General features: G+C 40.3%; 2 protein-coding genes and 1 long non-coding RNA gene across 10 annotated transcripts; 2 read left to right on the top strand and 1 right to left on the bottom strand.

Moving 5' to 3' along the window:
• The first annotated feature begins 41,825 nt into the window (after positions 1–41,825).
• POC1B (POC1 centriolar protein B) lies at positions 41,826–133,958 on the top strand. Of its 8 annotated transcripts, none has more exons than XM_070599700.1 (12): positions 41,826–42,213; positions 42,724–42,808; positions 63,874–64,045; positions 68,474–68,653; positions 84,933–85,040; positions 85,169–85,284; positions 86,172–86,305; positions 88,521–88,589; positions 89,323–89,475; positions 96,763–96,843; positions 128,532–128,750; positions 132,357–133,958. In XM_070599700.1, exons 1-12 carry the CDS (start codon positions 42,199–42,201, stop codon positions 132,459–132,461), a joined length of 1,437 nt encoding a protein of 478 aa, XP_070455801.1. In that variant the 5' UTR covers positions 41,826–42,198; the 3' UTR covers positions 132,462–133,958. The 8 variants fall into 8 exon arrangements, with proteins under 8 accessions (XP_070455801.1, XP_070455802.1, XP_070455803.1 ...); XM_070599701.1 differs by having other exon boundaries at positions 41,901–42,213; positions 86,241–86,305; XM_070599704.1 differs by having other exon boundaries at positions 42,060–42,213; positions 63,874–64,082.
• On the top strand, positions 42,962–48,283 carry GALNT4 (polypeptide N-acetylgalactosaminyltransferase 4). The gene has a single exon (XM_008515312.2). The coding sequence runs from the start codon at positions 43,374–43,376 to the stop codon at positions 45,120–45,122; it is 1,749 nt and encodes a 582-aa protein (XP_008513534.1). The 5' UTR covers positions 42,962–43,373; the 3' UTR covers positions 45,123–48,283.
• Positions 128,349–129,541, bottom strand: LOC139080250 (uncharacterized). Its single transcript, XR_011534590.1, has 2 exons — positions 129,440–129,541; positions 128,349–129,345 (listed from the first exon to the last, which is right to left on the bottom strand). It is a non-coding gene; the product is annotated as an uncharacterized lncRNA (long non-coding RNA).
• Positions 133,959–144,179: the final 10,221 nt, after the last annotated feature.

Raw genomic sequence — 144,179 nt, 5'->3', positions numbered from 1 at the left:
GTTCTCTAAATGGAGATTCGAAGGTCTTATCTTAGTCAGTGGAACACTGGGAAGAAGGGATGTGGCAATGTGGAATCAGGCATGTGTCTCTGGAGCCAGACAGGCTTGGATTGGAATCTCCACCCTGCCACATAGTGTGTGACCTCAGGTAGGTGACTGAACTCTGCAAGACTGTCTCCTCCTTGATCAGAGGGGAATGGTATATATAATAGGGAATTTGGGGCTGGCTAATGAGAGTACAGACAATATCTTTCTTATTTCCTAATAGTACACACATACACACACACCAAAATCTGCCTCCTCATTTGCATGCAAGTTTGTTTTCTAACAAAGAAGAGAAACCAGAAAACAGGAAAGGCAAGCATGCAAGTAACAGCACAATGTCAATTGTTGCTCTCGTCAAGATTGGATATTTATTCCTTTGGGGTTGGCATAGGGTGGTGATTTGTGTAGAGGGCTAGATTCATGACACGATATTGACAGAAAACAATAGTATCTGTAGCCACAGATGAGGTTCATTAGAGGGTTGATGAACTAAGATTGCTCAACATCAGAGGACAGTGCTAGGGCTGTAGCCACCCGGTCCTCCCCTAAGGCTGCCAGTAGGGACAGGGGAATCGATATCCCCGTAACCTTTGTGGTACGCTGCTGTGCCATGGTGCACAGTGGGGAAGCTCTGCCCTTAGCTCATAGATCTGAGATCTCCTCAGAAGACTTTAGGAGCCTCTGGCCACATGAAAGACTGCCACAAGGCTGAACTGACACAGAGGGAGAGGAGACATTCTCCCCTTCTCTTCGTCAAATTCAGAGATGTCTGAGCACCCTGAGGCCCAGACATTTGGTAGCATCTGCAGGCAGGATCTTAGATGTAGATACTGTCACTTTCATGTGTGTGGTAACATCTGTGAATCAAGAAAAAGAACAGAACAGACTGTGTGGTGACCAAGGCCAACAGATTGGTTTATAAGAAACCATCAGGGTGATATTGTGATTAATAAAAAAGATATAATTTGGTCATAAACATGACCAAAATATATTTCTCATATATATTTAGTCTTTGTTCACTGTTCCTGGCTTACAGCTCCCAAAATCCTTGGAGTTTCCTCAGTGAGTAATGGGAGCATCTTTTGTCATAATATTTGGTCTTTTGTCCTCAGTTCCTGAAATTGCTTCAGAGCTATAAAGGTGAAATTGGTGTCTTGTTATTCATAACAAACCCCCTTCAACCACATCTGAGTTTATGTTATTGAGGTGACTTTGGGAAAGCCACTAGGATGGGGGCTAGTTGCCAGGGAAACCAACCATGACTAGAGGGTTGGAACTTTCAGTCCCATCCCCCCACCTCAGGGAGGTTCAGAGAGGGCCTGGAGATTGAGTTCAATCATCAATGTCCAATGATTTAATCAATCATGTGTATGTAATGAAGCCTCCATAAAAACCCGAAAGGATGGGATTCAGAGAGCTTCCGGCTTGGTGAACATCTGAAGATTCAGGGAGAGTGGCACACCTGGAGAGGGCATGGAAGCTCTGTACCCTTTCCCCATGCCTTGTCCTACGTATTTCTTCATCTGGCTGTTGATTTGTATCCTTTAATGTCCTTTGTAATAAATTGATAATCTAGTGAGTAAATAGATGTCCTGAGTTCTGTGAGCCATCCTAGAAAATTAATCAACCCAAGGAGGGGGTTGTCAAGACGTCTTCTTTATAGCCAGTCAGTCAGAAGTACAGGTAACAACCTGGGCTTGTGATTGGCATCTGAAGTGGAGCACCATCCTGTGGGACTGAGCCCTTTATCTGTGGAAACTGATGCTGTCCCTAGGTAGATAGTGTCAGAATTGAATTGAATTGAATTGTAGGACACCCAGATGATGTCCAAGAAATGCTTGTTGGTGGCATGGGGAAGCTCCCCTATCAGAAATTGGCTATCAGAATCCTTTTAATAAGGAATCCTTGCAGGGGGGCATCCAGAAAAAATTGAGGGACACTTAGAGGGAGTTATTTGAAGGAAGTTTTAAGCCAGGAAAGATCTGAGTCTCAAGAAAACTACCTCTCAGGGTAGTTGATAGGATTAAACAAGATAAGTCATGTGAAGTCTGGCACACACTAACTACTCCATAAGTGGTAACTGGGACTGTGTGTCTTGGGTCTTCTATTAGTTAAGTCTCTTTGGCTGCAAGTAACAGAAAATAACTCTAATGTGCTTAAACTGACCAAAAAAACACTATGTGGTTATGTGTGTGTGGTGTTTATTGTAAGAAAGTAGAGTTATCTCACAGAACCTGAGGACAAGAATTTACCTGGCCTTCAGGAGGGACTGGAACAAAGGACAGATAAACCATTCAGAGCTCAGACAACTTCGCTAAGCGTCCCTACAGACCAATTTCATCTGCTTCTCAGTCCACTTAGTGGGCAAAAATGGCACCCCACACCTCCTGAGTGCACCTCCTCTCTAGTCCATATGAAAAATTTCTTAATGCAGACTCCCAAAAAGACTATCTGATTGGCCGAATTTGGGTCAGGTGTCCAAACATGCTTCCAATAAACTTTGGCCTGGAGTGTGGGACCCCATAGTATAAACATAGACTCTGGTGCCTCTCCTGGGTTGGAGGTGAGCAGGTGCCCAGTGTGTCTCTATCCCAGGTCTGATAGAGGTCTCAGCAAGGAACAGAGTACACTCACCTTAGGATAACTTGAGGAAAGTTTAATAAAAGGACTCCTTACAAAGGCACGACAGGGCGTAAAGAATAAGAATAAAGTAGTACCCAAGCCAGGCTGTTCCCACCCCTAGACCCAACCAGAAGAGGAGAAGCAGTGTTTTTCAGAACCCAAAGGCCAAGAGGAGTTGTGAAACTCTTGTGAGGGCTGCAGCAGCCCAAGATTATCCCGAAGAAGGGAGCCTGGAAAATAAGTCCCCTCACATCCCCACCTCCCTCCTTTGGATCTCTTGCAAGTTACCCCATTGGTCAAACCAGAAGGTAAGGAAAACCCTTGATGTTGTAGCTTCTACAGGTCTGCCTTCCAGGGATGAAAGCAGGAAGAGAAAGGTGGAGGGTGTATCTGGAAGGCAGAGGGATATATCTGACACTAGTACTTTTCATGTTATTCAGTAACAGCAAAGGAAATCACTCCTCGACTCAATTTTTAATGGCTTTCTTTAGAAAACAAATCAGCAAGTTCATAGCATTGCACTTATTATCGGGCCTCAAAAGCCATAATTCCCTTTTTAATCAAAATAAGCTATTCACCACTGTACTTACTCTAAACCCACACTCCTTGTGCCACTCTACCTCACCCCACTTACCCATCCAAGACCAAATTTAAATCCCACCTATGTCCTAAGCCTGTCCATCTGACAATCTCTCTCTCTGATTTCTTTAAATTTTGTGCAGCTTGCTGCTAATTCATTTCCTACTTTGTGTTGCAATTTTTGTCCAGGTTCATGTTCATTCATCCCTGTATCCCTATGGAGACTTGCACAGACTGTTGCCCATAGAAGACACTCAGGAACGTTTGCTAAGTTGTTGTTGGAGGAGGTATGAAGACTTTGGCAAATATCATTCTTTCTAAGGAGGCTTCCCTTCTTTTAAGATTACTTAATGGATCCTTTTTTTTTTTTGTATGTAGGATGCCACCACAGCATGTCTTGTTGAGTGATGCATAGGTCCATACTTGGGATCCAAACCCACAAACCCCAGGCCACCAAAGCAGAGCACATGAATTTAACCACTACGTGACTGGGCTGGCTCCTTAATGGACCCTTTAAGCTTGGAAATACACAGTTCAACAAGTTAGAACATTTGTGAAAGGATTGGCATTTACCTCACAACACTGGCACACTTCCATTGTTGCCGTTGGGTTACTTTTGAAGAAGTTTTATTTATATTTTGACTGTTTCTGACAAAGGGTTGGCATGAACTAGCACAAAAATGAATCACCCACCTATGTCTTAGGAAGAGATGAGATGAAATTAAAATTATTAAAACCCATATAATTTGCATCTTGAGATAGCGTTAACTTAAAAATCATGTCACACAAAATAAAATTGCAGAAGAGTGTGAACACATATATACAATATTCTGTTTTACAACTTCTAATCTTATTCCAAGAATTCATTTGGAGTCTAGAAAACCACTCAATTTTCCAAGTGAGACATTAGAATCAGAAAATAGTTCACCCTTTCCAACCCCATAATCTCAAGATCACCCTCAAGATTCTGTTTTCATCTTTAAAGACACTTCCCTGAATGTGTAGTTACTAGCTAGGCCACGCTGTTGAAAAAGAGGTCGTTTGCTCTTCTCCTTATTCAACCTCCCATCCTTCCATCCTGTCACTTCGACTTTGAACTTGGCATTGTTGATTCTCTCAACTTTTCTGTGCTTCCACGTTCCATCCAACACTACACCACATCTCTCCTTTTCTTGACCCCAGGGCTCTTTCCAAAGTTGTGAGTACTTGATAAGAAAACACACGTAAATCAAGTAGGAATTCAATGATGGGGATCGTAATACCTGAGAGGGTTTGTGAGAAGGACTAAATAAGGTAAGGCATGCAAAGCAGCAGCCCCTAGAGGCACATGGTAAATACAAAATAAACATTAGCTTTATAGTTCCACAAATAATGGGAAAAATGACCTCCCTCTCCATGATTATTCATCTTTGGAGTCCAGACATAAAGCTGGTGTGGCATGCAGTAAGCACTGGGCTCGCTTAACACCTCCTCTCCATACTTCTGTACAGGACTTGCTTGGTTGGTGAATAAGTAAGTCTGAAAGAGAACAACCTTGGGCTCGGTGAGCTCATGTTCTTTTTCATCACCAGTGATAACATCTAGAAAACCACAGTACTCACCTCCTACATATCCCCACAAAACGCTTAGGTGTTTCTCGTTGACAGATCCCATCTCTGTCTCAGGGTTCTAAATTCTAAAACTTCTAAGATCAAGCTTCTCCTACAGTCCTAAACTCTGCCCAGGCAGCCCTCTTGGGAGGTAAAGTGTGCTCTAATATCAAGTGGAGAGAGTTTAGTTGGGAAACTACCCTTTGCGCCTTGGTAACCAATCTTCCTGGAAAAACACCAGACTACCACAGAAAAATCCAATCCCGAATTCCCAGCTTATACGACTTTTTCTTCTCTGAATTCTCCAGTCCCCTTCAAGTATACCACTGATCTTATCTTCCTTCTTCCCAAGCCCTAAAATCCTGCAGTGAATTACAATAATAACAATAAATACCACCAATTACACCATGACAAACTCTTGGCATACACTATCCCATTTAGTCCTCACATTAACTCTATCTTGTAGGTACTAACATTATTAGGTGAGCTACTGAGGTTTGGGGAAATTAATGGCCCAAAGTCAAATCATCGGAAAATGATAAAGCCAGAACTTAAACCCATTTATGAATCCAAAGCCAGTATTTTTAACCTCTGAGGTTGACAGTAGGTGGGACCTTCCCCAATCTAACCTTCATTGTCACCTGGCTAGTTTTGATTATGTTTTTGGCTATACTCACTTAACTATCTTGCTTCTGTCTTTTAGTCTAGGTTCATTTTAATTCAGTATAATGCTATGCTGAGTTCTGTAACAGATACAAAGAATTCTGCCCTTAATTTTCGTAAAACAACTTTCTTCACCCAAGTGAGGTGGGTGTCCATTTGGATAGTAAATCCTGGCCTTAACTTCCTTCTCCATGTGAAATTAGTGAACACATCAGCAAAGAACTGGGCACAAGGCTTTAATTTCTTGGTTCTGTTAAGAGAACCAAAATAACCTATTGCTAAATAAAGCCAAGTTTATTGCTTATTGCAATAAGGGAGAGCACCATCTTGACATCATCTCAGTGTGTCTCAGAGGGGACTTCAAGGATGGATATTTAGAAGGTTTAGGCAGTCTGGTTTAAGGGGAGACTGTTAGTGTGGGGACCTGCTTGTGACTGCGGCCAAATTTGTGATGTAATGGTTTACGATTGGTGAATTCAGCAAGGCATGGGTTTTGAAGTGACTCTTGATGAGTCAATAACCTTTTGAGAAGCAATCTCGTTTTCCCAGTTGAGCCATCTATTCTCCAAATAAGTGAATTTTCAGGAGGTTCTTGAAACAAATATTTTGCAACTTTATCTTCTTGGGCAAGAACTTCCCAGAATAGAAAGTTAAGTCACCTAGCCAGTCCTACTTCATGTAGTCGCAAGCAGCTTTGGCTCAATTCTGCATGTCTCTTATCTGTAGATGGAGATGATTATAGCACTTACCTCATAGAGTTATTGTGAGGTGTAATGAGTTAATGGAGGTAAAACACTTAGAAAAGAGCCTGGCACACAGAAGATGCTTTGCCTGCATTTAATATTATCTTTACAACCTAGTACATTTTAATTAGTCTTGCCCTTGCCTGACTGAGGGGGACTTTCAAACTAAATGGATTTTGAGAAGGATTTTTCTCTGATAAAGTCAGATTTATAGCAGTGATAGTCATCCAACAGCTCGACATTACTTTGATTTTAAGTCATTCCAAAGAAACAAAATTCATAAAATTTGCATATATCGCCCTAGATTTTGTCTTTCCTCTGAATTCCTGATGTATATTTCCTGTTGGAAATGAAACTCAGTTTCCCAAAGTGGAGCTTCTCACCTTTGCCTTCAAAATGTGCTCCCCCAGCTCCCATCTTGGCATGACTAGAATGACTCGAACATAGGACTGAAGACAAAGTAATCTCTGATTTCTTCCCCCATCGTCCCATCCAGGCTATTGTCCAAGGTCTCATTCATTCGGCAAATTTTAGTTGAGTACCTTTCATGTTCCCGGTGCTGTGACCAGTACCGGGGATAAAATGGGGAGCAAAACAGACTCTCCCTCAGAGAGTATACAGTCTACTGGCAGAGACGGACATCAATCAAATGTCAAGTTGGGACTGCCACGGGTGCTAATGCAGAAGGAGTGACATAAACACAGGCACATCATCAGAACTGAGACTGCTTGCATCAACACACCTGAAGTGGAGACTAAGAACTAAGGCACCTACAGGAACATGATTTGCTTATTTGTTCCAGTAATTCTTGCCCAGGGGCCTAAAGCCATATACCAGTAAACACTTTTATTGTTCGCTTTAGGAACTTCCTAAAAATCAATTTATCTCAACTTCAGCTTTTGGTCAATTTCTCAGGACAATAGATGGCTTAACTGGCAAACTGCTCACTCATCAAACAACTGTTTACTTAGCAAGATTTGCTTATAGGGCCAGCCCCGGGGTGTAGTGCTTAAGTTCCTTTGCTCCACTTCTGCAGCCTGGGGTTCAGGAGTTGGGATCCCAGGTGTGGACCTACACACTGCTCATCAAGCCATACTGTGTGGCGTCCCACATACAAAATAGAGGAAGACTGGCAACAGATGTCAGCTCGGGGCCAATCTTCCTCACAAAAAAAAAAGAAGGAAAGAACGATTTGCTGAAAGACTCTCACCTCACGCTTAATTCACCAATTCTAAATCATTATATGAAGAATTTTGCTCCATCTCAATCAGATCCCCTTAAAACCACTTGAGTCCAGACCTCAAAACTTTATAAATATCAGTTGCTGACTTCTGAGACATTTCTAAGTTTTGTTGGATCAACAGCTTATGTTGATGGTGTCTCAGAGAGTCTATAGTCAATAGTCATTACAAACTGACAGGGGCTCTGAAGCCAAAATGTTAGTAGCTAGGCTGAGATTTCTGCTAGGCTGGGCACTGGTGTCTGCAGAGGGAAGTTGCTGCTTCCTGTCACAACAACTAACACTCTTTTAAGTTGTTTTTCAGCTGAGACTACTGTTGAGGAACCGGTTTAAACCAACCTGAGCCACCCGGCTCCCCTTCTGGGTGACTGAGAGTGAACCTGCTCGTTATGATCTCATTATAATGCTAAAATCTCCTCCCAGATGTGTTCCCTCCCCCTTCCTTTGAACATGCAACGTATGTAATAGCATGTGGACATGCTACTCGTGCACCTTGAAAGAACACAGCTGTTAGACAATAACCCCCAAATTCCCGCCTTCCTTTTAACTGAATATTCATAAACCGTACCTTGATTTAACAAGACGAGCACGCCTCAAACCCTTGTTGGAATTCAGGAGTCCTCCCAGAGTCCTCCTTACTTGCTGCAAGTAATAAACCTTATTTCACTCTTGCGTGTCCCTGGTGTGCTTATTGGTCCCACGCTTACCAAGGAGGAAACCTATTGCTTTCTGTTACAACAACACAGGGACAAGAGTGGATAGCAAGGGGTCTGATCTAGAATGAGAGTGGTGAAGAACTCAGGGAAGGTTCTGGAGGAGATGATGTTGAAACTGAGAACTTAGTATTGAGGAGGAATTAACTAGACAAAGAGCGGAGGAAGGAGAGTGTTCTAGGCAAAGCCTTTGAGTTGGGAAGAGAACTGTATTTTTCTAGGATGGACAGAAGCTATTGTGGCTGGAGCAGAGAGAAGGAGAGGAGGAAATGCAGGTAAGGGATAGGCAGGGGCCAGCTGGGTCAAAAAACCTGTGTGATATGTTGAGGATTTGGGGTTTTATTCCTGAAAGTAAAGGGAAATCCTTGATGGATTTAAAGCAGAAGAGTAATAGGATCTGATCTGACACCTTAGCAAGATCACTCTGGCTGTTGAGTGAATAATGGATTGTAGAGGAGCAAAAGTTGATGGGAGAGGGGCTGGACCCGTGGCTGAGTGGTTGAGTTTGTGCACTCCACTCCAGTGGCCCAGGGTTTCGCCGGTTCGGATCCTGGGCTCAGACAAGGCAATGCTCACCGGGCCATGCTGAGGAGGCATCCCACGTGCCACAGCTAGAAGGACCCACACTAAAAATATACAACTATGTACCGGGGGGCTTTGGGAGAAAAAGGAAAAATAAAATCTTTAAAAAAAAAAAGTTGATGGGAGAGAGAGTTAAAAGCTCCTGTAGAACTCCAGAAAAAAGGCTGAAATGGATTTGACATGTGTATCATAATCCAAATCCATCCTGTTTACACTGCCCCCTCCCAGTTTAGGCTTTCACTATAGCCTCTTAACTAGTCCACTCTGATCCAAGTCCACAACCTAACTAGCTTTCCGAACTTAGAATCCTGTTTTCTAAAGTGGGGTAAGTAATAACACACACACTGCTCACTTCATTCAACAAATATTTTTGAGCACCTGTCATAAACCTAACATGTGCTGAGTCCCAGAAACCTAGTCATGAACAAGACAAACACATACCCTGCCTGCCCTAACCACAGGATCAAGTAAAAGAATGCATGTCAAAGCTCTTTGAAAACTGTAACGCTGTGTGTATTGTATATATTTTTTATTTTCTTTATATTATGATATTTTGACATCTTAAAAAAACAAATCTTTCTGGCTGGGCAATGATTGCCCCTCCTGAAGATAGCCACTTCTTAAAAACAACAAAGAACTCAGCTGGGAGCATGTATTTGGTATGCAAACTAACCAATCCAGAGCCCAACCTCCTTTTCCCCCTCTATCAGGCTTTACACCCCAGCAGAAAATACTGTTTTGCCTTAATCATCTCAGGGCCAGGTGCCAGGCAACTAGAGACCACGCCTATAGCTGAGACCCACTGAAATTATTCAAATATTCTAGGCACTCCTAGACTGTTTACCCTGCCTTGCCTTGCCTTTCCCATGCAAATTCCATAAAAGCTCTAGTCTCAACTTTCCCTTTGCTCCTGTCTTCTTTCACCTGACCCAAACCTGGCGCTTCCCCTATGACCCTGTGTGGCAAGCTGTGACCCCCTCCCTACACCTGTGAGTTTAATAAACTCTTTTCTTATGCCTCTCCTGTGCCTCCTCCTGTGGCTGCACTTGACTGGCCATCACATAAGAGAACACAACACTGTATTAGCACTCTTGATTGCAAGTGACAGAAGGACAAATCAAACAGCATGAACAAAAAGAATTTATTAGCTTATGTATCTGAAAGTCTAGGGGTAATCTGGTTTTCAGCATCTTTGGGTCTAGGAGATCAAGTAATGACATCAGGGACCCATATCTTTCTTCATCCCTTAGATATGCTATTTCCACATGGTGGACAAAATGGCCCCTAATGGTACACAAACAGTCTTGGCAGACAGAGTACATCTTTCACGAGAACTTCAAGAGAAAAGTTCAGGGCAGAATTCAGACTGACCTGGCTTAGGTGATGTGTCCATCCTTGTTTCAACCTGAGGCCAGTGGCAACCTTGATATTGTATTCCAGGCAGGCCTGGATCATGTGCCCACTCCTGGGGGAAGGAATTAGAGAGTCAGTCCTCCTGAACCTGAAAAATACACTGAACAGTATTTTTGTGGATGGTGTGGGGGAAGAGTGGTTCCCCAATGAAAGTTTTCCTGGGCAGAGAACAATCATAACATACGCCCACAACAAAGATGTCGCAAACAAATATTAGGCTTTATAATTAGAACACAAATATCTGATGTCTCTATAATAGCCCTTCAAGGTCTCAACATAAATACAAGACAAGAAAGAAGAAGAAATCAGAAGAGAAAGAGAAAAATGGAATAATAGCTAGAGGATGACATAGCATAGGTCAAGCAGATGATTTTCAGGCTGAAAGAGACCTGAAGATGCTTTTAGTCTGAAGGAGGTAAAGTTGCAAACACTGGAGAGAAATGAAAAATCAATGGAAAAAGGTCAAGGAGGAAAAAGAATAAAGAACATGGGAAGAAGGCTTTAGTTTGGAGGAGGGACCCCTCATCCTTTGACACAAGAAGGAAAGAGGTTTTGATGGGTGTGGATATTATACTTAAAAATCATTCATTTTTGAAGACAGTTTATTTCTTGAAATATCTCTTATATAGGAATTGTCTTAACATTGTTTTATAATTTAACTGCAGCATTTTTTCTTAGTGTTGTATGAAGTAATGGTGCTTCTTATAATCAAGAGTCTCTTAGATTTGATGAAATTTAGCTGGTAACTATATCAGTAATCTGAGACCTTTCGTGCTTGACCACCTCCATGCTTTTGGTTTTCTGAGCAAATGAAGTAGGAGATGAAGTGAGGTAGTTTGCCAGTAAGGATGGGATTGGAATTTGGATTAGTACAGCCTGCTTCTGGACTGACTCTTAGCTCAACCAGTTACTAGTGGGGTCCTTAACCTCTCTAAGCTTCAGATTTCTCATCTATAAAAAACAGTACCCAACCTATATGTTTGAGGTGAGGATTAAATGAGATGAATGTATAAAAAAAATTTTTTTAAATCTTAGCATGTTACCAGGGCCATGGAAAGTGTGAATAAAGGTTGGTTATGGCTATTGTTATTATATTTGGTTCAGTGGAGTGTGAATGGGAGGAGGTGAGTGGGAGAAGGAGCTAAGAACAATGGAAGCTAAGAACTGATACTGAACCTCTTAATCTCAAGTTCACGTGCTTGACATGCAGCAAGCCAATCACTGAGACATCCTGCTTGGAGATGGAGAAAGGTTTATTCAAATTGGCCAAAATGAGAATGAGGGAGGATAGGTTTCTCTCAAATCCACCTTAACAAGAGAAGAAAGCAGGGGGTTTAATAGAGCAGGAGGAGTTTTGGAGAAACAAAGGGGTAATCCATGTTTCTTTCACTCCAGATAAGCCCTTGGGTGATCTGACTTCTGGGCAGCCATGGCAGCTGGGGGCTGGTTATCTGGTGATCATTACTTCCTTGAAGGCATTCTCTTTCAAAATTAATTATTTTTTTTTAGAGGAAGATTAGCCCTGAGCTAACGTTTGCCATCAATCTTCCTCTTTTTGCTGAGGAAGACTGGCCCTGAGCTAACATCCGTGCCCATCTTCCTCTATTTTATATGTAGAACACCTGCCACAGCATGGCCTGACAAGCGGTGCATAGGTCCACACCCAGGATCTGAACCAGCAAACCCCAGGCTGTCAAAGCAGCAGGTGCAAACTTAACCACTTAGCCACCGGGCCAGCCCCAGAAGGCATTCTTTTTCTTCTGTAAAACAAGTTCATAAATCCTTGTGACCCTTGAGTCATCCCTCAGGTTAAACAAGAAAACAGCAAATTGACAAGATTAACTTCTTTTCGTCTATGCCTGTGTTGGGGACAAGGTAGAAAGGTAATCTTATTGAATATTTACAGTAATCCTCAGGTACCCAGCCAGCTTCAAACCCATCTAAGAGTTGCAATAATAGATCTGCAGTACTACAGTCTGCCTGTTGGCATAAGTTCTTCCAACAGAGTTGGGCTGATCAGGTACAGGTGTGGAAATAGCAGGTTGTACCACCTGATGTTTGGCTGGGTGAGTGCAGCAACATGCCAATCATGCCACTGCCGCTGGGCCCTTGTTTTTACTACTGTTCTCTTGCCAGGAACACCTTCTCCCCATAGCCACATGGCTCACTTCTTCACTTCATTCAGACTCTTCCTTAAATGTCATTGCTACAGGGACACCTCCCTGGCCATCCTACCTAGAGTAGTACTCTATCTCACCCTGCTTGATATTTTCATTAGCACGTTTTGGCACCGTAGGAGAGAAAAATCTTTCCTTCGACCCATCTAGGTCCTTGGCTGTGGCTGCTCTAACAAAAAACAGATTGAAAAGAGAAAAACAAACAGAAGTTTATGAACATGTATATCTCATATATACATGGGAGGAACTCAGGAAGAGTAACTCAAAGAGGTGGTTTAGAATTTGGGCTTAAACACCATCTTCAGCTAAAACAAGGGAGGAGGGTGTTGGGGAGGCAAGCCACGGGAAAGTGGCCAGGAAAAGCAAGGTAAAGGAGAGTAAGGTTTGTTATGCAGATTTAAGTCAGGTCCTCTCCACTGATGACAGTCTCTTGTGATTTAGAGTCATCTTCTCTTCGGAGGGCAGAGAGGGAGACACCAGGACAAATGGAGATTTCCTTTATAAATGTGAGTTTCCCTGACTAAAGGGCAACTTCTGCTGTGTTTTCCTAGCTTCTCCTGTGTCTGCTGTTTCTCAAAATAATAAGCTCAAAATAATTCTTATGGCAAAGAGGTAGATTTGGGGACATATTCTGGTCTCTTACAGGCATATTTTGGGGTGGCATATTCTGGTGTCATACAGCACCAAACATTATAGTATATTTTTATTTGTTTCTGTAGGTACTGCCTGCCTTCCTGGCAAGTGAAGAGGGAACGACTTAGTTTTGTTCACTGCTCTGTCTCCAATGTCTGGTACAGAATAGACACATAAATAATTGTTGAACAGACAAATAAATGAATGAATGAACAGTGAGGGGGTGATTCAGGTTAATCATCAGAAACTGAGGTTGCAGTGGAAGGAAATGAAGCCAGAAGGCAGCTGACATACACAAACTCATTCATTCAAAAGTATTTCTTGCACATCTACCCTGTGCCTGCTCTGTACTGGGGACTGGAGACAGATCAATGAAGAAAACAGACAAGATTCCTGTTCTCCAGGGTTTATATTCTGCCGTGGGAGAGAGAAAATAAGCAAGATCAATAATTAATTATGTGCTGTGTTAGAAAGGGATATGTGCTATGGAAAAGTAGAGCATGGCAAGGGGAATCTAGAATGCCGGAAGAGGAGGAGTGATTACAATTTTAAAGAGTCGTCAGGGAAAACTTCACTGAGATAGGAGTGTTTCAGCACAGACTGGAAGCTGATGATGAAGTGACTCTTGAAGCACTCGGGTAAAGATTTTTCTGGGCAGAAGGTAGAGCTGGTGCAAGGTTAGAAGCAGGCCTAGAGTATACTAGGAAGAGCCAGGAGGCCAGTGTGGCTGCGGGAGAGCAAGACAGGGGAGAAGGCCCTGGAAATGAGGAGGGTGCAGACATTGTTCTGGGCATTGTCAGCCATTGTAAGGACTTGGGATGTGATTCTGAGCAATGGGAAGCCATGCAGGATTTTAGGTAGTAGAGTAACATAATCTGAATTTTGTTTGAGAATTATTCCCATTTTATAACTAAGAAGACTGGAGTTCAGAAGGTGAGGTTATTTATTCAAAATCACAAAGCAAGTGGCTTGGCTGGGATTGGAACCCAAGACATCCTACACTCGTGTTCTTAGCCAACATATAGACTAGGTCCCCAAAAGCCACATGCAACACAGGGCACCTCCAATGCCGGGAGGGAAGCATTCCATCTCTGTGTGGGACCCAAGGGCGCCCAGCCAGCAACAAGAACTGTGGGCTACAGTCTCTTTGTGTAAATTTGTCCTTCTAGCCTAAAGAAAGCCACTACCCTTCTCACCACTTCACCTGTTGGCAGTATAAATGAGTATGAGTGTCAGCCAACAACTATCAGCCCCAGCCCCAAATTCCAGAGGAACCTCGGTCCTTAAATGTCAGCCACTGCCCCTCACGCTCCCTGTGAAGGGAGCTGCCCCACACCCAGCCCCCGACTTTTTGTGGCCACATTTGTACCTTGTGATTCCAGGTACAGGCATTCATGACCCAAGGGTAGCCCATCACTGGCTAGGCTGGGACATATTACTATGGCCCAGTAAAATTCTGTAACCCACTGGAACTAGAAAATTCTAAGAGATCTTCCTGTTAGTAGTGAGAACAAGAGCAAATGTAGGAGCTGGCTCAGTGGCATAGTGGTTGGGTTCAGCATGTTCTGCTTTGATGGCCCAGGTTTGAGGGTTCAGATCCCAGGTACGGACCTACACCACTCGTCAGCCATGCTGTGGCAGTGACCCACATACAAAATAGAGGAAGACTGGCATGGATGTTAGCTCAGGGTTAATCTTCCTCAAGCAAAAAAAAGAGGAAGATTGGCAACAGATGTTAGCTCAGGGTGAATCTTCCTCAGCTAAAAAAGAGAAGATGTACATAAAGAGCAAATGCATAAGCAGAGACACTGTAGGCAGAGAGAGGAAAATGAAGCAAATAGATGAGCGCAGTGGAGAGGCTGAGACAGTGCTGGTCTAGGCTAGCGTGGCCTCTGTTCCTGAGCTGACTGTTTCCAGAAGTGATGCAGGCATACTCCTACCACAGTCCCTGCTTTTCCTGAGGTAACCTGAAGACTAACCAAGCAAGCTGGAGCAAGTTCCAGATCACCTTTGATGTTTTCCTAAGGTACTGCCTTCTACTCCACACGGCAGGGGGCTGCCGGGTGGGGAGGTGCCATCTCCACCTGCCTATGCTATCCCTGTGGCCGGTTGCTCTGTGTGTGCTCGAGAGCCAGAACCCAGGCTCGAGTCAAGGCCAATTCTCCTGACTTACATTAGTGGGATTCTAGATAATGCCTCCCTTTTCTGATCTGAAAAGTGATGTTCTAATCAAGAAAAGCATTTCACCAGGACTGTGTTTTTTCTACCTGGTATCTTCCTCTTATTTTTACTGCTAATCTAGTCTGGAACTGGGGATCCTAAAGCCATCCTAGCAAGTTAAAGCCACTTTCTAATGTTCAATTCAACTCAATAATGCTACGTGCACATCTATACGTGCTGGATATTGGGAAGAACTGTGCATAAGGCAGATAAGTTCTCTGGGAGCTTCCGCCTAAAAAAAAATCAACATACTGTAGTCTTACTTTGGGCCTGGTGGCACAATTTTGTTGTGTATAGTTTTTTTGAGAAACAAAGAAAAGTAATGATTTCTCTTTCTTGTGAGCCTCAGAACTTGAAGTTGGTCATTGGCTGACCCAGCAAACTCTTGGAACCTATGCAGGAAAAGCTGATTAAAGCTTAGTGTGTCTCCTTGTCTCATGGACTGAATACTTCCATTAAGGTTTGAATGTCCTCCTTGTTTCTTTAGACGATGGCATCAGGCCAAGTCATTAACTTTCTGATAGGCTGTCCTCTCCCCCAGCTATCTGTTCCAGATCTGCACTTGGTGACTTAAGTTGCATGGACGCTTTGATGGAAGTTGGGAATGAGCAAACATGTAGAGCATTGAACCCGAAAATACATTGCTTAAACTGTTTTCTACCCCAGAGAAATGGAAAAGGAAAATTGAGTAAAACGATGATTTTCTGCCTGTTTTACGTATCTGTGCAATCTTTTGTGCTTTTTCTAGTCTTATTTTTTTAAATAACATGCAGTAAAATTGACCTTTTATGTATGTACGTTTTAACACGTGTACAAATTCATGTAGCCACTGCTAGGATCAAGATCCAGAACATTCTATCACTCCCTAAAACTCCCTCATGTTATTGCTCTGACATCACACCCTCGCCACAACCCCTAAACCCTAAAAGATCAGTAATCATTCATTTGTTGTCCATCACTATGATTTTGTCCTTTACAGAATTTCATACAAATGGAATCATCTAGTACGTAACCCTTTGAGACTGGCTCTTTTCACTCAGCTTAATGCGTTTGAGAGTCTTCCAAATTATTGCATGATTCAGTAGTTGGTTTCATTATATTGTTGAATAGGATTCCATTATTTAGATGTACCATAGTTAATCTATTCACCAACTGAAGGACATTTGGGTTGTTTCCAATTGTTGATGATTGTGATTAGAGTCACTATATAAATAATTATGGACATAGTTATTTTGTAAACATATTTATTTCTCCGTGGTAAATATCTAGCAGTGGGAATGGCTGGATAAGGTGGGTGTAAATATGTTTAGCTTTATTCAAAACTTCCAAACTTTTTTCCAGAGTGCTTGTACCATTTTGCATTCTCACTAGCAAAGTATGAGGGTTCCAGTTGCTCTGCATTGTAGCCACCACTCTGTATTTCAGTAATTTTTGTTTTAGCCATTCTAATAGATGTGTGATTACAGTTTTAATTTGCATTTTCTTAAGGGCTAATGTTATTGAACATCTTTTCATGGGCTTATTTGCCATTCACATATGCTCTTTGGTAAAGTTTCTATTCAAGCCTTTTGTCCATTTTAAAATTGGATTGTTTTCTTATTGTTGATATTCTTTCTATATTTTGGACAAAAGTCCCTTATTGGAAGTATGATTTGCAAGTATTTTAACCCAGTTGTAGCCTGTCTTTTCATGCTCCCAATGTCTTTTGCAGAGCAAAAGTTTTTAATTTCATGAAGTCCAATTTATTGATTTCTTCTTTTGTGGATCATGCTTTTGGTGTCGTGTGTTTTTCTACTCTTTAGACTGTTAATATGGTGGAGTGCATTGACTGATGTTCAACAGCGAACCAGTCTTTCATTCACAGAATAAATGCCACTCGGTATAGTATATTATTGTTTTCATACATTGTTGGATTTGATTTTGTTGAGAATTTTTGCATCTATTTTCTTGAGGAATGTTGGTCTCTAGTTTCGTTTTCTTGCACTTTCTTTGGTTTTTGCATCAGGGTCATGCTGACTTCATAAAATCAGTTAGGCAGTGTTACTTTCTGCTCTTTATCTAGAAGAGATTTTGTATAATTGGTCTTATTTCTTCTTTAAATGTTTGGTGGAATTCACCAGTGAAATCATCTGCACCTGGAAATTTCCTTTTTGGAAGGTTTTCCACTAGGAATTAAGTTCTTTCATAGCTATAGAACTATTCAGGATATGTAGTTTTTCTTAGCTAAGTTTTGGTAGTTTCTGTTTTCTTTCTGTGAATTGGCCCACTTTTATAAGTTGCCTAATTTATATATGTAGAGTTGCTCACAGTATTCCCTTATTATGCTTTTAATGTCCGGAGCGTGTGTAGTGAAATTCCTTTTCATACTTGATAATGGTAACTCGTGTCTTCTTTTAGTCTTGCTAGAGGTGTGTGTGTGAACAGTCTTTTTAAAGAACCAGATTTTGGTTTCATTGACTTTTCTATTGCTCTTCTGTTTTCAATTTTATTGACATGTGCTCTTATTTTTAATATGTTCTTCCTTTTGATTGCTTTGGGTTTATTTTGCTCTTCTTTTCTCTAGTTTCATAAATTGGGAATTTAGATTGTTGGTTTGAAACCTTTCTTCTTTTCTAATATCAATCTTTAGTGCTATAAATTTCCCTCTGAGCGCTGCTTTTGCTGAATCTCATACATTTCAATGCACATACTTAACTTTTCAAATTTTACGAGGAATCAATATTTTACTACTTGACAGCTTTCCACCATATAGATCTCTTTTCTCTCTCTACTTTGTGTTGTAGTTGTCTTATGTATTAGAGTTATGTATGTTTAAACTCCATCAATGTCATACTTTTTGATTTCAACCATCAAGCATATTTTAAAATATTCAATAAAAGAAGGAGAGTATGTTTTCCAAGATTATTTACCATGTCTCTTGCTCTTCCTTCGTTAATGATGTTACAAATTTCCTTCAAGTATCCTTTCACTTCTGTTTGAAGAACTCCTTTTAGCTGTTCTTTTAGAACAGGCCTGCAGTCAGTGAATTCTCTTAGTTTTTCCTCCTCTGAGAATGTCCTCTCCCCTTAATTCCTAAAGAATATTTTCACTGGCTTTAGAATTCCGGGTTGACAGTTCTTTTCCTTCAGCACTTTAAAAGTGTTGCTCCATTTTCTTTTCCATGATTTATGGTGAGGAATCTATAGTCATTCAGATCATTGTTTCTCTATAAGTAATGTATTGTTTTTCTCTGGTTTCTTTCAGTATTTTTTCTTTGTCTTTATTTTTTCACAATTAGATTATAAGGTGTCTGGGAATGGATCTCTTGGGATTTATCTTTTTAGGGGTTTGCTGACTTTCTCAAATCTGTAAGTTTATTTCTTTTTGCCATATTTGGGATGTTTTCAGCTGTTATTTCTTCTAATATTTTTTTTGCACCACACCTTTTTCTTCTCTTTTTGAGATGCTGATGATACAAATGTTAGACTTTTTAGTATTGTTCTACAGGCCCCTGAATTTCTGGTCTTTCTTTTTTTAACCTTTTTTTCTTTGTTATTCAAAATTGGATAATTTCTATTGATCTATCTTCAAGTTCACTTTTTTGCTATTGAGCCTATCCAATGAGATTTTATTTTTAAGTTGTTATATTTTTCAGTTATAATATTTTCAGGTTTTTCTGCTTTACATATTCTATTCCTTGGCTGAGACATTCTGCTCTTCCATGTATGAGTTTACTTCTTTATTTGGTGGTGCATTGTTGCAATAGTTCTGCTAGCAATTCTTTGATAATTCCCCCATCTATGTCATCTTAGTGTTGGCATCTCTTGAATGACTTTTCCCAAATGAGTCATGATCTTCCTGGTTCCTTATAGGCTACATACTTTCGGATTGTATACTAGACATTTTGAGTACCATGTTATTAGATTCTGGGTAAATCCTACAAAAATATTGATATTTTAGTTTTAGCAGACAATTGACACAGTTGGGTCCAAGTTGCAAGCTCCAACCAGCTGTCTGTAGGTTATGATTTCAATGTCTCCAGTGTTTTAAGCCTTTGCAGTCCTATTCAGATCTGTCCCCGGTATGTGCCACCTAGTTTCCACCCAAGGATTTGGGCAGTAGTTCAGTTCTCAATGTCCATGTAGCTTAGGGTCAGATTCATGCATGAGAAAATCAGGGGTAAGCCCAGGAGTTCATAAACAACTTTAAGGAGTTGCGATCCTGAACTCCTTTCTCTCAGTGATCTCCTTGGTATAGTCTGGTTTCCTGGGGCTCACCTTACTTCTGCCAGAAAGCTGGGGTTTGGGTAATCTTACTCTGTTGTGCACGTCCTTCAACTGACACACATCTGAGGCCAAGCGATGAGTGAACACAAAGACAGACAAAGCCACAGGGGTTTGCCTCGTCCCCTTGGGACCACTGCTCCTCCAACTGGGGAGGAGTATTGCTCTTTCTCAGAGTTTTGCCTTCTGCATGCTCCTGTTACTGCCACCACTGCAGTATTTCTTGGAGACTAAAGTAACTGAGAGAATGGAGAAAAGAAAAAAATAACTAAAATAATGGTTTCCTCCATTTTCTCTGGGTGTTAGGAGTTCCCTTTCCCAATCTTTAAGCTAGAATTAGAGGACCTCTCCTGGAGTGCTCTCTGTCTGTGCCTCAGTGCCCACTCTGGGTTTCAGGCAGTCTTGAGCTTATTTCAACAGATAGCAGAGGGGGAAAAGTGATAAACTCACCATTTTGTTCATCTTCTCCAATCTGCCTGCTACTATGTACTTTCAGAGTCCTCAGATACCCCATGTACTCTGTCCAGGTTTTATAGCTGCATTCAGTGGGAGGGACACGGTAGAATGAATGTACTTTCTCCACTGTATCTAGAATCAAAACTCTTCAATGTTTTGAAAAACTCTTCCAAGAGGCAAGAGAACGGTGGATGAAGTTCCTTATTCTAAATTTCCTGCCTAACTGAATGTTTAGACCTATTAATGCTAGGAAGAGGAAAAATGTTAGTGTGGGTGGATGAGGTGAGACTGTCATGTAGTCATGTGAAACATTTTAAAGCCAAAAAAAGAAAAGAAAGTCTTTTAGGCTTTGCTTTTACAGGCTTTTATTTTACCCAGTACCATCTGTGGGAAAGGAAATAAGAAGTGAAAGGCAAGAATTAAAATAAGTTTTGGAATCAGTAAAGGACTAAAGAAAGTTTTACTGGGCAAGTTAGTATGGATTCAGGAAAGAAGGAAATACACTATACTTACTGAGGTTTTTTTGTACCATCTCCAAGCCAGGGCTTGCCAGGAATTTCCCTTTTTCCATTTACCCTGCTCATAAGCCCACCACAAAGAGCAAGACTCGGATTTGCCTGAGCCCACGCTGGAGACAGAAATAAAACCCTTTTACCTCCTCACAGGGGACTGAGCTGTGAGACTCTGAACGCTTTTCTTACTGCTTATCTTCTTATTTTTGTTCTTTAATGGCCTTGTGTGTCCATAATATCATTACCTTTGCCCACACAAATAGCTAGTTTTGGCTCTCATGTCCACGTAGTCCATGGAGTTAAGTCACAATGAAGATCAACCTCTACACAATGTGCCACTGTGTTAGCTGGTTTCAGTCTGAATATATTAACTGCGCTGTGTGTGTGTGTGTGTGTGTGTGTGCGTGTGTACTTGGAGAATTTTTCAAAGTCAGAGTTTAATCAAGGATATAAAGGCCTGAATTGGGAGTCTCCAGACAGGGTGGACAAGGCTTTTTCTCCAAACTTTTTCCTGTAAGTGTCTTTATAATGGACTCCCTCCTGTAAGTGATTTGGTGAGCGACACCATTTCTCCCACTCTTCAAGGGCAGAGGTTGAATAAAGGATAGCTGGGTACAATTTATAAGACAAAAATACAGACTGTTCATCTCAAATGAGAGGCTAAATTTACTTTGAAAATCTGCTCTGTTTGCCCAGAGACGATACTCGTGGAAAACACCCTGGAACTTCTGCTAAAACGAGTCTTGCTATTACCCCAAGCTCCGTCCCTTCTCTCAGGAGCCTGGCAGGAAACAGAATTTGGAATCTTGGGAAGTGAATTGCTATCAACCTAACAGAGCAACCTAACCCAGAACAGCCAGATGGCAGGCTTTTTGTGGGCCAGGGGTCACGTGTTCTTCACTTTTACTCAGGCTAAGCATAGATCCTTCCACATGGGGGTAATCCATATAATTATTTAATTAAGTGGTATCTTGACCAGATCTGGGAGAGCTGATTCATTCATCAACATTTAATAAGTTGCCTGTTATGGGCGAGGCTTTGTTCTAGATTTGTACACTGGGATAGAGAAAGAACAAAAGAAATTCTCTGCATTAAAGAGACTGTTTTAGTGGAAGAGGCAGAAGGTAACCAATTGTCTCAGCCAGCTCATGCTGCTATAAGAAAATACTGTAGACTAGGGGGCTTCAACAACAGAAATTTCTCACGGTTCTGAAGTTTAGAAGTCCAAGATCAAGGTGTTGATCAATTTGGTTTCTAGTGAGGGCTCTTTCTGGCTTGCACATGGCCACTTTCTCATTGTCCTCACATGGCAGACAGAGAGAAAGCAAGCTCTCTCGTGTCCTCACATGGCAGAGAGAAAGAAAGCTCTCTCGTGTCTCTTCTTATAAGGACACTGATCCTATCGGAGCAGGGCTCCACTCTTAAGACCTCATTTAACTTTAATTACTTCCTCAATCTAAATGCAGCACACTGGGGTTAGGGTTTCAACATACAAATTTTAGGGGGATACACCTCAGGCCTTAGCACCAATCAAACAAATAAATATAACATAACGGCAGGCAGTAGTGGGTGGTATAAAGAGAAAGTGGAAGAGACAGTACAGTTTGAGGTCCAGTGATGATAATAGGCTTCTCTGAAGAGGTGACGTTAAGCAGAGGCTTCAGTGGAGGCAGGCAGTAAGCTGTTCAAAGGGGAGATGGTCCAGACTGAGGGACCAGCGAGACCAATGCTCTGGGGCAGAAGAATGCTTGGTCACAGCAGGTAGATGTTTAAGGACCAAAAAAGACTGATCAGATAGAATTGATCAGGGAGGAAGAACAGAAGCTTTGGATGGAGTAGCCTACAGGCTTCCAGCTCAGTCTCAAGTAGGAACCACCTTGACTCATCTGGTCCCCAGTGTGCCTGGAGGGTACAAAAGGGCAGGGAGTCTAAATGTATTTAGAACACCAGGTCTCTCTAATAAGAGCTCAAGCCTCAAGAGGTTTTGGCCTGTCCCCAGAGTCCTGAAATAATTCATTCAACAATTTGCAATAATTAGGAAGCTCTTACTATGTGCCAGGTACTATGCAATTACTCATGATCATGGCTTGGCATAGAAACTAGAAAAATGTCCTTGGACTTATTTTCCTGGGAGGTAATTACTACAGTCGTAAGTGCCGCTAAGTCAACTAGTCCTGTCCCAGGCTTAGAATACCCTAGGACAGAACTGGCTGTTCCTTCTTTCTCTACTGCTGGGTCCTTCTCTTGGAGCGCTCCAGGCCTTGGTCCTTGGTTCTCTTCTCTATTTTATACTTTCTTCTTAGTTATTTCATCCAGTCTTGCAAAATATAATCTCTCTGCCTATTAACCTGAAATTTATAATGGTATCCACACATTTATCCTGGACTCTAAACTCATGTATACATAACTGCCTATTTGACCTCTCCGTGAGGATGTCTAATAAACATCTCAAACTTAATGTGCCCAACAGTGAACTTCTAATCTTCCTCCCCAGTCCTGCTCTGCCCACAGTCTTCCTCATCTGAGTTGATCACAGCTTCACCCTTGTTCAGGCCCCAACCTCAATATCATGATGACTCCTCTCTTTTCCCCAATCTCATATCCAATCCTTCAACAAATCATGCTGGCTCAATCTTCCAAATATATCCAAACTCTGACAATTATTTACACGTCTGCTGCTACCAACCTGGTCCAAGCCACCATCATTTTTCACCTGGATTATTGCAACAGTTTCCTGACTGGTCTCCCTGCTCCTATCCTTCCTCCCCTGCAGTCTATTCTCAAAACAGCAGCCAGAACCTTTCAAAATGGAAGTCAGCTCATGCCACTCCCATGATCAAATTCCTGCAATGCTGCCCCATTTCATTGAAAGTAAGAACCAAAATCTTGCAACAGCCTCCAATTCTCTTTCCCCACATTAATTCCCTGACCTCACATCCACTCCCTTCCCATGTGCTGACTTGTCTTCTTTTTTGTGTATGAGGAAGATTCATGCTGAGCTAACATCTGTTGCCAATCTTCCTCTTTTTGTTTGACAAGGATTGTCCCTGAGCTACATCTGTGCCAATCTTTCTCTATTTTGTATGTGGGATGCCACCACAGCATGGCTTGATGAGCAGTGTGTAGTTCCATGCCCAAGATCCAAACCCACGAATCCCAGGCTGCCGAAGAAGAGTGTGCAAACTTAACAACTGCACCACCAGGCCGGCCCTGGTGACTCATCCTAATCACATTGGCTTCTTTGGCTTGAACTCATCAGGTCCTCTCCTGCCTCACTGTCCCTCTGCCTGGATTCTCTTCCCCCATCCACAAACTTCCCCCTATATACACAGCTGATATCATCTCCTTCACCTCTTTGCTTAAGAATCACCTTCTTGGCGAAGCCTACCTGGACATCCTAATTAAAATTGCCAACTTCTCCCCACAACATGCCCTATCTCCCTTACTCTGCTCCATTTGCTTGAGTAGCCCTTATCACCGTCTAACATATCATGCAATTTGCTTACTATTTGTTGTTCATTGGCTGGCCATCTCCTCTCACAAGGCATCAATTCCACAAGAACAGTTCTGCCTGTTTCGCTCACTCGTGTAATCTCAGGTGTCTAGACTAGTGTCTGGTATGTAGTAGATGCGTAATAAATATTTGTTTTGTGAATTAATAGTTTCTATGTAGATACATGCCCCTCCCCACAAGATGATAGGCTCTATCTAGTGCATTTCCTTGCATTCTAGTCCTTCAATAAATGATTTTGATGGACTGATGGTTTAGCTGGAAGAACGCACTAATTGTGTAGCATTTCACAAAATTTTCTAATCCAGTTTGTAGTTCATGGAAACTTTTGCAAGAATGTCATCATTATATAAAACACATTTCATTTTTTTCTTCTTACTGAAGTATAATATGCGTACAGAATAGAACATCGATCATAAGCACACAGCTTGTTGTAATTTCATGAAATGAATTCTCCCATGTAACCAATACCCAGAGGAGGAAACACAACATCAGCAGCCCCTAGATGCCCCTGGCCCCGTGCTTCCCTTCCTGACTTCTAATACCATAGGTTAGTTTAAGCACATTTTATTACTCCATCTTGGGATTTCAACAGTTTCAATAATGCCTGTATAAAATGGATCTTTTAGAATTGATCTGATTTTCCCCTTCACTGACCAAAAAAATATAAATATGGAGCTTGTTTTAGAAAGCACAAACATAAGGAATTTATCAGAAGCTCACATTTCAAGAGAGTTTCTGGCAAAAATCAATTAAACATAGATATTGGATGCATACTGTTGCTTCACGGACATTTTAGGAAGGATTGTGACATACGTTATTTGTCAGGAATACATGTTGAGTGCTAAGACATGATTCCTTTCTTGCATTATTGGCTCGTAGTATTGACACTGTTATATCTGTGGGATTTTCTCACTCAAAGTAGGAAGAAGCTTCTGAAGAATCATTCTATTTAAACTGAAGGGTAAGGAACTTGCACACACGTGGGTGAGCTGCTATTCCTTATTCCTTCACATCCCTGGTCTATTCTCAGCACTTGTCTTCCCTACAGAAGCAGATGACTCAGACTTCCTGCTGCTTCCTGTCTTTCCCTCAAACCCCACCTCTGGCCTCACGGGGAATTCCCTATGACCAACTAATGAGAAGATGTGGGATGCTGGCCTGGTTTAAGGATATAACGGTACGGCGTAGCTCTGCGAGTCAGAGGGAGAGCGTCCAGTGGACAGAACTTCAGGCACTACATCTGGTTGGCCACCTGATAAGGAAGAAGAGATAACGTGACGTTTCCTGAAATACAGTGATCCATGGGCAGTAGCTAATGGGTTGGTCAACTTATCAGGGTCTTGGTAATTTTACACGATTGGAAGATTGGTGCCAAGATTATCCAAAGGGAAATTATATGGTCGACATACAAGAATGGCAATAGTCTTTGATGCTTTGTGAGCCCCATGTAAATGCCCCCCAGAGGACATCCACTGCATAGAAGTTTAAATAAGGAGGTGGCCATGACGGCCTCGTTTGTCAGCCAGTCTCCTTCCCTGGCTGTCTCTATGCTTGTGCAAATGGCGCATGTACCGAGTGGCTGTGGGAACAGAGACAGAGGCAATATCTGGGAACCAAAACGTGGACTTCCTCTCACCACCATTGATCTGGCCACTGCTGCTGCTGAGTGCTCAACTTTCTAAAACAGAAGCCAACACTGAGCCCTTATTTGGCATCATTTCCTGGGGCACCAGCCGTCTAGGTTGATTATTTTGGACCACTCCATTTTTGGAAGGGGGCAGAAATTTGTCTTCAGGAAAATAGTTGTAAATTCTGGAGAGTGATTTCCCTTTCTTGCCCATGATGCTTCTGCCAGCACCATCATATGTGGTTAATCGACTGCCTTTTTCACCCCATTGTAACACACACATCATTGCCTCTGACAGAGGAACTCATTTACAGTGAAATAACTGGGGTATTGGGCTCACATCATGAAATCCACTGTTCTTACATCACCTAGAAGCACCTGGCTTGAGGGAATGATGGAATGACCTATTGAAGGCTCAGTTCTGGAGCCAGGGGGAGACAATCTCTTGTTGTCAGATCAGTAGTCAATATAAGACGTTGGATATGCAGCGCTGGGAATCCAGGAGTGGAGGTGGAAGTGGCTTCTCTCACTCTTACACTTAATAACCTGGTTCGAGAAGACTTTCTTTCTGTCTCTGAAACATTGTGTCTAGTGAGTTTGAGGTCCTTGTGCCAAACAGAGAGGAATCTTTCCATTACACAACACTGAGAATGCCCCCTGGCCACTTCAGGCTGTTCATGCCACTAATCTAGGGCAGAGAATTGGATGTTCGTATGGGCCAGTGTGATTGATTCTGCTTATCAAGGAGAAATTGGATTGTTGCTACAAAATGAGGACAACACTATGTCGGGAGCCCATGGGATTTATTGCACTCCCGAGTTCAACTGCAACGGTCAATGGAACACAGCAGCAACTCGATAAAGACAGAACCACTGGGAACCTGGGTCCTGTGGAAATGAAGGTTTGGCTCACCCCGTCAGGTAGGAATACGTTTGCTGTCAAGGTGCTAGTTGAGAGTTAGGGACTCACGGAACGAGTGGTGAGAAGGAAGTCAGGATTATCGGGTTGGATCTGCTAGATGCAAGGCTGCGGCAGCTACGTTTCATTGCAGTTGTTTCTTTTTCTCCCTTTCCTTGCTGCCTTGCATCCTGATGGTGGCTGCTGTGACAGCTTAGGTTCCAGGAAGGAGTAGGACTGAGCTCTGTCACCCCTCCGTGGTGAGACTTCATGTTTTCCTGCGTGGGGGACCTGAGTTTCTTTAGCTAAGTAATGGAAGCTAAGTGAGAACAGAGTGGCCTGAGCTGGTTATTTAGATCCTTCCTCTGCTCTTTCTTGCCATGCTCTGTGGCCTGGGAGGCTGACTGCTCCTAAACCTGTCCTTTGACTTGCTTTTCCTTGCCCTCTGGCAAGGAGGCCCTGGAAAGAGGCCTGAGGGCAGGGGGAGAACAAGGGCAGGATATTTCCTCCTCCTGGCCTCTCCACAGCTCAGCAGAGGCTCCAGCCCTCACCAGGCTGGGCACAGTGTTCCCTCCCCGTCCCTGCAGGCCTCCGGGGGTGAGTGCTAATCCCTGGGTGTCTCCCCAGATCTTGTCGGTTCCGTAAACCCTGCCCACGCCTCTGTAAATAATCCCTGCATGAGATGCTTTCCAGTTAAACCCTTTTGAGGGTGCCATCTGTTTCCTGCTAAGACTTCAATGAATATAGCAGGAAAATCACTGGGAAAGGAGAGAGCTGTGTGGTCAGCTGTTGCGAGGCAGGGGAAATGTGAGGACATAAGGCTGGCACATTACAACAGGCCAGAACACAGGCATTTTCACAGGCTGAAATTGGCCAAGATAAAAACATTCATCTCTACTGGTCAGAATTCAGGATTTATTATTTTTTTTTTTTTAAAGGTGAAGTCCAGGAGAAAAAGCTTGTGAAGCTAATTGGGTTGTGCCCAAGACTGAGGTGTTTCCTGGGATGCAAGACTTCAGCGCTAAAATTGGGACAGTCCTGGACAAGGCTGGTTACCTTAATCTGTGACTATAACCGGGATCTCTGAGTCCTGCCCAGAGGCCCTTGCTGAAGGGAGAATCCAGACAAAAGAACACTGTTCTAAAACCATGTGCTGCCCCTCTCAATCCTCTATGGATGGCAGACATCGCTTATCTCTCATGGTGTTCTTCCTCATTAATTGTACGTGCAGTCTGAGAATCCCTCTTAACACAGCGGTTCAGGCAGCCAGTATCAATTGATCAGAATTGGAATGCCAGACAAGAATGTGTCTGTCACCTCTGAATAAGGGCATTGAACCCCAAACCCAAAAGCTAAGCTGGACCATTAGAGCCTCTAGAACTCCTTTTGCGTTATAATCTTGGACCTTGCCAAAGTAGCAGGCAGTGTGGCCTTCTCAGCTCCTTGGCGCTTAACCAAGAACCTGATTTTGTCTCTCTGTGTCTCTCCATCTACTGTAAAAGCTTCAGAGGCCGACAATGTGTTGCAAGAATAGCGGCTTACACGCTTGTAATATGAACAACATGCCCTGCATTGTTCTAAGTGCTTTGTATTTACTCGTTACTTATATTTTAGGGACGAGGAAATAGAGAGTTAGGTGACTTAAGTGACTTGTGCTGGGTCACACAGGCAGCAAGTAGGAGACTCAGTCAGGCTCTGCAGTCTCTCAGGCCTTGCCCTGTGGTGCCTCTCATCTCGTTCTCCTGGGGATCCCCGGCACCTGGCTCAGAGCCTGGCAGGTAGCCAGTGCTCAATCATTAAATATATGCTTACAATTGTTAAATGAAGACAAATCTAAACATAGAAATTTTTCTCTCTTTTCAGTTTTCCTTTTTCCCTGGGCCCTGCCCCGGTTTTAGCCTTCTAAGCAAGGGCAAACTTTCACCCGGCTGACGAAACCAGCAGGAAAAAAAAGAGCAGAGAGTGGTCCAAGGCAACGTGGGTTCAAATCCAGGCTCTATCAGTCTCCTAATCTATGAAATGGGAATTACAATGGTATTTACCTCAAAGAGTTGTACTAAATGAGAGTCAAGAACTTAGTACACATCGAATACTCAGTGTTAGCTTTGATTATTTTAATAGTTATTATTGTAGATCAATTCAAATGTAGTAAATCTAAGGACAAAGGGGAAATTTCCCATTGCAGAAGCAATCCCTTTATGCCTCCTAGTTCCATCCCCTAGTGGAGGGCTCTTTGCCCGGACTTTACAATATTTAGCCTCTACTGATATTTCTTCTCCTGCAGAGAGTGGAAGGAGTGAAATCCTTGAGCTCCCCCTAAAGGCCAGTGATGCTCCTAACTTTGAAACCTTGACATCCTGGGACCCAGAGGGTGTTTTCTGATATTTTTCATTTGTTCCAAGTCTGTCCTTCTGTGCTGGGTGTTTTCTGGGTGTCCCTCCGGATCTGCTCTCCACTCCTCTTCAGGATGCTGACCTGTCTAAACTGCATCTGTGGGCTCCCTTGCCTAATGACTATCAGTTTATTTTAACCAATGGAAGTCACCAGCATTGAAGAAGAGGAGAGAGATTGCGGTTTTATTTCCCCCACCCCTTCCAGCTAGGTTGCTGGGAGTAGACAATACCCTTTTGCCAGAGGCCCCAGCTCCTATCACGCAGACTCTAAGATCTCTGGTCCCTTGGTGTTGAAAACGGATCCCTGCTGTTGCTACTCCATGACACAGCACCATCTCAGTTGTTTCCCTTACTCCTGCCCACACCTTTGTAAATAGTCCTTTTTATTAAGTTCTCCTCAATTACCCTATTTGAGTGTGCCATCTGGCTCCTGCCAGATTCTGCTCACACTATGTCCAGATTCCCCAAATTCACCTCCCCAGTACTCTGCGCTCCAACAAACCAGCTACCTACAGTTTCCACAATATCATCATGCTTCTTAGTGCCCCAGGATCCTCCCATTGATTCATCCATCTGCAGTGCCCTTACACACTCCATGTCCAAGCCCTTTATCATCCACCTCCCACCCGGGCCCCTTCCCAATCCCAATCCCTTTTCCTCTTTAAAGGCCAGGGCTCAATGACCGTGTCTTCCACTCAGTCTTTTCCTGATCTCCTGGGGTGCACATTTTTTATTTACCATCTCACCATTGTCCATGCTGTTTCCATCCTATTGTTTAACAGGTTTGCATTTTGGTTGGATTTACCTTTTTCTGTAGTGTCTGTGGAGGATCCTGGGTAGTTTGATTATGTTCCATTGACTGGATTAATGAATACAGGCCTAATCCAGCCAGTACATGACATTTCCCTGGCTGTAGGGACCATCTTCACAGGTGGTCTACTCAGCAGGAAACTTTGAGAGGCTTTGTTCTTTGGTTTCAGGAAGTGATGTTCTCTCTTTCAGAAATGAACAGGGAGCATGTAGTTACATCTGCTGCTGGCGGCCATCTTGTAACCAAGAAGAATGCTATTCTGAGGGAGAAGCCAGCATGGAGGGAGGGCAGAGTCAAGAGAACCACTGGGAAACAGAGCTGTGGGCTTGATCAAACTGTGCCCAATCTGTTCTGCAAGAACAGTCTGAGATGGGCTTTCAGTTATACAAACAAAATATCTATGGCATTTGTGTTAACAAAAGAGCAAGATTTGTAGGGTGCAATTAGAAGACAACTTAGTTCTTTTCTTCTGCTGCTTATTCAAATCCACCCTACTACTAGTAGTAGAAGGACTACTTCTTCCCCTGCCCCTGGATGCAATCTTGGTGGGATGCAAGGAGGAGGGGGAAAGCCCCATGCCTTATCTGTTCCTTTACTGATAATAAAATGTCTTCCAGTCACCTTTAATTAGAAAATAGTTTTATTTCAGCAATTAAAATATCCATCTCTATGTCATAGTTAAACCTCTGAAATTCATTCAGTATTAAAGCTTCTCCCCTCCCTCAACTTCAACCCCTAGAAGTTGCAGTGAGTGTTGGGTGGGGGAGGGGAACGCTTCTACTTCCCCATCTAACTCGGGCAATGGTGGAACTTTTTCTCTATTTCCCCCTCTTTCTCACTTACTAAGAAGTTCTTTGTCTTCTCCTGAGTTGAAGCAGAGGGAAGAGAGAGATGAAACAGGGAAGATCTTACTTGTATGGACACTCCAAAGTAATATGGCGATGATTCCTGCTCTTTAAATGTTTGAAACCAACTCTCCCTGGGTTTGAGCCCTGAGAGAACTCTTCTCATGGGCACTTCTGTGGATTCTGTGAGGACCTCACTGAGAACATTCAGCTGTACTCCCTGTGATGTGGGCAATGCATTTCTCTGTCTGTTACTCTCATTTCCTCCCCAGCTCCTGGGACTCTGGCAGCCACTTCTCTTATTGGGTTTACGGCATCTCTCCAGGTTCTCTTAGGCTGCAGGCTGGCTCTCTCCCTCCTCCACAGAGCTCACCTCTGGTCCTGGAGAGACACATACATCCTTGCCCTCATCCTCAGTGGGAAAACATTCTGCTCCCACAGCAGTCTGGTCTCTGCCCTCAGAGCAGCCAGCCAGCCACAGCCTCCTGCCTTTCGGTTTCATAGGCATGTGTCATATCTCAGTGACTAGGTTCAGCAAACCCAAGAGTTACATATCTGGAAGATAGTCTAATCTCCTCTCAGCAGATTTGAGGGGAGGAAGAGAGAGCCCCTACCCTCCCCCTACAGGCGTGGGAAGCGGGGCTGAGACACAAACACACTGACACACTCTTCAAAAAAAATTCGCTTATTCCTAAACTCAACCTTGAGATGGATATTTGTTGAGAGTCACAAATCTGGTTGATTGCTCCCTCCTTGCAAGTCCTACATAGGTGTCCCAGTGTTTCTCATTAGAATGCAGTGTACTTAACCACCTATTGTCTTCAGGCCTTAGCAGAAATTCAGAGAGAAAGGGTAGGAAGTGTCTCTCTGTAACATCCTAACCCATATACACACCTTGCCCCAGGGAGGATTCATGCTGTAGAGACGGATGCTATATAGATGTTCATTAAAGTACTGGTAGCACATGGATGTACTTGACTACATCAATTCCTCTACTGAACTAGCAACTTTGAAAGTCAGAGACCAAGTCAAGGGAACAAAACTGGAGACTCGCGGACCAAATCCAACTGCTGGGGGACCCAGGGAACTTATTCTCCAGCTCACGTTTCCATATAAGGAGGGCCTGCCCTGAAGGAACACTCTTGGCCTTCCCCCTGGATTAGGGGAGGGAGAGCTAGTTCCATTCAGGAGCCTCCTGGCAAGCCTGTTTGGTTGTACACTTGAGCCAAATCCTTTCTGGTGACAGTATCAGAGCTGACACTTTGACTTCCATCTGTCTGAGACCCGTAGGGCTCAAATGGTTCTCCATTTGGGTGAGAAAGAGAGGTCTCATTTGGGGGCTCCCTTAAACACCATTACAATCCACAGACATAATTTTTGGGGGGCCCACACAGCCCTTAAAATTTTTCCAAATCAGTTTACAACTTTTAAAGTTAGCGAGATTTTAACTAAAAGTCTGGATTTCCAGCTTATAATAATTTCAATGATTTGGTAACAGCTGCATTCCTCATGGCAACTGCCCTGAGGGACAGCTGAGTAGCAGCTGCCCCCTTGAGATGAGGTACGCTCTCTCAGTCTTCCCAATCCCCATCCAGTTAGAGTTGCTGGATTTAGCAAACAAAAATGCAAGATGTCTACTTTAAAGTTGAAGTTCAGATAAACAGCAATTTTATTTTATTTTATTGTTTTTACTGTAAGTATGTCCCAGGCAATTCATGCAATTCAGTAAGGTCACCTTGCATTGTATCTGGTAACTCTACAACATAGCTGGCCTCTCTCACTTTTATCTGCCTGAGCCTAGAAATTGAGTTTTCTACACTTGTACCCATTTTTACTTATCTTTATATGTCTAATACCTAATATACTGCCTGGTTCCTAGCAGTGTTCCCAATAATGTTTGCAGAATTAATATATCAATATAGCCTGAGAACCAAAATTTCGTTCCATATAGAGAATGTCACCAAGTCACACAAGATGAATAAAAAGTAGTAACCTCTTGCGGAGCTCATCTTGAATAAAGATTATCCATTTGTGGTTATTTGAGGGGCAGCCCTGAGCTGGAATTCTGGCGCATCGACTTGAAGGCTTGACTCTGCCACTGTCTAGCTGAATGGAGTTGGGCAAGTTAAATGAGCCCTCCCGACCTCTGCTTTCTCATCTCTAAAAGAAAGGAGTTGAAAGACTTGCTCTCTGGGACCTCCACCAAAGCTGATGGCTTTGGTTTCTTTGTCGTTCTGCATATTCATCATAGAAAACGATTAGCATGTGTAGAAGTTGACAGCGGTATTTGTCAGCAGCAGGAGAAAAGTCAATTAATGAGGATGTAATTGGTGATAATAAGCCAGCTAACATATAAATACACTACTTTTTCACTACTTCAAGAACTTCTGATCTAATACAGGAAATACAATCCTAGAACCTTAGAAATGTATACAGTATCCTACTGTTTTAGGAGTTTAAGATGCCACTAACTGACCCCCACCATGATTTGATAACAGCTACTTAGGGGAAAAAAATATATAAATTATCACATCTTATGCCAATTCAAAAAACTAAAACAGTAGTTCTTTATAAAAGCATGTCTTATAATGAAGAAATTCTGGTACATACAGTGACTTTAGGGGATTGTCAATGATTTGAAACGTCATGAACACCAGGAGATCAGCCCATATGGGTGAATCAACATTTAGTGAGCATCTAACAAGTGCTGGGCAATGTGCTAAGTGCTTTCATTTAAATCAAGTTCTCCACCTTGGCTCTACTGACTTTTGAAGCTGTCCTGCGCAATGTAGGATGTTTAGCAGCATCCTTGATCTCTACCCACCAGAGGGCAGTAACACCCACATCCCTAGTTGTGACAATAAATGTCTCTAGACATTGCAAAATGTTCCCTGGGGGAAAAAGGTGTCCTTAGTTAAGAACCACTGATTTAAATTATCCAATTGAACTAAAAAATTGGTAAGGTCTCCACAGTCTTCACTGTGCCATGGCCACGTTGTGGTTGAGGCAGACCTGAGACGCAGCCTCTTCATCATTCTAGTTTCTTCGTAGCCTCTGGGGACACACGCAGTGCAGTCTGTGCCAAGGGTCTCTCCAGACTCAATCATAAAGCAGCTTCTCTGTTTCTTCCTGTGTTCCCTCTCTCCATGAGACTCAGACGGTGTCTACGGGGCTGGGGAAGCTAAGACACCATACGCTATCCTCTGACCTGCATCCTTTCTCCCTTCTCTGATGAGAGCGTTTACTCAAACTTTAGGAGAGTCAGCAGAGGGATAAGAATCTAACTCCCATTAAACATATTATCTGCCTGGCAGTGGATGCTAATAATACCTAACAGTACGTCTGTGCTGCTAAATTCTAAAATGAACGACTCATTTATTTTATGGAAATGAATGGAAATCTCCAGGCTACTCTCCAAGCTCTTCATTTCCCAATTACTTACTCATTTTGACTTGAAAATGCATTGGTACTTAACTTTTCACTAGCATAAACATCGTTGAATCCTCTACTAATCTATTAGGCCTTTGTGTAATGTTTTCATTCTCATTCCATGAAGATGACTGATATAGAGTTTACATTCTGGTGAGAGATAAGTGGTTATTTGTGTTTAAAAAAATTATTTTAAGTATAAAAAGCGGTGGTTTTTAGTATGTTCTTCAAGTTGTGAAACTGTCACCATTATCTAATTCCAGAACAATTTCATCACTCCCAAAAGAAGCCCCTTTCTCACTAGTAGTCACTCCTCATTCCTTCCTCCCCTCAGTCTCTGGCAACCACTAATCCACCTTCTGCCTCTATGGATTTGCCTATTTTGAACATTTTGTATGAACGGAGTCAAATATTGTGCCTGGCTTCTTTCACGTAGCATAATGTTTTCAAGTTTCATCCGTGTTGTACCAAGAATCGGTACTTTATTCCTTTTTATTTGTCAGATAATATTTCATTATATGGATTTTGTTTACCCATTAATCAGTTGATGGGCATTTGGGTTGTTCCTACTTTCGGCTATTGTGAGTAGCTAGTTTTTGTGTGGACATATGTGTTCAATTATCATGGGTACATACCTACGAGTAGAATTGCTGGGTGATATGGTAACTCTGTGTTAACATTTTGAGGAACTTCCAAATTGTTCCCCAAAAGGTTAAACATAGAATTAGCATATCACTTAGCAATTGCACCCCTAAGTATAAAGCAGCTGTAACATTTTACATTTTCACCATCCATTTATCAGAGTTTCTGTTTCTCCACATCCTCACCAACGCTTATTATCTTTTATTGAGATACAACTGACATATAACATTGTGTAAGTTTAAGCTGTACAATGTGACGATTTAATACATGGATATATTGAAAATGTTTACCATAATAAGGTTAGTTAACACAGCCTTTACCTCACATCATTGCTATTTTGTTGTTGCTGTTGTTACAGTGAGAACATTAAAGGTCTACTCTCATAGCAACTTCCAAAGATCCAACACAGTACTGTTAACCATAGTTACCATGCTGTACCTTAGATTCCTGGAACTTATTCATCTTATAACTGGAAGTTCATACCCTTTGACCAATATCTCCCCATTTCTCTCAACTCTGGCAAGCACCATTCTACTCTGTTTCTATGAGTTTGATGTTTTAAAATTTCAAATATAAGTGAGGTCATAGAGTATTTGTCCTTCTCTGTCTGACTTATTTCACTTAGCATAATGCGCTCAAACTCCACTCATGCTGTTGCAAATGGGAGGATTTTCTTATCTTTTATGGCTGAATAATATTCCATTCTGTAAGTATGTATGTGTGTGTGTGTATATATATATATATATGTTTACCACATCTTCTTTAGCCATTCATCCATCAAAGGACACTTACGTTGTTTCCTTGTCTTGGCTATTGCGAATAACGTTGCAATGAACATGGGAGTGCAGATATCTCTTCAAGATCTTGTTTTCATTTCCTTTGGATATATACCCAGAAGTGGGATTGCTGGATCATATGGTAGTTGTGTTTTTAATTTTTGAGGACCCTCCATACTGTTTTCCACAGTGGCTGCACCAATTTAAGTTCCCATCAACAGTGCTCTCCACATCCTTACCAACACTTGTTATCTCTTGTCCTCCTGTTGCTAGCCATTCTAACACGTGTGAGATAGTAGCTCACTGTGGTTTTGATTTGCATTTCTCTGACCATTAGTGATGTTGGGCACTTTTCATGTACCTATTGGCCATTTGTGTGTCTTCATTGGAAAATGGCCGGGAAGAAAATAAGACATGGTAGTTGGATAGGGAATGACTGGAAGGAGGAGCCACAGTAAATAGGGTAGTCTATAAAGCCTCTTTGAGGAGTGACATTTTAGCAAAGACCTGCCAGCCATCTTCAATTCCATCTTCCCCTTCAGCCCTCTTACAGAGTCACTTGACAAGTCCTAGTGACGCATAATATCCACTGACATTCCAATGCATAAGCTTACGATTAGGACTGAGAGGGAATGGGGGCATGTACTACCTTTTCTTCCTAGTGGGAAAAGGGCAACAAATTCTTACATGTAGAAACCTCAACCAACTCTCAAAATACGTGGACTCACCTAGGTAAATTGTGAATGATTACCATGATTTTATTTGTTCTGAGAGAGTAAAACCTACATTTAAAAAAAATTAAAAATTAAACTATAAGCCCTAAAAGAGGATTTACCAATGTCTCTGGGTAGGCCAGACAACCGTTTAGCAAGAGATACTGCTGGTTCAGGACCAAGGACAGCATTTCAAGTTTTTCTGCCCCCTCCCTTCATTTTAATTGTGTCACATTTGCACATATCTATCAATTTCTTTACATGCCTACCGCCAGTACTCCCATAATGCCAGGACCCCCCAATCCTGTAGTGCCCTTCATTCTAGTGACGTTCATCCCATGAATGGGATGCTTTCATTTGTGTGCTTTCTTCTCCTTCAACTTCTCTCTTACTTTTTTTTCAGTTGTGGTAGAACAAACACAACATAAAATTTACCATTTAACCATTTATAAGTGTATAGTTCAGTGACACTAAGTACATAAAGATTGTTGTGCAACTATTACTATCATCCATCTCCAGAACTTTACCTTTACAAACTGAAACTCTGTACCCACTGAACACTAACTTCCCATCTCGTTCTCCCCACCCCAGGCCCTGGGAAACACCATTCTACTTTCTGTCTCTGTCTCCCCTACTTTTTATTTAGTCTACTGATTGCCACACAATGGTTCATTGATAGCATTACATCTTGTTATAAACGCAAATTCTTGGGCCCTAGACCTACTGAAAAAGAAACTCTGGGATGTGACCCAACCATCTGCATTATTTTTTTGAGGAGAAGGAGGGTTGGTCCTGAGCTAACACCCGCTTCCAATCCTCCCCATTTTGCTGAGGAAGATTGGCCCTGAGCTAACATCTATGCCCGTCTTCCTCTATTTTATATGTAGGATGCCTGCCACAGCATGGCTTGATAAGCGGTGCGTAGGTCCACGGATCAGAACCAGCAAACCCCCAGGCCGCCAAAGCCAAGCATGTGAACTTAACTCCTGTGCCACCAGGCCGGCCCCCCAGCCATCTGCATTTTAACAAGTCCTTCAGGTGATTTTAATGCCCACTAAAGTTCCAGAACAATTGATCTAGTCTAATGCATTTTTAAAAGTTGCAGTTTTTAGAAATACCCATCGTCTCCTATAAAACCTTTCTTGAGACAAGAACATCATCTCCAAAAACCAGTCACGTGTCTTAAGAATATATGACACCATCAAAACATAATAATATGGTTATAATACAGACATTTTGTAACATTCCTATGGTCATTATGGACTTACTGCTTCACACAACTTAGTTTTTGTGTAGACTGGCTTCACTGATTGTTTCATGTGGATCAGAGTCTTCTCTCTCCAATTAGATTTTGAACTGTTTAAGGTTAACAATCATATTTTTTCTTTTGTAAGCCTTTTAAGTGAACACAGAGCTGGCCAGCCACACAATGGGTCCTCAATCAACATAGAAAACATTTATTGAGCCTCTAATGTGTATTAGGAACTGTGGTAGCTGCAAAGTGATACCAAGATGAATACAACACAGTCCTTGTCTTTATGGACCTTTCACTACAATGAGAACTGTTAGACACAAACATAATATAGATGTAATGCAGCAATGTAAAATAGTGCTAAGTTGAACTCTAAGTAGCAAACTATGGGGGACCAAAGGAAGAAATCATAAATTATATCTTATAAGGGGGATAGGAGATAGGTTCAGAGAAATTAGTATCTACAGAATTATAGTATCTTTCTAGGTCCTGACATCAGTTTCTTTCTGTGGAAGTTGGAAGTTGGAGGAGGGGAGTAGCACAGGCATTCACAGCTATAGGAATAGTTCCAGCAAAATCTCCAAAGTGTGGATGTGCATGATGGCTTAAGTACTGGTCTGAGAGAAGTGTGTGGTTGGATATGAAATCAGACTTGGTTTGAGGCTTGACCACACAGTGGCAAAGTGCATGTTAAAGAAGTCCTGTGGCATGATTTGCCCAAAGGCTCTCAAATACTGGTGCACACTAAAATCACCTGGAAAAGTTGTTTGAGGACATATAGATTTCTAGTATTCACACCAGATTTGCTAAATTGAAATTTCTGGGGTGGGGCCCAAGATTCGGTACTTTTAGCAAGCTACCCTGGCGATTCTTACGTACTTGCTGGCAGTATGCAAGAAAGACAGACAGAGGTAAGTCTTGAAGTCAGAAGGTAAGTTAGGGCTGATGGAAGTACTCTAGCAGGCAGAGGCAGAGGGTCTATAAAGGGGCAGGACTGAAAGGACAGAAGGACAGAAAGATGGGAAGATAAAATCTGTTGCGAAGATACAGTTGACACGATTTGGAGACTGAATGTTGATTGAAATAAATCATTCACAGTCTTAAAAAAAAGCGGGGGTTAATGATTCACAGGTCTGGTACTTTCTATGTAAGTACAGTACTCTCCTATACTTTGGAGCAATTGTGTTCAGAAGAGAGTTACACTGCCTGGAAACAGGCAACAAGGTATTTTCACTCCAAGCGCCACACAGGAATATGAACAGCAGATGGCACTTTCGTGCTATGCCTGAATTTTCAACTTTTGAAGGGAACTAACCTAGGAATGACTCGTGCTAAAATAAAAACAAAGCATTATAGTGTGCAAGTGGATACATTCAATTTCTGATTGTGGGGGGATGATCTGGAAAAGAAGGGCTAATTCAAGGATCAGTTTGCCCTACCTAGTACCTGGCCTCCACAGATACCTTGCAGATTTTCAAATATTGTGAAATACTGTGGTTCCCACCCAGATTAATAAATACACAATTTGGGGAGGTCCCAAATAATTACCGTAGCAAGTAGAATTACATGAACTCAAGCAGACTTAAGGTTAGAAAAAACATCTCCAACTTTGGCCACATTTCCAAATGTCCGCCTCTGATATTTGCAAAGGTAAAGAATAGCAAAAAGGAATAAAATCAAATATGGAAAAGAACCACAGGAGGAGAAGCTTGGAGTAAAAATGTGGACAGACGAATGGAAAAAAAAGGAGATAATTATGTTTTTTTCTTTTTTAAAACTTACTGTTAAACCTTGGCTAGGATACAGAATTTCACGTATTTACTATTAATAGGCCTGCAATCATGCAAAAGGCATCGCGATTTAGCGATTAAGAGAGTGGAGTCTGGATGTACTCACAGAAGTCCAAAGCTCTACTTCTTCCTGGCTGTGTACCTGGGGCAAGTAACTTAATGCCTCTGCACGTCCACCTCCTCATCTGTAAAAAGGAAATGATAATAACAATAGTATCTCTCTCATAATATCTTTATGAGGATTAAATGTCCAAGCTGGTAAGGTACTTAGAAGAGTACCTGGCAGGTAGTGGGCATATCACAGGCAGATGATAAAATTGTGAAAGTCAACTTTTAGGTAATGGGACATTAGGTGATTTTTTCTTCTATTCAATTAAAAACACGTACTTTTCAACAATTGGAAAAAAGTTAAAAAATTTTTTTACTAAAAGACAGAGAAAGATCTGTACTTAAAAATTTCTCTCTTTTTTTTTTAAGCTAGTTTCTACATCTCCAACTCTTTCTTTTTCTGTTAATCTGCTGTACCCAATATTAGACATATGGCTGTGAGAAATCCTGAGGTCTTGGTTATTCTGAGTTTCCAGAATTATTATTATTTTTTATTGTGGTCAAATATACATAACACAAAATTTACCATTTTAACCTTTTTTTTTTAATTTTTTAATTTTCTTTTTTTCCTTTTTCTCCCCAAAGCCCCCCAATACATAGTTGTATATTCTTCGTTGTGGGTCCTTCTAGTTGTGGCATGTGGGACGCTGTCTCAGCGTGGTTTGATGAGCAGTGCCATGTCCGCGCCCAGGATTCGAACCAACGAAACACTGGGCCGCCTGCAGTGGAGTGTGCGAACTTAACCACTCGGCCACGGGGCCAGCCCCACCATTTTAACCATTTTTAAGGGTACAATTCACTGACAATAAGTACATTCACAATGTTTGGCAACTATTACCGCTATCTATTTCCAGAACTTCATCATCTCAAAGAGAAACCCAGCACTCACTAAACAATAACTCACCTCTTCTCACTTACCCCCAGTCCCTGGTAACCTCTATTCCACTTCTGTCTTTATGAATCCACCACCCATTCAAGGTATCTCATATAAATGGGATCATACAATATATGTTCTTTTGTGTCTGGCTTATTCACTTAATATTTTCAAGCATAATATTTTCAAGGTTCATCCATGTTGTAGCTTGTATCAAAATTTCATTTTTTTATGACTAACGGTCCACTGTATGTATGTACCACATTTTATTTATTGGTTCATCTGGTGGATACGTGGGTTGTTTCCACATTTTGGCTATTGTGAAAAATGCTGCTATGAATACTGGTGCCCAAGCAGCTGTTCAAGTCCCTGCATTCAATAACTTTGGGTACCTACCTAGGAGTTAACTTTTTGAGGAACTTCCAAACTGTTTTCCACAGTGCTACACCATTTTACACTCCCACCAGCATCTAGCATTACTTTAAAGTATGTCAGCCTTTTAAAAAGTCAAACTTAGATGGGGAATAAACACAAAACTTAGAGTCCTGCCATAGTTTGCTGACAAGTTGCCGATATGAACACTCTCGATGCATTACCTCCTAGACTAGAGCAACGTTTCTCACGGCACACCGCTGAGAGACCCACAGCACTCATCTAAGGGGCTTCTTATATCTGTAGGTCCCTGAGTCCCACCCCATGTATTTTGAATCAGCATCTCTGGGAATGAGGTCCCCTAAATCATCATTATGCACTAAAATATGAGACTCAGAAACCCAGACTGTTGAGTTCTTGAGGGCAGGGAAAATATCTCAGTCACTTTCATTTCCCTCAGAGCCAAACAGACGGCAGATATTCAACAAACGTATACTTGAATTAAACTTATACTGCCATCTAAAGCTATTTCCTATCTGCTTAATTGCTATATACAGTATTCATTAAAACTAAATTCCGTCACTAGACAACTAGTTAGCAAACCTGTAATTAAGGTGTGTAGTATACTTTTCATTTGCATATAACTTGTAGCTTACCAGCTGTGGTCTGCTGTAGCATCTTATACAGCCAAGAATCTTTATTCTATATGTAATTTTTGGCTGAGTCCTTCACGCTTTGAGACAGTAGAAAAGGATATGAACTAGGAATTGGAAGAGCTGTCTCTGCATAATCTTTGACAATTATATGTAAAATATCTAAGAATCGAGCTTATAATTTGTAAACGTTGGTGACATTTTGTAACTCTATCAACTTCATAGTGTTGCTGAAGCTCAAATGATATTATGTCTAAGAAAACCTGCTGTAGAAACGGATAGAGATACTATGTGGCCTAGCAATTTATACAAAACAAGTGTTTCTAAATCTTCCTAAAGACTTTAAATATGCTGCTGTAGAAGTCTGCTCCTTCAACACATACACAAATCAGCAGATTAGAGTAGAAACACATAGCAGAAAAACATTAAGTGGATGCACAATGTTCACTCATTCATCACGTTTATCCAGCATATTTACATATCGCGCAGGACAGTGTGTGAAAAACAGTGATTAAATAAATTCAAATCTGTCCTCCAGAGGATTGCGTAGCTTAATAACGAGAGACCTGCCCCACTTTACTTCAAAGCTCCTTTCCCATCACAACAAGCTGGCCCGCACCTGTTTGAAATTCGCGGGCGCTGTCCCTTTAACGTGCAATAGAACTCTGATTGCATCGATCACAAATTCATTCTCCGCTCGCTCCCATCGCTCTCATTCCTATGCCGGTTATTCCCTTCTTTCCGGGCGTCCAGCTAGGGGCAGCGCGAGTGTTAGTCAACGTCGGCTTTGCTGTGCGGTCGCCCTGACCCCCAGGCATCCCTCCTGCCAGCTGGCGGAGGCCCGGCTCTCTCCGGCGCCGGCGGAACCTCGGGGCTCGGCTGGCCATGCCTGGAGCGCGGGATTTGATTGGGCCGCCGTTGTTGTAGTGACCGGGAGGCGCCGCAGCTGCGGCCAGACGGTTCCGGGCGCCGCACGGTCCCTCCCCCCTCCTCCCCGTCCCCCTTCCCCAGGTTCCCCCCCACCAGCAAGAGCCCGGCGCCGCCCGCTCCCCCATGGCCTCCGCCCCGGTAAGGACGGGCTGGGGGCGCCTCCCCAGAGCCGGTCCTGCGGGCTGCGGGGCCAGGTTGGGGGCGCGCCGGGGCCTGGCGGGCGGTGGAGGCAGGTGTCGGCGCCAGGTCCCGAGCCGCTAGGTCCTCGCCCCTCGCCCGGGGCGCCCGTGTCCCCCGCTCTGCTCCCGGGCCGCCGGGCGCTCCTCCCCGAGTCCCGGAGCTCCGGCAGAGCCAGGCAGCCCCGCGGCCCCCAAGTTCTCTGCGGCTTCCCGTGGGACGCCTGCGTCAGAATCAGCGCGGAGCGTTTTGAAAAGGCGCCAGCCGGACCCGCCCCTGGGCCCGTGCGGCCGGCGGCCCGGGAGCGAGCATTCCCGCCAGCCGCCGGGGTCAGCATGGAGGCTGCCGCCGGCTCCGCGGGCGAGGGCGGCCGCTCCCGGGCCGGGCTGGGCGGAGGGGACCGCACCGATCCCCGCCCCTCCGACGCGAGCGCCGCACCTGCGCTCACAGCGCGACAACTTTCCTTCCCAGGAGGACCCGGTTCTGGAACGTTACTTCAAGGGCCACAAAGCTGCGATCACCTCCGCGGACTTCAGCCCGCACGGCCAACAGCTGGGTAAGTGACAGACGGCTGCTTTCTGTGACAGGGCCGCCGCTCACTTGGGCGGGAACCTTGCCTTCTCTGTCCTCGCGGGTCCCGGGAGAGCAAGGGAGGACCCGCGGGGCCCGAGACTCGGAGTCCGGCGCGGCGGCGGGGGCAGTCGGAGCCGGGGGGCCTCCAGCCCGCGCCCGCGCCCCCGCCGCGACCCCTACCCGGCCCCCTCCCCACGCCGCCTCGCAGGGTCGCCGGCCGCCCCGAACCCAGCCGGCGACTTTCGCGAACCAACCAGCAGGAGGAGCGAGCGGGCAGGGGAGGGGTTGGTCCTCCGCCCCGGGAGGGTGGGGTGTTGGCTGGAGAGTTTGTGAAAAGTTGTGAGAGCAGCAGGAGGAAGTGGGGAGAGAGGAGTGGGGGCTGTGCCGGGGCCGGGGCCGAGCGGTCTCAGGTGACCCCTGGGCAGCCTCTGTGGCTGGAAAGGAGGAACCTGCTCCGAAGGTCGCTCCTACCTGAGCCGCCGACTCCAGCTGCGGGTCCCGCAGCCCTTCTCTGCCTGTGACTCCGGTGACCGCGTCTGCTCCCAGCCATGAGGATCCGGATGGCCGTGAGGTGGACCTGGGCTGGCAAAAGCTGCCTGCTGCTGGCGCTTTTAACGGTGGCCTATATCCTGGTGGAAGTCTCGGTCTCCACTTTCCATGCCTCCCCGGGAACCGGCCTGGCCAGGGATTGGGGATCAAGACAGATCTCCGACCCTGGGGACAAGGCAGAGGATTTGTCTCGACCGCTTTATGAGAAGCCCCCTGCGGATTCCCATGCACTTGGGGAGTGGGGGAAAGCCAGCAAACTCCAGCTCAACGAGGGGGAACTGAAGCAGCAAGAAGAACTCATTGAGAGATATGCCATTAATATTTACCTCAGTGACAGGATCTCCCTCCACCGCCACATAGAGGATAAAAGAATGTATGAGTGTAAATCCCAGAAGTTCAACTATAGGAAACTTCCCACCACGTCTGTTGTTATTGCTTTTTATAATGAAGCCTGGTCGACTCTGCTCCGCACCATCCACAGTGTTCTAGAAACTTCTCCTGCAGTCCTTTTGAAGGAGATCATCTTAGTCGATGACTTGAGTGACAGAGTTTATTTGAAGACACAACTTGAAACTTATATCAGCAATCTTGATAGAGTCCGCTTGATTAGAACAAATAAGCGAGAGGGGCTGGTCAGGGCCCGTCTGATTGGGGCCACTTTTGCCACTGGGGATGTCCTCACTTTCTTGGATTGTCACTGTGAGTGTAATTCTGGTTGGTTGGAACCACTTTTGGAAAGGATCAGTAAAGATGAAACGGCAGTTGTGTGTCCTGTCATAGACACCATTGATTGGAATACTTTTGAATTCTATATGCAGACTGGGGAGCCCATGATTGGTGGTTTTGACTGGCGTTTAACGTTCCAGTGGCATTCTGTCCCCAAACATGAAAGGGACAGGCGGAAATCGAGAATTGACCCAATCAGTTCACCCACCATGGCTGGAGGACTGTTTGCTGTCAGCAAGAAGTATTTTGAGTACCTTGGAACATATGACACTGGAATGGAAGTGTGGGGAGGTGAAAACCTCGAGCTGTCTTTTAGGGTGTGGCAGTGTGGAGGTAAATTGGAGATCCACCCCTGTTCCCACGTGGGCCATGTATTCCCGAAACGGGCACCGTATGCTCGGCCCAATTTCCTCCAGAATACTGCCCGGGCAGCAGAAGTGTGGATGGACGAGTACAAAGAGCATTTCTACAATCGGAACCCTCCAGCACGGAAAGAAGCTTATGGTGATATTTCTGAAAGAAAATTACTACGAAAACGACTGAAGTGCAAGAGCTTTGACTGGTATTTGAAAAATGTGTTTTCTAATTTGCACGTTCCGGAGGATAGGCCAGGCTGGCACGGAGCTATTCGCAGTATGGGGATCCCTTCTGAATGTTTAGATTATAATGCTCCTGACAACAACCCTACAGGTGCTAACCTTTCACTGTTTGGATGCCATGGTCAAGGCGGCAATCAATTCTTTGAATATACTTCAAAGAAAGAAATAAGGTTTAATTCTGTGACGGAGTTATGTGCAGAGGTTCCTGAGCAAAAAAACCATGTAGGAATGCAAAATTGTCCAAAAGATGGGTTCTCTATTCCAGCAAACATTATTTGGCATTTTAAAGAAGATGGAACCATTTTTCATCCACACTCAGGACAGTGCCTTAGCGCTTATTGGACACCTGAGGGCCGACCGAATGTTGAAATGAGAACTTGTCGTGCTCTAGCTAAAAATCAAATCTGGAAGTTTGAGAAATAGAAGAGTACAACAGCACTTTCAGCCTGAGCTGACAATAGCTTCGGGAAAGTCAAAGAGCCTTCAGGGAGCCTCAGGGAAGATCGCGTTTTATCAGAAATCACCCAAAGGTCATCTGCGAGGGCTCTGTAAAAGCTGTGGTTCGTTTGGGTATAGAATAGTGAAACTGGGTGCACAGAGAGAGCTCCTGTTTAATATTTCAAAGTGCCTTACTGGTGGGATGTTTTATTTAAGAGCTTTGTCCATATGGTTTCTTACTTCTCCTTAAAGAAGTTGACTGTGAGTTGAGATACACAAAACATTTACGTACCAGACTTAAAATATTAAAGAATGTAAAAGTCTAAGCAAAATGAGGGATGATTTATGTTGATGGGTAAATTCACTGCACATCTCATTTTTTTTTTTTGCACATCCCATTTTTCAATAAAACTCCTAAATGTGCAGTTTGAGCTGTTTGGCTTCTATTTGCTATTTTGGTTGTACATAGAAGTTGAATTTCTTTTAGCCAGCTCATTAAATTTTAGGTTTTGTTTATTTTTATTCTAGTTTTCCTTTAATCAAATAGAAATTGAAGAAAGTTCATGTTAAAGAGAAAGGCCTGGTTTAGATATATGTGTCTTTGGAAGAGGGCATTAGTTTGGATGTGAGTTTAGAGGTCTTTTTAACATCTCAGAAAAATATACCGGACTCTGAATGAAATGGGGAGATATTTACATTCCACATTTTGTAAACTTGAGCGATTGGATTAACTGATCTATACTGATACCTCAAATCACTCTGATTTTGTAAGCTGTCCTCTCTGTGAACTCGTTTGTGTGTGTAGGGCATTTTCTGATTGCACTTAAGTTATGAATGTACTGGAGAGGGACTCATTCACAATACTGTGCTTCCCTTTGTTAATGCTTAATCACTTAACGTAAACACAATTGAGGCCTCTCTGAAGTTCAGCCCCACCGTGTTTACTGAAATGTGTGAAACTGAAAGTGGGCCCAGTTCTACAAAGGCTGTGGAACTCTTCTAGGAGTTCTTGCTGAATAGGACATTTAAGGGTTTATCTTAAGAAGACGAGGAATAAAGACTGCCTTGGCAATGGCGAGTGCCACCTTCCAGCGAGTTTTCAGCCCTAAGCCTGGCACTCACACAGCCTTCAGTAAGTGGGTGAGTGGATGACTGAGTGAATGAGTGGCTCAGCTGCAGAATGTGACTTTGGTCAAATCATTTGACCAAATGACTCAGTTTTCTTATTTGTAAAACGTGAGTGCTGAACTAGATCTTGAAGCTCCCTTCAAGCTCTGAAATGTTGTAAGTGTACATTACACCTTTCTCAGATTCAGTCACTGTGCGATCTTTACAACACTTTTTCTCTCTCCACCTTTAACATAGGTCGTGTTGTTGAGCAGCGTTCAGTCCAGTTCTGAAGCTGGAAAAGGGAAATGGTTTTAAAAATTAAGTGAGCTGAGCTCAACTGACATGGTTTATTTTGGATTGAGTGGAAAATCCTTGTGGTCAGTGTTGTATTCATTTCATTTTGACAATTGTTGAACCAATTTTTGTTTCTATCTTTAATGTTTCAAACTCTAAAAGTAATCTTTTGGGCTAAGAATATAACTATTTCCCAAACTAAATTATTTGAGAGGTAAACAGACTTTAAAAAAAGTATTTTTATTCATTTTATTCTAATATAAGATCCAGAAATCACAGGCTGACTTTAGAATTAAATCTCATTTAGTCCACTTTGGTCTAGATTTATGAAAAATGCATGCTCCATAAAGAATTAGTCCACAGTACTCATAAGTGAAGTTCTTTTCAGTGTCTACTTGGTGACTTGGAGAGTAGCACCTTTGCAAAATCTGAATTTAAGAAATTTTTTTAGGGTAACCGTTTCAAAAAGTAAAATTGCTGTGTATCTTGAATGCTTTGTTTCTCTTTTGCTTCTTAAAATGAAAATGTGTTGTTGACTTTCTGTAAGTTATCCAGCACCCTTAAAGTCTATCAAAGAATTGTCCAGCTTCCATGGGCAATGTGCATGGCCCTGGGTGTAATTTAAGAAGGATTTATACTAATGCTCTGAATTTTGCAAAAGGGTTGATTGGCAGCAGATATTCTCCTAAACCCACCCTGTCCCCTTGCTCAGTCTGCCTTTTTTTTTAAATCACCCTTTCTCTTTTATTTATTTTTGTTGCTCTTCTTAGCCCCCTATCATATGGGAGAACTAAAATGGACATATCCTGTAAGTACTTATTGGAACTATTCTTATTCTAGTATCTTACTGCTCCATCAAAAGAGAAAGGGAACATTGAAAAGTAAAGTACTTAATTCTTTATTTACCTTTTGCCTAAATTGCAGGGTGTGACCCATTAATCTTTTTGGAAGAAATTTTAGGCAGTGCTGTATTTATATCAGTAGTTTGGAATGGGTCGGCTTTCATTCCTCACAATAGTGTAGGTGACAGAAGCATGAGGCTTTCACATCTTCACAAATAGGCATTTCCAATTTAATTCCAAAAACACAGTGTGAAACTGCAGACAAAATATATTTTGATTCCCTCCTTCTAATTTATTGGTACCGAAGCTGTCTTTTGCTGTTGACAATTAAGATTTGACCTTTTAAGTTAATTTACATGCTTAATAACAGTTTTAGTAAAATATTTGGTAGACAAATTTCAACTTTAAATAGTCACTGTGTCATTTAGTGCCCAATTCTATGAATAGATTGACTATCTAAATAGGCATTTTTAGCATTAAAAAAAAGATAATCTAGGCATCTGCAGAATCTCTCTAACTCAGAAATAACTTGTTTGTAAAAGAAAATTTGTCTCCTCACCCAGTAGTAGGCTCCTGAGTATTTATTATATGTTGGCAAATCAAAATTTTCTAGGTTGAAGACAAGAGGTTATTTTTAAGTTGTGTAGTCTTAGTTGGGTTAGGGTTTCAATTTTAGTTAATAAAATACTTAGTTTTGACTTGTTTGTTCTTTTGAATTGCTGTTTTAATAATACTTTTAAATGAGCACAAAGAATGTTGAGGTTCAGATTAATTTCTTTTGAACGATGAATTTTTTTCTGTGTGATGAATGGTTTCCATCCTTTTTTCCTTTTGTTAATGGTATTTGTAATATTGATTAAGACATGTAAAATAAAATGTGTGCCTAATTATTTTTACAAATGGATTCTGATGATTTTAGTCTATGGGATCACCATTCCTGTGTACAGATTTATTGATGGTAACAGAAGTAAGTTAAGCTTGTAATTCTCTTACTTATTTGAAAATGGAGACAGTAGAATATAAAACAATCACATTTCTGGGGCTGGCCCAGTGGAGTAGTGGTTAAGTTTATGCACTCTGCTTCAGCAGCCTGGAGTTCGTGGTTTGGATCCTAGGTGCAGACCCACACACCACTCATCAAGCCATGCTGTGGTGGGATCCTACATACAAGGTAGAGTAAGGCATGGCATGGATGTTAGCTCAGGGACAAGCTTCCTCAAGCAAAAAAGAGGAAGATTGGCAATAGATGTTCGCTCAGGGCCAATCTTCCTCACCAAAAAAAAAAAAAAAAAGTTATTTTGCAAGGTGTCATTAACCAGCAAGTATTCTGAAGTGGTGTTAGCACTATTAATGCATTAACTACTCATAAACTGGAAATGATCAAGGGATACTGTAAAAGGAAGCAAGTGGGCACCTGTGCACTTTAGCACCAATTTCAAAACTCTAGGCTGAAAAGAAATATGTCTGTGCCATAAACCGCCTAGCCTCACACTTCCCTCAGCCTTCTCTCTGCATCAGCCTGTCCCTAAGTGCAATTCCTCTTCCTCTTTACTGATTCCTGCATCCCTGCCTCCCTCCGTCCTGACGCACTGCCTGAGAATCATCAGTCTAAGGCCTCTGCTTTATCCCTCAAATGTCTTATGGCCACTTTTAGGATGTGGATAGTTGAGCTAAACATATTCACTGATCTCTTGTTTTTTTTATACAGTTTAAACAGTTACTATAAATATGTGTCATAATCTTCTCTCTTACTAAGTGACTGCAACCTTTTGCAAATCATTTCATCTCTCAGTGGTTTCAGTTTCATGAGTGTAAAAAAGCACTGGGGAACCCATAAAGACAATACATTAGTCGTTGCCAGGGACTAAGGAAGCGAGAAGTAGAGAATGATGGCTAAGGAGGATGGGTTTTTTGTGGGGGTGAGGGTGGTGATGAGAATGTTCTGGAATTAGTGGCAATGGTTGTACAACTTTGGGCAACAGTGCCCGAAACACTGAATTATACACTTTAAAAGGCTGAGTTTAGGGGCTGGCCCCGTGGCCGAGTGGTTAAGTTCGCGCGCTCCGCTGGAGGCGGCCCAGTGTTTTGTTGGTTCGAATCCTGGGCGCGGACGTGGCACTGCTCATCAAACCACGCTGAGGCAGCGTCCCACATGCCACAACTAGAAGGTCCACAACGAAGAATATACAATTATGTACCGGGGGGCTTTGGGGAGAAAAAGGAAAAAAACAAAATTTTTAAAAGGCTGAGTTTATGGTATGTGAATTATATCTCAGTTAAACAAAAAACTTCAGGGGGACAAAAAAGGCTGGAGAATTTCATGTGTCCCAGAAAAGATTCCTCTTTCTGTGTGCCTCTATGTATACTAGACTTTAAAACAGGCCAGCAGTATTTATTATTAATACTTGAGTAATTTTGTAATTAAGCAGAATTAGGAAGTTGGATATGTATATAGATATGTGAATCTCCCAGCTTAGTTTTAGGCTGTGGATGAAAATCAGTTTGTATATGGAGTTTTTCCTAAAATTGCAGGAAAACCTCAATCAGTCCTTTTGAACAAGAGGTAGAGATTATTATAAAAGGTGGAAAGAGTTCCTGAGGTACATAGTTGTCCATGGCAGAACTGAAGACTAGAGAAGTCCTTCCAACTTGATAGTAATCGGGCACTACTTTTCCTTTGGTGCCCAGGTTGATCACTTTCCCAGGCTGGCCTGGGAGAGATGTCTGCTGCAGGCCAGCGGTGTCCTCAGCTCTGTGGACACCATTCTAAGCCATTTATTTGCACTTATCTCATCCTGTTCAAAGGGGAATGGGAGGTACTCTATTTGTTTAGTACTCCTGTATTTAGTTAATGCTACTATATGCCAGATGCTGTTCTGTGCTTGGGTGTACATACAGAGTTGTGCTTCTTGCGATGGTATGGAGAATTCACAGTCCAGTGATAGAGACAAATATTAACAAGTAAACCAGCAAATCATGTGCAGGTATAACTTGAAACAGGACAATAGTTGAATGCGGTAAAGAAAAGGAACAGGGTGCTTGGAGGAAGATAACTGTGGCGGGGTCAAAGAACACTTCTCTGTGGTAGTTAGATTTAACTCAAGACCTGAAAGAGGAGTTAGCTAGGCAAAGACGAGAGAGAGAGAGAGAGAGAGAGAGAGAGAGAGAGAGAGAAGAGAGAGAGAGAGAGAGAGAGAGAGAGACTATCATATGCAAACACCAAGGGTGTGAAAGAGCTTGTCCTGGATCAAGGAAATAAAAGAAGGCCAGAAGGGGCAGAGCCTGTAAACAAAGCAAGAGAGAGAGCTTTGGGAGATGAAGTTGCAGGAGAAGGCAGAGGCAGCTTGGGCAAGGCCTTGGAGGCTATAGTGGGTTAAATGGTGGCCCTCCAAAAGACATGTCCATGTCCTAGTCCCAGAACCTGTCAATGTGACCTTATTTGGAAATAAAAGGTCTTTTCAGACGTAATTAAGGATCTAGAGAAGAGATCATCCCGAATTATCTAGGTGGACCCTAAATCCAATGGCAAGCATTCTTGAAAGAGACACAAAGAGGAGATAAGAGGAGAAGGACATATGAAGCCAGAGGCAGAGATTGGAGTGATGGAGCCACAAGCCAGTGAGCTCCTGAAGGCATTAGAAGCTGTAAGAGGAAAGGAATGAACTCTCCTCTAGAGCCTTTAGAGGGAGTGTGGTCCTGTCAACACTGTGATTTTGGATTCCTGGCCTCTAGCACTATGAGAGAATAAATTTCTGTTGTTTTAAGCTTCCAAGTTTTTGGTAATTTGTTATGGAAATGACAGGAAACTAAGACAGAGGCCATGTTTTAAGATTTTGTTCTGAGAGTCGTGGGATGTTGTTGAAGATTTTAAGTAAGGGAATGACATGATCTGATTTATACCTCAAAAAGACCACTCTGGCTACTATGTGGGCATTGAACTATTAGTAGAGAAATCAATCAGAAGCTATTACAGTAATATCAGCAGGAGTGGTGGTGGTTCAAACTAGGATGGTGGTCTTCAAACTAGGGGGTTGGTCTAGGAAACAGAAATTTGGGAGTGATTGGCATGGAGGTGGGAATAGATGAGATCACCTGGGAAGAACATAGAACAATGAGGGCAAATGGCCCATGTCTGATCCTAAAGTAGATCTCCAATCTTTAGATCAGAAGAAGTAATAAAAGAATCTAAGAAGGAATCATCAGAAAGATAGGAGGAAAAGCCATTCCAGTAGGGTATCATGAAAGCCAAGGTCTAGAGTCGGGTAGAAATGTTGAAGAGAGAGGAAGAGATATTAAACAGTCATTAGAGAGTGGGGGAGGGAACGATTGTAGACTTGAGCACTGCTGGGCAGTGTGGAAGATCCATGTGAAATTAGTGATCATGAATTTATTGTATTTCCAGCCTGTCTTGGGGTGTATCTAGCCATTCTTGCTGGCACAGATATAGTCCCTTGATAGGCAGAATGATTGGGATTCTGCCAGGGGAATTTGAAGGGAGGAGGGAGAATCGAGGGATTGAATATATGTGTAAAGAGCAGGCTTATAAATTGGGTAAGAAGAGAAATGAAGGTTACAAATTAGAGAGTGGAATGAAGTTAGTGAAAAGAAAGCGTCAACGGAGAATGTACTTCTGGAGGAGATGGAATCTACTGAACAAGCAAGATGTAGGAAAGCAATTGTCAGAGGATGGTGGGTTTCAATTACTGGTCTGGGAAGTGTTCAGATTCTGCTGGTGACGAGATCCAAGGTATGACCATAGAATGGATTGCTGAGGAAATGTGGAAGACAAGGGCTTTGGAGAGGCCTGGTTGTCCCGTTGGGCTGAAATGTTCTTCACCGCCTCACTCTTTGCTGGCTGCTCCACTTAAAGTGGCACTGATCTCTCTATCTGAATTAAGTATTCTACCCTCACACAGAATTCTCATTATGACTTCCTGCTTTATCGTTCATGTCTCTTAGCACAATTTAAGATGATGTTTGCCTGCTTGTTGACTTGTTTCCCTCTTTTCCACTTGAATTTAAGCTTCCCATGTAGAGATTTTGCCTATTTTGTTTCTTATGACTCCTTCTGCCACACTCATGATGCCTTACATGTTGTAAGGGTGAGCTATCTGTTGAATGAACTAACAATCCCAGGAATTGGAGCGGAGAGGAAGGCTGTGACCTGAGGTAAGTGAAGTGTAAAAGAGAAAATTGTCTCTTGAAAGGATTTCAGGGAATTTGGTGTCCCCACGCAGAGTCAAGGTGTAAGTAGTTAAAGAGGAGAAGGGACTTTCAGAGAGGAGGATGTGGATGGAAGGGAGATCATCTAGTGGGGGTTCCTCTGGCCCAGTGGTAGCTTTTGGGAAAGAGAGAAGGTGTGGGTATCAGGGTCAGCCAAGGGGATATGCAGAGCGTTATGGGGGTGAGCATGCACAGTGATTGATAACCAGAGGGGCTTCCAGCTTAAACTTCTGGTCATGACTGGAGGAAAGAGAACATGAAGCATGATGGGTTTATTCTCAGTAGCATGAAGTATTGTCATTCTTTTTTAGGGATACAGAAAGTGAAAGTTCAGTAACTTTTCCAAAGCTGTATAGCTGGTAAGAGCAGAGCCTGGCTGCGGCTGGTTTGGAGCCTGACTAAGCTATGCTCTTTTCCATTAGGCCAGTCAATCTCTTTCCCAGAGGGCCACGCTCAAGTTTATACAAACATTAGAAGAGTTTGAAAGTATTTTCACAGTTTGCAGAATCTGAGCTGCACTTAGAGGTTTCAATCTAAAGTTATATAATTTTAACATTTAAGTTATCATTTAAAACGTTACCACTTTTGTCCTTCAAGGTTACCCCATCCTTGACTCAATCCCTATTTGATCTCTGGGATGTTTGTAGAATAAATGATGGCAAAGAACAAGTTAATTTCTCCTTTTTCTGACTGAACAGAAGCAGAATGAAATCTGGAATTTTAAAGTTATTTTCCTCACAGTGAAACCATAATACAAGTCTGTCAGAAATTCTTTTACTATTATGATTTTTGACGGCACTCTGTGTAGTAGCTTTGTTGAAGCTTCTCCTACTATTAGAGTTTTAAAAATTACTCCCAAGTGCTAAAGTAATCTGGTGTGTGCACTGAGAGTCAGTAGCAGAGTGCAATAATTTCTCAAATTTCAGTGTACATCAGAATTAACTAAGAAAGTGGTAAAAAATTCAGATTCCTGGGTCTCGCTCCAAGGAATGTAACTTACTAAAATACACACTTCTAACAAAGTACTCAGTAATTCTAATGGAGATAATCTATAAATCTCCAGTGCTTCTGGAAGCACTGCGTTATTGGTTAAAAGCCCAGGCTTTGGAGTCCGATAGAACTGGGTTAAAGCCGGAGGTCTACTGCTCTCCATCTGCATGACCTTGGGGGAGTTACTTCACCTCATTAAGCCTATTTCCTCATCTGCAGAAGAGGGATCATGATATTTACCTACCCTGTTGTGAGGATTAAAGAAAAGAATGCTTCTGAAGTCCTTCAAGGTGCTTGCCCATAGGAACAACTCACTAAATGTTTGTGTTGTTGCGATTATCAGTCCTCAAAGAGATGTGGAATTTGAATAAGCTGATTTAAATTTCTGCAGATTTTCATTACTAAATATTATTTTTAAAGCACCCACAGCTCCTTTTAGACCATGCTTACACTAGCAAACTAATTACTTAGTGTCAGCGAGAAGGAAAACATGCTTAATTATTCCCTCATTCAGGACAGAGGAATTTTAAGTTAGTGCCATCACTTAATTATATTATTATTCAGTGTTGGGATAGTACAAACTAATTCTGAAAGTATTAGATGGAGTATTAAAGTCTATCTGGTTAAGATTACAGTATTATCTTTTCATTGTGCAGTCCCCTTATTTCCGTCTGGGTTTATGGATGTGTATGCTTGGGGATTACGTTTTGTTTTTCTTTTCTCAAAAATATTTATAGAGAACTCCTCATAGATTTCGTTAGAAGATGTCCTTGTTTATTTTTCCCTGAAGTAGGCAGTCTACGGTTTCTTTTGTGACCCCAAAGACCAGCATGAACCTGGAAATGGAACGGAAAGTACAAAATCATGGTGCCCTCAAATTAGAAGGCTGAGTTTACTGCTGGTAGTGGATTATAAGTAGGATGTAATCATGGTAGAAAATCTATAGAGGGACTTCTGAAATGATTGAAAAATTCAAAATTTCTGTATGAAGGTGATCTGAATTATTGGGACTGTCTTGAATATGGAATGAAAAGGCCTGAGAGAGATATAATCTAAATGTGCAAAGTCATGAAAGATACTATATTGTGAACAGGGACCTTTTTGTAAATTCTAAAATATGTACTCTTTGACCCATCAATAATTCTGGGGAAATTTATTGCAGTGATGTATTTGCACATATCAGAAAGGGCACCTGTACATTACAGCATCATTTGTAAAAGGACCAGAGTGTAAACAACCTAAATAGGGCAGACTGGTTAAATAAATTAAGATGTAGCTACACAATAGAATACTATGCAGCTATTAAAAAGAATAAGGTAGACTTCTGTCTCCAGTCATGACGGAGTAGTTGGTAACCAAATTTACCCTGCTGCTAAAAACAGCTGTAAAACGAGACAAAATATATGAGGCAACTGTTTTCAGGCATTGAGCAACAGAGTGCAAAACTGTGATCCTTGCCAGAAGAGAAGCACATAAGGTGAGCTCCCCCCCCGCCCCAACGCCACGATCGCCTTCACTTTCTTCTGGGGACAGTCTTCCTGCTGCGGCCGAGGGGTGGAGCTGAAGCAGAGTGACAGCCTGGCTGAGCTGAGACAGCAGAGGTCATAGTTCTGGCTGAGGCGGAGCTGAGATTGGTGTGGCAGGATTCCTGGGAAGTTGTTGCTGAGCAGGATAGGCGGTCACAGAAGTCTCGGGGTGGGGGTGGGGGGTCAGTCATAGTTCTTTGGCTGGGGACTGAGCAACACGCTTGCAAGTTCAGAATTGGAGGTCCAACAGAGCTCACTTACTGCTGGGCCGAAAGTGGTGTGGGGATCCCAGGGGCCATGCAGAGCTGGATGTCCCTAGCTCTTAGCTCGGACAAAGGGGAAATCTCACTGAGCGCCTCAGGCATGTGGTGGAAACACCAGGGAGGCCAGGCCTTAGGAGTCAGGACCACACCTGAAATAAAGAGCATGCCCTAAAACTAAGTTCGAAACTGAAGTAGATCCACCCTAACAAAGAAGAAAACCAAGTCTGACGAGACCAAAAAGGAGCAAAACTGAATTTTGAACTCTGGTTAGCAGGCTTGCTTTGTGCGGTGGTGTGGCTTAGTGATTCTGAAACTACTGTTTGTGTGTTCTAGGCTTGAACAAAAATATATGGAGCACAATGGGAGCCAGGTTTTTTACTGTGGGAGAAGAAAGTTATAAATATGAAAAGAGGGAGGGTTAGAATGTATTCTGTGGTCTTAGATTGGAATTGGAGTTATCGGTATAAACTCATGCTTTTTAATATCTTTATCTTTATATCTACATATAGATAGATACAGCTTTCTATTTACATCTAATTTCTTAGTTCTGCCCACTGAGATTTCTATTTATTTTATATTTATATCTTATTTCTTAGTTCTGTTTGCTGATACACCAGTAGCAATGTGCAAACATAGTTCCTGGATCTTGGTTTCTAAATACCATTCTCCACCAATAGGAGTGAGAGCTTCTTGTAGAAAAAAAGGCCAATTCCAGGGCTGGGGCAAAGAAAGTACATCTTAGAACATGTTGTAATTCTAGAAGTAAGGAAGTACTCAAAGAATGATGGACACATATCAGAAGCTCACAGAAACCATGTTTAAGGGGCTTTCACTAGCCAAATCTGTAACAATGTGAGAGTCAAAATAAGAAACGATAGTTTTGAATTATAACCCATTGAGTAAAATAATGAGTCCACATTGATATAAATAAGTAAATGAATAAATAGATAAGTGGAGGAAAGGGGAAGGTTCTTCCTTAAAATAATAAATTAAAATTAGTTAACTGACTAATTGAACATTAACTAATAAATTAAAGAAAAAAATGACAGGTTGGAATGCTAAAATTAGCATGTGACAGTTTGTTGAGGAAGAGGATATTGATATAGTCTTAAAAGTGTCTCCCCACTAAATACGTATTAATTACAAAGCAGAAAAAGACAAACTTTACATGGCAAAAACCACCTAAACCAAGTCATCAAAGTTAATATCACCAATATTGGGACAAACAGACATCACGTGCACTCTAAAATGGTGCACTGACGAGGGCACAGCATAACTTCTGTGGTGTTCTTGTCAAAAATGTAGATCTTGAATCTAATCACAAGGGAACGTCAGGAAAAAAATTGATGAACATACTACAAAACTAATAGGCCTACAGTCTTCAAGAATATTGAGGTCAATAAGACAAAGAATGACCTAGGAAATCTTCCTAGTTCACAGGAGACTAAAGACACATGGCGATTAACACAATGCATATCCTGGATTACATCATGGACTGGGGAAAGTAGTTGTAATTGACAAAATCCAGGTCTGTACTGTGAATAAGATAATATATTAAGTAGTATTTAATTTCCTGACTGTTGACTGTACTGTAGTTTATGTAAGTAAATATCCTCCTTCTTAGAAAATGCATACTGAAATATTTGGCAGTAAAGAGATATTATATTTCTAATTTTGTTTCAAATGGTTAAGAAAAATATGTATATATGAAAGTGTTCATGTAGAGAGAGAATGATAGAGCAAAGGGACAAAATGTCAACAATGGCAAAATCTAGGGTAGAGAATATACGGGCTTTTCTTGTAGTATCTTGTAACAGTACTGGAAGCTTGAAGTTATCAAAATAAAATTTTATCAAAAATAGGCAGAAAAGAAGAAGGCAGCTCTATGTACTAAGAAAGCAGATCTTGGGCCTGGCCATATGGCCAAATGGTTAAAGTTCTGCATGCTCTGCTTCTGCAGCCTGGGTTTGTGGGTTCAGATCCTGGTCACGGACCTACTCCACTCCCCAGCCATGCTGTGGAGGTGTCCCACATACAAAAAAGTAGAGGAAGATTGGCACAGATGTTAGCTCAGGGCAATCTTCCTCAGGAAAAAAAAAAAAAGCAAGCAGATCTCCTGGTGGACTGGGGAGGGGAGGATGGAGAGGCAAAATGCAGAATAGCAGGAATAGCATGCTACCATTTGTATAAAAAATAACAAGTGAATAGACACACATATTTGTTTAAGCTGTAGGAGGATACGCACAAGAAAATGGTTAATGCTGGTTGCCTCTAGGAAGGGGAACCAGGAAGCCAAGGACTGGAAGGAGATTTTGTAAATACTCTTTTGTAATATTGGAATTCTGTATCATGTACGTTTATTACCAGTTGAAAAGATTAGATAATTTAACAACAAAGGCAAAAACTGGAGGCAGTACCATTTCTTTCCAGAAAGAGGTATTCCTTATATAGCAAACCTCTAATTAACTGCAGTTGATGTTGGTTAAATCAGTGAGTGAGAGAGCTCGTGTCACTTAAGGTGACACAATAGCTGTTGGCTTTTTGGACATTATGGGGAGCAAACTATTAGGATGGTCCTTGTCGTCACCTCCAGAGACATAGCACTGGCCTAGGCGAGCATAGACTCTGTTCTTTCTTTTGTCCTAAGGAGGATTTCTTGAAACAATGGATTATTGTTATAGAATATTAATGTTTTTTTAAATGGGTAGATTTACTAGTTAACCTTTTCTCTTAACTTCCTCCCTTTGACATTTTATCTTGAAATAGAGCGGTCAGATGACGAGCTTTGGCATTTTAAATTATGTGGTAATGTTTATATAGGGTGTGGTTCAGTGGAAATGTATGAAAGCACATTCCAAGTTAATACCACCATACAGCACTGACATCAATAATTGAATACCTTTTATTATCATGGTATGAGGGTTTGGTGGGACAAGGTTAAGGAAGTAAGCAGGAAAATTCAGTGTTGGGTTTTGTAGTTTTTAATAAGAATGCATTAATGGGAATTTTATAGATTGTTGGTCTTTTTTTCCATTTTCCTGAAATTTGGAAGAAAATATAGAGTGTACCCTGAGCCACACAGTTGAAACTGAGACATCTCTGCTTCTGGTGTTTCATAATTAGTAGGACTCTGAAGTGCCACCTCACTCTCAGGTTAGGCTGTCCCTGTCCTTTAAACCATTTGTTCCTCCTGCTATCGCAGCCACTTCTCTTTAGCAGTCCTCATGCTGATAATAGCAAGTGTTGCTTTAATGTGGCTACACAGCCATCAACTTGAAATTTATAATTTTTGAGCATCTACTCTGGTTAAGATGCCCTTTTCCTCTTCTGACAACATATGGGAAGGCTCAGTCCCTCTGTCATCTTCTCATTTAAGCTTCATATTCTTATCCCTCCAACCCCGCCCCCAACCCCAAGCCCCCAGTCAATTGTTGCTTCACTGTGATCCTATAATACCATTTTTTCTGTTCCTTCTCTTATTGAGTACTAGGGATCCTGTAAACCTTCAATGAGTTAATGAATCAATTGTCTAAGTCTTAGCTCTTAACCCTCCACTGCCTCCCTCCATTTTCTCCTCAACCCACGCCATTCCAGCTTTGATCCCACCACTTCACTGAAACCATTCTTATCGCCAAACCAGCAGTTGATCCTCAGACCTAAGGCTGGCTTCATGGGGAGACAACCTATGTAGTCACACAAGCCCCCTACTTAGTTTAATGCCCTGCTCTCACTGTCTTGAAATTCTTAATAATTTTCTACAAGGGCCCTCACATTTACATTTTGTACTGGGCCCCACAAATTATGTAGCTGATCCTGTCCAGGCCTGATCTTACTAAATCTCTTCAAAGCATTTGACACAGCTCGTCACCCCCTTGAATACTTACTGAATTCCTGGACACCACAATCTCCTTGACCCTCCTACTTCATTCGTGGCTCCTTCATTCTCTCAAGATTAAGTACTTTCACCCTCTTCTTTATCTATACTCACTTCCTGAGCCATCCCATCCAGTTTCTACTCTCTGATATATTATCTAGACTGAAGCTGCTGACAGTAACAAAGACAAAAACTATAGTACTAATAGCTACACTTGAGTGTTCTCCATGTGCCAAACATGAAATACAAGTATCATTTCACTTAATACTTTAAATACTTCATTTTGCAGATGAAGTGTCCCAGGTGTAGAAAGGTTGAGTAACTAGCTCAAGGGCATACAGCTGGTAAATGACAGCCAAGATTTGACTCAGGGAGTCTAATCCTATAGTTTTCTCTTTTATCTACCAAACTATACAGTCAAAAACCTCTCCCTGAGCTCCAGGTGAATACATCCGTCTCCCTACTTACCATTTCCACTTGCATGTCTAATGAGCATCTTACACTTACTGTGCCCTGAACAGAACTCTTGATTCCCACCCCATCCTGCCTCTCTCCCACCCTCCTTCTCTTCTGGTCTTTCCAATCTCGTTAAACGGCTCTAAGATGCACCTGGGTACCCAGGTCAACAGCCCGGTGCCTTTGCTGCTGCTTTTTTTCTCTCTTTCACATCTAATCCGTTAGCAAACCTCGCAGGCTCTACCTTTATGATGTCTCTTGATTTTGACTATTTCTCCCACTTCCACAGCTTCCAGCCTCGTCCAGACCACCACCTTCTCCTGACTGGATTATTGCAGTAGCCTCCTAATTGATTTCCTTCTTTAGTTCTGTCCTCTTACCCCCATGCCTTCTCCACACAACAGCCAGAGTGATATTTTTTTTTTCTAAACGTTTTATTGAAGTATAAGATATGTACCCAAATTGGACAACTTGATGAATTTTCACAATGTGACATGTCCATTTAACCAGCACCAAGAGAAAGAAACATAGCATTTCAGGTACCCCCAGAAGCCCCCTGTGTGTTCCCTTCTAGCCGCTGTCCTCCCTCTCTGCCACCCTAATTATCTCTATGCTGACTTCTAACCCCATAGATTAGTTTTACTACTTCTTAAACTTTGTATAAATGAAATGTAATTACACAGTAGGTACATAGTATGAATATACCACAATTTATGTATCTATTTTACTTTGATTCATAGCTTGGTTTCTAGTTTTGGTCTATTTTTAATAGTACTGCCACAAACATTATTGTACATGTTTTGCTAAACTTACATAAGATTTCTGTCAGGTATATACCTAGGAGTGGAATCGCTGAGTCAAATGGTAAGTGTATATACAGCTTCAGTAGATATTTTAAAACAATTTTCCAAAGTGGTTATAACCACTTGCATTATATGAGAGGTCCAGTTGTTCCACATCCTCACCAAGATTTGGTATTATTTTTTTCATTGTAGCCATTCTTGTAAGTATGTAATGATATGTTATTTTGGTTTTAATTTGCATTTTCCTGGTGACTAATGGAATTGAGCACCTTTTCATATGTTTATTGCCTATTTGCATATTCTCATTTTTAAAGTGACTGTTTAAGCCCTTTGCCTATTTTCCTGCCTTTTCTTATTGATTTGTAGGCTTCTTTATAAATTCTTTGTTAAATATTAGATAAGGTGTTGTAAGTATCTTCTTCCACTCTGTGGCTTGCCTTTTCACTTGCTTAATGGTATCTTTCATTAAACAAAATTTCTTAATTTTAGTATAGTACAAATTATCATTCTTTTCCTTTAGTGATTTAAGTAATTTAGTAATTTTCTTGTTGTGTTTAAGCAATCTTTGCCTACTCCAATGGCCATGAAGATATTCTCCTATGTTCTCTTCTAAAAGCTTATTGTTTTACCTATCACATTTAGATCTACAATCCATATAAAATTATTGTGTATAGTATAAAATGTAGCAGTGATGATACAATTTTTTCCTTATGAATATTCAGTTGACCCAACATCATTTTTTTGTGAAAACCATCCTTTGCTTAGGTTCAGAGTGGCACTTTTCTTAAATCAGATCATAAGAACCCCCTGCTCAGAATCCTTCAATGGTTTCCCCTTGCACTTATAATGCGATAGACACCTCTTGCCACAGCTCCTTGCCTGTCACCTGCTTTCTTCTTGGCTTCCATCCCACTGTTCCCTTTTCTCCCCTCCACTGTGGACGTGCTGGTCTCCTGGCTGTTCCTCAGTCTTCTAAGAGCGTTCTTGTCTCAGGCCGTCGTCTGTGGGATTCCTTCTTCCAGAGTGCTCTTTGTCACATCTCAGCCTGGACCTCACTCCTCAAGTCTCTGCTCAAATGTACTTTCCTCAGAAAGGACTACCAACCACCCCATATAACATGTAAAATGAATACCATATGAAAGTCCTTTGATCACGTATGATATTGTTAAGGGACTGTCTCCCCTGCAATATTAAGATTCCTTGAGGTTAGGGATTGTATCTTACCTCCTTTTGTAGATGTTATTTGCAGCATAATACCTTAGAAATGAAATAGGGTCCTAAGTATAATGCATAAGATAATACATTGTTTTCGCTGTTTTGTCTGCATTAGCCCCAGATAATTCAGACCCTGATAGAAATATTTAATAATTTGATAAGCTGTGGTGGAACATCAACTTTTTGTACTTTTTAAAAAAAGGGATGTCATAAAGCATTATAGCTTGAAAGTTATAAACTCACTTTAACTATTTTTTTAAATTATTTTATTGAGATCATATTGGTTTCCAACATTGTGTAATTTCAGGTGTACGTTATTATATATCAGTTTCTGTATAGACTGCATCGTGCTCACCACTAATAGTCTGATTTTTATCCGTCACCATACATATGTGCCCCTTTACCCTTTCACTCACCTCCCCATCCCCTCCTCCTCTGGTAACCACTAGTCTCTTCTCCTTATCCATGTGTTTGTTTATCTTCCACATATGAGTGAAATCACATAGTGTTTGTCTTTCCCTATCTGGCTTATTTCACTTGACATAATACCCTAAAGGTCCGTCCACGTTGTTGCAAATGGGACAAAATTGTCCTTTTTTATACCTGTATAGTATTCTGATGTATATATATGTACCACATCTTCTTTATGCCTTCATCAGTTGATGAGCACTTGGGTTCCTTCCATGTCTTGGCTATTGTGGATAATGCTGCAGTGAACATAGGGGTGCATAAATCTCTTTGAATTATGGATTTCATATTCTTTGAATAAATGCCCAGTAGTGAAATAGCTGGATCCTATGTTATTTCTATTTTTAGTTTTTTGAGAAGCCTCCATATTGTTTTCCATAGTGGCTGCACCAGTTTGCATTCCCACCAGCCTCACTTTAAATATTTTACATGGAAAGAATGCATCAGCTAAGTCCAAATGAATTTTATCTATAGCTAAAGAACTTAGAAGGTTTCCAGTGATTTTATATTTCTCGTCTAACAGTGATGCTAATTGTATTTCAAGTTTATAAAGTTTCATTTTTTCTAAGCATTCTACATTCTAGACTTAGTGATTCTCATTTACCTGGTTCCTATTATTGGGGCTATTTTGGGGCTACGTGCATATATAAAATTTGGTTTGGGGGCAAGAGTTAGATCTATCTTTTGTCTATTTGTTCATTCTTTGTGCAAGGCATTCATTTCTACCATTGATTATATTTGTTTTCCTTGTGTAAAGCTTTAAGCTAATGTCTCACACACATGATTTCTTTTGTTAGTTGTAGAATGTCATAACAGAGTAGAAAGAGACTTTTAAGATCACTCTTATCCAGCTATAAAAGACATTACTAGGTCAGTTAGCAAAGTTGGAAAACAGTTGGTAGATTAAAGTATTGTCCGTGATAAATTTCCTGAAGTTAATAATTATGCTATGAGTATATAAGAGAATATCCTTATTCTTAGGAAAACAAACTGAAGTGTTTTGGAATAAAGGTGCCAGGATGATGTGTTTACTTACTCACAAATGATTCAGGGGAAAAAGAAATGTGTGTGTGCATGTGTACATGCTCGTGTATGGGAAGAAAGAATGAGTGCAAATGTGCACAAATGCAGAGTATAAACCAAATGGGGCAAAATATTAACAACAGGTGGATCTGGTAAAGGGTGTATTAATGTTTTTTATACTATTCTTATAATTTTTCTGTAAGTGTGAAGTGATCTCCACATAAAGAGTTTTAAAAAATCATCTCATCCTGCCTTCTCAGGAAAAGCATTCTGTCCTCATGACACAAAGGTTCGTAGTTTTCCCAGTCACCCTGAGAGTTAGAGACAGTGCTGACTCCTGGTCCTGTGTGCTTTCTGTTATAGTGTGCTGCATTCTCTCAGGAAATAGTCACTGAGCTCTAACCAAATACAGGGCCAGTGGGTCCTGCTGTGTGGTTACATAGAACACAGCCAAACCTGTATTTTAGTGATGTGGCTCTGGGTTTCTTTTGAAAATGTTTTTGCCATTACCTGGTCAACCTTACAACCTCCAGCCCAGCCCCTCTGTTACCTGGACACGTCTTCTTATTACGTATGCTGCCCATTGTCATGAGACACGCCTGTGTTTGCATTTTAACAAACAGTGGTTTTGTTCTTCTCTTTCTGTCAGCTACTGCCTCTTGGGATACGTTTCTCATGCTATGGAATTTCAAGCCACAAGCTAGAGCTTTCAGATACGTGGGTCACAAGGATGTTGTAACCAGCGTGCAGTTTTCTCCACTTGGAAACTTACTGGCCTCTGCTTCACGAGACAGAACTGTTAGACTCTGGATTCCTGATAAGTAAGAGAAACGCCTGATATGCCCTGGATGTAGAAATGTAAGAGAAAACTGGAGTCTGGCTGTTCCTGAGGCACTTCTCGGGGTGCCTAAACCCCCCGCTTACCTACGTGGTCCTTTGTGAGTCAGACACAAGGAGTACTGCCCTTGTCATAGGGTCAAACTATTCACACCATTTTCTCCCCATCTTTCATTCTTAATTTATGTCTTCTATTTGAAAACTATTTTTAACCACGGATATATGCTTAATATGCCTTTTTGGAGCAAGGGAGGGTGATGGTTATCAATCCTTTTATAAATCTGATGTAAGCTTTACATTATCTTCCCAGAAAGATGCACTTCAGCATGTATAACCAACATTTTACAGTTTATTAACCACCTAACATCCATTCATGGGGCCTTTAGATTTCTATTAAAAACCCCTGTGCCAGAACTATTCTTTGATGCATATCATTCATTGTTGGGCTCCAGAATTTTCTTGTTAAAGGAAATGATATAAATCATTACATTTGTGTAAGGTCCTATCCTGTTACAATAGATCTGTCTATAAGAGGCTTTTCAAACCCTAGCCGATAGCCATCTATTTTAAGCAATTATTGAGCCATGATTTTTTTAAAAAGTTTTAAAACTCTTAACTATTATAAGCTTTCAAACATACATGAAAATGGAATGAATAGCATAACAACTCCCTCCCCGCAATGCCCATCAACCAGATTGAGCAGTTACCATATTCTGTCAATCTTGTTTCATCTACTCCTCCCCACTCCTTTTTTTTGGTGGAGTGTTAAATCCCACACATCATATCATTTCCCCCCATAAACACTTCAGAGAGTAAGAATTTGAGCATTTTCCTCGACTATTGTGGCGGGATTTGATTTGTGGCATGCAACTGAAGCCTCAGGCACTTCCAAATGAGAGAAAGCTCAGGGGCATTTCCCCACCAGTGGGCACTTTTTTTTCTGCCACCACCCAAAGGAAGCTCCGTGCTGAGAAGTCTGAGTATTATCCTGATGTAGCAAAAAACTATTGAAGAGAAGTGATGTGTTATACACCCTGGGGGACGATGTAAAGGGGAATTGTGTGAGAGAGAGACTAGTTTGGGGTCCAAAAGGGACAGCGTTTCCTAAGATCTTTAACTTCGGGAATTTAGGATCAGTGGCTTTACTGTCTTCAGCACGGCACAGCCTCAGTCTCTCATTACTACCTGCAATAAGTCCCAGGGAGCACACTCTACAAGGGCAGATGAGCTACAAGCATGCTGAGCCATTAATGTGGACTGGCTAACCTAAGTACAACAGGCTTGTGCAGATGCCTCTAGTTCCTCTTTCTACATCATATTGTAGTGGGACCAGGGCAATAGTGGATTGTGGCAATCATGTATCATTATATGTTGCTGCATAACAATCCTAAAAACTTAGCAACTTAGTATAACAACTATCATTTCTCACAATTTTGTGGGTTGTCTGGATGATTCTTCTGCCCCATTTGGTCTTGGCTGTTACTCATGCAGCTTCATGAAGCTGGCAGCTGGGCTCACTCATATGCCTGGGGCTTGATGCTGGCTACTGGCTTGCTCCTCCACGTGCCCTCTCTCCAGCAGGATAAGGGCATCCTTACCGCATGGAAGCTGGGTTCTAGGACAGTAAAAGCAGAAGCCGCTAAACATTTTAGGGGCTAGGCCTGAAACTTGCACAGTGTCACTTCTGCCACATTCTTTTGGTTAAAATAAGTCACAACACTAGCCCAGATTCAAAGGGAGGAGAAATTGATAGATTCTGCCTCCTCTGGGGAGGAGTGGCATGAGTGTACAGGGATGAGAGGAATTGTAGGCAGCCATATTTGCAGACAGACGCCACAGCTGGTGATGGAAGGCTGAGAAAGAATAGTAGGAACAAGTGTGGAAGCAGCTCTGGCCTGGAGTTCGTCACGGTGGGCAGTCAAGAGAATTTAGGCAGAAAGGGCAGGCAAGTACTGGAGAGGCAGAGAGCCTACGTGAAGGCAAGATTAAAAGCTGGAAACCAGTTAAGCACCAGCACAGCAAACACAAAGCACTCCTGTCTGGGTTCCTTGTGCACTCCTCTTGAGACCAGATCCAGTGGTTAGGCCAACCTGTAGCTGAGAGGAGGGCCTTTTAGAAAGAAGGCCAGCAGGGTAGCCTGCTGGAGTGTGGAGTGCGGAACTCAAGTCAGGGCAGATTTTGATGATACTGACTGTCTCCTGGCTTCGTGTTTGTAGCAGATGCCAAGTCTTTGTTTTTTCTACGCCTTATACTTGAATTCAGGCCAAACTGTACTCCTGAATTCTGCTCATAGAACTTTCCCCTGAAACCTCACTGAACCGGTCCCTGAATGCTCACTCCTACTTTTTAAATATTGATTTTAGTTATTCCTGGTGTAATATCATATATCAGGTGATGGCGATTTATGACAAAGTCACCTTTGCCTTCTATAGACCCCTGGAATGGTAAGCCAGGATGTATCTAAGAACCTTTAAGTGTTGACTCTTGCCAGTGGAATTCAGCAAAATGTATTGAGTTCTTTTTATATGCCTGACATTGTGCTAGATGCTGGTCTTACAGGGATGAATAAATCATCATTCCTGGCCTCGAAAAACTTGCTGCTTAATAGGAGAGAAATAGGTCTGTTAAAAAAGAAAGTACTCTCTATGTAATAAGCAAAATAGATGTAGCAGATAGGGAGCAATTAAGCCTGTCGGGGTTGGTCAGTAGGGTCTGGGGCGGGGCAAGTAGTCCAGGCTGAAGAAGCACTGAGTACAAAGCCGGAGGTGTATTTGAAGCACTGTGACTGCTCTGAGAGTACAAAGTCCAGTGCAGTGGCGAGACCTCGCCAAAGAGCTTGGGCGTTGTACCTTTTCTTGGAGGGCAGCCAGTGACACATTTACACTGGGACTGACTTCCTTGGAGTCAGACTTTTAGCAAGGTAATAAGCACAGTATGTAGGTGACTGGAGGGGCTAAAAGATTAGAGGAGGGAGAACAGTTAAGAGACTTTTGCAATAATCTAGGTGAAGGATATTGAGGGTGTATCTGCCTCAGTGCAGGCATAGCTGGGCTAGAAAGAAGGGGAGGGATTCAAAAGATATTCAGGGAGCAATAGTGGCAACGCTATCACTCAATTGGTTTGTTGACCTTTTGGATGAGGGAGGAGAGGAAAAGGGAGGAGTTGAGTGTGGCTTCCAGGCTTCCGCAAATTCTGTTACTTGATCTTTTTCAAACAGTTATGGCGATTTTCACCATAAGATATCACCTGTATAAATATGACTTTCTGAATGGGAAAACTGCTAAGCCTGGATGTAGCATAAAGTGAAAGTGCTTTGGGAACTTGGGAATGCTGACAAAGTAGTACTTCCCAAATATCACCTTTCAGCTCCAGCGTCATCTACTAGCCTGCCCCTAACTTTTTTTTTTAAGAAGAAGATCATTATCCCTGAGCTAACTGCTGCCAGTCCTCCTCTTTTTGCTGAGGAAGACTGGCCCTGAGCTAACATCCATGCCCATCTTCTTCTACTTTATATGTGGGACGCCTACCACAGCATGTCTTTTGCCAAGCAGTGCCATGTCTGTACCCAGGATCTGAACCCCCGAACCCTGGGCTGCTGAGAAGCGGAACATGTGAACTTAACCATTGCGCCACCGGGCTGGCCCCACCCCTAACTATTTTAATATTTTTTTCTGCTGCTTCTCCTTAAATACCACACATTATTTTCTCCACCTTTTTTCCTATTCTCTTTTTCCCACCTTAGCCAAGAAAAAAAAAATGCATCTGAAATTTCAAGGTGTTAAGAACTCGTGTGTTATTACCACGTATCCTTTGTTTTGCTTGTGAGTGTAAGATTGGGCCTAGGGGTGACGAGGTCTTAGATACACCCTGGGGGTCTCAGTTCTCATTACTGGTGGCTGGAAACACAGGTGGGAACAGGAAAGTCACATCACCTAGGGACATTCTGTATAAAGGCAAATGACATCTCCTCCTTCCCAACCCAGACTGCCAGGCCTCACAACTTCCATAGGACCCCAACTTGAAAACACTGCTGTAGGATCATTCATTTAATCAATCTTAGCTTTTCTAGGTTGTGGGTCCTTTAAATTATATGTTTCTATTTCTAGAGGAACAACAGGAACTTCAAATGTGTGGTAGAGATTTGTTCAAAGTATTATTTCCCTCATTTCGAATTAAAACAAAAAACATCAAATGCATTTCAGGGTGGGGACCACCAGGGTCTGTCTTGTTCAGTATCAGTTGTGACTTTAATTAACAAAACCAGCTGAAGAGTACACTACAACGCAGCCTCTTCACACTTTTTTTAGTTTTTACAAGAGTTAAACTGTTTTATATGTTTCAAAGTCTGTATACTGACTAGATATTGATTATAAGGAAATCAAATGTTATAAATATTAAACTATTTTTTCCAGGAGAGGGAAATCCTCTGAATTTAAAGCTCATACAGCCCCAGTTCGCAGTGTGGACTTTTCAGCTGATGGCCAGTTTCTAGCTACAGCTTCCGAAGATAAATCCATCAAAGTATGGAACATGTACCGCCAGCGCTTCTTGTATTCCTTGTACCGACATACACACTGGGTGCGCTGTGCCAAGTAAGTGCAAAGGTTTTGTAATAAGATTTCCACATTTTTTGTCCTGCTATAGTCCATCTTTGCCCCTGTATCCCCAGAAAAGGGGATTGAGGGCAAATTCACTTATTCATTCATTCATTCATTCAGCAGATATTCATTGTGTGCCTGCTATGTGCTGGGAACAACAGTAAGCAAAATAGTCAAAAACCTTTGCTCTCATGAAGCTTATGTTCTAGAGAGGGGAGAGAGACAGTACACAAATAGGAAAACAGATATTGCGGGTTAGATGGTAGTAAGTGTTACAGAGAAAACCAGCTGGATTGGAAGAGGGGCTGCAATTTTGAACAGCATGTGCAGTGACTGCCTCACAAAGTGGGTGGCCTTGGAGCAGAGACCTAAGGAGGGGAGGGAGTGAGGCTTGAAGATATTTGGAAAAGGAATGTCCTGGATAGAGGAAACAAGTGCGCAAGCCCTGAGATGGGAGCCTGATGGCTGTCTGAGGACAACCAAGGAGGCTGGTGGGGAGCAGAGTGCAGGGAAGGAGTGAGGGAGGCCCTGCGGGTGGCCGGGGCCAGGTCAGGAACAGCTGTCACGTAGACCCTGAGTGAAATGAGACGCCCCTGGCGCAAGTCGGTCTCCCTGACTTACACATTAATGGGATCGCTCTGATTGCTGTGTGGAGGAGAGACTGTCAAAAGTCAGGGCAGCAGCTGGGGGGCATTGTTAGGAGGCTGTTCCAGTAGTTTATGTCTCAGCTTGGACCAGGGTGGGGGCAGTGGAGATTTCAGAAGTGGTCGGATGCTAGTTTGAAGTTATAACCAACAGTACTTGCTGTCACATTGGATGTGACAGAGAAAGAGGAACAAGGAATGACTCCATAATCTTTGGCAACATTCTGTTGGGAAGAGTGCTGTTGTAGGTGTTATTATCTGTCATCTAACAGCCATGGAGCTCTCTCTGTTCCTAAGACACACTGGTGAAGTAAAGTGCATATCTCATTTCCCCATCAGAACTGCCCTGGGAGGGAGGGGCTGTTGTATTTTCCCCATTTTGCAGATGAGGAGACTGAGTTTCAGAATTAAAGTTAGAACTCGTCTACTTGAAAGTGACAGAAACCCAAAGAAACTTGTTTTCTCCGCTCAAGGTGATTTATGGGCTGATGTATTTGATAACCTTGGAGTGGAGTGGGGGGGGACTAGCACCAGGGACCCCGCTGCTCTCAGTCTCTCTCGAGGCCTCTCTGCACACCAGCTTCATTCTCTCAGAGATCCTGGTGCTGAGGTCACTGCCAACTCTAGGTTGAAGTCCTCACAGCTTTGTGACCAGACAGGAAAAGCTTCTCTCAGTTCCCGGTATAAAGTACCAGGGGTGCCTCTCAGCTTGGGCCTTGTGCCCATCCCTTCAGCAGGCGGTGAGATACTGTGGTCCTCTCAGTTCAGCCAGGCACCTGACCAAGACCAGCTGCTTTGTCCGGGGAGGAGGGGTCATCCCAACCATGTGTTCTGGTGGTAGAGAGAGAGGACAGTTCTCACAAGAAGAGGCCTGTACAACCGTGGTCACTGGGAGAAAAACTGAATCCTGCAGCCACCTGGCTGTGTGCCTAGTGTATGACACAACATCCAGGTGTCCCCAGCCAGGATGTGATGGAGTGGGAGTAAGAGCCCAGCTCTGTCTGTCTTCCCTTCCAGCCCACACTCTTAACCACTGTTATGCTCCAGTGGGACGTTATTGCTCAGGAGGTATTGATTATAACCTATGGTAATGAGTCTATGAAGAATAGAAAAAGATAGCCTGACGGCTATACTTTTAGTCAATAGGTTTTTCCTTCTAAAGGTCTCAGCTACTTTTGTCTCTGGCCATCTCAGTGTTATTTCTATATATGCCACATAGCTGTGTGGTTAAGAACATGGACCCGGGACCTAAGTATATAGATTAAAATCCCAGCCCCGCCACTTACCAGCTGTGTGACCTTTGGGGAGGTTACCTAACTTCTCAGTGCCTCAGTTTTCTTACCTGTAAAATTAGAATGATGATAATAGTAACCTGCTGTGTAGGTTGTCATGGTATTTAAGTGAGTAAATTTACATGCTGTACTTAGAATCATGCCTCCCACAGAATAATCATTAGATAAATCTTAGCCATTAGCCTCATCACTGTCATTGGACATCTCACTGTTGTTTAATTTTTAAAGATATTAAGTAACTTGAGTGATTATTTTTTCCCACCTGAGGAGGTGACGTGTGATGGTCCCACGGGGCTGGTCAAGTCATTTGTGTTTATTTGTAAAATAATGTTTTAAATAAGAAGAAGAAGCAGAGATCTATCATCTAGTACATCAGGCCTGGAGAACAGAAAGACGTCCAAGTGGCTGGGCAGGGGAATGGAAACAGTTATTCAGCGCCCACTGTATGCCACCTCTGGATGTGTTTGGCACAGAGACTGATCTTTCTTACCTCCATCAGGGAGCTCATCCTAAGCAAAAACATTGAATGTTGGCTTAATAATCAAGACAAAACGTTTTGTGGACATTCTGACTAATAATAATAGCTATTGTTTATCCAGTGTGTCCTCTGTGCCTCTATTTCTTACCTAAAAGAATTTAAGTTGCTTTATACTAACTGTCATACCTGTGTATACATCAATCATCAGAGGGAATGGGCAGACAGTTCTATCTAGAACCATGTAACCTTGGTTAGTGTAAATTCGGCATCATGTTTAGCCTGCGTTTCCTGCAGCCAAGATATGAATGGAATGATGATGGCTCACATATTTTCATTTTCTAACAACAAGAAGGAATCCTATCAAGTTGTTCAGATAAGAGGAAATTTTTCCTGTGGTAAATTCTAGGAAGTACATTATTTGTTGCCCTTATACTGAATCATCTATGTATAATACAAATGTTAAAAAAAAAAAAAAACGGTAATACTAATATAAGACTGAAGAATTTACGAAAGGTTGAAGGGTCACCAATAATAAGAAATTTTGGTCTTCAAAATATAACCCCTTCTGTGTACCACATATTGGTGCTGGGGGCTAAATATGTAGAGATGAAAGATAGTCTTAACCTCAAGGAGCTATTATAGTTCAATGGAAAAAAATAGAAACTAAATAATTATAAAGTGGTATGTCCTATGGGAAAATGATGCAAAGATGATGACGGAGTGTGCAGGTGGGGCATTGAACAGACTTGTGTGAGGAAAAGTCAAAGAAGTTAGTCCAGGCCCAGAACTGAGGGAAGGGAAGGAGAAGAGGAGGCAGCAGTGTACGTCAGACGGGAAGGGGGCAGCAAACCATCCACAGAGGGAATCAGCAAGAGTAAATACTGTGGCCAGACACTGTGTGCTCTGGGAGCGTTAACCATTCAGCCGTGACCAGGCACAAGAAGTAAGTGGGATGAGGTGGGGAGGAGGCAGGAAAGGCTCAGGGTACTGGTGATAGAAAAAGACTTTAGACTTCGTCCTCCAGGTAATACGGAGACACTAGAGGACCTGGAATCAGGAAGAAGTATGATCATTTCTGAACTCTTCTTTGTAACTGATCTATTCTACCAGCATGACGTTGAGGCTCGAGAATTGTTATGAGATAGTTGGCGATTCATGTGCCTACCTGTACCATCTCATTATCCTTGGGCAAATTAGTTCGCAGCTCAGTCTCTGTGGATAGTGAGGGTAGTGAGGCTTCTCAAAGTGGGCTGTTGTGAGGATAGGAATTACTAGTTTACAGTGGGACTGAGAGATGCCGTAAGACTGCCGTTCCTCCAGCTGGGCACCCTCAGTCGGGGAGAAACTTGAGAACTGGGGAGGAGCCACTGGCAGTGTTGTTCTCCTTTATCCATTCAAGAGAAGAAAGCGATGGTGGAACTCTGCACTTCTCTCTGCCTAGCATCCATGCCCCCTTTTCTGGTAACGGTGCCCGAATTCTCCCTGAGGGACTAGCCCTCCCCCACAATCCCTCTGTATGTTATGTGTGTGCGCAGTGGCCCTATCTCCAGTTGCAGCCGTGGGCATTCAGCTCAAGCCTGCCGTCCAGAACAGAGCATTCCCCTTCCTGCACGAGTTAGTGGGTCTTGTTGGAACTGCAGGCCTTTCCTCTGGGATTGCTACCTTTAGGCTTTTTAAGCCTCCTTCTGAGGCACACGGTGGGCAAAGAACTGACCTGATTCAGAGGAGAGCAGAGCTATGAGATGAAGACAGGACAAATTGCTGTCTAATTACATGATGTGGTTTCTGGATACAGTTATACCTGGAATTATTAGTGTGTATATGTGTGTGTGAAATGAGTCTTGGAAAATTTCCTTTTGGTTTTTTTTAAAGGCACTTTCTGCAGGAAGTGATAGTGGAGCAGTTTTAGAAAAGTGGGAGTTATCCTCGCATCCAGTCCTGTGTACTCAAGACACCTGTTTTATCTTCATCCCCAGTGCCACTGCCTTAGTTTTTAGCATCATTGGCCCTTGTAGAGACTTTTGCAATAATCTCCTAAATGTTTTCCATGACTGCAGATTTGCTTCCATTCTCCTTTTCCCTCCACTGCCCTTCTGCCTCCAAAGAGAGCTTTGTGAAATGCAAATCTGGCCGTGCTCTTCCTTAGGTTAAAACTACTCAGTGTCTCCTTGCCCTGGCATGTCCGCTCTGCCTTCCTGTTACAACCTCACATTTTGTCCCTTTCACCATTCACCTTGGTGCAGCTACACAAGGTTCCCCAAATATGCGGTGCTCTGTTGTGTTCTGTGCCTTTCCACATGTTGCCCACCCTGCCTGGCACGCTCTTGATTCCACCCACCCTTCATGATCCTGCTCTGCATCTCTTCCTCCAAGAAAAGTTTCTGACTCTCCTGGGCTGAGCCAATTATGATTTCTTTATGCCACCACATTGCTCTGTTTATGAGGTCTGTATGTCAGCTTAGGGCTCTCTTCTCTATTAGCTTTGAATTACAAGTATTTTATTCATTTTGTATTCTTATGCCAGGCATTGTTCTAAGTTCTGTGGATACCATAGAAAGCAAAAGAGACAAAATTCCTACTCTCATGGAGCTCCTTCTACCGAAGGGAGACAGACAAGAAACAAATATATGAGTGGTATTTGCTCTGCAGAAAAATACTGTAGGGTAACAAGATCGAGTGATGGGGTTGGGAGCTGCTCGTTTGCATGTGGTGGTCAGGGAAGGCCTCTCCCCTAAGGAGGCTTCGACTGAAGTGAGGGAGCTCGAAGGTGGGATCAGGGGAGAGCGGTCGAGATGGTGTCAGAGACGTGTGAGCAGCACAGTAGAATGCTAGGCATAGGGTGGGGAAGGCTCAGAGGAGTTGTGCAGAACTGTGGGTTGAATGAACAATGAAAGGTGGACCTCTGCTGTGCAGGTAGCTTTGGTGGGAGTTTTCCTGGCCTCTTTCAGGGAAGACTCATTTTTGTGGATTTTTTATATAAATCCAGGAGTGCTGTACGTGCATGTTGTGCATGGACAGTATTATGTGGCTTCACTACTTTATTTTTCTGTTTTGGTCTACCTTTGTTCAGATGGATAATTTTTATACTCAACACAGCTGGTCTTAATAGAATGCCTTTATCTTAATGGTACCTTGTGGTTCTAAGAGTTTTGTGGGGTTTTTTAACCAGTTGTTTTCTTACTGTTTGGAGTGAGTGATTCATGTGAAATTCTGCAGAGGTCTCTCCGGAGGAAGGTTCTTTGATAAATAATTTGGTTAAGTTTAGTGAGAAAAGATTTCATCTTTGTGGCAACTTTCCATATGTGTGCTCTACAGCATGCTTAGAGATTCATGCATTTATTATAATCTTTTTTCTTGGCTCATCTTACTATAGTTAGAGACCAGAAGAGTTGAGAGGGCCCAGGTGAACCACTCAGGCCTAGCCTCTCAGAGTGTTTGTGCAACTTCCTGGGAGAAATTAGCCTTGATGGGGTCATCCCAGTCCAAGACTTTCTTCCAGAGGTCTGAAGGACCGGAAGCCCTGTTTTCACTCTTTACCCAAAGGTGAGAATGCTCAGGGGGAACTGAGTCATGCTTAATAAATGTAGGAGAGTCTGAAACATAAACCAGATGCTGGGTTACTTATTTACAATGACAGCGCTAACTTTTGAAGAAACTGGAACATTTGCCTGCCTCCGTCAGGGCCTTCCTCCTTTGCCAGCAAAGTCAGAATAAGAGCTAAGTGGGCCCTCCAACTGAAGCAGGGGGGTTTGCTGAGAAAAATCTTGATGGATGGCTTCCTCAGGTTAGGATGATGAGACGGGCCCATCTCCTCCACATGTACATACCTGCTAAGGAAAGTGCATGACCCGTTCTGCTGGTCAGGTCCTCTCTCCCCTCGTCCAGGCTGGAGACCTGCCAGCCACTCTTGCTCACGCCCCTGTAGTTGCCAGGCACCTCCTCTCTCATGACATGGCATCTTTTCGGTGGTGCAGTGTAGTTGATTAGTTTCAGCAGGGAGACAGCATGGGCTCCCGGGAACATGACATAACCTCTCTGGGCCTAAGTCTGCTCCCATATAAAATCATACAAAGGGATACCTTCCTCATAGAGTCCTCGTGCGAATTAAACAAGTTAATGAATGTAAATAATGTCAGTTATTAACTGCCCTCACATTCCAGTTTTTTCTCCTAGGGATTGTTCTGGAGCCACCTTTAGGTTGTGTTCAAAAGTCATTTCACACATTTGCACATAGTGTGTGGAGTTGCTTCTACATGTAGCTACTATCATCCATTGAATGCATTTTATGTATTTAACTGTAGCTACTATCATCCATTGAATGCATTTTATGTATTTAACTATCAGAGGGTAACTTTTTTTTTTTTTTTTTTTTTTTGCTGAGGAAGATTGGCCCTGAGCTAATATCCTGTGAATCTTCCTCTATTTTTATGTATGAGATGCTACCATGGCATGGCTTGATGAGTGGTGTGTAGGTCCACTCCCAGGATCTGAACCTGCAAACTCTGGGCCACTGAAGCAGAGTGTGGGGAACTTAACCACTATACCAGTGGGTCAGCCCAAGAAGGTAACTTTATTCCAAGTACTTGGGTCTGAAAATCTCTGCCTTTTAGTTGGAGTGCTTAGTCCATTTAAATTTATGTTAACTAGTCTTATGATCAGATTTAAGTCTACCATCTTGCTCTTTGTTTTCTATTTGTCCCATTTATTTTTTTTTTCTTTTGGATTGATTATTTCTTAGTATCCCATTTTATCTTCTCTATTGGCTTTTTAGCTTTGTTCTTTGTCTTATATTGTTGTTTAGTGGTGACCTTTAGAGGTTACAATATACATCCTTAACGTATCACAGTCTACTCTTGAATTAATTTTATGCTATTTTATATATAATGTTAGAACCTACAAAAGTATATTTCCGTTTACTCACCTTTTGACAGTTTTACTTATACATATGGTATAAGTCCACAATACATTAAGCAACATTTTCTTGTAAAGAAAAAAAAAAACCTTTTATATTTACTTTTTCTAGCATTCTTTGTTCCTTGTGTAAATTCAAATTTCCATCCAGTATCATTTCCCTTCAGCCTAAAAACCTTCATTTACTATTTCTTGTAGTGCAGGTCTGCTGGTGATGAATTCTCTCAGCTTTCTGTTTATCCTATTCTGTTTATCTTAAAAGATATTTTTGCTGAAATGTAGAATTCTAGCTCAGTGGATAATTTTTCTTTTAGCACTTTAAAGATGTCATTCCGTTGTCTTCTGGTTTGTATTTTTTTATGTGAAGGTAGTGGTCATTTTTACTGTTATTTCTCTATATGTAGTGTGTCTTTTTTTTTTCTCTGCGCTGTAAGGTTTTTTTCTTAATCTTTTGTTTTTAGCAATTTGACCATGATGAACCTAGGTATGCTTTTGTATATTTTTCTCGTAGTTCACTGAACTAAGTGGATCTATGTATTGATATTCATCATATTTGGAAATATTTTGTCTTTTTTTCATATATTTTTCTGCCCTAATTCCTTTCTCCTCTCTTTCTGGGACTCCAGATTCACATATGTTTGACCACTTGATATTGTCCCATAGTTTATTGAGGCTTTGTTCATTGTCTCAAACTTTTTTTCTCTTTGTGCTTCAGTTTGCATAGTTTCTATTGACCTATCTTCAACTTCAATGGGTTTTTTCCTGCAGTGTCCAGTCTACTGTAAGTTTGTCCATTTCTCTGATGAGATTCCCCATTTGTTTGCTCATTATGCCCATATTTTCCTTTAAATCATTGAACATATTTATAATAACTCTTTTAAAGTCCTTTCTGCTAATTCCAACATCTATATCATATCTGGGTCAAATTTTTCTGTTTCTTTGTCTGTCTTGTGATTTTTGCATTGTACACCAAATCACTGCTAAGTGAGGTTATAGATTATCATCTTCTAAAATGTGTTGAGTTTTATTCTTGTAAACAATTAATTTTCTGCTGGCCTAGCTAGATTCTGTTGTGGCTTGGATTTAGATTTTTTAGGGTGGGTCTAGAATAGCCTTTACTCTTAGGCTGTAGGACTAGTGGCCTTTCTAGGGCCTCAACCAAATGCCTGGAGTGTTCGGAAAAGTCTGCTCAGAACTTAAATATCCTTCAGTACTATGTAACCTCTGTAGTCTTTGTCCAGCTCACAGTCTCCCAGTAATTGTTGTTAGCCAAGCCTTGTTGCCCTGTGCATAAGCAGCTTTGCATTTGACCAAAGACTCAAGGGGACCCATAGGCAGATATTTGGGGGGTTTCTGCTATTCATAGCACCTCTCTCATACCCTGCCCTCAAAATTCCATCCCTTAAGCAGTTCTGAATTCTGATTTCTGTTTTCCCTGCCTAACAAGACTGCTGCTGTCTTCTTGGGCTCTACGTCCGTGTGCCATGATCTGGAAAATGCTCCCAGGTGGAAGTCTCTTTTGGATTTGATGCTCATCTCATTTGTTTCCATCTCACAAGATTCACAACCCTGTGCTCTTTCTTGTCCAGTGTCTAAAAATGTTGCTTCATATATTTTGCCCAGTTGTATGATTGTTTATGGCTGAGGAGTAAGTCTGATAACCATCACCCCCGTCTGAAACTGGAAATTCTGCCAGAGGAATTTAGTGGAACCAGTTTCAGAATTCATATGGGTGACTTAAATGTGCCAGGATGGTCAAGAAAAAAATGATGAGAAAAAAAATTAGAAGGAACTTGTCTAACAAGCTCTCAGTACATACTATAAAACTGTAGAAATTAAAATATGGTGATAATGGTGCAGAATTGGGAAACTAGGTGATAGAAAGCCCAAAAGCAGACCCATGTGTTTTATGATAAAAATGACATTTCCCCAGTGGGGAAGTGGATGGACTCTTTATTGTGTAGTTAAGATAATTGGGTCTTCTTTGGAAAACTGTAAAGTTGGATCCTTATTGCACACCATACATTTATAAAAACTGTAGATGAATTAAATAACTAAACATTAAAAATAGTCCAAGTGATACTGCTCCTCCTCCCAATGTATAGACAGTATATTTAAATGAATATAGAGGGTCAGCAGAGCAATTGTTTCTCCCTGTAGTATTTGAATTTTAAATGTATACCATGGACTTAAGTAATTAAAATTCTGTCTCTGTCTCTGTGCCCAGTACTTACTATGAGCTTGTTCTTGGAACCCAGACTTACTCTATGTGGCACAGAGATGGTCCCCATTAGTGGAAGAAGAGATGAATAGCTATGTTCTCTAGACTAACCATTGTTTATGACCATGCATCTTAATTCAGAGGAATATTTTTAAGATATGCCTTCTATTGGGAAATATATTCATGCTTTTAAAATATAAATTTTATATTTTATAAAATTTTGTATTTTATAAAATTTTATATTTTATAGTCTTTTTTTTTAAAAGATTGGCACCTGAGCTAATAACTGTTGCCAATCTTCTTTTTTTTTTCTTCTTCTCCCCAAAGCCCCCCGGTACATAGTTGTATATTCTAGTTGTGAGTGCCTCTGGCTGTGCTATGTGGGACGCCGCCTCAGCATGGTCTGATGAGCGCATGAACTAAACCACTCGGCCAGAGGGCCAACCCCTAGTATAGTCTTTTTAGAAATCAATTTGCAAAATATATTAGGAGACTTTGTTACAGCGATTCCACAACTGGAAATTTATCCTAAATAAATGCTCTTTTTGTATTCAAAGGAAAAAGTTTGTATTCAAAGATACTGCTTTGAATATAATTTATAATGGTGAGAAATTGTAAATAACCAATTTTTCCAAATAAAAAAACTGATTAAATAAATTTAGCTTATTATATAGCCTTCAAAAGGGGGGTATATGTAAGTAATGACACAAAGATGTGTTTATGTGTGAAGGTGGGGGCCAAAATTCAGAACTTGCGATATGATGATGTAAAAGACCTCTACGTGAACAAAAGATAAAGTACCTGTCCTACACAAAATATTAAGTCTGATTTTGTTTGGGTGATGGGACTATGGACTTTTTCTACTTACTATATTTTCCAGTGTTTTTTTTAACAAGTAATTTTCCTTTAATGAGTAATGAAGAAAAAATGTATCATTTAAAAAGATATATATGTAGGTGAGAATTATTATCTCTTTTTAGTGGCAAAAGAATTTTTCTAAAAGTTAAAATTATTGTATCCCTGTGTTTTTTTTAAAATGATGTGTATTGTGGGATAAATTATATTTCTTTATGATGTCCTCAGTCAACAATAAGTAGAGGCTAACGAGACCACTCTTCCAACATTACTGCTTTTTCAGCACTAATTTTTAGATGAAAAATCAGCCTTTAATTTTCAGTTGTTGGTAGCATTACAAGTGATCTTTAGCCATCTGAATTGCAAAGATTTTTCTTTATTGTGGTAAAATATATATAATGTAAAATTTACCATTTTAACCCTTTTAAAGTATACAGTTCAGTGGCATTAAGTACATTAATGTTGTACAACAAATTGCAAAGATTTTAGACATGAGCTCTCATGGGCTATCATATTAAGCTAGTTGCAATTCCCATAAAGTTTTTTTTTTTTTTACCATCCTAAATGTTTGCTGAGGACCAGGTCCTAGGTGCCGTGCACTGTGTCTGTGTATACAGTGGTAAAGAAGACAGATGGAGTTTCTCTCTTCTTGGAGCTTAGATTCTGTTAGGGAAGCAGACAACACGTGGTTGTAAGTGTGATGTTAGTGTGAATATGAGCTACCCTAAGAACACCTGCTGGGAGCTAACGCCTCCTGGGGGAGTTCAGGAAGCCTTTTCCTGAGGAAGTGACATGGAGCAGAGGAGTAAAATCCTTTTAGGTATTTTAAACTAGATAAAAAGTAAGGGGTAGTGTTTGAGGCACAGGGAACAGCATGTGAGGAAACGCGTGAGGCAAGAGCAGGGACCTGAGAAAAGAGGGGTGTGGTGCCACAGAGTAGGTTGATGAAGATGAAGAGGCAGGAGGGCAGACCCTGGAGGACCTGGTAGGCAGAGGTAAGGATGTCAGACGTTTCCCCAAGGGAAATGTGAAACCACCTAAGGGTTTTAATCAGAAAAATTTAAGATTTAAAGATCGCTTTTTTTTGGCTGAGGAAGATTCACCCTGAGCTAATATCCATTGCCAATCTTCCTCTTTTTGCTTGAGGAAGATTTGCCCTGAGCTAACATCTGTGCCAATCTTCCTCTGTTTTGTATGTGGGTCGCTGCCACAGCATGGCCGCCGATGAGTGGTGTAGGTTCACACCTGGGCACCAAACCCAGGCTGCCAAAGCAGAATGTGCCAAACTTAACCATTGGGCCACTGGGCTGGCCCCTAAAAATCACTTTTGTTGCCTGTGGAGAATGGAAGACAGGAGGGCTCGTTGTGGTTTGAAGAGACAGGACCTCATATTGGATTGGAAGGTTGGGGAGTGGAGGAGAAAGAGGGATCCGAGCGTGACTCCCAGGTCTCTGGCTTGAGAAACCGTTTACTGAGGAGAGGAACACTGGAGAAGCTGCAGTTTGGGGAGGAAGATGATGAGTTCAGATTTGGACAAGTTCAGAGTCGGAGGTGCCTACAGGATATCCAAGAGGAGGCGCCCATAGGAAGTTTTACTTATGGGTGGAGATCCCAGGAGAGAAATCTGGGCATATAAATGGTAAATGACCCAGCAAATATTAGCGTGTTTCATGGGATACTTAAATCTTTTAATACTTCTCTCATCTGCCTTTTGTGTCTCAGCAGTTGCAGGAATGAATCCTGTTACTGTAGTCAACAGATGGTTTCTCTTCTAATGCTGACCAACACTTAAAAAACATAAATGTTTTGCTTATTGCCTTGAACTTCAACTTCAGTATGTAAACACAAAATCCCACCAAGCAAACTCTGAGGCTGCCAATTTTTTTTTTATGAGTCTATGAAAGTTTTAGGTCTGAATGCAGTCCAAAATCTGTCATTACCCAAATAGAAATGATGGCCAGGGTGGTTGTGAGTTTCACAAGATTACATGGCTGAGCAGTGGCAGAATGGGCCATAGAATTCAGGACTCTGGACTGACCAGGCATTCTTGTTTCCACTGTTTTTACTGCTTCCCCCTTCTGTTGAATAGCTGCTGGCTTCAGAGTACCTCTTACTAATATTTGTTTCTAACGGGACATGGAACAGTGCCTGCAATGGTCTCAGAATGCTGAGGGCCAGAAATGCATTTTTATTGAATGTAGATGCTAATGACAAAAAATATCCCAATGGAAAGTTTGATTTCTTATGAAAGCACTTTAAAACTTCACATTGTTCATGGACCTGTTTGTCTGAACAAATCTCTCTGTGACTGTGCATACAGATGTACAATTTTACATATGGTTTCAGGAACTCCATACATTTCAAGTCAAAGAACACCTGTTGTATAACTTGGGCTATCCTCAAGGACATGTGAACCAGTTTTCTAGAAAGAAGTTCAAGAATTTCCTCATTCTCTCAAATGACTACCAATACCTTCTAAGGAATTAAATAGTAGTTCAGTTAACTTCTCAAATGCCTACGGACAGTCCATATCTGCTGATCCGTTAGTCACTCTTGACTAATGTAACATCCATCTTGGTGACACACTCTCCAGAAGTTTTAAAAGGCAGTTGGGTAGTGTTGAATTAGAGAGTTAGAAATCTATTAATGTCTCAATAGAAATTATATCTTCTTAACATTCTTAAAATTAATAATCCAGTTAGATGTTGTTTGAGCGCTGACAAAGGAAGGACTATGCTGATCAAAGTCAGGCCAAAGAGAAGCCTGTTTTATTGGTGCTAACATATTTTTGATGTATCTAATTAAAAATAAAAGGGGGGAGAAGATACAAACCACCATCCTCACTTTCAACCCCTCCAAAGGCAAGACAACATATACAGAGAGCATCTGTGGGGGTTATAATGTATTGGCCAGAGGAGAGGGACCCTGAGTCCCACTTTGATCCTGTGGAGTTGGAGTAGAAACCAGCTTCTGCCCAGCCACCTCCTCTGCTCTCTGCTTCTCTGACATTTGTACCCCCTGCATTTCTTTAGTGCCAGGAAATTCCTCCCAGGCTGTAGCCCCTCCTGCTCAGGATGAATCTCTAGCTGGCTAAGATACCACCTTCTCCTTGTTCACAAGTTTCTTTAAAATCCTGTTCTTCTATGGAGCCTCTGGTGACAAATTGGCACCTTTTTGTTACAAACTCTTTTCTTATCACTATCTAAAATGATATGATTCGTGTGCCCCCCTCCCCCTCCTCAATGGAGTGAAAACCTGGCGAGGACAGGGATCTTAGTCTCATTCACCACTTGATTCCTGTCCCCCGGGACGGTGCCCCATGCCTGGTTCTGGCAGGGGCTCAGGAAATGTTTCGGTGAATCAGTGAATGGATTCCCTCCCCATAAACTGCCCCGAGAACACTGACGAAGGGCGGCAGTACACACAGATTTTTATTAAAGGATAGTCTGCCGGTCAGCCTGTCGGTCAGAGCCTTGTCACAGAGCCTCCTAAGTGCACCACCTCGTGGTTCCTCTCCAGTCAGAACTTTCTGTGGTTGCACAGAAGCCACACAGAACTTCCTGTGCTCTAAACAATTTGGCCAAGAGAGGAAACTTTCCTTTTCTTCAGACTTAAGCAGAGTGGCTGAGAGGCTTGGCTGTGGAGCCAGACTGCCTGTTCAAACCTTTGTAGCTGTGTGACTTGGGCAGTTCCTGATCCTTTGTGTGCCCTGGTTTATTCATCTGTGAACTAAGGCTGCAGGGGCACCTGTTTTGTTGGGTTATTTGGGGATTAAATGAGTTGCTATAGCTAATGTGTTAAGAACCATTCTAGGACATTATGTGCTCAGTAAATGTAGGCAGGATAATAATGATGGTAGTGGTGGTGGTAGGATTTGGACAATAACGTCATAGGGTGAGTGTTATTGTACTTTGTTTTTAATCTGATCATTCCATTTTATTAAGTTTTTTTGTCATTGCTTTCTTAAAATGTGAGAATCAAGTCATCTCTTAGAAATATTCTTATCATTTAAAGTAATTTTTTAAAAGATGGCTTATTAAGAAACACAATTTGATTCCTGGCATTGGTTGTTTATGCAAATTATTATGCAAAGTTTATTTTCATGGGGATAGTGAGTAGGTGTTTCTTCCCAGGGTCTCTGTAAAATAAGTTTCATCTATTTGGAACATTTCTGTAATACAGTCCTTCATATTTGAATCTTCGTCATGTATTTTCTGGTGGGAAAGATTAATAAAATATTATGTTATTATAAAATTAAGCTGAACTACCCAGCATGGAAGATACTTCCTTGGAAGGTTATTTTCTTGAATTATTAAAGATTATTTCACATAGAACTTAATTATGCTTCTCTGTCCCTTTTTTTATGTGGTGAATCTGTAAATGCCAGATTCAAAGTTTCTGTCAGGACGGATTATTTTTAGGTCAGCTTTAAGAACAGGGAGGGAGGAGGGGGGGAGTGAGGAAGCAAAAAGAGAGACCTTCAATTATAATTCACGCCCTTAACTGTTGACTTTTATAGTAATCTGGGTATAGAAGGAAACTACAAATAAAATCGAAACGTAGTCAGTCTGTGTCCTAAATCTGTCTTTTTTGGGTTTTGTTATTGCTGAGATAATAATAACAAAAATACTATTCGTGGTTTCTAATAGTCTTAGATTTTCATTTTCTTTTTGGTCTTCTGCCCTTCTGTGTATTCTAAAAAGGCACTTGGGGGTGAAAAATGAACCTTGGAAAGGATCTGGAAGAGAGAGTATAAAAGCAGTAGACAAGATGTCTGAGAATTTTCTCATTTGTTTTTTAATGGGGCCTGTGGGTGATAGGTGTGTCCGTGAAGGACTTCAGTTCTGTGTCAATGAGTCATCCTGTTTTCAGTCCGCCGGAGCTCTCTGGCCTCTCCACGTCCAGGGAGTTACGGGCTTGGGAGTTGGTTCTTTTGTTGGTGATGATCATTTAATTTTAATTCTCGACACACCAGTCCTTTTCTTACAAAAAGCTTTGCCAGAAGGTTGGTAGGATGAGTAATAAAGGCTCTCTTGGGTCATATGGATAACACCAGAAAATGAGAGAAATAAAAGAGAGAAGTAGAGAGAACTTTAAAAAGCAAGGTCCTGAGCCAACCCGGTGGCACAGCAGTTGAGTGCGAACTTTCCGCTTCGGTGGCCCAGGGTTTGCCGGTTCGGGTCCTGGGTGCAGACATGGCACCATTTGGCAAAAGTTATACTGTGGTAGGCATCCCACATATAAAGTAGAGGAAGATGGGCACGGATATTAGCTCAGGGCCAGTCTTCCTCAGCAAAAAGAGGAGGATTGGCAGCAATTAGCTCAAGGCTAATCTTCCTCAAAAAAAAAAAAAAAAAACAAGGTCCTTGGCTTGGAAGGAGTGCAGTTGAATCAAAGACCTGGAGCAGATGCCATAAAATTAAATTATTTAAATAAAAGAATAAAAGGAAAAAAGAAACTTGATTAGTTTACATAGTTTATTTTGATCTTTTTGTGTGTATGTGAGGAAGATGTCCCTGAGCTAACATCTGTGCCAGCCTTCCTCTATTTAATGTGGGATGCCGCCACAGCATGGCTTGACAAGTGGTCCTAGGTCCGCACACAGGATCAGAACCTGTGAATCCCAGACTGCTGAAGCAGAGCGCACAAACTTAACCACTATGCCACTGGGCCAGCCCCTATTTTGATCTTTTAATGGTCTGTCAGTGTCATTTGTCATGCTTATTTTTAGTTGGAAAGATGTTGGTTGCAGATGACTTGGCTGCCTGGTGGGGTAACAGTGGTCTCTGGTATGTGGTGGTGGTGGGTGGTGGTGGTAATCGTGGTTTTCAGGAGCCTTTCACAAAAACAATCTTCTTTCTTGTGCTTTCAGATTTTCACCTGATGGAAGACTAATTGTATCATGTAGTGAGGATAAAACTATTAAAATTTGGGATACCACAAATAAGCAGTGTGTTAATAACTTCTCAGATTCTCTGGGGTAAGTTCATTCTCTTTGTACGTTTACATGGGGCTAGTTTGCTAAGGAGACATTTAATTCTTACAATTTAAATAAAGAAATGAGAGTAAAGAAGTCAAACTGTTGGACCTCTTGTTCTTTCCTCTTAGGTTTGCAAATTTTGTGGATTTTAACCCTAATGGTACGTGCATAGCTTCAGCAGGTTCTGATCATACTGTGAAAATCTGGGATATAAGAGTGAACAAATTACTCCAACATTATCGAGGTAACAATTTCCATAACAAAAACATTCAGTTGTTGAGTGGACTTCTCTGAGAAAGTCTTAAACTAAGACTATCCTTCTCAGTGTTTGGCCCTCTTAATGAGCATCATGGACTGCCTTTGAACTGACTAGAGAACAGTTAGCCCCTGTCAACAGCATGGACTGAGAAGCTGGGGTAGATGCCAGAGTGGAGAGGGAGGCAGAGGGACCTTAAAAGTGATGCCAGGGCTGTAAAAAGAGAAGTTACTGTGAGATTTTTAGACTCTGGTTGTCTGCATTATATGAGAAGTCAGGGATAGAAATGGCCTCAGGAGTTATGTGAGCACAAATAGGTGTTATAAGTGCTAGAAAACAACATTCTGCTGTGTCTGTGTATTGACTGTAAAAGAGAAAGGAATTAATTTCTTGATATATATTGGATTTATATTAAATCCACATTTTCCTTTCTTAATAAGTGTAATAACATGTGGCAGATCCTGTGCTAAATCCTCACAAAAGCCCTAAGAGGTATTATTATCACCCCCATTTTAAAGATAAGAAAATCAAGGCTTAAGGAGCATAAGTAACTTTCTAAAATAGTCGATAGCGCTGACTTGGATCTTTCTGTTTACAAAGTACATCGAAGAACAAACTTTTGATCACTGTCTTATACTGCCTCCTGTTGGAGGCTGGTGTCCAGAAATGACTTCTCAAATGAGCTGTCAAGACATGCCTTTCTTCAAATATATCTCCCCACTCTTCACCCCTTAGTCCCAAGCCACTAATTGGTTACTATGAATTCAGTTTAATGCTATCCTTGTTTTCAACTAATATTGCTAATAGGGCAAAGGGACATCTTTAGAATTAAGAATTGTTCTCTGAACGTTTTGCTTTTATTTTTTACAAATCAGTTCACAGCAGTGGAGTTAATTGTGTCTCATTCCACCCCTCGGGTAACTATCTCATCACTGCTTCTTCAGACGGTACACTTAAGATTCTGGATCTCTTGGAAGGAAGGCTCATATATACACTTCAAGGACATACGGTATTAACACTAAGATTTTTGCTTCTTAAATAATATATATTTTAAAGTTTTGATCCATTTTAATATATGTCTTCATTATTTTTCCAAGTGTAGCATTCATTGCTGCTATCACAAAAAATTTTTGCTTCCAAGGCTATGTTTGAATCCTCTGGAAGCAAATATTTTAGAAATATTATTTATTGTAGTTCTTGTCGAAATCAATGTGTATCTTGGAGTGGCCATTAAACTGGTTCTCCACTGCTGTCTTCAGCAGTTTGTAATACAGGTTGAACTGGTTAAAGGGTGGTAGATAAATTTTTTCCCTCCTTCTGATCTTTCCCCTCGTGTGGAGGCTGTCCCACTAGCTCTGAGTCTCCTGGCCTCTCACACCCCCTCACTCACTCCTTTCACCAATCTGATTGGTGAGTTTAGAAGGAGAAATTTGACAAGTAGAGCTCAGCGCCTGCTACTTTTGGGAGCGAGCCCGTCCTCGCTGTTTTCCTCTGACGTCTGTTGTGGAGAGGCCTGCTCTTGTTCAGTCTTGCTTGTGGCCAGGTACTTCAATCTGACTCATCTGGGATTCAGTTCTAGAAAGCCCATTTGCCCACAGATCAAGCCACATTCTCTCTTTTCAAACCTTTATCAGTAAGAAAGATGATATTTTGACTCTCTCATGCCTTATTCCTTAGCCTTATTTCTCAATTGGCTTAGATCCCAGTGGGGAAGAGGCATACTATTTATTGAGCCTGTGCAGTCTCACACTCGTGTGTGTGCACACACACACAGGCATATAATGCACTAAAGAAAAACTTGTGTGTGTATAAACTATTCTTTCTTTCTGGGTAAATATTCAAACTTCTCTAAATTTTTTAGACTGTAACCTCTTTTTTTTTTTAAGATGTACTAGGTACTTCCTTTTAACCAAGTATAAGCTGTTTATGTCCAGAAATAGAATGGGCTTTGTGGTCCATCCTGCCTCGCTTCCTGCTTTGCTTTATGATTTGTTCTGCAGCTGTGTTAGAGTGAAGCAGAAATAGACACTAACCAGCTCAGATATATGCGTATCCATGGATTTAGGCTGAACCAATAAAAGTGGCCAAGGATTAAAATATCCATGGAAAAAGTACAGAATAATAGAGAGAAAGATGAACACAGTATTTTAGGAGAAAAACACTATACATGAAGATGGAATTTTTCATAGTCTGGAGGTGAAGGTATTTATTAGGCTATAATAACCTAGGTCTGTGGTATGGTCTACTTGAAAAATTTAAGATGTTTTCCCCCCAAATTTTCTTGTACAGATTAAAGACATATGAAAAAATCCCAGAATATACTAATATTTCCGAGATGAGAAATAATTACTCTTATCTTGACTGAAAAATTGACCTAGAAGCTATGCATCTTGTAACTGTGCCAAGTGGAATCTTGTCCAACTCCACAGTCATTGCTCAATTTCACGTTCTCCTTACCTTTCACCCAGATAATTGCAGTGACTTTGTAACTGGCTTCCAACCATTCATTCTTACTCCAATTCATCATTCTCGCTCCAATTCATCATTCTTGCAGTTGTGGTCTCACTTTTTATCAATCACAGCTCTCCTTCTATCTCTGTCCTGCTCTGAAAACTTTTAGTGGCTCACTGTTGCCCACATGAAGGGAGCACTCAGAGACGCCTGCTGTGTCAGGAAATGGCCTTTGTTCATATAGCCGCATTCCCATCACCTATAGAGTTATCTCTCAGCTTCTGCTAGTGATTTGTTGAATAGAGAGTTCAAAGCCAGTAAGTCTTAATAGAAATCTTATCAACTTAGACAGATACAAGCTTTTCTTTGAAGGAAAAAAAGTGTATTTCCTTATTCTTATTAGTATTGCTTTTTATTTAGTATCAAATATATCATTTATATACTTATTTAATATCATTATCATTAATATATATCATTTATCATTATATCTTTAGCAGCATTAATGATTTATATCGTTATGTCATTGATAAAAATATATATTTTTAAATTTATATCATTTAGTATTGTTTATATGTGTTTTAATATAGTTGGATTGGTTCTTTGATTATCTTTACTCTGCCTGCATTAGTTGAACAGCAACTGGATATGTTCTATCAGACTTATTTCATAAATAGTCTATGTAAATTAAGGTGAAAAGTTAATACTCACAGTCTTCTTGGCCATGAGAAAACATCACCAAGTGCTCTTTTCTTTTATCTCCCTTTATTTCTTAGGGACCTGTCTTTACTGTTTCATTTTCAAAAGGTGGAGAGCTGTTTGCATCAGGAGGTACAGACGCACAGGTTTGTCGGTCTCCAGCTCCCTCTTTGATTTGGTCGGGGTAAGGGACTCCAAGACCTCAGCTAAGAGTTTCACAACCAGCTAGTTTGTATATGTTAAGATGATTATCAGTGAGTTTCTATTTTAATTTAATACCAGGAAGTCTGCTATCTTGTATGTGAAATAGTGCCAGTCCTAATAGTTTTTGAAACTCAAAGAGTGGTTATTTTCTTTGGCTTATCTCTACACTTAATTATACATATAACTGACACTTACTGAATGCCCAATATCAGTCTGGTGCTTTCACTTGAATTATTGCCCAATCTTTTATCTGGATATCTTGTTTTTCAAATGTAAAGTTTCTTGAGTATGGTAAATATAAATTATTTTATGTAGCAAATCTGCATTTATTTGAAATGACCAAAAGTCATTCATAGGTAGATTTATTGAATAAGGTGGACTATCAAGCCAAAAACCTAGTGTTGGGCTTTGAAAAAAAGAAAGAGGATTTTAAGGTAATAAGTTATTTTCTTAGTACAAATTTTAAACTGAATATGAAAGTAATTCAAAATGCTAAATCTCTCCCTCAAATCTTTAAAAAAAATATTGAGAAGTAGTAATGTTGTTGAAATATATACTGTCTAGTCTTCCTGACTATTTGGAGGGACAATTCTGTCTATTTGTGTTTTTTTAAAAAAATGGTTCTATTGCTTGTACATACAAGCCAATAACTGCCAAGATGATTAATTTTTATAGGTCTTATTATGGAGGACTAACTTTGATGAAATGAATTGTAAAGACATTATTAAAAGAAATCTCAAAAGATTACATTTTGATTCACCACCGCATCTTCTTGATATCTACCCAAGAACACCGCATCTTCACGAGGGGAAAATCGAGACTGTTGAAGTGAGTGCTTCTTTTTTTTCATTTGTCCTACTATTTCTAAGTGTACATTTTAGGGCTATTGATCAACTAGATGCTTGAAATGATACTTAACTATGTAAAACCTAGTCCTGCCTTAAAACAGCAGCACTTTTAGAAACAATTATTTTCACTGATAAAATAAACCTATAAATATAATAGTGTATAATAGTGCTAAAGCCTCTCATATTTGCTTCTTGAAGACTTAGAAATACAACTATAAAACTGTTAGTAATAGGAAATGAGGACTCAAATCTAAGGCCTCTGGTGACTGAAGTCTGAACCAGCTTCATCTTCTAGACGTGTTTAGGATGCTCATGTGATGGCTGTCATGAGAACAGAGCTGAAGAGCAAGAAGTTTCTTAACAGTTATTGAAATAGGTATCTTGAAACCGTTTTATAGCAAAAAAAAGTCTTATGAAGAATAAAAAGAAGAGATTTAATTATTAAAGCTAACAACTGAGACTATCGTACTGTTTGCTTACATATATTTTCAAATATATCTAGTTAGCTGTAGATTTTTGTTGACCTAATTCCTTAGGTCCTATAGATTTAAATGTTCCACTCTCTTCAAAGGAAAAAGTCATCTTTGCTGGATGCTTAGCTGGTGTTACTGTATTTCTTTCCATTTTTCATGATTCTCCTTAAGCACTTTTCTAGTCTAAGAGTTGATATCAGAAATCAACTATTACCGGTCTGTGTGAATTTTTTTTTTTCTCATTGACAGAACCTTTCTTTGCTATTAGAGTAGATATTTTGCATTCTTAAGACTCATTCCTGAGTGGCGATTCAGTTGCCTCACGCAGTCTTCGTGCTGTGGGTCCCTGCCGCCCTTTGTGGTCTCTGTGTCTCCTACCCCAAGCAGTTCCTTAGTTCTGGTTTCTTAGTCATGGTCTTTTCTGTTATCTCAGGTATTTCATTTAGTCTCAGGTCGTGTGTATGTGTATGTGTGTGAGTTTAAGTTTTTTTAAACTTTCAAGTTTTGGGGGCTTTCTTGATTTTATTTAATCTGGCATATTTTGGCATTTCTGTCCTAATATTTCCTTTATTTTCACTTCTTTGCTATAACTTTTGTCCTTTCCAACTTCTGACCATCTTTCTGTTTCTTTCTAAATAGTGTATTTACTATTGTGCTTTACTACTTTTTTATGCTACTTTTTGTATCATCATTTTTTTCTTTTATTTCTCTGAAAGAAAGAATGTAATATAATTTGTTTGTGGCTTATCACATTCTTGTTTCATTTCTATAATTAAAGATGTATTTGTTGATCCCCGTGATCACATATGTTCTCATAAAATATATGTGAAATATATTTTAATTAATTTGTGTTTCCTTTTGTTGTTTGCCCCAAGCTGGTTTTATTGACTCCTGGTATTTTTTATTCTAGCATTTCTGTGGCCTTGGCTGGACTTGATCAGCAGCACTGTTGCTGCTGCCCTGTCGTCCACTCAGCCACCTCTCCAGAGTGGTGGGTGGCAGAGCTGCAGGCTTAGCCCAGGTCTCCTTGCTCCTAATTCAGTGATATTTCCATGATACCACACTACCTCAGCGTTGGAGACTCGAGCCGTTTTCCCTGTGACTTACTGTCAGTTCATGCCCATTTAAGAGTGCTAGACTTTCTTTGAAATGTCAACAAGTTGTCTAAGTAGCTCTGTTCTGACAGTGCAGCCGAAAAGCAGTGAAAGCAGTAAGGTTGCTTTGAATGCTAGGTCAGGATGACCCAGGCCATGCAAACCCATTCTCAGCCGTATTTTTCGCGTATACACGTAAAAAGTCTATTAAACACTGACTTTTCATCTTGGAATTAGAGTTCAGTTATACCGTACAGAATGTTGAGCTCTGTGACTGAATTGTGTTTGTGGCCTTAAGAAAGTCAGCCTCTGTGTACCCAGTTTAAATTATCTGTAAGCACTCATGGTTGCTTAAATTAAGTACACAGTATCACTTATATTTGTAATACATCTTCAGATCCTGTGATATAAAATGCTGGAGAAGTGACAAGATACTGCATATGAATAACCAACTGTTCCTTTTTTTCCCTAAAAATTTCTTATAATAAAGCAAGTGTGTAAAGTTTTCTGGACAGAGGACATCTTTACTATTACAAGTAAATAATCGATATTTAACAATTATAATTGATATTTAATTGTTTTCTAAAGACTTCAAATTAATGTCTATGGATCACTTTTAAAGCCAAAAGAATATCACCTAGATGTTGCATTTTATATGAATCAGAATGCAAGTTGTGCTGTGTTCATTTATTAGTAGTAAATTTTACTTTGAAACTAAATTTGGTGGATTAAATTTTTTTCAAAGCTTTAGGAAAGGTCAGCTTCCGTATGTTACTTTGGAAGCATTTTATAACTAGAAAAAGTTTATTGAGGTCAGAATTCATGATTAAAAGGAAAAAAAGTTTTATTGAAAGATGTGAAATAAATGGCATCTGAGTGATCTAATTAATTTCTCTAACTTTCTCTTTTTGCAATAACCATGAGTGTTTCATTTCTGAGTTAGAAGCAACACAGCATTCCTGTGATTTGTATTTTATTGTGTTTTCTTTGTGTCTCATTTGAATTGCATAATCTCAGTCTCACTCTCCTGGGTGAAATTGATCTTTTGCAAAAGGCGCCCATTTGCCAGCCTTAAGTGCTCTACTTGTTTGAAGGTGGGGAGTCCTGTGGCGTCTTAGACCTTGGGTCCAAGCTGACTAAATATATAAATTACCAATTCCTACGTGGATAGAGAGAGTGATAGCCAGGTTGCTTTTAGAGTAAATGAGAGGGAAGTCACATGAGGGAAGGCATGAATCATAAAATTCTTACCCTAGCGTGTCTTCCTATTGATCTAGCTGCAGATCCTTTGTGGCACTCCTGGCCTAGGCACTCCGTCTTAATTACAAACACGAGAACAACTTCTTTCTTTTATTGGTGAGAAAGGAGCCCAACTTTTAAACAAGGTATCTTAACCCTGCCCACACTGTGCTCTGGCACACTACTAGGTCACGCTGACTTTATCTTCTTCAGATTGTCGTGAAGCAAATTGCACAGTCCTGCCCCCAGACAAAACCAAGCATTCCTACTTGAAGGGGGAGCTGAATGTATGTGCGTGACACTTTTCTCCAGAGCGGTCCCCTACTCTTTTGCATGTTTTAACAGGAAGACAATAGAAGGGATGGTGACAGATCTTGGTGAGAGAAAGCATCAAAATAATTATTCTAGGAGAACCACAGAATATTGTAGGAAGGGATTATGGTTAGTTAGTTAAAAAATAATTTATTAATATTTGTTCCAATGGCTTTTAATTTTATAATGGCCATTTGAAATTACCTTAATCTATAAATTGCATAGGAAATTCTGTATGATATTTAGCAGGAAGGAAAACTTCCTTTAGTTTAACCAAATATTTCTATAATAATATTTTGTGATAGGCTGGCCACGATTTATTGTTAAAAACTGCAAGTGATGAATTTAAGTGTTTGAGTCTGAAATTGGGTTTTTATCTCAATCTTCTATTAAGGTTGAAAATTTTACAATTTATGATTAAAAAATGAACACTTCTCTACCAATTTTGTATCTTAGTTCTAGCTGTGGTATATGTCTATGTTGTTTTGGGCCTCAATAAATGTTCTTGAGAGATGATTATTAATACTATTATTATATGATGATAATAGGAGTAATCATAATAATATTTAATGCATCCAACATTATTTTAATTGCCTTACATAAATCGTCATTAAATCTTCCTTAAAACCCTATGAAGTAAGTACCATTTTTATCCCCTGAGAAACTGAGGCACACGTAACTTAAAGCTAGTAATTAGTAGCCCTGTAATTTCAGCCCAGGCACCCTGGTTCCGTTCTGTGCTTTTAACCATTTTGATGTAATGTTTCAATATAATCAAAATTAAATTTCATCCTGTTAACAGATAATAAGTATCTGTGTGCTGGACATTGTACTAGCTGTACAGTGTTCAACAGCAAACAAGGTGGGCATGTTCCTTGCTCTTCAGATTTGTTAGTAGCAGTGTTTGTGCTCATGGCGTCCTCAGTGTGGTGGACACACAGAACCTCAGAGTGGGATGGTACCCTTGACGTCATGTAGACCAATCTCTCCCTCATGCATCAGTCCCTCAATTATAAGCCCTTGTTCAGTGATGGAGAACTCGGCCTCTCATAAGACAGCTCATTCCATTTCAAAGCATGTGTGAGGGGTCCTTCCCTTTCATGAAGATCGGGCGCTGGAAGATGCTGGTCAGATTCCTGGAGGTTGGCTAGCAAGGAACTTAACTATGTCACCTTCAGCACATTTTCTTTATGGAGAAGACTATGAACTTTTACTTAGAATTTCCTGTTCCATTTAGTGTATGTGGCGGCAACTTGTGCCACATGGCAGTAAAATACTGTTAGTTCCATCAGGAGTTTCCTAACTTGCAGAAGCTCAAGAATTTCTCTATGAGAGATCCTATTTCCATGTGATTTAGATTTTTTGAGCAGCTCCTATTTCAGACGGTAAAATCAGGTTGTGTTTTCCATAGGTAAACAATTTTATAATACGCTAGGTGGCAGTAGATAAAAGAGAATAAAATGTCTGCAAGCTGTCTCTGGACAGCGAGCCTAAGATTAAAAGAAAGAGAGTCATCCTCAGGGTTCTTCTCTTTGCCTCAACTCTGGACTCAGAGCTGGTAGGAGGAGGCTTTGTTTTCTGCCCTGTGGAACAGCCGGAAAGGGAGAAAGGTGCTGGCAGGCTGAGGAATCACCCCTCATTCTCACCCTGAGCAGTTGTAATTGCTTCTTTACCGAATAGGGGATTACCGGGCATGTACACCTTCGCCTCTAGCGCAATGTTCTGTAATTATAAAAGCTTCTTAATATTTCCAAAGTACATGTATACCGAGCAAACAGGATAAGCGCTTTTAAAATCATTCCACCCCTCCTATCACAGTCCGCAATAGCGTCCTCACTGTTAGCCCGACTGTGTTCTTAACACTTTACACATCTCTGTCAGATTAATCTTTCTAAAGCACATTTTGGCCTCCAGTTTTTCTCTGCCTTCCCAAATTCCTTCACCCTCCGCAGTTTCACCTTTGCCAACCTCTCTTATTACTACCCTGTGCGAGAGTATCGCGTCAGCACTCTCTCTCTGTTCAGGAATGCTCTTTACTCATCTCTGTCTGTGCTGTTCTGAGGCTGTCTGTGAGGAGCCGTCTGGAGCCCTGTGTCCCCGAGGAAGCCGTGCTCGCCAAGCGCTCGGGCCGCAGTTCCTCGGAGGTTCTTCAGCGCGCTTACTGTTGGGACCATCCATTTTTCCAAGTTCTGCTCTCTTTGCCGCCCTTTGCTTACTCCTTTGTATTCATAACGTTTAATAAGTATTTTGTCCTGTAGTTTCTTTTTGTTTTTTGGTCTTCTCGAACTCCGAAATAGCTGCCCTCAGAAGCAGTCGCCACTCAGTTATTCCCTTGCTTCTCTTTTTAACTTTACTACATGTGTTCGAATCTATAATTAGATATTTCATTTTGGGTGGTTTTAAACTTGATACAAATTGATCATACTGAATATATTTTTCTGTAACTCGCTTTTTTAATGTTAAAATCCTGAGATTCATATGTGGGGATTCTGAGTTCATACGTTGAGACGTTGTCCATTCATTTTCACTGCCTTATAGGGTTCCAGTGAATTTACCACAGTGTGATTCCAATTTATGTATCTAGTCCACTGTTGACAAACATGTGGGGATTTCTGGTTGTGAGTTTTGTTTTGTTTTGCCACCACAAACAATGCTGCTATAAACAATGTCGGCATCATTGTTTGCTAGATTTACAATCCTAATGGGTGTTAAGTGGTATTTTGCCTTAATCATATCTTTTCTAATTACTAATGTTTCTGAAAATCTCTTCATATTTTAGTTAACTGTTAGGTTTTCTCTTCTATAATTTTTTCTTGGGATTGCTGTCCTTTTCATATTTATTTATAGGTTTTTCATGTATATTTTAGGTATTTTTCCTTCTTCAGTTTTAGACATCCTGTCTCTTCCTGTTCAATTATCTGATTGTTAACTTTGTGGTATCCATTATTAAACAAAAATCCTTAATTTTGGTATAATCAAATGGATCAATTTTTTTTCCTTATGATTTCGCTTTTGTGGCTTTTGTTTAAGATGTCATTCCTGACCATGGGTTACAAAGACATTCTTATACATTTACTAATATTAGCTTTATAGGATTGTTTTTTTGCTGAGGAAAATTAGCCCTAAGCTAACATCTGTGCCAATCTTCCTCTATTTTTTATATGTGGGTCACTGCTGTAGCATGGCTGACAAGTGGTATAGGTCTACACCCAAGATCCAGAGCACACCCAACTTAACCACTAGGCCACAGCACTGGCCCCTTAACTTACTTTCTAGTTTTAACATAACATTTAGGTTTCTAATGTATCTGCTGTCCACCTTTGTTATGTAGTATTACCCAGGGATCCATACAGTGAGCCAGTTTCCTCAACTGTATCATCCTTCCTTTACTGATTTGGGGCACCAGTTTTCTTTTATATTTATTTTCTATATATACAGTGCTCTGCTTCTGGGCTCTTTATGTTAGAACTTTCTATTTATTTAAGCCTTCTTTAGTGTCTTTACATGAGTTTTATTATTTTTTCCCCATAAAGGTCTTACACATATTTGTATTTTTATTCTGATGCATTTGATAATTTTTATGGTATTGTAAATGATTTTTTTAATTTACATTTTCTAACTGTGCTGAAGTTCAGAAATGCAGTTGATTTTGTATATCGATATTGGATCTAGTAAATTCTCTTAGTAGTTCTAATTAGTTAGCAGTAGATTCTCTTGGGGTTTCTCCAAGGTGATTATATTATATATGAGTGACAATTATTTCTTCTGTTCCAATTCTTACATCTTAACACCTTTTATTTCCCTTTCTTGTCATAATGAACTGGCTAGGATTTTTTTTCTGCGTCTTTTGAGGTGGGTCATTTTATTTTATTTTTAAAATCCCTTTATAGGTGAATTACACTAATTTTCTATGTAAAATCAGCTTTTTGTTTCTGGGATAAATTTAACTTGGTCATGATCTTTTCTTATACATTGGTAGGTTTGATAGGCTAATATTTTGTTTAAAATTTTTGCATACATGTTAATGAAAATATCAATATATTTTAATTTTAGAATATGTTAGGAAATACCCTCTAGGTTGTTACAAATGACATCCGGTTTCTTACGGTATAAAAATCTAATGTTAACATTTTTTATGTATATACGCAGATTAATCCAAAACTTGAAGTGATCGACTTGCAGACCTCTACTCCCCCTGTTGTAGACATCCTTTCTTTTGATTCTACCACAGTAAGTTTTCTTTGACATTTAAGATGTATTTAATTATTTGGCACAATCCGTTTTCCTCAGAAAGTTTGTGAGAGAGGACATAAAAAGTGGGCTAAGTAGCATAACATTTTAGCATAGAAAAAACTTTGTACAAAAAGTCGTATTTACACTGTGTCTAAATAGCCACAAGGGGGAGCAGCACCAATCTCCAGAAAAGCCTTTAATTGGAGAACGTGGAGCTCAGTCTAAGCCATGCTCACTGTCTCATCTCCTGTCAAGGTGCCACCCAGGTGACGTTCCACTTGCTGTCACAGAAGAGATTTTCTTCTGTGTTAACTGCCTTTCAGAGGCGCTAAGCTTACTTCCAGTCTTCTCTTTAGAGGCTGTGAGAAAAGCAGTCATGTCCCTTTGTTCATCCCTCCTGATGGATTATGCAGAAATTAAGAAATATTTCTAATACTTGCAATTTTGTTTATAAAAATTACATACATATAATTTATTTACTCAGAGTATCCAAAGTCTTCAAAGATTGAGAGTTTCAACCTTTCAATTTGAGTCTTTTCAAGGCAGATCATTGCTGCCGTCAGTTCTACTAGCCGCAAGAACGAACAGGAGGAATGAGATGGTCTTTGGCAGCACAACTGTGATGGTGTCGGTATAGTTAAAAATTTGGGGTAAATTATTAATGCACGACCAAAAAAGAAAACAAACAAGAACCTCGACCTTATGACGTTACAAACTCTCCAATGGATCTCAAGGATTATATTTATTATAGAAGAGTTCTGCAGAGGAACTGGTCCTTCTGGAGTCTATCCTGCACCTGAAAGAACTCTAATTATTAAAGAGTCCTTTCAGTGTTAATCCCATGGCAGAGAAGACACCCAGATCACTCATGAGAGGTTCCAGTGACCAGAAATCACTGTGGGCGAACTAAGGAGCTGACTGTTGAAGGGAAGGCCCGGAATCTCTGGTGACAGCCAGGACCTCAAGCAGTCTGTGGTCTTACCTTTTACAGTGTTCACGTTTATAAAACAATCCTACTAGCATTTCTGCATTAATAGCTTACTTATGCAATTAAAAATTAACTAGACATCTAATTCTTCTCTCAGTGCTTGGATATGGTGGGTGCTCAATATGTTTGTGTTCAGTGAGTTACTCAAAAGGCATGCTATTGAAATTTACAAATTCTGGTGAGTTGGGTTTTTGCCCCTGTAGTGAAAGGAGCCAAAGTTAGGTGGTCTTTGGGATATGCTGCCTTTTTGTGAGGTAGTCAGTAGACTAAAATTGGGTATTCTTGGCCTGGAAGATATCACAGATCATCAAAAATCTTTAGTCCACACTTTGAGATTCACTCATCCTGCCAGAACCCTTCAAGCTTTGCAAAGCCTCCTGACCTAAGGAATCCAGATGTTCTGACAGTGTGCTATGGAGCTGGGCCTAACTGCCGCTTAGCGAGTGAGAGCAGCATGTCTGTCCCTGATGGTCATCCAGAAGTGCCAAAGTCAACTAGTTTAGTTATAGGACCCTAACTCAGGAGTATAGTGTATATAGGACATCGAGAGGACGCTTCTGTATAATAAACACATGACATGTTTGCAGTTGTGCTATGAAACAGAATAAGAAAACTAAAGAGTACAACTATCGACATAAGAGATAATATTAGGTTGAATTTTATGAAAGTGCCATTTTGTAGGCAAAAATGATCTAATATCAGTTATTTCCCATGGTTCAACCCCACATATTAAAGCATTAAGAGGAATCTACTGTTACTTTGAGTTGTGTGCTTGATACTACATAAAAATAAAACAAAGAGGAAAACAAAAACTTGTTTGCTCTGAATTGGTTTGGGATTAGGCTAATGAAGTCCCATCTAGGTAGGTTCTTTTACAATCTGGAAGATAACTGCTTGCCTTGAGGCAAGGTATAAAGACTCCTAATCTTATTTATTTCCCAAGGCATTCTCTGAAGCATAGATGCTCATAAAGCATGCAGATTTTTGTAAAGAATATCTCTAAAATGCTTTCCTTTAAGTTTTCAATGTGTATATCTCTCTTAGCTCATTGATAGATAATTGGTTAGAAAATGAAAGTGAAATCACTTTAACTTGTCTACCTTCCCAGTAATCTACTGGTAAGTAATTCTTAATCTGTAGTCCCCTCTGTACATTGCTTCTGCCAACAAATCAGACACAATTGTAAAGGAGATTTGTTTCCACTCTGGCATGAAGCGCAAATAAATATTTATGGTGTGAACTTTGCATATGATTATAATTTTAAAAACCCAGAGAAATATTGGAAGCCAATAAAAGCAGTGTTTAAAGGTAGTTTTGGTATTTGTTATTGTGCTTACTGTTTGTTTTGGAGATTTGTTTGCTTGGTTTTTGTAGACTGGAAGAAAGTTTCCTTAGAAATTCATTTTATCAAGATGAGATGTAAGATTACTCTTTCATCCTTAATTTGCCAAAGTTCTTAGTAGGATCAAAGCAGATTTGTTATGGTATAAGAAATAGTTGGCTTCTTTTCCTGCTTTGACTTGATTTATTATATTCAGGATGATTTGTAGATCTAAGTGTACTGATATCTACGCTCTGATGCCTTCTTACTACGGAGAAGAAATTATGACATACAGTGTAATGGTCAGTATCTTTGTGGCTTGCACTTAATGTCTCTAAGCCAGGCAAGAAATTTGATATAATATTTTGGGATCAAAATAAGCTGTTACAAATCTGCATTTTTAAAGCTTTGTTGTGAAAAATGTTTCTGTAAAGGCACATACTGGCTGTCATAGAGACATAGTTTAGAACTGTTGGTCTCAAATTCCTAAATCTTTACTCTGATTACTTTATCACCTATTATATACTGATTTTCTAGAGATTATTTAGTTCAAGATTCCGTTGAGTCTTTTAATGTTTTTGTTTATTCAGTTACAACTAGACTAGGGCTTTGTCATCAAAATTGTATGAGGGCATTTAGCATTAGCATTGACATGTGATGTGGCTACGTGGAATGTTCTAGACCCTCTCACATCCTCTCCTCCCACTCCAAAAAGAGGCAAGCAAGATAGGAATTTCTTCTGTTTCCTAATATAAAGTTGGGTTTTTTAAAAATAGTGACAATAAACAAAATTTATTTAAAATAGTCTAGGATCATTAAAATATTTTGTTATTTTTAGGTAAACTATATTCCTAAGTTTTGACATATTAATTTTATTATAATTTGTCCTATAAATGAACAAAATGAAATAATCTTGTAGTGTTCTTCTCGTTGATTGTCAAAAGACTGGACTCTTTACTGGACAAGAACAACTGAAACAGTGTTCTTGTCTTCATTCTGGCAACTGTGTAGAACATGAATATAATGTGTATGTCTTTCTTTAGAACTAAGGACAGTATTTTAGGTCAAATTAATTCTTTACGATAAACTGAGAATTTGCAATTACATTATAGAAAAATAATCAAGGGTCTGCAGTCTTTTTTGCTCCATCAAATGTTTAAAGTTGTGCTGCATGAAGGCATTACATGAGCTGCTGAAGAGGATGTCAGACTGGCTTCCTGACCTCGAGAAACTTACAACCTAGCGAGATACAAATAACAATATAAGAAAGAAATGACAGTTTCAATATACTAGATGCCAGGTATACGTGATTTTTAAATTGGTGTTAGTGGGTTTAGTATTTGGAACAGATCATTAATGGGGTAGTGGAAACTAGAGACTTCTCTAGAAGAAAACTTTGACCAGTTCTTGACCTAACCAGAGGTGGGTAGGATTTTGATAGGACATTCCAGGTGGGGAAAGATAGGTATAAGTAGATGCCTCAAAAGTAATTGAAGAGATGTACCATGGTAATAAAAGTGTCAGTCTAGTTTGGGGTCTTTCAGCTGTCTAACTCTATGGATAGAGATGTGGTCGAATGCCAGGAGTACACCCACTGACACACATCTGTGTCTCTCACTCAGTATATATCCTATGCCATTCACTGTTCCTGACTTTAGAAAAAATGAGCAAAACAATACCTGCCATGGAGAAGCCTACGTTCTACATTCTAGTAGGGGAGACAAGCAATTCACAGATAAAACAAATAGACTGTAGAGCATAGTGGACTGAAAAAAATGCAAAGGTGAAAAAAGCAGTGAAGGCAGATGGGAAGAGAGATGCATTTTAGGTTGTATGTCGAGGACATGAGTCACAGGAAAGGTAACTTTGAGTAAAGAATTGAAGGAATGAAGGGAACAGGTATGCGAATATCTGGGAAGGGCACTTCAGGCACTAGGAGCAGTGCCTGAAGGCCAGAAGGAAGGAGAAGGAGGGTTTCCTTCAGAGGAGGGACATGATCTGACTTAAGTTTTAACAGGTTCTCTGGCTACTGTGTTGAGAATCAGCCAGCGGTGTTGGTGGAGGGGAGCAAGAAGACTGGTTAGGAAGCTAATCCAACAGGAGGCAATAGTCGCTTGATCCAGGGTGGTAGCAGAGGAGGTAGTGATAAGTGATCGGATTTTGGATATATTTTGAAGGCAGAGCCAAGAGGATTTCCTGACAGATTGAATGTCGGCTGTGGGGTTCCCTGTCTCTTTTGCCCAGGTACAGTAAGGTGTACCCCTGAGTCATCTCAGGGTAGCTGAGATCATCTCCTGGCTCTGCATCATTTTGCCAGAGGGGTTGCTAAGAGAAAAAAGAACCGATCCTCTTTTCTAGGATCAGGAAAGGGATCAGTTGAATCAATGCAAGAGATGCTCTCCTGTTTCTGTGACTTTGGGAAGCTCAGTGGTAAAACACACTCTTCCTTTCTAGATGTCATTTAGATTTGCAATTTTCAGGAAAGTGCATTGTTTTTCTTTTTGGAAAGATTTTCTCATCAGCCTATTTTTAGGAAGAAAAAGATTACACACTTTCATGAAGATTGTCATATGGATATGCTGTCTGAAAAATATTAACGTATTGACAAAATATATGGACATACAAAGAGTAAACTTGCAGATACAGAGAGAATATTTCCATGGATGTTGTGGCAACAGTTCATCCTGGTTACTAGACAACATTGCGTAACTGCTTCAGAGTTATTCCAGTTCCTAACTGCTTATGTAAGCAAAGATTTGGAAAGACTTACTTGAAAGAACACAGTGTATGCAAACCTAAATGTCTCAAAACTAAAATTTATGACTTTGGAGTATAAAATGGTAATATGCACTTTATAGTCCTCAGATTCCTCCTTTACTTTTCCAGGAAAATCAGTAAAAATCGTGTTGCACAAACCTCCTGCTTTCTCTACTTTTCTATATGCTAACATTCCTGGATTTACATATAAACAGCTTCTAAATTTGGAGATAGCTGAAGTCCTTAATTTTAAGCTTTTAACTTTGCAACACTTTATAAGGTGGGGCTTGATTTGTAAGTTTAGTGCCTGTGATTCCTGAAACTAGATATGTTTGTGACTTTGTTGCTGCTTACTAAGCTTTAGGAAGCAGACATTTTTATGGTACCTGAGGGCATTGGTTCTGGGGCCTGCGGTGTCTTTCTCCTGCCCCTACTCACAGAGTTTGAGAGGAAATGAGCATAGGCATGTGTAGAATCTGTCTCTGGACTCACTAGCTGGTGCCCTCCGCAATTTATCCTCATTTTATTAAAAGACTTTTAGTTTTAATTTTGAATGATTGTGAATATGTCAAGTGGGATACAGTAATTGTTTTAATCCAGCAACTCAAAAAGTTAAGTGTAACTCTAAGATACTTAGTAGGAGTAAAAGGGGAAATTCTTATCAGGGCCGAGAAATAATTTAAATGCGTTGCCCTTTGAAATTGTAAGAAATGTAGTAATTAAATTGTTGAAGGCATTTAAAAAATAAGACACACATGGTAGTCAACAGAAGTAAATGAGGAAAAATACACCATTTTCATAGCTCTCTTAGCACTTAGAAATAGGAAACACAACATTTCTATTTTTTTCAGGTACAAGTTATTTTAGAGATAGGAAAGAAAATATGAGAGATGAGAAGAGACTATTTCCAAATTAGTTGTATGTTTGCTTTTGAAGTACATCATGACCCATGTGTTATAAAAACTACTAACAGTTGTGAACGTGATAGCTAACCTTTAAAAAAAATGTGTTTTGGGGTTGTAAAAACAAAATGAAATGCCCAACTAAAACTTTTTGGTCTGTTAAAGGAACATCGCTTTTTTTTTTTTTTTTTTAGAAGACAGAGGTCTAGAAATCTGTAAAATTTACTAAGATGGTACCACTATAAAAAGAGATTGATAGTGTAGGTCAGAGTCTTTCTTTTTTTTCCTCCAAATAAAATACGTTTTTTAATAAAAATCATAATAATCACTAAGTCCCAAGGGTTTGATTTAGCTGCACTGAAAATTTACTAGTTTGAACTTCATTCCCTTTAAGTTTCAAGGTCACAGGGAAAGAAAGCTTACGTTAACAAATGTTTCCTTTTAACAAAAATTTTATTCTAATTAAGTTTTTTAAAATAGCCCTAGTTAGATAAAACTTTATGTAGTGAAACTGGTCTTTATCCCTGTTGGCAAAAGTGATTTAGGACTTGAACTTTTCTATATGAAATGTAAAAAAACAAAAGAAAGAAAGAAAAAAGAGACTCTACAAAAGGATTTTATAAAACCCACTATTTGGGAGCCCAGCCAAGTAAATACTTTTTAGAATTTCCTTTAGAAAATGTGCACATTTCTGGGAATTGGAGGTGTTGGAGTTCCAGGTATTATTTCTGCCCTCCAACTTGCTGAGATGCTGTCTCTCTAAACTGTGACTCCTCACTGTGCGGTGACACGGACAGTCCCAGGCCTGGGAATCCAAGCCGCATCCTCAGTTCCCACAGCTGAGACGGAGGCATGCTGAAAATGCCCGACAGCTCTCAGCCCACACATCCAGTAACAACTGGTTCCTTCCTCTTCCTGTGGAAGAGCAACATCCTCTGAGATGAGAAGAAGTGCACCCTGAGGAATGCAAGAACAGCAGTGAGCTTTGCACACAGGAAATTACTACAGTAGCACTCTGAGAAGTGCTTGTCTCCTGGACTGTCAGCCCCTAAGGAGCTTCCTGCTGACCTACAGCACGGTTTACTAAGGAGCGAAATGCCATTTGTGGGTCTGTGGGAGTTTCACGGAAAATAGTGAACTTGGCTTTCAGCTGCTCTGTACATCTATACCCATCTGGTTTTGAGTTATTTGGTGCTGCTTACACAGTGAAGCTAGTTGGCTTTGCTCCTTTCTTTATTTAGCCACTTGACAGCTAATTATTTGGTAGAAGCAGTCAGCAAGTCTGCTAATGTGATTTTTTCAGTCAGTTCTTTGTGCTTTATGAAGTCCGAGTATGTAAAATATGTGAGGGCTTCAGAGAGATTAAAAGCCTCCTAATCCAAGTGGACTGGCTGCGAAGGCCCAGGGCTGGTCCTGGCTGAGTTCTTTCGGGGTCTGTCAGTTTCCTTCCTTTTACTTTCTGAGATAGGCATCAGCAGAAGAGATCGTGCTGTGTGCAGTCATACATCCTCAAACATGCATAAAACTTTGTTGCTTAAACCAACCAACCAACCCCTATCACTGAAATTTCAAATTGACTCGAATTGATTTTTACAACTGGATGATGTTCTAGTATAATTTGACCTTCTATTTTTTTCTCTTTTTAAATTTCTACAGTGTTGTCTTTCTCCTTTGCCTGAGATAGTGATGGCAATGCAAAGCCCAGCTTTTATGTCATATGTATTTTTAAAATTGCTTGCCAAATCACTACAGAATTTTGGTAGGTTTCAATGTTTATTGTGGCAGAATTCTTTTACTTGTCATGTATTTGTCTGGATTACTTTTCCGAAGGACATAAGAGTTTCTTGTTGTTTTAAGTTGAGAGGGGGTTGGAGAAGGAATGCCAGGCATTTCCTCTTCCTTTTCAGAATGTCTTTTTAATGAACATTCCTCTTCCCTCCTGTGAACAAACTGTCTCAACCCAGGAGAGGCTGTGTCTAGTTTCTAATAATCCACCTTCTTTCCTTTGTACCTGCAGCCCTGGAGAGGTAGTTGCTTCGTCTGTGTATTATTTCTTCTCACCTCTGTGCTCACTTTTAGCCGTTACAGACTTCCAAACCTGTTCACCCAGTTCCCTGTGTTGAATTCTCTCTGTTAAAATAACTGTTGTGGTTTCTATTTTCCTGCTGGATCCTGAGTGATCATCCTAAGGATCCTAAATCATCCTAAAGAAATAATACATACAGGCATACTTTGGAGATATTGTGGGTTTGATTCCAAACCACTGCAATAAAGCAAATATCACAATAAAGTGAGTCACGCTAATTTTTTGGCTTTCTGGTGCATATAAAAGTTATGTTTACACTATACTGTAGTCTATTAAGTGTGCAATGACATTATGTCTAATAAAAACAATGTACATACATTTGTTAACTTAAAATTAATTAATTTAAAAACACTTTATTGCTAAAAAATGCTAACCATCATCTGAGCTATCAGCAAATCATAATCTTTTTGCTGGTGGAGGGTCTTGTAAAAAAACAGACTATCTGCAAAGTGCAATAAAGCAAAGCACAATGAAATGAGCTATGCCTGTACTCTCAATGACTTCAAGGATTTTTATTTGATTATTATTTATAATGACAAAAAAATGGACACAGGGGCCAGTCTGGTGGCTTAGTGGTTAGATTCATGTGCTCCGCTTTGGTGGCCTGGTGTTCATGGGTTCAGATCCCAAGTGCAGACCTACACACCACTCATCAAGCCATGTTCTGGTGATATCCCACATACAAAATAGAGGAATATTGGCAACAGATGTTAGCTCATGGCCAATCTTCCTCACCAAAAAGACAGAAAGAAAGAAAAAAAGGACACAAACCAAATGTCCTTTAAGAAAGTATTAGTTAAATAAAAGTTTAGTGTATCAATAGATGGAATATTATATAGCCATACCATGTTTAACAACTAAATGCAGTGTGATTCTGGATTTGATCCTGGATCACTGGAAAAACTGTTATATAGAACAATATGAAGATAATTGGCAAAAGTTGAATGTGGGCTGAATATTAGATAATAGAATCAATGCCAGATTTCCTGATTTTCATAATCAAACTGTGGTTATGTATGAGTATGGTCTTATCTTTAGGAAATATCCACTATGGTAATTAAGGTAAAAGAGCATAGTGGCTAGAACTTCTCCCAAAAGATTCAGAAAAAAAATTACCAGATAGATAATGATATAGCAGATGTGGCAAAATGTCAACAATTGGGCAAATCTGGATGAAAGGTATATGAGAGTCCTTTTTATTATTCTTGCAACTTCTTTGTAAGTTTGAAGTTATTTTAGAGTAAAAGTTAAAAATCATATATATAGGGAAGTATGATTTTTGTTTTTTTAAAAATGCTTTTAAATATGATTTTTGTTTTTTAACTTTTTATTAATGCTCTTCATCAAGTGAAGAAAGTATTTAACAAGCAATATCATTCTGATTTTGTCAAGGGAAAGAAATGTGTTTATCCATTCAACAACATTCTTTCTGAGTGTCTTGTGTATATCATATACTAACCTGGGCCTTGGAATTTGCCCAAGGTCATGCAGCCAGTAAGGAACAAAGCAGGCTTTTGAACTCTGTCTAGAGTGTGCTTTTAACCACTTTGGAGTGTGAATGTATATGTTTCTAAAGCAGTAACTTTCCTGATTATACAAAGAATGAATAATAGTCAAAAAAAAATGAGAAAACACACATACACCCTCACACAAAATACAAGAAACAAAATATTACCTGGAAACAACCATTGTTAACCCTTGAAGTGTAGTCTCCCAGGAATAGGCTGTGGTTATTGGAACCTAGGAGTTTGGAGAAGAGGCTCTGCCCTCCAGCCTCAGGAGTTTAGAAGGGTGGATTTGGAACCAAGAAACATTTTCTATAGAAGAAATTACTGAATTAAAGGATAGGAACTTTTTTTTTTTAAGTAGAAAAATGATGTAATTTTATTTTTGCCTTGGCTGGGAAAGATTTACCCTGAGTGAACATCTGTTGCCAATCTTCCTTGTTTTTTTCTCCCCAAAGCCCCAGTACATAGTTGTATAGTCTACTTTTAAGTCTTTCTAGTTCTTCTATGTGAGCCACTGCCACAGCATGGCTACTGACAGACCAGTGGTGTGGTTCCACGCCCAGGAACTGAACCCAGGCCGCCAAAGCGGAGTGCGCTGAACTTTAACCACTAGGCCATCAGGGCTGGCTCAAGGATAGAAACTTTTAAAAAGACCTTTATAAGGCAAATTCACTTTAGAACATGTATATAAACTTGGATTCCCGCTAGTAATATATGGAAGTGCCTATTTCCTACACTTTAAAATGTATATATTAGGTGTTATATTTGTTTAATTGTTATTTAATTTTTTAAAAGCCTTTAAAATGTAATATGCAAGAAATGTTAATTTCTATTTTTTTAGCAACTTGGGAAATTTTTTTAAATATTTATTTTAACAAATAAAAATTGAATATGTTTAAGGTATACAACATGATGTTTTGATATATGTTTACATTGTGAAGTGAGTACCACAATAAAAGTAATTAACATATCCATCACCTCTCATAGTTACCTTTTTTGTGTACTAAGAACAGTGACTTGTGAGTTTTGACTTATTTTCATGATTTCTGTTCATCTGTATTTCTGAGAATTGCCTATTTGTATTCTTTACTCATTTTTCTATTGCTTTGTTCATTTTAAAATTGATCTATGTCCTTTTAATTAACAAGATTGACCCCCTTTACCATATGCTACAAATATGTTGTCTTTGTTTGTCATTTCCCTTTGAATTTTATTTCTGATTGTTGATAGGTTTAGTTGCATTAATTTCTTGAAAAGTATTATTATTTTAATTTTATGATTTCTTTGGCGTCTGTGCAAAGGAAAGTCGCTCCCTACTCCCCAAATATATCACCAGCTACTCTTCTTAAAGTTTTATTTTTGACAATTACATCTTAAATTCTAGATGAATTAATTTTAGTTATGAGGTTCAGATTTATAGTTAAAGTGTCCTCAATTTGTATTCTTTCTTTCCTCATTAATTTGAATTACCTCCTTAAAATACTAAATTCTTATATACTTATGTTTGTTTGGAGACTTTATCTTCTGTCTTATCGATCTGCTTGTTCTTGATCCTTTATCATACCTTTTTAATTATTGCAGCTTTAAAATATACCACACAGTTTTTTCCTTCAAAAGTTTCTTGGCTATTCTTGCCTATTATTTGTTCATATGAACTTCAGAATTATTTTGTCAGTTTTCCAAAAACACCCCATTGGAATGTTGACAGGCATTGCATTAGATTTATAAAATAACGATGAGAATTGCCAACGTTGCCGTCTTGTGTTTGCTCATCTAGGAATGTGGTATTACAGACAAGTATTTTAAAATTTCACTGAATCCACTTTAGGAGCATTCTCGTTACATGCCTGTGGTTTCCATAAAAATAGTCACCATTTTTCTTGTACTACTAAGCATTTTACCTTCTTATTAAGGATGCTCATACTAAGGATCCTCAATACTAAGAATCCACAAATTAGCTTAAAGAGGTAAGGTAATTTGCCCAAAGTCACACCAATCAGGGAGTGATGGAAGCAAGCTGGGGCCAAGATTGGACTAAGGTCAGAGCCCAAAATACAAACCCTATACCATGTGCTCCCCAAATAGTTGAGATGCCCAGACCACATGCCTTGTCATTCTGAATCCTGGTTTTAACTTCCTTGTTATCAACATGACTTAACCTAAGTAAATATTTCTTCACCATAGTATAATATAGTAGCCAAGCAGGCCTGATCAGTATCTCTGTTTGAAAAATAAGGACAGGTATTGAGGTCTTCCGGTCTCAGAACTTATGGGGAAATAGGCCCTAGAATCCATGCTTGTAAGTAATTGGTTGTGGAGGCTACTGTGGGATTTTATACATTGCCTGTTCTCACTTGCTGAGGACTTAAATCCTTGGCATGTACCAGACTTTCGTGAGCACAGATCCTTAACTTAGTATTAGAATCCTCGTCAAAAAGAATTATGTTTAAGATACACTTGTCTCTTACTGATTATCCAGAAGGTGTGCCATATGGTGTGCTCGTCATAGGTTATTCAAGCCTCGTTGTGTGGATATAGCTTCCTGATATGAATAGTTATTTGATCTGTCGTGTCTTTAAGTCTATTTCATCACGATATAGTGACTTTACCTCCTGGGCAGGGCTGTGTTGTTACTTTTGTTTTACTGCTCCCCTCAGGCCCCCAACCTCACCCTGTCACCAATTTTCGTTTTTGTTTGTTTTTTAAGAATGGATATTCTTTGTGGTGAGAATCGTGTGTGCATAAGCTTTGGTGGTGTTATTGCTGCTAGTTCTGGTATGTGCAGGTATTATTTCCTTTGTGGAATAGATGATAACATCAGTTTCATCAGATTTGGTTACAGTGTGCTTTTTATAAAGTGAATTCTGTTTTCCATTGACTTATTTTTAAGCAGAGCTATGTTTTCTTGGTAGACATCCTCAGTTTATTGGGCTGGAAATCTGTGGGCAAGGCTCAAAAGCATGCCCAAGCCCATAACATTTTGGGTTTTTTCCTGGTGACTTGAGGCACTTTTACAGGTATTGTGCCTATTTGCAGACTCCAGGCCGTCTCCTCCCTCCTTTCTTTCTCTCTTGCTGTTATTATTGCTCAGATCATGAGTACCCACGGTTCCAAGGGACCCAGTCCTTCTGTGTCCACTGCTTCTCAGACTCAGTGAGTGTCTCTTCTTTGGGAACGACTGTTTCACCCCGTAGGTGGAACTTTCAGACATTGCATAGATCACTTGGACGGTTCTTCTGCTTGAAGCTTCAGGTTTAGTAAAACGGGTCTGTGCCATACTTTGTCCATTTTCTAAGGCTGATGTTATATAAAATAAATTCATCTTAAATGATATCTAGCATCAGGCAAATTACCGTGCTGAGTAAATGTTATTCTAACTTCAGAAATGTGCATTTGGGAGTAATAACTAATAATTTAATGAAATTTCAAGATGACAAATAATTAAAATAATTACTTATTTTAAACAGAACTGGAAATGCATTATTAAGATAAAGTGAAGACAATTGTGTGCTTTGGGAAATTGGTTGAAAATTTGAAATATTTGACTAAGAAATGTACTCTCCCAAATTTGTACTTTCAGAAAATTCTGTGTACTTTTTGTACAATTCAGCACACAGTAAAATTACTGAAAAATTTCAAGATGTTAATGCTGTTTAAAAAGTTATGTTCTTTTTCAAAAAATCATTTAGATACATAAGTGTTCTGTGAATTAGGAATGCCATGAAACTATGACTGTTTTACATTTTGGGCATTAATGTATCAGAGGGTCACACTCTTTTTCTCTCACCTCCAGGATAAAGTCTTTTTCTGATATACAATTAAATGACATGAAAATAAGCAAATCTGATTATGTTTGAAAAAATATCACCCATTTTTTAGACTGAGTATGCTAATAGGGTTTCCAAACAGAATGGAGAAAAAAATTTTTTTAATTTCAAAAATTTCTCTTCCCTTGGCGGTGGCAGGTGGGCACAGGGGGTGAAGGGGAGCACCTGTGTGGTGACAGACAAGAAATAATGTACAACTGAAATTTCGCAATGATGCAAACTATTATGAACTCAAATAAAAAAAATTATCTGCCCTTAAGTGTATTTAAAACTTTTTGTGTAGAGAGCAACACTTTTCTCTAAAGTGTTATATTATTAATATTTTAATCAAAGGTTAAGATTTTTTTATTTCTGCTATAGGTAGTATGACTATTTTTATGTACTTGTTAGTTAAGAGAAATGACATTCATGGAGTTGACATCTCAAATGATGTTTTATTTGTTTATTTTTAGTTTGTGTTCTGGCTCTCTTTCCAGGCAGTTCTCTTGGCAACAGTAGCGTTGCTTCTGCCTGCCGTGTGTTTTATGCAATTAATCTCTTCCATTATAGTCCCCATCACAACTTACTTCATGCAAATGTTCTAGCTCTTGCATCCAGCCATTAACTTGTATAATTTTTCCTACAGTATTTTTAGTTGAAATTTTTTTCCTAAACGTAAGAAAACATTAATTTTATGAGCATCTAGGCAGTGAATTTTGAATGGAAAAAAGTCAGAGTGTACTAAAAGTTTTTGTCTTTTCCTCCTGCCTCTACCCCTCCTGCCACCATTCCTCACACCAGCATGGGAGATCTGGGTTGGCCACAGTAACTAGGATTTGAAAAGAGGATTTTTTTTTCCCTCTGCTTCTTATATCCTGGCACAAGAGAGTCTGGAGTACTGGTAGACTGTGCATGGAGCCTATGGCTAGTCGGCTTGCTCGAGTAGAAAGGCAGTACCTATGGAATCACTTACTCTCCGGCCACCACTCTGCAGCCCCCAGATGAGTGAATCTTGGCAGGAGTGGAAAATCTCTCAGAGTCCTAACCACAGGTGAGCTGGATTTCTGTAGGAGCTGAGCTCAGGCCGGTGAACCTTGTGGTGTTAGCATCATGAAGGGAAGTGACTCGGCCTAAGTCAGGGGCTGGCTCCACAGACGTTATTCATTCATTCCTCAAAAATGAATGTGCCAGGCACTGGGTAGGAGCTGCGAGTTGGAGGAAGGATGGGTGTGGGTTAAAATGATGAGCGAAAGTCATCATGGAGAGTTACATGGTACACTGAGAGTATGAATTGGGGGCGTTTGACTGAATCAGGAGTGTGGGTGAGGTGGACTCAGAAAAAGTTTCCCTGAAAAAGACATTTGAGCTGAGATCTAAAACCTTGCTCTTCAAAATGTGGCCTGTGAGTGGTTTGCTCGAGCATCACATGGGAGCTTATTAGAAATGCATATTCTCAAGTCCCACTCAGACTTACTGAATCAGACTCTACAGTTTAATAAGATCCGCAGGTGATTTGTGTGTACATTGAAGTTTGAGAAGTGCTGATCTAAAGCTTCAGGAGGAGCTGAAGTGACAGGATTAGGCCTTCTGAAGTGTTCTAGGCAGAGTAAAGACTGTCTTATGGGGAGCTTGCTATGCTCTAGGGACTGAAAGGAGGGCTGGAGCCCAGGGATGGGGTAGGAGAATGTGGTGTCATGCAGCCAAGAGAGGAGTCTTTCAAGAGGATGGGAGGGGTCAACATTGCTGAAAGCCAAGAGGGGGATTGAAAAATGTTTGATGAATTTAGGAAAGATTTTCAGTTCCTTTTTGGAGAGGTTTTTGGAGTAATACAGTGCAAGCCAGTATGAAGTGAGTTGAACAGTGAGTGGAGGGAGAGGGGTAAGCAAAAAAGATAGCTGGAATAGGTTGTGCTTTCTTTTATTCATTACATTTGCTGAGTGTCTGCTGTATACCAAGCAGTGAGAATGGATATATGCCTAAATTGCTGTGAGAGTACATCTGTGAACTGATTAAATAGGAAGTGTATGTGAGTGCACGCACACACAAGAAAATTAGGACAGGACACAGAAAAGTTATTCAGAGATACCTTCCCAGAAGGGGTTGATACTTGAGCAGATTCTTTAAGAATTTGCCTGATAATAAGAGGAGCAAGGACACAGCTCAGCATGTGCGGAGGCAGGAAGGCTTGAGAGGGAAGAGCGAATTCAGGGGACGGTAGACATTCTGGTGGGCTACAGACTTGGATAGGGTTGAGGGATTGCAGGACATGAGGCAGGAGGGCAAAGATGAAGCTGGATCATAAATGACCTTGAATGCCATTTGAAGGTGTTTGGATTCACCAAGAATTGTAGGAGGACCAGTGAAGGATTTTAAGCAGAAGAGTGAGCAAATTCGAGTTTCAGAACAGTTAGTCTGGAAATGTGATCAAGGAGGGGTTGGAGGGAGTTGAGAATGGCAGCATGGAAAATTAGGAGGCAGTTGCAGTGGTAATGCAGAGAGGAGGTGAGGAGAGCTCCTCTAGAGCAGTAGCATAGGGATGAAGAAGAGGAGACTGATCCATGAGTTATTGAGAAGAAAGAGTTAAAAAGTTCTGTTCACTCATGGGACATGGGAGGAGAGTGAGGAGTCTAGAGTATCTCCCAAATTTGGGGCTGCTGGGTGGATGATGGCACTGCTTATCAAGAGACGAAAGAGACAGGGCTTGGATATAGTGTCTAGTCCAGAAATATACATTTGAACATCTTTAATTGATCAATTGAGCCATGAGGTTCCATGGGATTATTCTTAAACTGCAGCTGCATAATAAGTATGGTAATGATTACGATAAACGGATTGGCATTCATCTCATCTCATTCATCAGGAGGGATCATTGAAGACTTTTGTTTGAATAACACTGGTTATTTAGTAAATGCTGTGACTGAAATGTGAAACAGATAAAACTGGTTACGTTTAAAGGCTGTACGTAGCGACATGCTTTAGTGGTGTCGCGGCTTCCTCTTTAAGAACTTCCTGCTTGGGGCCGCCTGGTGGCATAGCGGTTAAGTTCGAGCGTTCTGCTTTGGCGGCCCAGGGATCACTGGTTTGGTGCAGGTGTGGACGTACGCACTGCTTGTCGAGCCATGCTGTGGCAGGCGTCCCACATATAAAATAGAGGAAGATGGGCATGGATGTTAGCACAGCGCCACTCTTCCTCAGCAAAAAGAGGAGGATTGGTGGCAGATGTTAGCTCAGGGCTAATCTTCCTCAAAAAACAAAAACAAAAACAAAAACTTCCTGCTTACTCCTCCACGTGCATGTGTGTATAGATAAGTTTTCATGATTTCAACCACTGTTTTGACAAAGCTATAGAATCTAGTTCGTATTCTCTTTTACTCATGGCTTCAGTGAAAAGTACTTTTGGATTTTATGGTAGTATTTGAATGTTATTTCTCCTAGACTATTTTTCCCCCATGGTGATTAGAAAAAAAAAAAGAAAATCTTTTATAAGCAGTCATTATTTTTATTGTCTTTGGTTTCTGAGTTTCTTCCACCAGCAAAATAAGAAAGGAAGAAAACACCCACACCTTTCTACACACAAAAATGTAGGAAAGAAAAATAGAGTATCTTATCAAACAGTATACTGTTGTTTATAATGAAGTATTTGTTACTGATACTCTACTCATAGGCCATTCTCCCTGGAGATTTTATGCCATAATTTTTCAGCTATGTCCAGTTATAGAATCTTCATCAGGGAGTTAAATATTTTAGATGAGATTCATAGATTTAAATGTTTAACGTTAGATTGGCTTCCCGTATTATTGTTAGAAAACCATTTTTAATCCATTAAAATGATGAGACCAGAATTTTTAAATAGATGTTGGATCTTTGTCTACTAAATATTTTTTTTAAGTGTTATAGGAGCTCCTCTTTACTTGCTAGATGGGATGCTCCTCTATTGGTGAATCATTTAATAAAGCCAGTTAAATCTGTAAAATTTATGTGGTTGAATTTTTATTTAAAAAAAGTGTTATAAGCATTTTTCAGACAGCTGCCTGAAAACAGATACCTTTTTTTCTTTTTAAAATTACGTCTGGAAATGTCATAATTTTTTTTTTTGGTTTTGTTAAACAGTGATTTCATTTTAAATGTTTATTCAGCATATTCTTTGTTCATTTACTACTCGGTTAACATTTATTTAATGTGGTTCACTCATTTATTTATTGAACTGTCACCTGCCCTTAAATAGCTTCTTATTTGATTTGAGAAACTAGTCATATAGACTGGAATTTTTAAAAACTTGGAATATAAGGGATAGAGAAATATCTTTAATTCAACAAGTTGTATTAGTTACTTTATGTGTGCCTGACACATGGAGGTACTCAGCATGTTGTTGATTGTCCGAAAGCAGGTAGGCTACGGCTTCTGCCTTCTAGAAAGGTGCAATTTAGATTTTAGTAGAGTCGGGGGAGGACGTGGTATGATATTGACAATGACAGGTAATTAAATACAAACTATAGATTAAATTCTTTACCTGTATTCTCACAACAACCTTATAATGTAGCCCAGTATTATTTTCTCTATTTTACACATGAGGAAACAAAGACTTAGACAGGTCAAGTGATTTGTCCAGGGTCACACAGTTAATACACAGAAGAGACAGGATTAAACCCAAGTCTGTGTGGCTTGATGTCCCATTCATAGAGCCACCATATTATATGCTAGCATAAATAATTATATGATATCACTAATAGCAGAAATGCAAGGAAAAATTGATAATTGCCTTAAGAAGCAATATTGAATTTTTATAGAGATTTAGAGGAGGAGTAAATTGCGTCTATTTGGGGAGGATGAGAAAAGACTTCATTGTTTTGCAAATGCAAATTAAAGTCAACAAATACACTGTGTATACTGAGTTCACATAGAAAGCTTTCACTCTGTTTTTTGAATGGTTTAATGAATAATAAACAGACAGAAGGGTGGTTCTCAATACCTAGCTGTGAATATACTTTACTGTTAGAATCACAGTTATCATTAACCCTACTAGAATGTTCACATTATGCTAGATGGTGAACAGAACAATAAATAAATATAATATTTTCCCTGTAAACAATGTTCTGTAAAGCTTGCCAGTTTTCTGAATGTAGCTTTGTTAAATGACTGGATGAATTCCTGCCTTGAAATTGCCTCTTCATAGTATTAAAACAAATACAGTAAGAAAGCTAAAGTACTATTCAAGTGAGCAAAGCATGATTTACTTTGTGTGTGCAATTTAAAAAAATTATCTCATGACTTTTAACACACAGCTCACTTCTATTGAATCTGTCACTTGAAGAGTTTTGAGAAACAGAAAATAGGCCTGTAAGAAAGGCCAAAGAATGGCATTATTTATCTCAGAAGCAAGCCCAGGAAATAATTTTTCAAAAATGTATTCTAAATAATGCTTCTGATTCTGTAATAATTGTATGTTTCATGAAAATAATAAGGATAGTTATTTAAGACATAATTTGACTTGTTGATGTGGTTGGCTTTCTGTATACATTATTATGATACTAAAGTGGTGGGCCTGTGTGTGTTTTACAGCACAGATACTAAAATTGAGATGATGCAGAGAATACTAGAGTGGCCTCCATGTGAGGGAAACATGAAATTTGTAAAACATCACATGGTTTTTGGAATCCCATGTTTATAGATAGGGAGGCTCAATGTCCTAAAGATGTTAGTTCTCCCTAAATAAATCTACAAATTCAAGGCAATTCCAATAAACATCCCAGGGAGATTTTTAATGAAACTTAAGGAGTTGATTTTAAAGCTTATATGGAAAAGCAAACAGCCAAAAATAGCGAGGACAATTTTGAAGAAATTTGAAGGTTGGGGACTAATTAAGCTCTAAGTGTAGTATGGTTACAGCGAAAGACAGAGTCCACGATGGAGAGCACATCAGCAGCCTGCAGAAGATGTAGAGGCTTGGTACGTGGACGGCCTGGCTTTGCAGACCCTTGAAGATGGCCTAGTCACTAAATGGGCTGTTTAATAAGTGCTGCTGGGGCAACCAGCTATATGGAAAACAATAAAATTATGTTCTTACTTTTAACCACAAACAAAATCAATACCAGATGGGTTAAAGGCTTAAATGTGAAAAAACAATACTTAAAAACTTCTAAAAGAAAGCAGAAGAATATATTTATGCATTCTGGGTAGGCAAGGATTGCTTAAACAAAATGTAAAATGCACAACTCATAAAGGAAAAAAGGTTGATAAATTTAACTGCATTTAACACAAAAACTTGTGTAAATTAAAAAAACCCATAAAAGTGAAGACAAACCACAGAGTAGGAGATATAATACACATATAATACCAACAAAGTATTGGTATCCAGAATATATAAAGAACTCTTAAATATAAATTAGAAAAAAGAGAAGTAGACCAATTAAAAAGTGGATTTAAAGGACTTAAGGATTTAACCAGGTGATTTACAGAAGAATGGTTAATATACACATAAAATATGCTCAAGTTACCAGTAATCAAGAAAATGCACAGTGAAATAAAAACCATGACATGCCGTTTCCTGCTCATAATTTTGGCAAAATTTAAAATGTCTAACAATAAACTATTGTTGACTTTCTAGAAAAAAGGGAGACTTTCTTCTGCTCATGGAATAGTAAGTTGATTCCACCATTTTGGACAATATCTGGTAAAACTCTGAGTTAACTATTCCACTCTAGAGGAACCCTCATACCTGTATACAGGAGACATTCACAAGAATGCTCACTGCAGCATTCAATGCTAGCTGGCAGTGGAAAGGATACATAACTTGTGGAACAGTCAATCAATGGAATATTACTTGGCAGTGAAAATAAGTGAACTAGACTTACCTGCATCACCATGGACAAATCTAACAATGATTAACAGAAAATACCAAAAGGGTCTAATATAACACTATTTTATTGTAGTAAAATAGTCGTAATATTTTATTATAGTGAAATAGTATTCTAGCCAAAACAATACTGTTGTTTAGGGAGGTGTACACATATGATAAAAGTGAAGGGACGTAGACTGGAATGATGGACACCGTATTCGAGATGGTGGTATCCTTTCAGAGGGAAGGGAAGGGAGATAGATCAGGAAAGGGTACACCTTATTTCTTTACGTTGGGGGAGAGGGTTGCTTTCTTATTCGTTATACCTTTCTTTGAATTTTTTAACACACAGTTGGAATTTGAAAAATATCAGTGGTTATTAGTTAGATAAGAAAAGAACGATTCCTGATTCATTCAAAAATGTTAGTGCGCCGCTAGGCTGCATTTCTCATTCACTCATAGATTAATCTCACTTGACTGCTGTTGTGTGTGCAAAGAAGGGGCAGCTTCCTGAAGTGTGGGGGAACAGATGGCTTTTCTGAGACATGATGTGGGTGCAACTAAACCAAATATGGCCTTTCCAGTCAAACTTCCATTTTTTCCAAGATGTAATACCTATTTGGACATAAAATATCTTTTTAAAAAATACATCATTGTATAATAGAAGCTATTACCTGCTTCAGAATTTAGATTCTATCCCACCACAATACACCTTTTTTAAACAAAGAGTGAAGGATAACTATAAATAGTGGTTTATTTCTGCCCCAGTCACTTCAGCATGTTGCAGAAATTATTGTTACTGCGTTCTATATGAAAGATATTAGGAGTGAGTCCCTTACTGTGAAGCCCTTTGAGGTGTAACAGCAGGATTCACAAAAGAAGTAGTGGCTACTTCTTGTCCCTTTTGAGTTTACAGAAAGTTTTATTGATGTTATATTTGTCTAGAATACTGAGAATACCATATACCTGTAGCCTTTTTAGTTTAATATTAACTCAGAAGAGAGAGCACTAATTCTGTTTCACTGACTATTTGCTCTGCCACCCCTCATATAATTCAAGTCAGTCCTTTATCATTAATTAAGATTTGTCTGGTGCAGCGCACTAAACTAGACTCAGCATAGGGCATTAGGAGACAGATTGTCCTTCAAGGAATTCAGTTTGTGTTTGCTTAATCGTGTAAGAAGGGAAACATAGAAGGAAGTTTTTCTGCAGACTTTATTTGTCCTAGTTGTATCCTATCTATTCATGGCTTCAAAATTAATAAGCTTCTCTAGAGATGACGATAGAGATTAAAGACAAAGCCAGACAGTAGATTTGTGGCCTCAGCTGTCTTTTCCAAGGAGACTGAATTAATCATTCAGATATTCTAGTTGATAGTTGTATAGGGATGTGTCTTTCAAGTCTTCTGACAAAAACAAAATTTCCAATTTGGTTTGAAGAAGAAAAATCAAAGCCTTCTGTAAACCCTCTCCAAAGCCTGAAGGCTGTCTGTTTGAGAAAAAAGTGTATGATTTCTCCCAAGGGACAAACAGAAGGCTCTCTCAGCTCAGTGAATTTAGTTTGGAAGAAACATTTCACATGACATTTTCTGATTTTATTCTAGAAATACTTTTAAATCAATCAGACTTGATCAGGTGGGTATGTTTTTACAAGGATACACTGTACGCTGTACAGATATATAAGATGGAAGAGATGTGATTCTCGCCTTCAGAATCACCACCCTTTTCTTCCTAAGAATTTTAGAAATTGAGAATGAACCCTGTGTTGTGGTCCTGTGACAACCCCACATGGCTGACTCTATAACTCCTTTTTCTGTTTCCCTGGTTAGTCTGTCCACTCCTTGGTTAACGCTAGCTTCTGATCTCAAAGAAACAACCAAAGATGGCGCAACACTCTGAGTCACTTCTGAAACACAGCCGTCCTCTGTCTGTCAGGATTCTCTAGTGAACTCAGTGACTGTCTGAATCCTTTGTGCTGATGGTAAAGTCAGTGTCCAGCCTCCCACTCTTTGGCCACCACTTCCCTCTAGTCCTCCAGTTTTGATGACTCCTCAACCCCAGATGGCCTCCAATCCATGAGCCTCCTGCCTTTTCACTGTCCGCCCCCTGTGTCTGTCTCTCTCCTTCGCCTGCCTGGGATTCTGCAGTCGGTAAAGCCACACTCCTACTCGTCCTCCCTCTGTTATACGCACCCTCAAAAACTTCAGCCTGGTTAAATCTATTTCTCTGCCTGCTCTACACCTACACTCAAGCAACTGAATGTGACTAGATCGCCTTAATGTGTCTGATCTCACCTTAAATCTATTTATACAAAGCTCCAGGGTGCTCAGTATTGCCTGGCCAATCCATTTACTGAGAACTTACCCCTCACTGCCCTGTGACATCAGTGCTCTCTTTCTACTCTATCATATCCATCAGCACACATTTGTAATGTATTTCCCATCTTTAAAAATGAAAATTTCATTTGGCCACTCAACCCTTTTTAACTTTTGTCTCATTGCTCTGCTCCCCTTTATAGAAAAACTCCTCAAAAGATTGGCCTATATTCAGTCTTCATTTCTTCATTTTACACTCTTCTGAATGCACTCCAATTAAGCTTTTGTCCCCACCATTCCACTCATGTCAAGGTCCCAGTGATTCACCTCAATCAGCCTTTCTACAGCACTCAGTCCTGGCGACCACTGCCTTCTCTTTGAAACTCTTTCCTCACTCGGCTGTGGACTACTACCCTTCCTACCCCATAGGCCACTAGTCACCTTTCCTGCTCCTTCTCTTCCTCCCTTCTAAAGTCTCTGCAATTTTTCTCTTGTTTGTCTCCTCCCTGAGTGATCATAGACCTATGGCTGTAAATGTTTATATTTTAAGCACCCAACTCCAGGAGAATCGAAGCTCCTGCACTTGGAACCCTTCCAGACCTCGTCCTATGTACGTCTTTATCTCGCTGTTCATTTGTGTTCTTTATAAAAATCAGTAAACATTTTATATATATATATATATATATATATTCTGATAACTCCAAAATTTATGCTTTTAGCCCCAACCTCTCCATAGAAACGTAGAATCATATATTTCCAATTGCATTCATGACTTTCCCCTTGGAAGTCTAATAGGCATCTCAAACTTAACATGCCCCAAATTTATTCTCTACCCCTCCTCCATTAATAAAATGCATCATCAATGTACCTACATCATAATGTAGCATCTTACCCAGCTTTCTGTTTCTTCATAACTCTTGTCGCTACCTGACATTACATCACATATCTATATATTTATTTTCCTTACTTCACTCCCTGGAGTTTAACCCCGTGTCAGCAGGGTCTCTTGTTTATTCATTCCTTGTAGTAGCAGAGTAATGGTCCTCTAAAGATGTCCATGTCCTCATGCCCAGAATCTGTGAATATGTTTCTTTACATGGCAAAAGGGATTTTGCAAATGTGATTAAATTGAGGATTTTAAGATGGGGAAATTATCCTGGATTATCCCAGTGGGCCCAATGCAATCACAGGGATCCTTAAGGGAAAGAGAGAGGCAGGGGAATTAGAGAAGGAGATATGACAATGGAAGCAGAGGTTGGAGTGATGTGGCCATGAGCCAAGGAGTCTGCGCAGCCTCTAGAAGCTGGAAAAGGCAAGGAACACATTCTCCCCTAAAGCCTCCAGAAGGAGCGCAGCTCTGATGACGCCTTGATTTTAGCCCCGTAAAGCCTATTTTAGACTTCTGACCTCCAGAACTTTTAAGATAATAAATTTATGTTGTTTTAAACACTTAACTGGTAGCAATTTGTTAAAGCAGAGGTAGAAAACTAATGTACTTCTGTATCTCCAGCACCTAGAATTTTCCTGGCACGTAGGTGCTAAATAGAATAGTTTTTTTGAATAAATAGTGTCATTATTTTAGATTCCATGGAGAGATATTGAAGTTTCTAATCCCTATTCTAAATATTAGCATTGAAGGTAAATGATCCATTATTTCTTTAAAAAATAGTATTTGCTTTTATTTTTGTCCAGGCAAAAGATATTTTTTTTTTGTTTTCCCAGTCTATTTCAGGCAGGCATTTTATAAGAGAGAGAGAGAGAGAGAGTGAGTTAGTCTGTGCTCACGCGTGTGCACGCCCGTAGTGATTTAAAAATCTCAGAATGTCAAGAATAGAAAGGACTCTAAAGGGCATTCAGTTGAATTTCCTGATCTGATGTTTGTGCATTTCTCACAATTTCCCTGACAAGTGACCATCCCAAGTCTATTTTAGAGCCTTCAATGATGGGAAACTCACTTTAGCTGGAGGGGTCAAGACCACTTTTGGATAGACTTTTCTGACTTTTGTCTGTTTTGTTCTCCACTTATAGAATTAAACCAAGACTAGAAATGTTAGTTATAAGCTAAAACTGACTTATTTTAACCCATTTACTAAGGATATATCTGAAGTTCGAGCCACTGATTGTCTTTACATGTGAGGTGCCTACTTTTACATTCCTGTTTGTCACAAAATCCTTATGCTGTGCCACCAGAAACCATCAAATATGCTTTTGGGGGATAAAAATCAAGATGTGATTTGCAGTTAAGTGATAAATGCGTTGCTCCTTCCTTGGGTATCTGAGGAGGCATTGAAGGTGATAATTTTTAGTAGGGAATGATATTGGCTTAACCTTGGGTTTTCACCTCTCTCCAAATACTGTTAAATTATTAATATTTATATTTTGTGGATGGTTCAGCTGATGTAGGACAGTTAATTGAATTTAGTTCAACAAATGTTGAGCTCTGTCTGTGTCTTACGCACTGTGCTCGGTACCTGAGAAAAAAAGATGATAACAGTATGGCTCCTACCCTCAAGAGAGTATCCCTCATAATCTAGTAGGGAACATAGATGTGTAAACACAGATAACAAGAAGTGATTCATGTTCTACCGATGGCACAAGCAAAGGCTTCTGAGAGTGAAGTGGCACCAGTGCTTAGTCCTGATTTGCCGGCCAGACAATGGTGGGTGGGAGATAGTAGCAGGAGAGAAGGGAAGAGGAAGAAATGGAATAAATATAATATATGAACTTTCACATATAATTGAGCACCACAGTATCTTGAATGTTCCATTAATTATATAAATAATGATAGTTTAGATGTGTGAACCTTGATTGCACTGTTGAATGGTTAATTTCCCCATAAGAATTTGCTTGCAAATGCCACAATTTTCACTTCCTATTGATGCATTAAAATAATTCATTCTCTAATGTAAGTGGCAAATGAAAAATTATGCATTAAAATTAACCATGGCATTTAAACAACATGTTAAGACTCATTTGTCCCCCGAATGTGACAGGTTTCATATCTCACTCTCAGGACTATCAAAGTAATTTGTATCAGTTGACTCTGTCTATTACTCTATATGTTCAGATGGAAGGTGGAGCTTTTTAACCTGTAGACATAGGATTTCTCAGCTACTCAGATTCCTTCTTGCCCTTGGTGAGGCTGCATTTTGCATCTCTGAGGTGACAACTACGGGCTTATCGAAGGAGAACTTTAGGGTGGTGATTGCCCTGCCATCCTTTTGGATGAAATGGTTCCTTAGAGAACTATAAGCCCATGAAGGAGGGTACCGCATCTCACTTGTTCTTTGCTGTAGCTTTAATGCCTGCCCTTGGAGGCCTTCGTTTGCTGAATGAATCAGTGAATGAATGATTGTTATCTCACTCTACTTCAAGTGTCAGCAATAAAACTGAGAGATAAGGAAACATGGTGTGATTTCTTCCTTTTATGAGCTGCCAAAGCATTTGTTCTTTTTTGCAATCTTACTATCATTTATCTGCTTATGTTTCTTGTTCATTCTGTAGTGCCAGTGATATGCCAGGCCCTGCGGAGGATCTCAGTCCTGCTCTGTCTTAATTCTCTCACCACAACAGAGTCCTTGAGAGAGGCATCACACCGTGCTTACTTTTTTTTTGTTTTTTAAAGATTGGCACCTGAGCTAACAACTGTTACCAATCTTTTTTTTTCTTTCTGCTTTTTCTCCCCAAATCCACCCAGTATATAGTTGTATATTTTAGTTGTGGGTCCTTCTAGTTGTAGTACGTGGGACGCCACCTCAGTGTGGCCTCATGAGTGGTGCCATGTCCGTGCCCAGGATCCGAACCAGAGAAACCCTGGGCCCCCATAGCGGAGCACACGAACTTAACTACTCAGCCACGGGGCCAGCCCCCGTGCTTACTTTTAACGTTAGTAAATGCTTAGTATGATATCGGTGCTCAGTAAGCATTTACCTAAAGAAGGAATATTAGCAACTTTGAAATCAGAGAGGACCTCAATGTATGGGGAGCAACAGGTACTACAGCCTTATTTGCTAGATTTCTGATAGCCCAGAACCTTAAACATATTCTTTCCCTTCTCAGTTTTGTTTTTAATTTTATGAATGAGCATGTTGAAACTACCCCAAGCTGTGCAGCTCACTCTTTCCTGTACAAACAAGAGGCAAAGGCAGGGTTGGTTGGTGGGAAGGAATCTGCTAATTTCTAGGTCCCATACCTTTGAGACAGAAGGACAGATGTGTCACTTGGCTAATGTTCAAGGATGGAGATCTAGTGTTTTTTCCTCTCTCTACCCATACACTTTTCTCGTTTTTCTTCATCTCCATATGTCATTTGATAGAAATGTATTTGTTGCTGGTCCCAAACAAGAAAACCATTATTAAGGCCATATTGAGATCTTTTACTGCTTAGACTGCCTCTGGTCTTAAATCTTTGTCTGTTTCCTTTTGCCCTTTTTTAACTAACCACCCTGCCTGCAAACCCCCCAAGTTCAAAGACTGATTTGTTAATTAGGTTGAGGCCTTTTCCCATGACCGGCTGAAACTCTTACTACAATGTGACTAGTGATATTTGTGGCCATGTGTGTACGTACTTAGGTATGTTGAGATCAGTGTGAAAAAGGCTGTCTTGGTTACAGAGAGTTTGTTTTCCATCTGTGAGAAAAGTAATGAAATTTGCATATAAGTGGGTAACATATTCAAGAATATTCAAGTTCCTGCTAAGTCCAGGGGGTACAGTGGTGAGAAGGATAGGCATAGCACAGTCTAGTGAGGGAGACTGATAATAGACAAGGAACAAATATGAAAAGCACACTCTGATCAGTTATGGACGCGAACTGGAAGTCTAGCTTCAATAGGGTGGTCAGGGACTACTTTTTGAAGATTTGACAATTAAGCTGAAATTTAGAGATCAAAAGGGATTCAGAGGGCCAGCCCTGTGGCGTAGTGGTTGAGTTCAGTGCACTCTGTTTCAGCAGCACAGGTTCACAGGTTCAGATCTTGGGTGCAGAGCTATACCACTCATCAGCCATGCTGTGGCGCTGACCCACATATAAAGTGGAGGAAGACTGGCACAGATGTTAGCTCAGGGCTGTTCTTCCTCAAAAAAAAAAAAGAAAAAAAAAGAGTATTCAGCCATGCTAGGAAGGCAGAGAAGGTCATTGCAGGCAGAGCAGAAGCAATGTTAAAAAAAAAAAAAAGAAAGAAAGAAAAAGAAAAAGAAAGGAAAAGTCTGTCCTTGAAGCAGGAATTATTTGTTCTAGGGTGAGGATGGTTGTGCATGGTCATCCGTACATTGTTCCCAGTCAGTGAGGTGGCTGCCTAGGATCAGGAATGCAAACTGTGACTGTGAGACAGGACTTCTTGGTGAATTGTTTGTATATTCCATCCTCATCTTTACACTGCTTTCATTTGTCTTTGCCACCAGCCAGTAGCTGGGAACCCAGGTAGAGAAGTACTGTGTGTTGTTTTCCCAGTTCCCTTAGCTCAGAGCATGAGTGGGTAGGTCAGAGATGGTAGGAGTGCTAAGATGTGTTTTATATATATTTTTAAAATAAGCTTGAATTGTGGATGGTGGATTTTGAGTTCATTTTTATTATTTTCAACAAATAGTGAATCAGTAAGATTTTAACAGAGGGAAACTTGAAAGTTTCCATCTTCCTAAAAAGTGGTTGGAAGCATCATGGAGAACAGTGGCTTTGATCCCAAAGTTGTAGTACCTGGAATTCTTTGGCATCTCTTAGATTTATGACTGGTTATGCCTCGTACATCTTTCCTACCTGTGTGACCTTGGGCAGGTTATTTAATCTTTTGGTATCTGTTTCCTCCTTTGTAAAATGGGAATAAAGGTAGAACCTACCTGATAGGATTATTGTGAGGATTAAACCAGTTAATATGTGTAAAGCACTTGAAACAATGCCAAGTACCCAGTAAGTTCTAAATGTGCTAATTGTTGTCACCGTCACCATCATCATCATCATCATTAGAAGTGCACTTTCCATGGCTGAGGTAACCTCTGTCAGAAACTCTCATGTCACAAGTGGTAACCAGAAATGTAAAGTTAAAAACCTTCTGTGATGTGTGTATTTGGATTTTTGTTTGTTTTCATATTAGCTTTCGTGAGATGAAATTCACATACTATAAAATTCACCCTTTTAACATGTACAGTTCAGTGATTTTTAGTATATTCACCAAGTTGTGCAACTATCACCACTGTCTAATTTTAGAATATCTCATCACTCCAAAAAGAATCATAGAACATTTTCATCACCTTCATACCCATTACCAATCTCTCCCCATTCTTCTCTCGCCTGGCGACTACTAATCTCAGTCTGTCTTCATGTATTTGTCTATTCTGACCATTGTATATACAGGGACTCATACAACATGTGGCCTTTATGTGTGGCTTCTTTAACTTATCCTAATATTTTCAGGGTTCATCCACGTTGTAGCGTGTATCAGTACTTCATTCCTTTTTGTGGGTAAATAATATTCCACTGTAAGGACATACCATATTTTGTCTGTCCATTCATTATCATAGCATTTGGATGCATCTGGGTCGATTCCATTTTCTTGGCTATTATATATAATGTTGATATGACATTCATGCACAGATTTTGTGTGGACGTATGTTTTCATTTTACTTGGATATATACTGAGGAGTGGAATTGCTGGGTCATATGGTAATTCTATGTTTAACATTTTGAGTACCAACCAAACCATTTTCCAAAGTGGCTGCACTATTTTACAATTCCACTAGCAATGTATGAGAGTTCCAATTTCTCTACATCTTCACCACACTTGTTATCATCTGTCTTTTTTATATTAATCATCCTGGTGGTGTGAAATGGTATCTCATTGTGGTTTTGATTTGCATTTTTCTGATGGTCAGTGTTGAACATCTTTTTATTTACTTATTGGCCATTTGTGTATCATCTTTGGAGAATTGTCTATTCAAATCCTTTGACTATTTTTTAATTGGATTATCTGTCTTTAGCTTTGAGTTATAAAAGTTCTTTATATGTTCTTCATATAAGTCTCTTATCAAATAAATGATTTGCAAATATTTTCTCCCAATCTCTGGGGTTTTTTTCACTTTCTTGATGGTATCTTTTGAAGCACAATAACTTTTAATTTTCATAAAGTCCAATTTATTTATTTATTTTGTCATTTGTACTTTTGATGTTATATCTAAGAAATCTTTGTCTAATCCAGTGTCAGGAAAATCTACTCTTGTGGCCTTTTCTGAGTTTTATAGTTTTAGCTCTTATATTTAAGATGATCCATTTTGAGTTAATTTTGTATAAAGTGTGAGGTGGGGGCCCAATTCTATTCTTTTGAATTGAGATATCCAGTTTTCGCAGTACCATTTGTGAAAAAAACTATTCTTTCCCCACTAAATTGTTTTGGCAACCTTGTCAAAAATCAATAAGTGGAAGGGTTTATTTCTGGACTCTCAATTCTATTCCATTGATCTATACGTCTATCTTTAGACCAGTGCCACACTGTTTTGACTACTGTAGTTTTGTAGTAAATTTTGAAATTGGGAAGTGTGAGTCCTCCAACTTTCTTCCTCAATATCAACTTTATTCTTCAGTATTATTTTGACTATTCTGGGTTCCTTGCACTTCCATGTGAATTTTTTTTTTTTTTTTTTTTTTTTTTGCTTGAGGAAGATTAGCTCTGAGTTAACATCTGTACCAGTCTTCCCTTATTTTGTATGTGGGTCATCACCACAGCATGGCTTGACAAGTGGTGTAAGTCTGCACCCAAGATCTGAACCCATGAACCCGGGCTGCCAAAGTGGAGCACACAGGACTTAACCACTGGGCCATGGGGCTGGCCCTTCCATGTGAATTTTGAGATCAACTTGTCAATTTCTGAAAAAAAGGCAGCTAGAATTTTTATAGAGGTTGCATTGAATCTGTATATATCAATTTGGGGAGTATTGCCATCTTAACAATATTAAGTCTCCTGCTCCATGAACATAGGATATAGGATGTGTTTCCACTTATTTAGATCTTCTTTAGTTTCTTTCATTAATAGTTTGTAGTTTTCAGTATGTCTTGAACTTCTTTTGTTAAATTTATTCCTGAGTATTTTATTCTTTTTGATGCTGTTGCAAATGGGGTTGTTTTCTTAATTTTATTTTCATATTGTTCATTATCATATGTTTAGAAGGGCTTTTTTGTTTTTTATTTTATTCTGGTAAAACATATATAATATAAAATTTACAATTTAATCATTTTTAAGTGTACAATTCACTGGCATTAAGTATTCAGTGTTGTGTAACCATCACCACTAGCAATTTTGAGAACTTTTTCATCATTCCAAACAGAAACTCCTTACCCATTAGGCAATAACTCTGCATTCCTCCTCCCCCCAGCCCATAGGAGAAACCTCTAATTTCTGTCCTACGAATTTGCCTATTCAAGTTACCTCCTATTAGGAGAATCATACAATATTTTCTTTTGTGTCTGGCTTATTTACTTAGCATAATGTTTTCAAGGTTCATCCATGTTGTAGCATGTATCAGAATTCCATTCATTTTTATGGCTAAATAATATTCCATTGTATGTATAGATCACATTTTGTTTATACATTTTTCTGTTGATGGACACTTGGGTTGCTTCCACCTTTTGGCTATTGTGAATAATGCTGCTATGAACAATGGTGTACAAGTATCGGTTCAAGTCCCTGCTTTCAATTCTTTTGGGTCTATACTTAGGAGTCGAATTGCTAGATCATATGGTAATTCTATGTTTAACTTTTTGAGGAGCTGCACCATTTTATATTCCTACCAGCAATTCATGAGGGTTCTCTTTTCTCCACATTTTCACCAACGCTTATTTTCCATTTTTTGACTAATAGTCATCTTAATGGATGTGATATTCATTTTTAAATTCAGAATTAGACTGCATCTAACAGTGTTTTTAATGGTAGAACACCTGATCCTTCAGACAGATACATGCAAAGTGTATTTCATTGAAAAAAAATCAAGGAAAACTGTGAATTTTCTTTATTCATTGCTAGCTTTATTTCCTGCTTATAATTGTAATTTCCATAATTTGCTATAGTTGAAGATAAATAATTAAATGAAGGCTGGACTTTTAGAAGAGGAATGCTGAAAATTTCTATATATATCAATTAAAGTTTGGAAAATATAACTTTTCCTATCTTTTCTATGATGTCAAAGACAACGGAAACCACTGTCAGAACCCCACCAGACAAGGGTGAAGGGATCTGTGGATATTTCTTGAACCCCTCATTAACGACATCAGAATGTTTCCCAACAACCTTGAAAAAGAAAACAGAAGACATGAGCGACCTGCCCTCTGAGAGCCAAAGAAGCATACCGCTCGCTGTGACTGACGCTTTAGGGCATATTATGGAACAACTCAATGTTTTGACACAGGTGGGTTGGCATGCTTTGCACTTGGGGGTGATGTATACAAAACAATCCTGGTTAAAGCAGGCAGCAGAACTAGTAGGGCAGGGGTAAAGTTTTCTTTCTTAGCAAGGCAAGCTCAAGGTGACAATCAATGTAGTAAGGCATGATCTGCTGAGCTGCTCTAGCAAGATCTAGTGGAAGTAAGGCCAGAGCCCATGCACATGTATGCATGTGTGTGCACGCACACACGCACAGAGTGCTATATATGGCATCTGGGGGCTGGAAGGGGGCAGTGAAGACTATGAAGAACAGTGGTGGTAGTCCATGCTATAAACATATTTGATCCTGGGCAGTAATGTTTTGTCCTAAGAATTTTCAATGCATCATATTCAGATTAGGACATTATCAAAGAAATATTTAGGACCATACAAAAATTGTATTGGGATTAACCATTTCTGGTTAAAATGAAATATTGGCAATGTTTACAGTTCTTGACTCTGAAGATATTCTCACTGTCCAATATTTAACGTCCCTCATTTCAAAGCTTCTTATATTGATGCTGTGATTTTCTGGAGGTGATGGTTTTTGTATTACCCAGTTCTTCGATGCCAGTTTGCCTCTGCAAAGAAGGAATACCATGGATCTTAATATATCAAAGGTTTTCCAACTCTTGGTTAGGAGATATAAATATCATTTTGTTGAAGTGGACATACCAGAGGGTTTTCTTCCAGCTTTGCTGATTCGTTGTTTCCTTTGACACAGTCCTGGTGTTCCTCTTTGATATGTAGAATGAAGATACCAATATTTGTCAGAGTGGACATTGTCACAAGTTATACAGAATGAAAGGCTATAATGTGAACTAGAGAGATGTCAACTACTTTTCCAGAACAAATATTTCAAGTTGAAATAGCTCTTGCATAGAAATCATCTAATTCTCCTCTCAGCCCTGGCTGTGCATTATAGTTACCTAGGCAGTTAAATGTACAGATCTCCAGTTCTTATCTCCAGAGAATCCATTTCCATTGGTCTGGGAAGGGCCCTGGCATTGGTCTTTTAAGAACCCCATATGAATCTGTTCTACAGCCAGGGTTTAGAGCCACTAATTAAATGAATATTTTTACCCTCTATATAACATCTCAGGGCCATGGGGGTTAAGGGGGACGTTTGTGTATTTGGAGTCCTAACAAATTATAGGAAAGAGCCATGTGTTTGAAATTATTGTAAGATTTGTTCAATGAAAATCATATTAAAATCACCAATTTTTCCTTTTCAGTATTGTGCTGGAGGTGACTTTCTCTGTATTTATCAGACATTTATTTCCTTTAAAGGCAGTTTTCCTCTCAGCTTCCATACCACAGTTAGTTTTGGTTGCCTTGTTTCCGTATCGCCATGACTTCCTCACCTGCACTGTTGCATCCAGTGTCGGGGCCTCATTAGGGCCTCTCCCAGGGAATCTGTACAGTCTCTGCTCTTTCAGCCCCATGACCCGTTTCTCCTTCTCTATGCCCGATTCAATGTTAAATGAATCACTTTAAGCTTTATTGAATATCTCTATGACTTTTTATTTTTAATTTTGAAGGGCTGGCTTTGTTTTTATTAAAGAGGTTAAAAGCAGGCACAGTACACTTGCAAAATGGGAACAGTGAATCTCTGGGCAAGTAGCAAGTAAAATAAACATGTTCTAATTCACTTTAATTACAGATGACTGAACATCTCCCAGTTCAGTGGCAGTGTTTATAACCATCTGTACTGAACTATAATTAGAAATAAATTAAAATGAAATTACGTTTTAGATGGTAGATAAACAGAGTTAACCAGTGTTAAAGGTGTTGATGATATAGGTATCAGTAGTGTGTGGAATTGTGATAATGTATGTAAAGTATCTGGCAAAATGCTTGGCCCAGAAATGGTAGAAAATATTATCAGCATCGTTATTACTGTTAATTAGTCATAATCTATAGTATGGAATATGAAAGCAAAAGCTATTAAATAATGACATTTTAAAAAATTGACTGCCCTCAGAGGGTGGTAGGGAATCAATTCATTATCTTGAAACTTGTTGACCAAAATAACCAAGCATTTATCCTGTCTTTCCTCTGGGAACTCAACCACTGGGGAGCCAGATAGTAGATGAGGCAAGTATCTCTTATTTATAAATTATTCTAACTAATAAATTTTTTAAAATGATGAACGTAGAATACCATCATTTGCAATCCCCAAGAATTAATAGATCTAGGCATTGAGTAGTTACTAAGAGCATGAAAAGAGAAATGAGCAAACCTTAGTAATGTGCCTTCTGGTGAAAGAACAGACCACCGCCTATTGTCTTGCCACAGCCTCTAACCAGAGTCTAATCAGGCCTTTGAATCCAGCTGCCAATTTACAGAAGATACAGAGGATAGAACAGACTGAACTGCACTGAGGTGCTGTCCCTGAAATCCAGACTGATGGAAACTCTGCAGGTCAAATGGCCGAAGCCTGTCCACAGACAAACTAAAGAAAAGAAAAGGAGAGGGGGAATCTGTAGACTAGGAGACTTTAAATGACATATCAGATCTTGAAAATGGGTAAGAAAATTATAGTGTCTAGGGCTGTACACCTGAAAGATGAAACCATAAAGAAACACAAGGAAGTGATTTACGATGGTCAGGGTAGTAGGTCCCGTGGTGGGAGGGCGGGGGATTCTGGTAGGCACATGGAAAGCACTGTGGGGCGGCTGGCAGAGTTCTAGTTCTTGGTCTGGGTGCTGGTTATAAGGGTGTTTATCTTGTAAGAATTCATTAAGTGATGTGTTTGGTGCAGCTTTCTGAGTCTGTTTTATTTTATAATAAAACGTCTTTAAAAGATATAAAGCCTGAAGGTGAAGTCTAACAATATCACAAAAAATTAGATTTCCCAAATTTAGAAGTAGTCATTTGTGAGTGTGAGTGTGTGTGTATGTGTGTGTGTGTGTAGTCATATACTCATTTTTGAGCTTCAGGAGTTAGAAGAACTAATATTCATCAAGTCCTGTGTGCCAGGCTCCAGCTTAAACATTTTACGTGCATTATTTCATTCCGCCTTTCTAACAACCCTATGAGGTGCTGTTATCATCTTCTGGGTGTGAGAACTGGTGGAATCATTATGATATTTTCAAAGTAAACCAGGTATCCAGTTTGGGGTGTTTGGGGTGGTGTAGGTATGGTTCATCATGCATTGATTGTGATGGAATGACTGTGATGACATCTAGGTAGCACCTGAGCCAGGCATGTGGCCTCCCATCCCCACCCCTATGCCCCCCCCAGGCCCATGTAGCTGGTGGCACCCCTTAGAATGCTCCCTGTCACCTCTTCCAGGGCACTGATGCTTTAGGAGATCAGACATGAGAATTGTCTGCAGAGGCCTGACCTTTTACTCCTTTTTCCTCAAATGTATCAGTTGTTTTTCTTTTCCTCAAGCTGCTTTACAGTGCTTTGCCCTGTGGTAGGACCTGGAAGCAGAGCGAATTCTGGGGCTCATTTTGAGCCAACTTCCTAGCAAAACGGCTGGCATTCCAGTTCTAAAAAGGATCTCCCTCCTATGCAGAGAGTCCCATCATCGTCCTCACCACCAGGTCACCAGGCACTGATTATTTTGTCTTCATTTTTGCAGACTGTTTCAATCTTGGAGCAGCGACTGACTTTGACAGAGGATAAGCTGAAAGACTGCCTTGAAAACCAGCAAAAGCTTTTCAGTGCTATCCATCAGAAAAGCTGAACAGAGAAGTATGAGCAGAGGCGAGATAAGTGACACAGGTACAGATGGTCAGGAAGGTAGTACAAGCTGCTTCGTGCAGCACATCCGGGCGCTCATTATCATGGCGTTTCTCATAAGGGCGAGCCACAGAACAAGGCAGAAAAGGCATAATTAAGGACTAATTTAAACACACAAATCAATGTCAAGGACTGATTTAAAGCATTCCCATTTATGACTGCAGGAATAAAGTGATAAGCATTCAAGTGGCTCTGTATTTTCCCCCATAATATTTTAAATGTCAGTTTTCATTTATAGTCCAAACCCTACCAGGAAAGTAATCAAATCTCTTGATTTCATAGTTAAATCATTTCAAATTGACCATGTTCAGGCAGTTCCTCAAAGCAATTAATGTATTTCTTTAGTGAACAACACCTTGGGGTAAAATAATTCACTTACCTCTAAAATAGCATCCTATACATGGCAGAGAATGAGTTAGTGATCCACCTCATATTTCTTTCAGTTCAAAAACAAACTGTCCTTTCTCACCAGTGCCTTGGAAAGGTGATCTTGTAAAAATTCCCAGACCACAGAATTTCCACAGCAAGGATACACTTATCTTAATTAGCAACAGCACATATGTGACACAGAGCAGAGAGTTTTTATTTGATTTAAGGTGTCCATTGTTTATCCTTTGATCAACCTGAAAGAAAATGAAGAGTTAGAAATATGTGAAGCGCACATATCTTTTCTCTCACAGATGAGTGCACTAAGCACTTTGGGTTGTGTCCGAACCTGTGATCCCAGCTTACAAAGATTACGTTAGTGTGATTTCAGTGTGCTCAAAAGCCAGAATGATGTAAGAGAAACATTTAAAAATAGGCCCACATGTATGTTCACACGCTGCAGAAATGCTGTTGCTTAGGGTGATTTTGGCCGCCGAATGATAAGTACTTAAACATTTGCATCACCATCTTCCTATTTTTTTAATGAATTATTATTTGAAACAGAATGAAAATGAGCCAGGCATTCTACAAGATCTTGGTTACAAATTAAGAATTTTGTTTTATCTTAAACAAAACGAGATTAAATTGAAGAAAAACAGATGAATTGTAGCTTGCTTTTCTGTTAACCTCTATCAAGAACAAAGAAGGTGGGAGAAGGCAGTCCACATTCATGATGTCTATAGGTGACATGGGGAAAATGCTGTCTATGTTCTGGAAAAGAAGAAAAAGTTAAGTCCTATTTCTGTAGGAATCTATATTTAGAAATTTTTTTCAAAGCAATTTCAATCGTATGTATGAGGTGATTTTTTAAAAGATCATCTCATTGTGTGTTTTAAGTGCCTTTTTATATTATACTAAGTGTGAACTTGTAGACATTTTCAAGAGTTTGTGAAGACTAAGTGGCACTGTATTTTTATAACCTCACTGAGAAGACTAGGAAATGAAATGTCATACTGATTTTTGTTTACTCTTTTTTATGCTTCAAACAATAAAGACATTTTACCTTTAAAAAAAAGTTGTTCCTTTTCTTTTTAAATGACTAGAACCTGGAAATACTAAGCTTCTTATCATCTGGATTACTCAACTTTGCTGTGCATAACTATCTCCTGTAGAACTTGTCAAAACAGCTTCCTGAGCCCTAGCCCTGGAGTTTATGATTCACTAGGTCGGGTGGGGCCCGATAATTTGTGTCTCTAACAAGCTCACAGGTGATGTTGATGCTTGTTGGCCTAAGGCCCACACTTTAGAAACCATTGATGAAGCTATAGCCACTTCTTACAAACATGGTGTTGCCACGTATTTTTATAGTTGTCATAGACTTTTATAAGTGATGTAAAAAATAGTGATGATATAAATTAAAAAGCTTTGAAACTTTTTCAAGAGGGTCATTTTATCACCCTCCATTTTTTTTTAAGCTTTTATGGATTCTCCTTGGTCTTCATCAGATTCCAGCCTTTCTTCTTCCCTAACTTATATATTCAACTGCCCAATCTAGATCTCTTGGAAGACTAGCAGACATCTTCAGATATGTCCAAAACCAAACTGTGCTGCTCACGCCCAGTTAGCGAGCTCCTCCCATAGTCTTCCCGTCTCAATAAATGGCAGAGCTCCTTCCAGATGCTCAGGCTGAAGACCTTGGAGTCATCCTTGACTCCTTTCTCTCACATCCCACATTCCATCCCTTCAGCAAATCTTATCAGAACGTAAGAAACATCTGTTCCCTTCTCACCACCTCCATCACCCACCGTGGCCCAAGCCACCGTCGCCTCTTACCTGGACGACGACATTTGCTCCTAATTGGTCTCCCTGCCGTCACCTTGCACAGTTGGCCAGAGTGGTTCTTGAAAAGTCCAAGTTAAAACATGTGACTCTTCCACTCAGAGCCTTCAGGGATTCCCATCTTACTCAAAGTAAAAGCCCAGGACTTGACAGTAGTGGCGTCCTGCCCTCTCCCTCCTCTTGGATCACCCTCACCCACTGGCCTCTGGCCATAGTGGCCTCTTTGCTTCCTTTCGAAGAAGCACATCAGCTCGCACCTGAGGGCACTTCTCCTTGCCTTTTTCTCTACTTGGAACTCCCTGTTCCCAGGTATCGCTCATAACATTCCAGCCTGCTCACATGTTGCCTTTTCTGAGATGCCCTTCCTAAACACCCTAATGGAATGGTAACCTTCCACTTGTTCCCTGCATATCTCTGGTACAACACAGATTGCAATACAGTGCTGCCTCTCCCACCATCACTTGACCTTCTCAAAAAGCAAGCAGCGTCTTAGATTTCTCAACTAGCACATTGCCTCGTGCAAAAGAGGAGCTCAACAGAAAATTGTGGAAGAAATGAGAATTTTCATTTATTCAAGTGTTTTTATAACATTATTCTCCAATTCGCTTGTAGTCAGAAGCAGTTAAAACTAGGCTGAGTGGACTGGAAGCAATAGCCTAAGTAAAAATTTAGGGGCCAGCCCCATGGCCGAGTGGTTAAGTTCACGTGCTCCGCTTTGGAGGCCCAGGGTTTCACTGGTTTGGATCCTGGGCGCGGACATGGCACCACTCATCAAGCCATGCTGAGGCGGCATCCCACATGCCACGACTAGAAGGACCCACAACTAAAATAAACAACTGTGTACTGGGGGAATTTGGGGAGAAAAAGAAGAAAAAAAAATTGGCAATAGTTGTTAGCTCAGGTGCCAATCTTTAAAAAAAAAAAATTAGACAGTCAGTATTTGGGGCTGAGTGGGCATTGCTCTCACCTGCTGTTTGTCACACAGCCCAGTCCTTACATGCACAGTATTTGAAGCCAGAAAGACTTGAGTACAAATTCTGGCTTTACTTTTCTCTGGCAGTGTGACCTCTAGGAAAGGTACTCACAAAGCTTAGTTTCCTTACCTATAAAAGGTGAAAATAATAATGTGAATTATGTTTGTGAAATGATTAGCACAGTAGCTGTCACAGGGTTAAGTGCTTAATAAATGATAGCTATTATTGCTATTTATTAATCATTTTGTTTCCTTGGACTGCATTTCCGAATAATATGATTTCAATTGTAACTTTAGAAAAGATACAGGGATTAATATTAAGTGGTAATGAATGAAAGCATGATATTTAATCCAAAGTTTATGTTTTATTTTTAAAGGTTTAAGAAAAAGAATAAATATGTAAAAGAAATTAGGCTTCCATACAGAGAAAACCTCAAGGTTCAGGTGAAAAGCTAGCCATTGAGCAACTCCTGAGGAATTCAGCCTGAGAGCACAAATGCCATAATCATCCCAAATAAAGACAGGTCAAAAACAGGAAGTGAGGGAAAGGTCTGGAATGTGAACCAAGTAAGTGTCATTAAGAGAAAGACTTCCCTGGAACTCATACTGTCCTTGCCTTTTGATATTTGGAGAATAGGTATCACTTGTTTACTGCCTTTTCTCTAAAGACAGAGCAGTCCAGAGCCTCACTTACCATTTCTTTCATGTGTAGAGAGCAAACCTGGAGTCTTTTATTCCCAAGATTAATTTTAGGCATCTAAGAGAATTGGAAGATAAACTGTCTGTCCCTGGGTAGAGAAATATTGGCCTGCTGAGAAAAAAAAAGGGATTCTAATATTTGGAGGCTATTGACAAATAATCATGCTCAACTCATGAGCAAATTTAATGATAAAAACAGGTGGATCTATAGTAGATATTTAAGTGGAATTATACCATCCATACACTATAGGCTTCATTTTCCCTGATGGCTTGTACAATGTTTTGCCTTAGTAAGTCACAAGGTTTTAGTCTTCATGCACCAGAGGCTTTCGGAATGTGCATTGACTCTAGGAACACAGTCTAATTGCCAAGTTGTCCTCCGTAAGCCCCAACTATGACTCAGCCAGGTAACACAGTGGCAGCCTGGGCTTACTAGGAAAATAGGTCAATGGCTTGCCAAGAGGCAGAGGTTAAAGGGGGTGGAGAGTGTGTGCGCAACTACTTTTTTCTTTGCAAAGTTCATCAGTTGTGTTTTCTTTTGGGTCAAATCTCAAACATGTTCCTAGTAAAAATAAAGACTCTGATTTGAGATTCTTCTCATAATAAAGTAGATTTCACAACAAAAGCAGTAGGAACAATAGTTTGACCATCTAAAACTTCTAAATGTATAAAGCAAAAAGTACAAGAATAGAAAAAATTGACAGAAAGGCCACATATAATATAATTGGGAACATCAACAGTTCAGAAGTAGAATTTAGTTAATCCACAGGATATAAAATTACACAAAATTAATAAGGCAGATTTCACAGAGGTGCAAAGGACCACATGGAAATAGAAGCAAATCTGCTTTTTTGCTCGAGTGTATTTTAAACAAAAATTGACCATGTTCTGGACCACACGGTATAAATGAATCACAACTCTATATTTCATATATCCAGAGAGTAAGTCATAAAATTAGAAATACCAAAATAAAATGTTCCGTCACACAGAAAACATGAAAAAGAAAACTTAAACTTCACTAAGTAACCTTTGAGCCAGAGAGGAATCCCCAAAACGTAGTGAAGAGTATTTTCAAATACAAATAAAAATGCAAGATTTCCAATTAGATGGGATACTGCCAAAACAATGGAAGTCTGGAACAAGCATCTGCCTAAAAATGTAGAGACCTATCATAGTAAGTAAAGGGAAAATATAAGAAAGATAAGAAATGTGAAAAATAGTCGGCTCTTTGAAAATTTTAAAGGTAATCATTAAAAGAAAAAAAATGACTTCAAAAGTAATTAGTAAAAACATTGTTAACTTAGAATTTGGTCATTCAGGTTACCACTGAATGTTTTTAAGTAATTGTCAGCCACAATTCAGAATGTAAAGATTTGAGAAACAAATGTAATAGAAATGTGATTTATGTTATTATTTCAAGATTTTTGAGTGGCTTTTGAATAGCCGCTAAGTCCGTATGTTTTATCTAGCCTGTGTTGACAGGCGATGGATCTGTCAGACTGGCTTTAGTGTAACTGCTTTGACACAAATCCTTTTCCTTCACTGTCATGCCCTAATCCTTCTGCAGACTCCTGGTTGGGAATAAAAAGTGTGACAGGGTCAAATTTGCAAAGTTGCACATTGGCCTTCTGTGAACAGGAAATGCTTCACTTTCGTCTCATCCTTTGTACAGTAGCTTCTAAGACCTATCATTAAGAAAATTAATCATCTGTCTCATTCTACCTCTGTTCCTTTCAGTGACTCAAAACCATGACCTGGTAGGATGAGAATGGCACATATTGATTTTTAAATGTTTATTTCAAAATGGTTTAGGGTTAACCAAAACATGTAAAAACTTTTGAAAAGAAAAAGAAAAAAAGGCAGTGTGTCTTGCTTTCAGATGAAATCTCTCTCTGCCTTACTCAAGACATCAGTACTGTTTGCCCAAGATGTCCCTGTGGACAGGAGAAAGGAGAATGAGAACCTCAGTGGGACAAGGATGTGTGACGATCTCTGCTGGGGAGATAGGGGGACAGTCCAAGACTGGGGAAAGGACTTCTGGTTGAGTTGACTTCAGGATACTTTTGCGTCTGGTAATTCTAATGAAACACTATCGCTACTTGAGGCTGTTTCCTCTGCTTAATCCCCAAAGGAAATCCCTTCGCTTTTCAGAGAGAAAAAGTTAGTACAACAAAGAGAAAGGGGAAGAGCCTGGGTCTTTTGCTATAGAATTTCACTGAAGCCTTTCCAAGCCCTGGGGATAGAACCTGAGGGTGATCCTGCTTATTCCTCCACCTGGATTGAATGTCAAGGTCTGTGAGAAGATGAATCATTTAGAAACCTGATGTTCTTATGGGGGGCTGTTGCTTTTTTAGAACTCTAATAACAACTGTGTCAAAGGCAAAAATCACATAAAAAGTTCAAAGCCGATAAATCCGCTTTCTGTGCTGCTTTCAGCGAGCGAGAGTCAGCATTGCCAAGTGCGAGGCCTGCAGCGACTAGTGATGTTGATCATTCTTTCTCTGAAAAGGTGAGATTAAAGGCGCAACATTCAAGGCAAGAAGGGAATAAACTGTGGAGGTGGCAGTTCTGACTCAAGGGAGCACCTGTCTAGCACTTTCATCATTTTCGTTTTCATTTTCTCCTTAAACTGGGCGATTAAGGCAAAAGACGCAGGACTTGGTTTTGAACCAGATGCAATTGTGAAAAATAAAATATAAAAGGAGTTGTGGCCTAGAAGGGTCCCCACGTAGTTGTTTCCAATACAGTGCATACTTAGTCAAGAGAGCACATGAAAACTTAGCTCATACCTGAGGGCAGCTTGGATTCAACAGTGGGAAGTAATTATACTGTCCATGTAAAAAGCAGAGATGATAACATCCTAGACTAGATTTCCTTGCCATTAATATAAGCATTTGATGTTTTAGGCTCATAATAATCTAGTTGCTGTGTAGCCAAAATGCCTTGTAAGCAGCTCTCCTTAACACCTTTTCTGTACATCCTTTACCCAGTCATGATCAAGCTGGCTGCCGGTCTAGTTGGAGGTGCAAACTGACACTTGGCACACGTGTTGTTTGGCCTCTGTAGTGTTTTGTTTTCGAAATTAGGTACCAATATTTAAAAATCAAGCAATATCACGTGAAAATGCAGATTTCTGGCTTCTGTTGAAAAATTGGAAGACCTGATGTTATATTGTCATGTATTATATATTAGATTTTATATATGGCATGCTTATTTATTGGGCACCCAGTTTCTCATGGCAACCACTTCCAGTTCACCTGTCTGCTTGTCTTTGTGGCCCTGACCTGCCGTGTTGAATCAGTATCTGAACAGTGAGACCTGTGTGTCTCAAAGGCAATAGCTCTCATGATCTTGTAGACTCAGAAATGGTAGAACTAAGGAAACACACTTCTTTGTCTTGAGGAAACGGAAATACAGTGGTGGATTTGTGCCAGAACCCAGGCCACAAACAGCCTCTTCACTCCTAAGCCAGCCCTCTTTCCACCATTTGGTGCTGCCTCCTTTAGTTTACGTTTTCTTTCAAAATGGTGGTTATATTTCAAAAACCATAGAGCCTTAAAATAATCATATGTTAAGTGCAAAAAAAAAAAAGGAAATTCACACTCCGTCTACAATATGATTAGAACAGTGTTAAAATAGTGCATTGAAAAAAGACTTTGGGTAGTGGCACTAGGGAATTTTTTCTCTTCTATTTTCCAAACTTTGATAATTATGTATTAACTTTCATAATAAAATAAACTCTATTTTTAGACATTATAAACACACTGAAGCAGACGCTTTGCCTGGTCATGACAATCCCACTTCCCCTTGCCAACAACTCACTTCCTCGCTTCCCTTGAGAGTCAGGTTGGCCGTGTGCCCCCACCCTGACTAATGAGATGGAAGGGGAAGTCTTGGTGGCTCAAGATTTTCAGGACTTTCGGTCTTAAACACAGTTATGTGAAAATACCAAGCAGAATTATGGAGGCAGAATTTCACATTTCAACCTTGAGTGGAACAACAAAAGTATAGACTTTTTTCTGCCCCCAGTTTTAGATACCTCATTAAGCAATATCCTATGGTTTACCCAACTGTTAGATTTTCTATTACTTGCAGCCAAAAAGTGGATACAGATAAGAACATTTACATTTCTTTAGATAATCAATTTAAACACATTATCTGGGGTTTAGATTTTTTTTTTTTTACTTCTTTTCCCAATGCTACCTAAGTAAATTGAGATGAGAGCCAATACTTTTGATAATCTCATCCAATGAAGGGGGTAGTCAGGAGATCAATAGAAGACTCCACACCATTTTCCCTTCAAGGGCATGCAATCATCCATTTTAGTTCACTTTCGTAAGCTTGGTTCTAACAATCCTTGGGTTCTATGGGGCTGATCAGGTCGGAAAATCTTCACTCTGATCTTTCCAAAAATGGAAAGAAGGTGCACGTTTGGTTTTGTAAAAGTATTCTGCTTGTGCTGGAGATGCAGAGCACATGCTTAGGGTGGGTTGTATTTGATCTGCTTCATTTGTGATGCTGGTTATTGCGGGTGAGGAGGTGGGACTAAGAACTTTAGAGAGGAGAAATGGGAGAGAGAGGGAGGCAGAGAAGCTGAAGGGTTGGGAAACCATTTCGTAATGATGGTTTAAATGTTTGGAGATCTTTAGCCTGGAAAAGAGAAGACTTGGAAAACGTGAGAATTCTTAGTTACATTCTATGGGTTCATGGATTAGAAATTCATTTGGTTTATTTCAAGTATTGCTGGAATTTTTAGAAGACTGTTTGTGAAAATAAAGAAGGCAAGAATCTCAATTACAGTGCCAAGCATTATGACAACCCGGAAGAACTTACAGTGAAGTTTTTCGAAAAAGAGAGGAATCGTGGTCTAGCTGGGCCTAACTGAGCCTAGAGCTTAGATCTCGTGCAGGAAATCATTCAAAATTATTGATAGAGTCCATCAAAATGACACTTCACCTGGTTGCTATACCATGCCCCCAGCAGCAGGACTATAATTCTGGAGCTTCATCATGAACATGTCTTGGCAATTTTTGTTTTGTCTCTTCTTGGCTAATGTTTCCATCTAACTGACCTCTCCCTACTTTTTCAGTCCAAATTCTTAAGAGAAAGAACCTTATTGATGAATTTAATCATCATCATCCCCAGCAACACAAACCCGTGTGCTAGGCCCCCTCACAGGCCACGGATCAGCCCACAGGTTAACCAGGATGGTGGAGTCACATAGAACGTGGCCACTTAGGTACAAGGAAAGACATTGCTTCTCTCAGCTGGGAATGGTGGACACGGCAGGCTCACCTGCTCAACCAAAAGATTCCACTGTGGGAAATACCAAGCTGCCCTGGGTATTTGAAAGACTGCCACGTAGAAACTCTGGACGTTTTTTATGTTATTCCAGAAGGCAGAAATAGAAAGAAACTATAGAAAGGGAGAGTTTAACCAGATCTAATGAAGACTTTCCAACAATCAGTACTATCTTAAAGCAAAATGGGCGTCCTTTAGAGGCAGAGGGTGGCTCGTTCCTGGAGATGTTTCACAGGAGGCCGGATTACCACTTGGTAGGGAAATTGTAGCTTAGAACAGAGGGTAGAACATTTAAGATTATCTCCTACCCTGAGACTCTGATCCTCTGCTTTGTATCTGCTGAACAGGTAAACGTAGAAGTAATTCTGGAACCAGAGGAGACATACAAGGCTAAGACGGCCTTGAGGAATTTTGAGCTTCAGGAAACTCTCAGCATTGTCAAGCTCTGACTCTTCTCTGAGGCAGATATTTGACAAGCAATAGGCTTGAAGGGGTCATTTGTACCCCAAAATGACCCTAAAAACTTTCAAATCCATTTCACCTCTAGGGTTGCTTTAAGAGAGGAGCAAGCGCTTTATGGTGAGGAGAAGGCCTGAGATTCTCAGCTTTGTCAGTATTTGAATTGAGGCCTTGAATAACTCACATTAAAAGTGTGTGTGTGTGTGTGTGTGTGTAACAACTTATCAGACAGTAATTTATCAAATGAATTAGGCAGCAACCTAATAAAAAGGGCTGATGATTTCAAGAAGGGCAACGAGGAAGCAGCTTTAGGAGTGCCTTGTTACATTAATTTTCGGTAATTTCTTGGATGTTTTCCTCTGGGGCAATGTTTTGGGGGAAGGAAGAGGAGGGAGGAAGGAAGCAGAGAGGTAACCCTACCTGAATATGTGCTCTGGGACAGGTGCTGGGCACTTTCCCAGGCTTTCTACAGTGGGCAGGGCTGAGCCCTGGAATTCATCTCTTCTTCAGCTTTGGGCGATGAATGAGTGACAGCCCACGTTCAAAGCCAGCTGTAGGCATATGAAAGCACTGTACTTGTGGGGCCGGCCTCGTGGCCCAGTGGTTAAGTTCGTGCTCTAGGTTTCGGCAGCCCAGGGTTTCACCAGTTCGGATCCTGGGCGCAGACATGGCAGCATTCATCAAGCCATACTGAGGCAGCATCACACATAGCAAAACTAGAAGGACCTACAACTAGAATATACAATTATGTACTGGGGGGTGTGGGGAGAAGAAGAAGAAAAAAAAGGATTGGCAACAGATGTTAGCTCAGGTGCCAATCTTTCAAAAAAGAAAAAAGCACTGTACTTGTGACATTAACATTAACTATTTCACAAGAAAAGAGAGAAAACTTGCCCTGTATTGATTTCTGTTCCTCGTTTTCATTGGATCAAACTAAAGCTCCAATGTTAACACAGCATCCGAGTCGTCTTAGCTGCAGCCTGGCTGACCCCTGCAAGTTACTTACAAATACTTGAATTCGCCAGTGCTACCGGGAAATCACTGCAAGTGTAATAATGACACATTGTTTGGTTCTTAGCACTTTGTGAGGACCTGTCTCAAGAAGGATTTTACTTTAAAAATATGAGGCAAAAGCTTGAGATTAAGGCTGAAAGAAAATAACCTTTGGAATTCAAAGTCCAGTGGGGGACCTGAGGAGCAGTCTGTGTTAGGATTCTTTTCAGAAGTGTGCTCAATGCATGTTTGCTCCTATAGACCAGGCTTGCAGGAAATCCGGGTGGGGCTAAAGAAAAAGAGAAAGCCAATTCCACAAAGCATGGGAATAAAAAAGTGAAGAAAAACATGGAGAAGGCAACTCAGTGCCCTGATGCTTCTCCTTTCTCAGTGGAGAGACTGGGTCAGCCTGTACCTCTGCCCCTGCCCTCCACACTCCACCTGGGAGAGGAGGGGACCACACTCCCGGGGCCCCTGTCTCCCCCCGGGGACAGGCTAACTGAAGTCGTAGAACTGCCCCTAGGAGCTGATGACTGTCTGGGAGGCCCTGTGTGGGGTGAGGCTGACCTGAGCCAGGTGCTGTGCCCCCAGTCCTCTACTGGCTTAAATTTTGCCTTGCAGAGGACATTCTGATATCCCCCAACAGCCATTGCACCATGTATGAATGGGACCCTCCCAGCGACAGGGATGAGCCCTAACTGGTCCAAGCTAACAGGGCAGTCCCATTTCCCTGGAGCTGGCAGTTGGTGCAGGGGTGCAGTCTGACAGGATGGCTTCAATACGTTCCTTGCCTGGCTGTGACAGGAGAAGTGTTAGACTCAGCTGCTGCTTGCGGCATGTTGAAATCTCACGAGGGAAGTCACCCTCTGGTTAAAAGCTGACACATGCAAGAAGGCAGAGCTGTGAGAAGAAGAAATGACCTGAGCCAGACCCTAACTGAGCCGTGCCTGAGGCCCAGCTACCTTTAAGCGCTTCCCTTCAGTATCCTAAATGGTTCACATGGCCTTCGGGAGTAAGTAAACCTGGAGAAAC

This window comes from Equus przewalskii, chromosome 29 (assembly GCF_037783145.1).
Source record: "Equus przewalskii isolate Varuska chromosome 29, EquPr2, whole genome shotgun sequence".
NCBI classification, from domain to species: Eukaryota; Metazoa; Chordata; class Mammalia; order Perissodactyla; family Equidae; genus Equus; species Equus przewalskii.
The sequence above is the reverse complement of the archived record's forward strand: the minus strand, read 5'-3'. Positions and strand labels throughout refer to the sequence as shown.

Coding starts and splice junctions, on each gene's coding strand:
- GALNT4 (XM_008515312.2), top strand. CDS start 43,374: ATGAGGATCCGGATGGCCGTGAGGTGGACCTGGGCTGGCAAAAGCTGC.
- POC1B (XM_070599700.1), top strand. Junction 85,285..86,171: donor ATTACTCCAACATTATCGAG/GTAACAATTTCC, acceptor TTTACAAATCAG/TTCACAGCAGTGGAGTTAAT. Junction 96,844..128,531: donor TTTCTTTTGATTCTACCACA/GTAAGTTTTCTT, acceptor ATGATGTCAAAG/ACAACGGAAACCACTGTCAG.